The sequence below is a fragment of the Podarcis tiliguerta genome, assembly GCF_965153285.1.
Source record: "Podarcis tiliguerta genome assembly, chromosome: 1".
Taxonomy (NCBI): domain Eukaryota; kingdom Metazoa; phylum Chordata; class Lepidosauria; order Squamata; family Lacertidae; genus Podarcis; species Podarcis tiliguerta.
This window is the reverse complement of record NC_139534.1, coordinates 56,135,442-56,275,387: the sequence shown is the minus strand read 5'-3', so window position 1 is coordinate 56,275,387 and position 139,946 is coordinate 56,135,442. Positions and strand designations below refer to the sequence as shown.

At 43.7% G+C, this 139,946-nt stretch overlaps 11 protein-coding genes and 1 long non-coding RNA gene across 23 annotated transcripts in view; 1 reads left to right on the top strand and 11 right to left on the bottom strand.

Annotated features, from left to right (window-relative positions):
- Positions 1-3,798, bottom strand: part of ZP1 (zona pellucida glycoprotein 1) — a 16,325-nt gene extending 12,527 nt beyond the window's left edge. Inside the window, exons 1-2 of the mRNA XM_083454601.1 lie at positions 2,723-3,798; positions 675-790 (exon numbers count right to left, since the gene is read on the bottom strand). Of these exons, the coding sequence (XP_083310727.1) occupies positions 675-790; positions 2,723-2,909 (303 nt within the window). The 5' untranslated portion in view covers positions 2,910-3,798. The remainder of the gene's footprint in view (positions 1-674; positions 791-2,722) is intronic.
- Positions 3,799-8,367: 4,569 nt separating this feature from the next.
- On the bottom strand, positions 8,368-13,776 carry LOC310666021 (acyl-coenzyme A amino acid N-acyltransferase 1-like). 2 transcript variants are annotated; one of them, XM_083416494.1, is made up of 4 exons: positions 13,543-13,776; positions 12,146-12,617; positions 11,122-11,324; positions 8,368-10,112 (listed from the first exon to the last, which is right to left on the bottom strand). In XM_083416494.1, exons 2-4 carry the CDS (start codon positions 12,606-12,608, stop codon positions 9,516-9,518), a joined length of 1,263 nt encoding a protein of 420 aa, XP_083272620.1. In that variant the 5' UTR covers positions 12,609-12,617; positions 13,543-13,776; the 3' UTR covers positions 8,368-9,515. The 2 variants fall into 2 exon arrangements, with proteins under 2 accessions (XP_083272620.1, XP_083272619.1); XM_083416493.1 differs by lacking the exon at positions 13,543-13,776 and having other exon boundaries at positions 12,146-12,793.
- A 2,897-nt stretch (positions 13,777-16,673) lies between these two features.
- On the bottom strand, positions 16,674-21,505 carry CCDC86 (coiled-coil domain containing 86). The gene is made up of 4 exons (XM_083416595.1): positions 21,180-21,505; positions 20,557-20,686; positions 19,428-19,502; positions 16,674-17,213 (listed from the first exon to the last, which is right to left on the bottom strand). Exons 1-4 carry the CDS (start codon positions 21,410-21,412, stop codon positions 17,094-17,096), a joined length of 558 nt encoding a protein of 185 aa, XP_083272721.1. The 5' UTR covers positions 21,413-21,505; the 3' UTR covers positions 16,674-17,093.
- Positions 21,506-22,106: 601 nt separating this feature from the next.
- LOC310666146 (membrane-spanning 4-domains subfamily A member 15-like) lies at positions 22,107-39,243 on the bottom strand. The gene is made up of 8 exons (XM_083416803.1): positions 39,037-39,243; positions 35,889-36,061; positions 35,538-35,657; positions 34,401-34,457; positions 33,437-33,589; positions 30,614-30,730; positions 27,321-29,892; positions 22,107-22,359 (listed from the first exon to the last, which is right to left on the bottom strand). The coding sequence occupies exons 2-7, from the start codon at positions 36,057-36,059 to the stop codon at positions 29,884-29,886; spliced, it is 627 nt and encodes a 208-aa protein (XP_083272929.1). The 5' UTR covers positions 36,060-36,061; positions 39,037-39,243; the 3' UTR covers positions 22,107-22,359; positions 27,321-29,883.
- An 8,464-nt stretch (positions 39,244-47,707) lies between these two features.
- On the bottom strand, positions 47,708-48,877 carry LOC310670742 (olfactory receptor 9G4-like). The gene has a single exon (XM_083426466.1). It carries the CDS (start codon positions 48,785-48,787, stop codon positions 47,837-47,839), a length of 951 nt encoding a protein of 316 aa, XP_083282592.1. The 5' UTR covers positions 48,788-48,877; the 3' UTR covers positions 47,708-47,836.
- A 6,720-nt stretch (positions 48,878-55,597) lies between these two features.
- Positions 55,598-57,588, bottom strand: LOC310672099 (olfactory receptor 9G4-like). The gene has a single exon (XM_083428732.1). The coding sequence runs from the start codon at positions 57,208-57,210 to the stop codon at positions 56,260-56,262; it is 951 nt and encodes a 316-aa protein (XP_083284858.1). The 5' UTR covers positions 57,211-57,588; the 3' UTR covers positions 55,598-56,259.
- Positions 57,589-64,011: 6,423 nt separating this feature from the next.
- LOC310666080 (membrane-spanning 4-domains subfamily A member 12-like) lies at positions 64,012-75,448 on the bottom strand. 3 transcript variants are annotated; one of them, XR_014505762.1, is made up of 8 exons: positions 75,377-75,448; positions 74,086-74,324; positions 72,044-72,163; positions 70,614-70,670; positions 68,425-68,562; positions 67,445-67,567; positions 66,474-67,031; positions 64,012-65,473 (listed from the first exon to the last, which is right to left on the bottom strand). XR_014505762.1 is itself a non-coding variant. In XM_083416660.1 (7 exons), the coding sequence occupies exons 2-7, from the start codon at positions 74,290-74,292 to the stop codon at positions 66,918-66,920; spliced, it is 759 nt and encodes a 252-aa protein (XP_083272786.1). In that variant the 5' UTR covers positions 74,293-74,324; positions 75,377-75,448; the 3' UTR covers positions 64,012-66,917. The 3 variants fall into 3 exon arrangements, 1 of the variants encoding a protein (XP_083272786.1); XR_014505763.1 differs by lacking the exon at positions 75,377-75,448 and having other exon boundaries at positions 74,086-75,328; XM_083416660.1 differs by having other exon boundaries at positions 64,012-67,031.
- A 9,495-nt stretch (positions 75,449-84,943) lies between these two features.
- Positions 84,944-98,420, bottom strand: LOC310680016 (membrane-spanning 4-domains subfamily A member 8-like). Of its 7 annotated transcripts, XM_083446129.1 has the most exons (8): positions 98,405-98,420; positions 97,398-97,505; positions 94,895-95,127; positions 92,788-92,910; positions 91,263-91,319; positions 89,950-90,087; positions 88,214-88,333; positions 84,944-85,128 (listed from the first exon to the last, which is right to left on the bottom strand). In XM_083446129.1, exons 3-8 carry the CDS (start codon positions 95,114-95,116, stop codon positions 85,015-85,017), a joined length of 774 nt encoding a protein of 257 aa, XP_083302255.1. In that variant the 5' UTR covers positions 95,117-95,127; positions 97,398-97,505; positions 98,405-98,420; the 3' UTR covers positions 84,944-85,014. The 7 variants fall into 7 exon arrangements, with proteins under 7 accessions (XP_083302255.1, XP_083302258.1, XP_083302256.1 ...); XM_083446132.1 differs by lacking the exon at positions 98,405-98,420 and having other exon boundaries at positions 97,382-97,505; XM_083446130.1 differs by lacking the exons at positions 97,398-97,505; positions 98,405-98,420 and adding an exon at positions 97,080-97,297.
- A 1,533-nt stretch (positions 98,421-99,953) lies between these two features.
- Positions 99,954-109,283, bottom strand: LOC310666026 (membrane-spanning 4-domains subfamily A member 12-like). Of its 2 annotated transcripts, none has more exons than XM_083416501.1 (7): positions 109,123-109,283; positions 106,825-107,051; positions 105,768-105,890; positions 104,372-104,428; positions 103,891-104,019; positions 101,918-102,025; positions 99,954-100,513 (listed from the first exon to the last, which is right to left on the bottom strand). In XM_083416501.1, exons 1-7 carry the CDS (start codon positions 109,244-109,246, stop codon positions 100,421-100,423), a joined length of 861 nt encoding a protein of 286 aa, XP_083272627.1. In that variant the 5' UTR covers positions 109,247-109,283; the 3' UTR covers positions 99,954-100,420. The 2 variants fall into 2 exon arrangements, with proteins under 2 accessions (XP_083272627.1, XP_083272628.1); XM_083416502.1 differs by lacking the exon at positions 109,123-109,283 and adding an exon at positions 107,788-107,980.
- A 2,619-nt stretch (positions 109,284-111,902) lies between these two features.
- On the bottom strand, positions 111,903-123,411 carry LOC310673396 (membrane-spanning 4-domains subfamily A member 15-like). 2 transcript variants are annotated; one of them, XM_083431864.1, is made up of 8 exons: positions 123,137-123,411; positions 121,184-121,433; positions 119,299-119,421; positions 118,956-119,012; positions 117,555-117,668; positions 115,620-115,733; positions 112,910-114,415; positions 111,903-112,542 (listed from the first exon to the last, which is right to left on the bottom strand). In XM_083431864.1, exons 2-7 carry the CDS (start codon positions 121,409-121,411, stop codon positions 114,305-114,307), a joined length of 747 nt encoding a protein of 248 aa, XP_083287990.1. In that variant the 5' UTR covers positions 121,412-121,433; positions 123,137-123,411; the 3' UTR covers positions 111,903-112,542; positions 112,910-114,304. The 2 variants fall into 2 exon arrangements, with proteins under 2 accessions (XP_083287990.1, XP_083287991.1); XM_083431865.1 differs by having other exon boundaries at positions 122,986-123,226.
- A 2,002-nt stretch (positions 123,412-125,413) lies between these two features.
- Positions 125,414-139,715, bottom strand: LOC310666154 (membrane-spanning 4-domains subfamily A member 8-like). The gene is made up of 7 exons (XM_083416817.1): positions 139,121-139,715; positions 133,802-134,008; positions 133,190-133,309; positions 132,251-132,307; positions 130,128-130,271; positions 126,837-126,950; positions 125,414-125,673 (listed from the first exon to the last, which is right to left on the bottom strand). The coding sequence occupies exons 2-7, from the start codon at positions 134,003-134,005 to the stop codon at positions 125,539-125,541; spliced, it is 774 nt and encodes a 257-aa protein (XP_083272943.1). The 5' UTR covers positions 134,006-134,008; positions 139,121-139,715; the 3' UTR covers positions 125,414-125,538.
- Positions 125,525-129,147, top strand: LOC310666159. Its single transcript, XR_014505784.1, has 2 exons — positions 125,525-125,675; positions 126,839-129,147. It is a non-coding gene; the product is annotated as an uncharacterized lncRNA (long non-coding RNA).
- Positions 139,716-139,946: the final 231 nt, after the last annotated feature.

The following is a 139,946-nucleotide window of genomic DNA, read 5'->3' as shown; positions in this document are numbered from 1 at the left end:
CCTTTCTAATACTTGGACTTTCTGCATAGCCAGCTATTTGCAAAATCACTAAAGCAAAAATCAGAAGTGACCAGGGAACCTGGGGAACCTGTGCCTCCCAAATGTTGCTAGATTCTAGAGGTAGCTATAAATGTAAAAACTAAACCCAGCCAGCATGTCTGATGGAAATTGGCAGTCAGGTAACAGTCTCCCTACCCTCAAGTTAGGCCTATTACCTGCCTTACAACAAGGTTTCCTGAAATTATGTGCTTAGAAGAGTGGGCGACTTAAATCCTTGCACAATCAAGAAGTTGATGGGCTGACCCTGGGCCAATCACTCCCTCTCAACCTAAAGTAGCTCACAGGACTGTTGGAAGAACAGAAGGAGCTGGGAAAATCAGCAGCCCCTTTCACATGTGAAGGGGACTCATACAGAACAGGGCTACTTCTCTGCCTTTGGAGTCCATCTGCCCAAGCTGAATATCTGCAAGCAAAAGCTTACATTGCTCTTTTCCCAAGTCCTAGAACCCTAAACATGCTCTCAGAAAGGCTGCATATACAATTCCCCTGAGGTCTTAAGGGCACAATCCAGATGTCCATATAAAATTATATTGTGCTATTCAGAATGACAATGTTGGCCATGCAGTATAGGGTTTCCAGGGAAGCCTGCAACACAAAATCCAGAAGAGCCTCACCTTATTTAGTACGTGACAGCCATCGTAGCCGGCAGAGAAAGCAATAGCCCCATTAGATGTGATCCAGTGGCGGCAGATTGAGCAATTCGAAACTTCAAAGGCTACCCCAAACTCATCTGTTGATGAGAGGTTAATGCATTAGCCACCAAGAGATGCAACAGCTCAAGAAAACTTATTTGCATTGGTTGAGACTTCTAAAGCTCTTCAGATGTGTGTCCCTTATTATCAGTTAGTGCCTGAACCACATAGAAAGAGTGTGAACTTTTCACTTGCTTTGAAATCCAATAATAAGGCCAATTCAAGAGCTATGCCTCCAACAACAGGTGCTAGACCAGGCACCCCCAAACTCAGCCCTCCAGCTGTTTTGGGACTACGACTCCCACCATCCCTAGCTAACAGAACCAGTGGTCAGGGATGATGGCAATTGTAGTCCCAAAACATATGGAGGGCAATTTTTGGGGTGCTTGTGCTAGACCAACATGCTCATTATTGCTGCAATTATTTGAGTGAGTAGTCCCCATAAGACCAAGGAAAAACGTTTTACAACAGTCACTTAATATGCCTGTTAACTTGAGAGGGGGCTCTACTGGAATCCATATGTGCCAACAATTGTAGGCTTAATCAGATGCCAGACTAAGGCCACATTCACACCATACATTTAAAGCAGAATCATACTGCTTCCCATCCTCCAAAGAATACTAGGAACTGTAATTAAGCGTCCTGAGAGTTGCTTGGAGACCCTTCCAGAGCTACAGTTCACAGAGTAGTTGATCAATCCCTCTTCACAGAGAACTCTGGAAATTTTAACTCTGAGGGGACTAGGGGGTACCTTAACAACTCTACATGCCCTTAAACTACAGCTCCCAGGATTCTTTGGGGGAAGAAGCCATGGCTGTTTAAAGTGGCATGCTGCTGCTTTAAATGGGAAGTGCAGATAGAGCCTAAATTATACTGTTAAGTCTCCTAATTTTTTTAACAAGTAGAACAATTGTCTTAAAACAAGCTTTTTAATAAAGCCTAGTTTGGGGAGAATGTTTGCACTTCTTTGAGTTTCTATTCTCACCACCACGCCCTCAAAGCCTTGGCTCTAGACACACGTACAGGAACTGCAACTCTCCCCGTGGCCTCCCCAGTTTCACAGCTTTGAGCATTTTCTTCAACTAAACCTTCTCATTCTAGATATAGATATCCAAAACCATGAAGAGAAAAGCTGCCATTGCCACAAAGCTGTCGCAACCTACCACAAAGGAGGTGGCTGGCAAGGAGCATCACTCCCATCACAAGGAGTGTGGGGTATTCTGAAGTGCTCCACTGAAGCAACACAGCTTTAAATACAGCTAAGCAAGGCAGCTGCTGCAGCATTTAAAGAAAATAGTACTGTGGGATTTAATGGGAGCTAAAAGCCTGCAGCTTCTATAGCTTGCCAGAAATCTTTTTTCTTGGTCATTTAGAGATGACCAGAATAAGAGGGCAACTACATACCTCTGCTTCCCTGTGACCTCTCCTTTGAGAGGTTACTGAATCCCCTCTCCCTGGCCAGGACTAACAAAGAACACACAGACCTGCTGTTTGGCATCCACCTTCCAAAGAACCATTCTGCCATAGGTAAGCATAAAAGCAGGGCTCCTACCACTCCAACCTTTTAAGACCCAGAGATACATTTGAGAAGCCAAGGAACTGTTGTGAGCGCCACAAAAATATGCCCATTTCACAGAGGAAAGACTGGCAACGCTGGAGAAACTCTCCCCAAAGTGGAAGACACCTACACACACCTCAAAACAAATCAAACAAAAATGCAGGCAGCCATTCCACCAAATAACCTTTCCAAACCCTCACAATGAAGACATAATAAAAAATAAATTGAGAGCGGCAGGAAACTTGGCAGACACCAAGGGAGGCACAGTGGGACCCCACTGAGGAGCCCAGATAACGTTTCAAGAAGTTGCCCTATATTTCATGCCCCAACAAACACACACAACTGACCCACCCCCTTCTTTCTAACAGACCAGTCTTATTATTTCTTCAAGAGGAAAGAGAGCCTTCCTTACCCACAACTTTAAAGCGGACATCTCGGCCTGGGCTAGGAAACACAAGGAGCTGCATGCTGTACTCCCCACAGTTGTAATGATATGGGGAGGGTAAGGAGCCCACCCTCCAAACGTCACCTTGCCCTTGGCACAGCCCCAGAATCACCAAGATTGCTAACCCCCCCAAATCTCTGTAGCCCCAGTCCATGGCTGCAGCAACCAACGAAAAACAGAAGCAGAGCCCTGGCAGCCCCTCCCCATAGAAGGAAAGCTGGTAAAGACGCTGGCATTATATAGGGTCAGTGGAGGTGGGCTGGCTGAAGTAAGAACTCATCAGGGAGCAGAGACTGCACCTGGGGATCCACCCGCAGGGAATTAATAGGGGACCGGGTCAAAAGTGCAAAACCCGGCCAAAAGAGAAAACGCCTCTGCTCTCCCAATAGTAATCTCACTTCCACTTGCTATGAATGGACACGAGGCAGCAGAAATCGAGAAAGACTTCTTCTTCCACTTTTTTTTTTTTTTTGGTCACATTTGTACCCCACTCTTCATCCAAAAAAGCTCCCAGGCAAGCCTTCATACAATCAAAACAAGACAGTCCCTATACGCCGGCTTGCAAGCCCCACCCCCTCCAAAAAAAAAAAAAAAAACACCTCCCCAAAAGAAAACGCGACATGCAAAGTGAAGGAGACAAGGAGGGTTCAAGTCCTATGAACACTTATGTACTTGGGACTCAATCGATCTCACTGAATTTAATGGGCCCTATATCAAGAGTTCCCAGGTGATAGCTGCCCTTTCCTAATTTTCCATCCACCTGATTGCCCTTCTGTTTTTATCTTTTGCCCCTTGTTCTTCCTTCACCTCTATCCTTATGCTTCACTCTTCTTTTTGAGATTTCATCCTTGCCCTTCCTGGCAGGGCTCTTGTGTCTTTAAGGGATGTGGGAATGGGGAAGCAGGAGATTTACCTATACCCCTCCCCCCCAAACCCCCCCACACATTGGTTAAAGCTTCTTCTGTTGCACCCCTTACTGTTACCCAGCAGATAAAGACAATGGAACCCTGATGTGAAAATAGGTTCGCCAAACCAATTTTATTCTGAGATTCCCCACCATTTTACACTTCTCCACAGAATGTGGTTTATAATAGGTTTTCGAGTGAAGCTTGGTACTGTCATCAAATGTGCTGAGTCTGCTGTGTTTTCTGATTGTTTGAGATGTCCTCCTTTCATTCATTCATGTTGTAGTGTGAGTTTCCATTAACTGATAGTCCTTGTTTTGCCTTTGGGGACATTCCTGGAGCCAGTGATGGGCCTCTGCTATGGAAGTGGCACGACAGAAGGCAGGGATGTTGTCTGGTCCTTAAAACACTTAGGGCAGAGTCTCACAACACAAATCTGAACAATATTGGCATATACTAATTTATATGTACAGAGGCAGATTTAGACTGGTTTTCAGAGCCTCTCTATAACCAACATAATTTTTAAAAGTTTTAATAAAAATGTGGTGTGTGCGAAATGTGAAGCCCCCTGAACCGCTCCCTAACAATACCCTGGCATTAATTAAACTCTTTTAATTATTCACATTTTCATAGAATTGTAGAGGTGGAAGGGATCCTGAGGGTCATCTAGCCCAACCACCTGCAATGCAAGAATCTCGGCTAAAGCATCCATGACAGATGGCCTCCAACTTCTGCTTTAAAACCTCTCTACCAGTCTTGTCCTTTAAAGGCAATGCCAGTGCATACTGAGACAGAATACTGATCACCATTAAAATGTGTTTGTGTTTATCATCATCATCGATAAATAAAACATTGTGCTTGGGAAAAGGTTGCATATCTGCTTACAACACCAAGATCAAACATACTGGGGTCAGGCTGTGAGACTTTGAACTGAGTAGTAACAGTTAGAAATTCTCTTGGAAGAAGGTGCTGCAGAAATAAAATCCTTTCTAATATGTACCATCTTATTAGGAGCACATTTTCAGTTCATCTTTTTTCTCCCTTTTCATTTCAGTAACAAGAGTAGCAGCGGACATTCTATGATGGTATGCAATCGTTCATCACACAATTTCACGTTAAAAAGAGCAACCTCTCCATATTTCTGCAAAGCTATCAAGGATCTGGGTTGGAAATATACTGTTCTGGTCCTCCAGGGTTATGCTAGTTTTGCACAAAGACACTTCCCAAAGTCAATTAAAGGGTCAGCACATGAAAGTGTGTGCTTAACAGGGAATTCAGGGCAGTTTGGTGGCACATTTATGGAAGCTCGCGTTGTCCAGAGTCAAGGGTACTTCCCAACTGTGGCTTTTAGGGCTCCTTCACCCATTATTACTCTTCCTCTGTAAGCGACATGAGAATATACAATTGACACTTTGTGGGAGAGATTATAGTGCTTTCTGTGTGCATGTACATCAGGCTGTGCTCTAGCTGTGATATAGGATGCAATCAGGGCTTTTTCCCCAGATGGAACTCACCAGAACTCGGTTCCAGCACCTCTCAGACATGCCCCATTGCCATTCTAAGAGAACAAGGGAGGTGTTCATGGTGAGTTCCAGCACCTCTTTTTCTAGAAAAGTAGCACTGGATGCAATCATTATTTTAGTGATTATTTCTTTGATAAAGACCACAGTTCCACAAAACAAAACTGTCATAATGATTGTCTTTTATTTGAAAAACAAATTTGGAAGGGAGCAGGTGGCGCTGTGCTCTAAACCACTGAGCCTCTTGGGTTCGCCAATTGGAAGGTCGGTGGTTCAAATCCCTGCAACAGAGTGAGCTCCCATTGCTCTGTCCCAGCTCCTGCCAACCTAGCAGTTTGAAAGCACACCAGTGCAAGTAGATAAATAGATACCGCTGTAGCAGGAAGGTAAATGGTGTTTTCGTGCGCTCTGTTGCACCAGAAGTGGTTTAGTCATGCTGGCCACATGACCGGGCTGCTGTGGAAGGAAGGTAAACAGTGTTTTCGTGCACTGTGTTGCACCAGAAGCGATTTAGTCATGCTGGCCACATGACCCGGGCAGCTATCTGTGGACAAATGCTGGCTCCCTCGGCCTGAAAGCGAGATGAGCACTGCACCCCATAGTTGCCTTTTAATTGACTTAACCGGCCAGGGGTCCTTTACCTTTTAACCCTTTAGCTGAATGTTTCAAATACGTCAGCACCAAGTCCTTTTGATCATAAGAAAAGCTAGCAAACAGCATTGCTGCTGCAAAAGTCATCTCCCTGGGGGCATCTAGTGGACAAAAAAGGGAAATGCTAACCCTCAGTTAAATGCCTGATACTTCTGATATGACTGGGGATGAAAACTCTTTAAAGTACAAATTAAAGCAGTAGTTGCTAGGCAACAACTATTAATAGTACAAACCTATGTGTGTAAGTCCCACTAAATTCAATGGGACTGAGATTCTGGTAAACAGGATTAGGACTGCAACCTGGGTGTCACAGAATCAAAGAACTGAAGATTTGGAAGGGACCCTGAGGGTCATCTAGTCCAACCCCCTGCAATGCAAAACAGCATCCATATAATGGTACCAAAATGACAGCCCTGCTGCCCCATTTAATCTGCAGAAAAGATAAGGTGGAGGCTGAGGAGAAAACCTGTTGCCAATGACTTGCTTGCATTTTAAACAGAAGAATGTCATCATTATGGGTGCTTTTAGTGTGGGACTTAATCATGCATATTCTCACTCTTTGATTTGTTTTCTCTTTATCCACCATACAGTATTGTCTTTCCTATATCCCATAATTCACTGACACACTTCAGCAGCACCTCTCTGCATTCCATCTTTACTTTTTCCAGTTGCTTGCCTAAAATTCTAGTCATCCCTGGGGGAAGCCATTTGTTTATACGTCTTTGAAAAGGCTGTGCAATCTCTGCAAATTGAATTAAATCTGAAAATGTTATGCCTTCAGAGTAGGAACCCTGCATCTTATTAAGACTGAAGCATAATTCATCACTGTTCCATCAGAATCAAATTCTCTTGCATCCTTGTTCATCACTGGCATGCTAATCACCCACACTGGGAATATTTTGTAGCTGCACATGGCAAAATTGGCACATGTACAGTCAAAGCATTTGACTGTGCACACAAAATGTATACGCTTGTGACTTCGGACTTAGAGAGGCTGCATGTTGTTATGAATATGAATAGGATCACCAAAGGTGGAATGTTAAAAAATGGGGTGTTGCTCTTTGCCACTCACTAGAGGAGGAGGGTTTCATAGGGTTTGTTTATCCTTGTTCTTCCTTTATCTACTATAGTTCACCTTAAGGCTCCATGTAATTAACAGTCTAGTCTTGGTAGCCTGCAGCAGATATTTGCACATAGATGGCAGCAGTTCATTGTACAGTGCCAACACATGCAAACAGTAGCGACTCTTTGCCAAGTCTTTTTCGCTACTGCCTTGGCCGTTTGTCCCTCCTCCTTGTGTGAAACAAGTAGCCACAGATTTGTTCTGGCTTCTGAAAATTATCAGGCTTTTCTGGTATTGCTAAGCTCCTAAAAATGGTCAGAAATGGTTCTACTGAGCAAGGCTGAGCTGGAAATCATTTTTGGGTGGATTGACTGAAACAAGTAGTGCTTAATTGGGAAGAGAATTTGCCAAAGCCTTGGTAGATACTTTTTTTTTTATTCAGCAGAGGTGACCCGTCTTTCTGAACCAGTGGGCACAATTGGAATTTAGAGAAAGTGCTATAGGCACCAGTTACAAAAATGCAAGCAAATCTCCATTTCCCATCAATGGCGAGGAGAGTGGAAAGGTACCTACATCAGCCACTACCATGCTTGCAGAGAGAGAGAGAGAGAGAGAGAGAGAGAGAGAGAGAGAAGGAAGGTCTTTGAACCTGACCTCTGTTCTGAACATCCGGGCATCCAATGAAATATGCACATGTTTAAGGGTGTGTGTGTTTAAGGTAGGGGAAGATGAGTCTGTGCAAACAATCTCTTGCACCCTGTTGATTTTTGAGGGGATATTTACTGAGGCATTATGTAATTTTGATTTTTTTATTATTAAAGATTTTCTTGATTTGCAAAAGTGTTTGCAACATCTCTCTCTCGTATTTCCCCCCAGGTAACATTTTTACAAATCATTTTCATTTGTTGAGACATTAGGAAGAAAAGGGGGAAAGAGGTGGAGGGGGGAGAGATGGGTGGGGTTGGGGTCAGGTGGTGATGTTTCTATTTTACTTACTATATGTAGGGTTTGATGCCAGCGTTGCTTGTGCAGGTTCTTTGTTGTTTGCTTGTGTTCCTTTGGTGGTGAGAGAGGTTGGGGTTGGCCTAGGGTGTGGTTGTTCATTTGTGGTTGGCTGTGGTGGTCTTTGTTTTCATGTGTGAGTGAGGTGGGTGGGTGTTTTGGATCAGGTTAGCCATACTGATTTGTATGCTGTTGGTGGATTTTTGTTGTTGTCTTGTTGGGCTGTGTATGTGATAAAGGAGAGCCATACCGGGGTGAAGGTGTCTTCTTCTATTTGTCCCCGTGTCAGTTTCAGCTTGTTGCTTAATTTTTCTAGTAGGGCTGTATCCCCAACAGAAAGGACTCTGGTTTTTTTGGGGAAAACAATTTTAAACATTTTTTTCCAATTCATTCTAAATGATTTCCCAATACTAGTACAGAAATTATTTACGTAATTTCAGTGGTTTAAGAAAAACACTGTAATTCTTTTAATTTTAAGAGGTGTCTTCAGGTGCTGTCATATAACTCAGGGCATGATCTGTGATCCAAATCCAGATGTTCACATTCTACAAAAACAGAAGTATGTATGCAAATGCAGAGACACACTTCAGACAGAAAGAGAAACCTCAGCTTGCTGGTTTCTTTGTACATCACAATTTTGAGGAGGCTGCCACAATGGTAAGCATGACAAATGGTTTTTCTGTTACTAACACCTTAGTTGTAGCTAAAGAAACCTGTCAGTTATGCTAGTGTGCCCACATACAGGCCTAGGGACCAATCAAAACCCATGATCTACTTAGCTGTCCAATTCAGCCAGCTTCTTATAGTTAGGATTGCTTTGCATGGCTCCATATATTCTCCATGGACCATCTTGGGTGTTACAAGCAGCAGAGGGGGCCCTTTTGGTAGTTTCACTGCCCTCAGAAGTTTGGGGAGTGGCAGCGCTACTTGGACCGATTGCCCACCTGCCAATCACCTAACAAAACTTCAAACAAAATAGTCTGGAGTGCGCTCCCAGTTCTTCCTTCCTTTGCAGAGGTAGCTTAGTTTGAAACTATGCTTGCAGAAGAAAAATGATTCTCCCCACCCTTTGCAGCCCAGCTTGAATTCAAGACAGGGATGCGAAGGAAGATTTGGGAGCACACTGTTAAGTGCTGTGCCCATTGTTCCTTTGTAGTCAAAAGTGAGTGCTTTTTTTGAATCTGGTGCCTTTTCCTGTCACCTTGATCTTGTCAATCACCTTTTGTGTTTTGTAGTTGTGGTTTATTTTATTTCTAATGTGCTAGCTTTGCAGAGCTTGAAATGTCCCTTTCACCCAAGTGCTTAAGATCAGACAGAACGGGGGGGGGGGGGGGGTATTGTCCCCATTTGACAGATGAGCAAGTGTAGCAAAGGGGCCCCAATCACCCCCCCCCCCAAAGAAGCGTGAGACAGGCAAAAGGACTGGATGCAGTTCGCAGAGGCCTCTAACACTGTCATAGGCTTCTGACCACACAATTGTCTTTCTGTTGAGTGCTCTCAAAATACCATGTCACAGGGATATTCTCACTCCGACGGTCTTCTGTGTGTGGGCTGATTCATTGGATCAAGTCTGGAGAACTAGAATACGTCACCTGAGCTGGCTTTCCTTCCTTCCGCTATTAGAAATTGCTCTTTCCAACCGGGCCAAGATGAAGCTCGAGGAATTTCTGGATCTCCTTCCAGGAGTGCTCTTGGGCTTTGGCGTGCAGTTCCACTTCACCTCCCCATTGGTTAGGCAAGAGAGTACTCCGGAAAGCAGAGCAGTAGCAAAGCGGGGAACCGGGGGGTTCTAGGAGGTGCCCAGCCCCCGGATACGACAGCAAAGCACAGTTCCTTTTCCCATGCTGCTTTGCTCTGGCTATGGCCGCCTCAGCAAATAACTTGCTGTTTAGGCTTTGGTCGCTTTCTGACACCACAAAGAGCACGGGCCCTTGGGCCTTCTCTAGAGGGATGGCAGAGGAGTGATGTCTTTCATCCAAAGGATCTTCCATGACGTGGTAAGAGGACATTGTCCCTATTTCAGTGATGAGAACCTTCTCAACAGCATAAGGGATGGCAGGGATATAGACGTCACGAAAGCGAAGTGGTGCGCCTCTCATACCTGTGGCACCATTGATGCACACAGCCGCCACAATCTGGTCTAAGAAGGTAATCATGGCCAGTGCGATTTCCGATCCTTTGGACAGACCAACGACTCCAAGGCCTGGGCCTCTGACCTGGCGGGGGGAGGAGGGAGGGAACCACACATAGCTATTTCATCAACGGCATGAGAGGCAGATGCAAGTAGAGTTTTGCAAGAAGGAAGGCTATAAATGGGTTTGTTCAGAAGGAAGAGTGATTCTACACATGGTGCAAGGTGAGTTAGTAGACTGAGATGGCCGAATGCTGGATCGTACATCAGACTGCATGTAACCCTTTCTAACTGGCTCCTTCTGCACTAGGGCCCTTTCACACAGCATTGAATATAGTGGAATATTATCTAGTGGTGCCCTTCCTTACAGCCAAGCTCTTTCTAAACGGTTTATACACAACTGAGTCCTGCTCAGCAGAGATCTCCTGCCAGGCTAATGAGCAGCTTTCTCTCTGCAGCTCCTTCCCCTTGTATGTATTGCTTCCTCTTCAGCAGGGCTGGGGAATTAGCGATGAATTACCCCTTCAATCTAACCTGAGCTCCAGCTCACGTCCTACCTGATCATTGGCTGATGGGAGACTGAGTCTGGTAACAAGCTGGAGGACCACAGGTGTCCCACCTCTGCCATACAGAGTCAGATTCTGCTCCCCACAAAATGTGTGTGTGCACTGTCTTAGGCGTGTCCGTTTTTAGCCAGATCAATTCCATACAAAGACAAAATGATGCTTGGGAGATAATACTGTATTGTACAAAACCTGGGAGCTACCTAGTGATGCCTGTGTTAGTCTAGCTTTGTCTGATCAAGTGCATATCACTATATATTCCAGAACCCTGTTTGGTGCCACTTTGACAGTGCATTCCTTGTGGGGATCCAGGCTTCTCCTGCACCCTCGTGGGCCAGTTTTGACAGGTGGGTGGGACCACACACCTACAAGTCACTTAACATGTTATGATGTCAGATGATTGAGAGGTGGCTCGCCCGTCAAAGTTGGCCTGCCAGGAGTTCCTCACTCCTGATCTATTTTAATCTCTATTGTCCCACTACAGAATGCCCTTGTAACGAGATAGAAGAAAATATACCCTCTCAGACACACCTTGGGATGTTTTAAGAGTAGTGTGGATGCTTCCTCAAAATATTCCAGGTCCACTTCTTCCAGGGTCTGTGGGAGGTCATCATAGCCAAAGAAAGCCAGAGCTAGAACAGCAAAGCCTTTATTGGCCAGTAGGACGGCTCGAAACTCAATGAGACCTCCAGACCCACCAAATAGGTCAATCACCCCTGGAAACGGCCCAGGCCCTGCAGAGAGTCCAAGAAAAAGGGAGAGCAACTATGAGTGAAGCTATTTGTAATTGTCTGGAATAAGAACCTCCCTCCCTGCCTGCCTGCCTGCCTTTGGAGGTCTCTGAGACCATGCAGGGTGGGGTGGAGGAAGGGGGTGACCTTGGAGAGGACAATAAAAGCAACCTGGGCATGTGAGCAATGTGTGTCCCACAACGAGGGAAGAGAAGGACTGCATGATTGTAGAGAAGGTTCAGAAACAAATGGGAAAGTTGCATACAGATGTGTGGGAAGAAGGAAAATGAAGTGAAGAGGTAAAGGAGGGGGGGGGGAACTTCTCTTTATTCTTATAACCCAGAATGTATAATAGGACTCTCTCATCCAGGTACCGATGAAGCCCCAGCCCACATAGGTTCATCTATGCATTAAGTGCTCACAGACCATCTACTGAGCCCACTAGGCCACAGCAGGCCCACTGATGGGGTGGTGTGAAGCATCTGCCTCACCCTGCCTGCCCCACTGCTGGTGGAATGCCCCCCTGTCGCTAGTGAGAGGGAGGCATTATGGCATGTGGTGTTGCTGTTTATCTTCTCTGCCCCTGAGGCAGGAAAGACGAAGTGCAATGCCTTGAGGAATGTGCCGGCTCTCGCAGGGTTTGGCAGGTGGTGGTGGGGATGTTCTGACAACAGCGGAAGTGGGGTGGGATGCAGCAGCGAGGGTAGCCCATTCCCATTTCACCACAAGTTGTGAAACAGGGGTGGGCTGGCACTGCGCTAGGCCATTCCTCATTGTAGTGAATCACCCGGGAGGGGAGAGAAAGCACAAATCAGTTTTCTTACCTGGTGGCAAGAAAAGGGCGCCCCGAACTTTGCCTTCTTTGACCTGGACACGTTCCACTCCATGGGCTGCGTACCATCTCTCCACAGTGCAAGTGGCCAGTGGCACATCGTTGGGTGAAGGAACTAATACCACAGAGCCAAAGAGGCTGACCTGGACGCGGAAAGGGCTGCCTGTCACGTTGCGTTTCATCAGCCTGCGGAACTTTTTCTCTGGCTTCAGGGAGGAGAAGAGGCCCATCGGCCAGACACCTACATAGTCCCCACCTAGAGCAGCCGCTTGCTTCACGTCCACCTCCCCAGACAGATTTGCCCGGAAGTGGGCTCTGGATTGAAACTTCTCTCCTATGTCATCTGTAAGCAATGCATGCAGGGTTACCAGCTGGGAAGGGTCCAGGCCAGAGGCGCGAATCCACACGGGTGAGTCGGCTAGTGAGCTTTTTGGGGTGACAGTGAGGCAGGCCATGGCAGCAACCTGAGGAAAGTGAATCAGTGACATTTCCAGTAAGTTTGGGAACTGTAAGAACGAATGGAGGAGGTGCTCAGCTTCCCTACTTCCCCTAGGACAATTCTTGCCCTTAAACTCTGATTGAAGCTCTCTCCTTTATATCCCGCCTTTCCTCTTTTACACACACACACACTTTAATCCTCTGAACTTGGTGAGGTAGGTTGGGATGAGCGTTAGCAACTGGCTGAAGATAATTCAGAAATCTTTATGGCTGAGGAGAAAATTAAAACTCCATTCTGTCCTAGTTCAAGGTTGGTAGTCGACCAAGTTTTACATGTGTGTTGCAACACATGAGTGCATTGTCAGCAACGGTGTGCGGGTGTGTCGTTCAAACGCTCCCCACACTCCTCCTGCGGCTGGTAAAGGGTGCAGGCAGTCCACTGGGTTGCTAGTAAAACTGAATTACCGTGCTGCAAAATGATGCATGTCTAAAAAGTGTGTCGCCAACATGAAAAGTTTGGAAAGTTCTGTTTTACACAGAGCAGGCCCACTGAAATTAATTGACATCACTAAGTTAGCTTGATTAATTTCAGTGCATCTACTTTGAGTAAAACTCAGCTGACACAGGCTTTTAACCAAGTTCTTTTTTTCCTTGGAGCTGAAACTCCATGCACCGAACGGCTTGCTCACTTGCGCGCTGCAAGAAGCCCGCCTGCCTGCGCACGCTTGCAATCGAAGCTGCACTTGGAAGCGGGGCCTTCGCTTCCGGCTACCGCTGTGGCCGTGCTGGCTGCGGCTGATGGGAGCTGCAGAACAACCCCGGCTGGAAGGTCGCCGCTTCCCGCTCCGCCCGCCCAAGGTTTGGGGGAGCGCGGCGAGCAGATCTTCCTTCCCCTCCAGGCGTCTGCAAATCCTCCCCGCGCGCCCGGGCGACGGTGGGTTCTGCACTCACCGCGACTTGACTGGCTGAGGACCCGGAGGAGTTGCAGCCGCCAGCTCCTCTCTCTCGGTGCTCCGCAGGCGCCCAGTACCTTGTCGGATCCTCGCCAGGGTAGTGCCTCCCCGGAAGGGCACGATCCCGTGGACGGGCGCCAAGCGGGGAGTTGCTCTGTCCCGCGCCACGTGACTTGGCGCGGCTCCCTCTGGAGCAAAAGGAGGGCAGATAAGGCGAGGCAAGTCGCTGCGAGAAGTGAAACCTCTTCCCACACCCGCGCTGCCTGGTGTTACTCAAGGAGAGGATTCAGGGCATTGGGGGTGGGTGGGGAGGTAGCTGCCCCTCCTCACCGCCAAATGAGCCGTCATCCCCTCATTTCCAGCTTTCATGGTCTTTGGCTCAAAAATGTGTAAAGTTATTTCCTTTCGTTTTCCAGATTGCTGTTTCTGTCATGGTATGCTACATCCCTGCATTGCAGGGGGTTGGACTAGATGACCCTGAAGGTCCCTTCCTACTCTGCAGTGATTCTGCATCTCATCTGATGGTTTCAGTCCCTCCCCTGGCCTTTGAGAGAACTCTAAGCAAATGTACAGGATGAGTCCTTTGAAAGAGGCCCCGTGGATACAGAGTAAAAGACTCACCCTGTGCATGCCAGTGTGAGAAATGATTGTGTGAACTGCCGGTGCTTTTTAAATGGGTTGCTTCGCTTTGTCATATTTGTCGTATTTATCAGTTAGCTAGATGGCATTTTAAAGTATTTAACCCCCATTCTATAAGCTGCCTTGAAAGGTCAACTAGCTCAGGGAGACAGCATAGAAATTGATTAAATAAATAAAATACAGCTAACACCAGTAGAGGTGGTACGTGATTGTTCTAAACATTATTGACCCTGATTTAGAAAGCTTACCTTGCTGGCTAAGAAATTGTGTATGCAGTTTAGATACAAACGTGCAATTTGATTTGCAGCCCCCAGTGTCACATGTGGTAAACACACTCACCCAAGTCATATAGAAAGAAGAGGCGGAGGTCCAATTCTAGAAGCAAAAGGTGGGCACTTCTACTCTGTGCATCCCATTTGCTGTTAAAGTCAGACCTCTAATTTTGCAAATGATACAGAGCTACAAGGGAGCTGTGATGTAGGTAGCCAAGTTTGTTGAAGACACCAGATTTTTCAGGGTATATAAAACAAAAAGGAATTGCAAATGAGCTACAAAGGAATTTATCCAAACTGGGTGACTGAATCCCATTTGCCATTCTATGGCCCAGTGTGAGCTTAGTTCAAAGTGATGCCTTATACAGGGTCATTTTGGTGATCTATAAATGGCTTTTGGTGAAATTGTTTTTCCAGAGAGTGAAGACCTTGTGTATTGTCTACCACAGAGCCTTCGCCCCCTGTAACTGTAGATAAATCTGTGTGAAAAATATATACCGTAGCTCACATGTAACATTAACTCTGCCCCTCTTTCTTTGGTAAGATGGTTCATTCTGAATAGAAATAATATTCTAGCCAACTATAAGATATACTGGATGAGGAAATAATTCCCTCTAATTGCAAACTCAAGGAGGGATGTTTGAGACTGTCTTGAACTGTTTTAAAGCATCAGGCAAAGACTTTTCCCTTTTCCCTGGTTCTTGGACCTTAGTTTGAAGTGCGACATTGTGGCCTTATTCAGTGGGGATGGGATCTGTACATCCTCATTTTTATTTGTATAGCTGTGTTTTTATATTTTTATCAGATGTTCTTAATTGGTTTTAATAATGCAAGTTGCTTTGTGTCGTCACTCTGTGAGAAAAGTGACATATTTTTTGTTACTATTATTCTCAGCAGAGGGCTTTGTAGGGCTTCTGGGAAACAAAGAGAATCCCAAGGTTCACAGAAGTTAAACATTTTGGGGGGGTATCTATGGGGGGAGGAACACCCCCCTCCAAAAAATGAAAACCAGGGAGTGCAGAGGGAATGAAGAATCTTGGGAAGGGGCATGGCTGGCTGGTGCCTTCAAACAAGAGCACTCCATGCTACGTTTAGGTGTGCTTATGTTGCGATATTTCACACTTGATGAAGATAAAGTTGTTTCCCCCTACAAAGGGCTGTAAATGATTTTTGCTCTAGTTCTTCTCAAGAGCTGTTGCTTTGGACAACTCTGGGTCTGTTGCAAAAAGGTCCCTTCAAGAGGTAGGGAAAATCGGGCATTGCGGGACCTCTGCTGTTTGTCCCTCAGAACCCAATATTTTCAGTAGTGGAGGGGGCTGACCATTTCTACCCTGCTCCACACGAATTCTCCAAGAGACCTAATTCATGTCGATATTCAAAGCCCCAGATCAGTAAAAAACGAGACTTTGCTCTCTGCAACTAATTTGCTTTTCATGTTGGGCAGCCAAGTATGGGGTAATCATTGACAGATACATTGGTCCAGGTGAATGGACCTTAGTTTTTCATCAGGCAAGATCAGGATCACATTATGCAATGTACAAAAACTGAACCACTCCCCTTCCTTATTTTCTGAAAACAGCAGAATCATACAGCAAGCTCTTTCTGAAACTGGAGGCTTGTACAACAGCTCTTGTTCACACCCCTTTCTCTGCTCATAAGGAGATTTGCTGGATTGGAGTCTTAGCCTGGTTGAACATATGCCAAAAAATATGCCGAAGCTTGAAAATGTTCCCAGCTAATCAGAAGCAGGTCCCCTCCCCACAACAAAAGGATCACTACCTACTTCAGAAGCTTACAGAAAAAGCTTCTGGATTTGAGCCAGTGTGGTGCAATAGCTAGACAAAACCAGGAGACCGAGGTTACCCCTCACTCTGCTGAAACCCATTTAGCCATGAAGCTCATTTGATGACAATGGGCCATCTTCCAGCCATTCTGTCCAATATGGTTGTTGTGAGGAGAAAAGTTCCACATAAGCTGCCTTGATCTCCTTCAAGGAAAGTTTAAGATAGCAATGTAATAAAATAAAAACAAAGTGTTTTTTTAGAGTGACTTGTGCCATTAATAAAAAATGCTGAAGCCTGAGGACTTCCATGGAAGACAAGCACCCCCCCCATGTAAATACAGAGAGGAGACTTTCATCACTAACCTTGACAGTCAAGCCACAGTCATTAGCAATCGCCTGACACCACAAAGCTAAAATATCACACAGGTGCATAAATCCAGAAAGCAATTATTTTAATAACTGCAGAACCAGTCAAATGTCCCATTCCATCCCTAACCCAGAAGAATACCTTTACAACAGCAACCAGGCTATTTATGATCTTTTATATATAACCCTACAGTCTGGAAGTTGTGAATCCTCAGACAAACCCCTTTAGGGCATTGCCCCATTTCATAAAGTCTGGGGTCTGTTGCTATCCTGGAGAACGTTTAGTTTTTAAAAAGATGTCTAAGCACTTCACTCTGGAGGATTCTGCTTTGCCATCTCCACACAAAAGCAAAAGGGAGGCTTCTCTGGAAGAACCTGATCTCTGGGGCCAAGAGAAGCCAGGGAGCAAACCAGCAGTGCATCTGGCCAGCGCATCTCAATAAGTCATTTTCCATTTACGGAGAGTAGGGAGGGAGACCCGTCTCGGCCTCATTCCTTGGCTGCTTTGCGCTGCGTTTGGCGTTTCTGCAGCAATGCCAGTGTGTCCCGCTTCTCAATGCGACGCAGTTGCTTCTTCTTTGCACGCTTCAGTTTTGCTGGATTCCGAATCTGGAGGAAGGAGCAGAAAAGAAATGACCGTGGTGCTGCCAGCACTCTTGTATATGAGACTTAAGAACTCTCAGGAAGAACAAGTCTCCTACTCTTCACCAGAGGCTTCAGAACAGGGATAGACAAGACTTTCGACTTGGGGATGCACCCTTTGATTTTTACTGGATCCAGAGATCCACCAACCACAATATGAACTTTGAAAATAGTACACTTTGAATGAAAGGATTACAAGTGCAGGAGATTGATCCTGAGTACCAGAACTGAATTCACAGTTCTCCCATGCACCTGCCCATCTCCAATACACACTCTTCATTTCATCAGTATAATTTAGGATGGATGGAGGGGTTTTTAAAGGTATGTGTGATACCACTAAACAATTGGGGGTCATGCATCTTTGGAGATGTTCTTCAAATTATCCAGAGATCTGCAAAAGAATCTTGATCTATCATTTGGCACGCACATTATGTCCTATATTGTTTTATGACATGAGACTGAAGATTTTGTGAATACACCATTATTCTTACTAATAAAAGGTAGGTAAAGGACCCCTGGACAGTTAAGTCCAGTCAGAGGCGACCGGGTTGTGGCACTCATCTCGCTTTCAGGCCGAGGGAGCTGGTGTTTGTCCACAGACAGCTTTCCGGGTCATGTGGCCAGCATGACTAAGCCGCTTCTAGCGCAATGGAACACCATGGCGGAACATTACTATTTTTAATATAGATCAATTATAAGTGGTATGCAGGAGAGAACGATGAGTGAAACTTTGGAAAGCAGCTCTGGAATGGTGCCAGTCAGGAAAAGCGAAATATGGTGGCCAATTGCTGTAAACAGGACTGTTTTAACGAAAACATCAGATCAATGACATCTCTTGAGAGATGAAACTGCACATCCAGAAAAGCTGTGCCCATTTGCCTAGACCTGAAAGGCACCATGATAAGGAAACAGATTATGACGTTTGAGCCACACAACCTGAAAAGGCCTTGCAATCCTGGGACCTAGAGGTATTCAGATGGGCATCCGAAAGATGATGCAAGTGCTTTGCGAGCCCAGAAACTGTCCATGTCAGTCTTGCAATCCACAGATTTTAAGAATGGTGAAAATGATCCATTAATGAAACAAAGTCCTTTCAGCACCCCAAGGATAGGAGCTGTAGTCATCTGGAGGGCACCACGTTGGCTACTCCTGAATTAGATACTATTCTTGCAAGATTTTGGCTCCACCCCATTCTTGCATTGATCAGCAACTAGGATTATAGATATTCATCCACATTCACATGGTATTAGTCTGGCTAGAGTCTCACTCATTTTGCTGTACAACATTGTATCTCCATGACTACATTGGGCAAAAAAATCCTGCAATGCAGGGGGGTTGGACTAGATGAGCCTCTTGGTCCCTTCCAACTCTACGGTTCTATGATTTTCTGACTTGGAAAACTCTTGGGGCTAGACACTCATGGCTTGACAGATGTTGCCATTAAACAGTTACATGCAAGGGCTGGTCTGAAAGAGCTTGTAGGGCAGTTACTGTTTTGCATAGCCTCACCCCTGCTCCAGGCCATTGCTTCCTATGCTGCAGGGTTGCACTGTGCTGCCATAACTCAATGGAACCCGCAAAACATCAGCAGCTCAGGCAGTGGTGCTTTCTATAAAACTTGGCTTGGTGACGTGGCAACTGAAAGTAAGGTCTGGGCCAGTGCCAATAGTATGCTAACACCTCCAGGAGGCATCCTGAAATAGGCCCTAGAAAATTAGGGGCTTCTCCACTGGGTTCTTGGCTCAATAAGTGGTGGATATATAGTAATTGTAAGGTGAAATAAGCAGCCTCTCCATCATCCAACCACCATAAAGACAAGCTTGAAGCTTCTGTACTAAAAAACAATTTCTACACCTCTCTCGGCTCACTCTCACTGGAAACAGAAATGGTGCCCTAGTTTTAGCAGATTTATACGTAAAATGCGTGGGTTAGGCTAAACTCAACCTAGGGTAAGTGAGGGTTTGGATAAACTTTGTATATTTGTTAGATGAAAACAGGCCCACACCTCCCCTAAACACTCCTCAATTAGCGGCAACTAGAAACATGGTCTAACATGTCATTTCTATCAAGATAAGCGCAACACGGAGAGAACAGATGTTCTGTGTTATTGCAGCAGTGCTTCTCACAGAAGGCAAGTTTCTTCTTCAAGAGAAAACTAACGACTTAAAAGGGGAGACTCACCACTTGCACAACCTCTGCCTTCCGCTCATTCTCCAGTCTTCTTCTTAAGTTTTCTTCCCTTCGCAGTTTTTTCTCCTGAAGGAGAAGACAGTGAAACCAGCTATATGTATTATTTTAGAGCCACAACAGTGGGAATTTGAACCCTGATCTCCCAGGTCCTAGTCCAACACTCTATTCACCACAGCACACTGGCTTCCTAGAGTACTTCTGCTATGGGACAACTATATATATTAAATAGGCAAATAAGGGGGAAAGCCAAATGTCACTTAGAGGATCTGAAATATTTTCCTTGAAGCTTGAATTTGTTTTATTCTGGATTCTTTTATTTGATGTTTTAATGTGTTGGGGGGAAATCCCAAAGCAGTTTATTTAAAAATATAAGGCAGTACAGAAATGAAATGAAATGAATAGAATAATAAAGTTAATTGGTGCCTAGACATTCTGTTGTGGCGACCGTAACCCAGGTTTAAGGGCATTGAAAATTAGCTTATATATCTGAGTTTCTAACACTGCCCAGAAGAGAGGACATGTGTCACAGCAAAGAAGACCCTCTAACTTACTATTGCATAGTGGATAGTCCTTGAACATGAAGGGCTTATCCAAATATCTTAACCTGTCGGCAGAACAATACTGGAGTGGGGAGATGCTTAAAGTATTTAGGTCCCAAGTTTTATAAGATAAGTTATCAATAAAACTTTTGAGTTCAGATTAGTAATATTTTGAAAGACAGTGCAAATCTTTCAGTACATGTACGGCTTCAGTCAGCTGCTGCACTTAATAACCAGGGAGTTGCCTGTATGCTAACTGTAGCTTTCATGTTGTCTTCAAGGGCAGCACTGCATGCAACACACGGCAGTAATCCAAGAGAGGTTATCAGAACATGTATTACTGTGAAAAGCCTATCCCAGGTCCAGGAATGGCAGTACCTGGCGATCTAGTCAGAGCTGGCACTCCTAGCTACTTAAGACACTTGGGTCTCCAGCGACAAAGATGAATCTAGGCACATCCTTGGGTGACACACCTGTTCTTTCGAAGGGGACCCGACTCTATTCAGAACAGGACATCTGCCTGCTTCCAGACCTAGGAACCACTATTCAACAGACCACTTTATATCACAATTTTCTCTCACCTCACGCTCCTTTCGTTTTTCTTCCACCAACTGCCGTGCAAAATCTTTGACTAGTTTCTTTTCCTGACGTTCCTTCATCTTGCGTTCCCAGGAGGTACGCAAAGGCTTATCCAGAGTCATGAGAGAAAACCTAGCAAGGAGAAAACGGAGCCATTACCAACCACTGCCATGAGCGTAAAACCATACAAAGGCTTTAAATGTATAGGCGTTGGCTTTAAACATATACACTATTTTATTTTTTTTGCTCTTAACTCTTTTTAGTTATTTTTAGCGTGATATGGTTGTTTAGAAGGTGCATAATAAATCGATGATGATAACTAACAACTCAAGTGAAGCTTGTTTCTAAGTTCCTGTTCAACAGACGGGGCTACACACTTTGCAGGCCATGCTCTCCACAGACTGGCAAAGACACTGTGTAGAACAATCGAACTATTCTGTGGAAACGATTGGAGAGGGCTTATTTAAGCATTGCAAACCACCTGTGAGTCAAATTTGTTTCAAAATCAGAACAAAAATTAACTGCACGCCACTTGCTTGTTAACCTTCAGTTTGCACCATACGCAAACGCAGTAAGTAGCGCAAAACAAGGTGCCGCCGCCTAAAGGCGAAGATCAAACTCTCACCGCTTCTTGCCGGTGTCTTTCCATACCCGCCCCGATTTAGGCTTTCCTCTGGGGATGGCGGGCGCCTCCTTCCGCTTCGTGCCCGGGGCAGCTGTCTGCGGTTTCCCTGGTCCAGCTTCTACCGAGGCGGCCGCTTCCTCGCCGTTCCCGGGCTGCTGGACCTGCTCTCTTCGGTCAGCATCGGAAGGGGGCTGCTTACTCAGCGGCTCCGCTTCAGAAACAAGCGCCGCCATAGCCCGCTCGCCGGTTCCCCCGGAAACTGCTGCTCTGCCTCCCTCCACGTGGGAGAAATACAGGGACGTCCCCCTCGGATGACGTTTCGTCCTCGAGTATATGCGTAGAGCAACGCGAGTGGTTTGTTGCGCCCAGGTGCGTGAGGGAAACGGGGGCGGAGACAGCCATCTGACCGCAATTGGCCAATTGTCTTTCGGAGCGAAGAGATGCGGTCTTACCCGTTCCATAACAACAGTTCCGGTTTCCGGTTGTATTTGGTGTGATTTTTGACATGCGGGGCAACAGCAGCGGAAATACACGGAACTCAAAAGGGTTGGAAGTTCACCTTGCAGCGCATTGAAATGATCGAAGAATGAATAAAATAAATAAATAAAAAGATTTTAAAAATAAAATAGCCCTTGATGACCGGCGCACACTCACACACCCGCCAGTGCATTGCAGGGGTTGGACTAGATAACCCTTGTATGCATACTGTCTTAAAGGGACTGTTGTGATTTATTTATTAAAAGGCAATTTGGCTGCAATCTACAAGTTGTTTTACTTTAGCATAAAAAGGAGTGGAGACTGTAAGCTAAAGTTTTCACTGTAGCTCTCAGCAGCACTAATTTTAATCGTAAACATTTCATTTCTAGATCTGAACACCACAGACGGAAGTAGCAGAACCTGCACACGAGCATCCATAAAAGAACAAACCACGGGGAAGCATTGACATTTATTAACAAACCACTTCACACACCAAAATATATTTTAGTCTGAATGCAGAAGGCACATGGCAGGTGATGCATAACAACATTCAATTCAATAATCAGACCTGAGATACTATATAAAAACTAGAAAGTTGATTTGGACTAGACACAAAAAGATTCTGATAAACACACAATGCCAGCAATATATTTCTCCAAAAAATATATATGTGCAGTAGTTTAGGAGCTTATTTCCATACATACTGTTATGTACTGAGTTGAATAGGATCCAAACTGCAGCAGTCTGATTGGTCCTAGAACAATAGGATCCAAAAGGCAGCAGTCTGATTGGTCCTAGAACAATAGGATTCAGAATGCAGCAGTCTGATTGGTCCTAGAACAATGCAGCAGTATGATTGGTTGGCAGGAACCACCCAATCATGCTCCAGATAGAAGTGAATCCACAACCTGATTGGCTTACAGTAGAATTCCGGAATTAGCCAATCATGTGCAGCCCATTGTGTAAATAATGTATATAAGGCAGATACTTTGAGGGGACTGCCATTCATTCCTCCTCACCACTATGAGCTGAATAAAGAGCATGAAATCACTTTGCGACTCTGAGTATATTTCACTGGCGACGAGGATGGGATCCCGCTGAGCTGACTGCCACACACAGCACCGCAGCACCGCCACCTGCCGCACCGCTGCCTCGCACCGTGTATCCAGGCTTCAGCTCCGGGACACAAGGAACTCAGAATGGCAACCAACAGCAGCTTCTCGCCGTTCAACCCAGCATCTGGAGACTGGGAAGCGTACGCCTCCCGTTTCACCTTCCTGCTAGAAGCCAAAGGGGTCACCGATGAAGAAGACGCCAAGAAGAGGGCAATATTCTTCAGCGTCTGCGGAGAGGAGACGTTTGAAATCGCCCGGGCTCTCCTTGCGCCTGAAGACGTCGCTACGGTTCCATACAAAACAATAATGGAGCAGCTGAAGGGGCACTTTTCGCCACAGCCCTCAGAGGTGGCTCGGCGAAATGCCTTCTACGCAAAGCGGCAAGCCCCTGGGGAAACCATAACTGGGTTTGTGACCTCTCTCCGCCAAGCCGCCCGGTTCTGCAACTTCTCAGAGCTGGAGAACATGCTTCGTGACCGCCTCGTCGGTGGCCTGAGGGATGAGAAGCTGCAACGGCGCCTCTACGCTAAGAAGAACCTAACGTTCCAGGTTGCTCTGGAGGAGGCCCTGGCAACGGAAGCTGCCGAGAGGTCGACGCAAGAGGCACGGCCGAGCCAGCCGCCCCAACCGAGGGTCCACCACGAAGACCTCACCGACGACTCAGGATCTGACAGGGAGGAGGTGCACCGAGTACAGCAGCGCACTCAAGCAGCCCACATACCACAGCTGCCTCGACGAGAAGGAGGAAACTGCGCAAGCTGTGGAGAAAGTCACGAGAGGAGGACCTGCCGTTTCCGCAACGCAGAGTGCAGGCAGTGCAGAAAATCGGGACACATCGCCCGGGTGTGTCGGGCTCGGCCCACCCGACGGCAGGCATCAGATGACCAATCCAAGAGCCCCAGGTCCCGGGGCCCAACGCACCAAGGCAACTCAACGGAGCTCACGGACTTCCAGGTATACCAGTTGCCCCACCCCAACGTAGAGAAAATTTATGTAGAGGTACAGATAGAGGGGGCCCCATGCCGCATGGAGCTTGACACGGGTTCAACTCTATCCATAATCTCGGCAAGGACGTTAAGGAAACTGTGTCCTACTGGGGGTCCCAAACTCAGGCCGGCCCCATTCACCCTCCGGGACTTCCAGAAACGTAAGGTCCCCACAATGGGGGTGGGGACCTTCAGGGTGCAATACCGAGGGCGGACGCGGCAACTGGACTTGCTTGTGGTCAAGGGCCCCTACATTAGCTTACTGGGATTGGCATGGTTTGGACCACTGGGGCTAGCCGTCACCGGGGTGAACCACACTAGCTTACAAGTGGACGTGGACGCCATATGCAAGGAATTTCCGGGGGTTTTTGATGGGAAATTGGGACAGTATACGGGGCCCCCCATTGCTCTACAGCTTGACCCCGCAGTACGACCAGTCAGGCTCAAGGCCCGCCGGGTCCCGTTCGCCCTGAAACCCCGTATAGACGAGGAATTGGACCGGCTCGTGGAGCAAGGAGTGCTGGAGCCGGTGCCTAATGCCCCCTGGGAAACCCCAATCGTCACACCCGTCAAGCCTAATGGTTCGGTCCGCATCTGCGCAGACTACAAATGTACCATAAACAAGGCCCTCACGGCCCATGCATACCCAGTGCCAGTGGTCAGCCATGTCCTTGCCACCCTGGCTGGGTCGAAAATTTTTGGCAAGCTGGACTTGGCCCAAGCATATCAACAGCTACCAGTAGATGAGGCCACAGCAGAGGCACAGACGATTGTGACGCACAGAGGAGCGTTCAGGGTAAAGCGGCTGCAATTCGGTGTCAGCGTGGCACCAGGCATATTCCAGAATCTAATGGACTCTCTCCTTAAAGGAATCCCTGGCGTCACCCCCTTCTTCGATGATGTGTTGATTGCCGGGCCCACACCAGAGGAGTTTGAGGACCGCCTCCGCACCGTTCTGCACCGTTTCCAGACGGCGGGTCTCAAGGTGAAGCGGGAAAAATGTCTACTAGGAGTGCCTCAGGTGGACTTTCTGGGATTTATGGTGGATGCAGAAGGGGTCCACCCGACTGGGGACAAGGTACGGGCCATTTGCGATGCCCCAGCGCCCAAGAACAAGACTGAGCTTCAGGCCTTCTTGGGACTATTGAACTTTTACCATTCCTTCCTTCCCCACAAGGCAGCGGTAGCAGAGCCCCTACACAGACTCCTGGACAAGCGGGCCCCTTGGGTGTGGGGCCAGCGCCAGGAGGCCGCATTCCAGGCAGTCAAGGACTTGCTTGTCTCAAACTCGGTCTTGGCACACTTCGACGAGAGGCTGCCGGTGGTGCTAGCATGCGACGCCTCACCCTATGGCATTGGCGCTGTCCTGGGACACCAACTCCCGGATGGAAGAGAGGTACCGGTGGCATACTTTTCCCAGACACTCAATGCAACCGAGCGGAACTACTCGCAAATCGACAAGGAGGGTCTGGCAATCGTGAAGGGAGTAAAAAAATTCCATGATTTCTTGTACGGGCGGCCCTTCACCGTGGTGACTGACCACAAGCCGTTGCTTGGCTTGTTTGCCCCCGAAAAGCAGACCCCCCAAGTGCTGTCTCCTCGCGTCCTCAGGTGGTCAATTTTCCTTGCCAGCTACCAGTATGCACTGATTCACCGCCCTGGGAAGGCAATGGGCCATGCGGACGCCCTCAGCAGGCTACCACTACCGGAAACAGGCCCCGACCCAGCACCTGCACAAGAGGTTATGAGCCTGGAGCTGCTTCCCGACCGCCCCATTCAGGCACAAGAAGTTGCACACCATTCCAAGAAAGACAGGGTCATCTCCCGGGTCCTGGACTGGGTGTGGAGGGGATGGCCCAGCAACAGCCCTGGGCCAGAATTCGCTGGCTACACAACTCGCAAACATGAACTGTCGGCCCACAAGGGGTGCCTGTTATGGGGAAGCAGGGTCGTTGTTCCCCAGCCCCTCCGCAAAAGGGTCCTCACAGCCCTACACGAGACACACCCAGGGGTAGTAAGAATGAAGGCCCTGGCCAGGAGTTATGTGTGGTGGCCGGGGATCGACGGAGAGATAGAGGCCTGGGTCAAACACTGCCAGGCCTGCCAAGAATCCCGCCCAGATCCCCCAAGGGCCCCAGTCCAGTCCTGGGAGTCCGCCCGAGCACCATGGTCACGCCTGCATGTGGACTTCGCTGGCCCCTTTCAGGGGAAAACATTCTTCATAGTGGTGGACTCCTACACCAAATGGCTGGAAGTCGCACTGGTACCGTCCACTTCTGCATCTGCAGCCATCCGGGTACTACGCAGGCTGTTTGCAACCCACGGGCTCCCTGACACTCTCGTCTCAGACAACGGGACTGCATTTACGTCAGGAGAATTCCAAACCTTCACAGCGCAGAATGCCATCCGCCACATCCGTTCGGCGCCATTCCACCCTGCCACCAATGGCCAAGCAGAACGCATGGTGCGGACCACCAAGGACACCCTTCGCCGCATGACGCAAGGGGATTGGGAGTACCGCCTTGCCACATTCCTTCTAGCACAGCACAGCACCCCCAGCTCAACGACTGGCCGGAGCCCCGCTGAACTACTAATGGGTCGGCGCCTTGCAATCAGATTGGACCGCCTTCACCCCGATAGAGCTCAGGATGAGGTAGTGGTGGGGGAAGGCAGGAACCCCCGGACCTTCAAGGCCCAGGACCCAGTGTACGCAAAGAATTTTGGGGCAGGCCCTGCATGGGTACCCGCCACGGTCACCAGGGTCACTGGCCCCGTGTCGTACGAGGTGCTAACAGATGGGGGGCAATGCTGGCGCCGCCACTGCGACCAGATACGGCGACGATTCCCGGGAGATAACCAGGAGGCGGCGGACAGGTCAGAGGAGTCCCAAGGGAACAGTGGGGCAGTGAGGCCCATAGAGCAGCAGGGGCCAGCAGGAGAGGCAGAATCAGTAAATACAGAGAGGACCCGTGAGGCCGAAAGGACACCAGAACCAGAACCACGACTGAGCGAGCCAGTTGCGCCAGACCAAACAGCCCCATCACAGCCAGCATCCTTGGAACACGAGCCAGAACCGGAACCCCGGACCAGGGAACACCAGAGGCCGCAACGCACACGTAGGCCGCCAGCGTACCTTGAGGACTATGAATGCGACCTCCCGGGCAGGACTGGAACTTAGAGGGGAGGGGTGTTATGTACTGAGTTGAATAGGATCCAAACTGCAGCAGTCTGATTGGTCCTAGAACAATAGGATCCAAAAGGCAGCAGTCTGATTGGTCCTAGAACAATAGGATTCAGAATGCAGCAGTCTGATTGGTCCTAGAACAATGCAGCAGTATGATTGGTTGGCAGGAACCACCCAATCATGCTCCAGATAGAAGTGAATCCACAACCTGATTGGCTTACAGTAGAATTCCGGAATTAGCCAATCATGTGCAGCCCATTGTGTAAATAATGTATATAAGGCAGATACTTTGAGGGGACTGCCATTCATTCCTCCTCACCACTATGAGCTGAATAAAGAGCATGAAATCACTTTGCGACTCTGAGTATATTTCACATACTTTAAATGGATGCAACAATTCATCTTTATATACTTGGTTATAAATTGAAAGGCTCTCTTTTATTGGTATTTTCTGTAAAAACAAGTGCTTGCTCTTCAGTTTCACTGCTATAAAAAAATGATAACAATAGAAAAACTAACACATGGGCTGTTTTTATTTTGATCATATATTTTTGTGGTTTTTCATTTTGATTTTGTTCTGTGAACTGCCTTGAGATCTCCAGGTATAGGGCAATATATAAATCCAATAAATAATGATGATGTCTCCTAAAGTGTGCACAGTCATTATATGGACTCTGGGCTATTTTTTCTATAACAATAATATGTCTGAGAGGATGGTCTGCCTACACCCAGCACAGTGAATTCACTGAGAAATCAAGTTATAAAGCCTATCCTGGTTGGTAAAAAAAGGTAAAGGACCCCTGGATGGCTAAGTCCAGTCAAAGGTGACTATAGGGTGTGGCGCTAATCTCGCTTTCAGGCCAAGGGAGCCAGCGTTTGTTTATAGACAGCTTTCCAGGTCATGTGGCCAGCACGTCTAAACCGCTGCCATGACAGAAGCCAGAGCGCATGGCAACGCCATATACCTTACCGTCACAGCAGTACCTATTTATCTACTTGTACTGGTGTGCTTTTGAACTGCTAGGTTGGCAGGAGCTGGGACAGAGCAACAAGAGCTCACCCTGTCATGGGGATTTGAACCGCCAACCTTCCAATCAGCAACCCGAAGGGACCACAGCGCTACACGTTCCCTACCTGGTAGGTATGCTTTTAGGATGTTGAGTGGTGATAGCACTGGCATTCTCGAATGCTCCCCAAACCGAACAATTCCTTGCAACTACAAAACTAGCACCTTAGGAAGAACTATTCAACCTTGTCCCCCAGAAACAGCCTTTTTGACTTAATTCTGCTGATTGCCCAAACTGCCACACAAAGATTTAAACATTTTTTTCTGCCTCTGGAAATAATACTGTATGATATCACAATGTGGACAAGCTTTGACAAACTTGTTTGCATGGTATGAATACGGAATGTGTCACACTGTTCTACCTAATGCACTTTGGTCAACATCTCAGTTGTTACAAATGCAACACATCATCAATGCATCTTACTACTCTTTGATCCCATCCCTTTTTATAATGTAACAAAAGTAAACAAATTTAAGCAGATCTCTCTCTCTTTCAAATATCAACCTTTAAGCCTCCAGATGAGGTTTTTGGATAACTTTTTTTTAACAGCATCTCCTTCATAATCTATTGAGTACTTTCATGAAGTAACTGCTTCCCAGTTACAGTAGAGGTGAGCTATCGTAATCTTACCTCTAGTGAATTTTCTCAGGCAGATTTTCAGCTTTCTAAGAAACATCGTTGTGGGAACCAAGGGGAACCAACATGTAGGAAGATTGGAAGCTTTTTCATACCAGTCAGAATGTTGACCTTTCTAGCTCATTATTGTCTAAAGTGACTGAGAGCAGATTTTCAAGGTTTCAGACAGTAGTTTCTGTCTGGAGATGCCAGCGACTGAGCAATTTGCATGCTGTGGCTCAGAAGCCCATTGGAAAGTCTGATTGTGCTCTGAAGAGGTAAAAGAGAACATTGTGTTCTTCTTCCCTTAACTGCCCCTGATTCTATACACTCAGAAAGAAGTCACATTCTTCACTGGTATTTATTCTGAGAGTAAGCGTCCATAAGATTGCAGCATTACAGTGCAATTGCATGCATGTCTAATTAGATGTAAGATCAATTGGGTTCAATGAGATGTACTCCCAGGTGTGTACAAGATTGCTGCATTAGGGTACCAGGGGACCTGAAGAATGAAAGGGATATAGTGTTTGGTATGTGGGCAAAGACTTAATCTATCTTTCTTCTCTGGTTGCAGACAGGCTGAGATGCTGATGAAATGTTTTCCAGTGTGAGAATGCTTGATTTAATGTGAACTGTTCCTGTGGAAGAATATGTGTTGTGCATTCATTAAAAACCCACATCAGTTTTCCCTGCAGGAAGATCCACATGCAGTTCTCTAACCAGCTCAAACAGCTAGATATTTTCTCGAAAAATTCACAGCACTTTCCCTTCCAATATAGTGAGTGCTTATATGAGTCTCATCATCACCACAGTGTCCATTTCATTACCACAAACCTAAATTTCATGTTGGAATAAGCGCAGACAATCTGTTTGGGCTCTTTCTCCTCACCAAACCCAGGAGAATTTAGAGACCAGACTGTTGTCTTCCAGGAACACACAGGAAAGGCCCAAAATGTAAACTTTGTAAAAGGTACAGAGATTTCCCTTTCTTGATAATGCATGAAAGTGAAGAGAAGTCTTGGATTTGGAAAAGCTTCTTTTCAGCTTATGTGGCAGGACCCAAAGAGGAGGGTCACAGGCAAGTTTATAGTTTGTTTTCTCTTTCTAAAGAAAGCCAGGCAAGAGATTAGCAGGATTCCTGCAGTCCATCTTGGAAAAGGTGAAGTGTCTGCAAGAAGTTCACAGCTGTGTAGCTCTAAGCAAGAGAGACCTCTATAATTGCTGCAAATGGTGTACCGAGAAGTGCCAAGAGAAGCCTTATCACGATGCCTGGAAAAAACAAGAAGAGCAAAGTTGGTAATTGTTCTCTGCAAGCTTTACCCATCCTCTACCCAGACACAACTTTTGCCTCCTTCTAAAAGAAATGTAAGAGCCAACCCTTTCCGGGGAGAGCCAGGTACCACTGAAATCCCTGCAAAGAGGGAAAGCAAGGATCACAAAAAAATTTGAAATTATTTCATTGAGATCAGATTCTGTTCAATTTTTGATGGGAAAAGGGCATAACTCAAACCCATATCAGGGAGGGGGGAGAGAACACATTTGAAATTTACATTCTACTACCAAGCTTATTAGGGGATGCGGGTGGTGCTGGGGGTTAAACCACAGAGCCTTGGACTTGCCGGTCAGAAGGTCGACGGTTTGAATCCCCACGACTGGGTGAGCTCCCATTGCTCAGTGCCTGCTCCTGCCAACCTAGCAGTTTGAAAGTACGTCAAAGTGCAAGGTGTTCTGCTCTGGTTCGCCAGAAGTGGCTTAGTCATGCTGGCCACATGACCCGGAAGCTGTACGCTGGCTCCCTCAGCCAATAAAGCAAGATGAGTGCCACAACCCCAGAGTCGGCCGCAACTGGACCTAATGGTCAGGGGTCCCTTTTTACCAAGCTTATTATTTTCTTTCCACATAGCTGAGTGAGGAACAGTGTTGATTTAGGGCTGGCTTTGTCCCAGCCACAGCAAACCTGTGACAGAAAAAGGCAGGGATTCACCCTCACCATCTGCCGATAGAGTTGTTGTCGTGCAGATCTGGATCCAATTACCAGGGCAGCGACAGCTATGAACAGTTCAAGAACCGAAAAGATGATAAACACCGCATTCAGACCATATATCAGCTGTGGGAAAAGACAAGAAACAGTTGCACGGGTTGCTATTTATACAGCTCCAGAATTGAAAGCACAATCAAAAACCCATTGCTTGGGAGTGCAAGAGTTAACCTTCCAAAGCAGCTAAGTCCTGTGAGGTCTCTTTCAGTAACACGGATTTGAAAGATTTGGAAGAAAATACACCTTCAGGGACAGCAAGGTGAACAAATCTAAAGAGGGTCTCCATGCTGAAGCCTAACGGTTGAAAGGTTGACTTAGGCTGTGTACACATGACTAGTTTGAAACACAGCCAGGCTGTCCTTTTTATCAGTTGAAGCTGGTTTGAGGTGAAAAGTGCATACAAAGTGCATCATAAGAAAGGACAGGATAGATAATGGATTGCGTCTAGTGTCGTGTGCACACTGTTTTCCACTAAGGTAAAGGTAAAGGTACCCCTGCCCGTATGGGCCAGTCTTGACAGACTCTAGGGTTGTGCGCCCATCTCACTCAAAGAGGCCGGGGGCCAGCGCTGTCTGGAGACACTTCCGGGTCACGTGGCCAGCGTGACATCGCTGCTCTGGCGAGCCAGAGCCGCACACGGAAATGCCGTTTACCTTCCCGCTAGTAAGCGGTCCCTATTTATCTACTTGCACCCGGGAGTGCTTTTGAACTGCTAGGTTGGCAGGCGCTGGGACCTAACAACGGGAGCGCACCCCGCCACGGGGATTCGAACTGCCGACCTTTCGATCGGCAAGCCCTAGGCGCTGAGGCTTTAACCCACAGCGCCACCCGCGTCCCTACTGTTTTCCATTACTTTCCATTAAATGTTGTTCTAGACCTTGTTGGAAGGGATAATTTAGGAATATCTCTAAATAACCTTAACTTTATTCCTGAGAATTAGGAAGATTGCAAAGGAGCTCCCCCCCCCCCATATTCTACCCTTACTCCAGATACTTGGGGTCCAATCACATAAGCAGGATTTTATAACTGGACCCTTGGCAGGAAAACATGGGAGGAATAAACCTTCAAATCCAAAGAACCATGTACATTATGTCTTTTTTATAGCAAGAGACCTGTAGACACACTATGTAATTGAGGAACTATAACCGCCAGGCATCAATCCATTATTTCCCTCAACTACATTTTATGTAAGCTAGTGTATTTTCCCTTTGAGAATTTTTCCTATTTCTGTGCCTACTGGAATGGTAACAAGCTCGCTTTTATTTATTTTCAGTACTGATACTCCATGCTTTTGATCCACCAGGACCCACAGAGATGTAGTATGTTAAGACAATGCAAAATAACTTTTAATCTATATATTCACATCAAGAAAATGGCACTACATCAAAACCAAAGCATATCCAGTTAGCACCATTCTAGCCTGACAGATCATTCAAAACATCAGATTTTGATCTCCAGCTGAAAGACAGGCACAGTTCAGGCCAAGGCAGCCCCCTTTTGAAAGGTCACCCCAAAGCAGCAGTGCTATAACTGAAAAGGCTCTGAAAGGCAGAAAGGACATGGACCTCAGGGGCAGACTTGAGTGTACATGAGCAGGCAGCTGTGGGATGACGTGATCCTTCAGGCATCCCATTCAGACCCAGGTTAGCACCACCACCCTGACTTGGTAACAATGCATATGGAATGATACGCTTGATACAGCAAGTTCCAATTAGAAGTGTGGCAGCATCATTTTGCACCAAGTGACATTTCTTCAAGGCCAACCCCATACTAAGTAGCTCAATAAAACACCACCACTATTCTTTCCAAGCTTGCCACTAACCTTGGCCCAGTATACCTGAAGGAGCATCTCCACCCCCGTTGTTCAGCCTGGACACTGAAGTCCAGCGCCGATGGCCTTCAGGCGGATCCCTCACTGCGAGAAGTGAGGTTACAGGGAACCAGGCAGAGGGCCTTCTCAGAAGTGACGCCCGCCCTGGGGAACACCCTCCCATCAGATGTCAAGGAAATAAACTTTTAGACTATCTGACTTTTAGAAGACATCTGACAGCAGCCCTGTTTAGGGAAGTTTTTAATGTTTGATGTTTCATTCTGTTTTTAATCTGTTGGGAGCCACCCAGAGTGGCTGGGGAAACCTAGTCAGATGGGTGGGGTATAAATAATAATAATGATAATGATAATGATAATGATAATGATCATAATAATAATAATAATAATAATAATAATAATAATAATAATATTTCATTGCCTCATCTGGACACTTCTTTAATTTTGTTTGTTTGAAGTTGAAAAGGTGATTGAGCCAGCTGTTCTTTGTAGCTAATCCACAGACAGGTGCAATATGTCTCCATATTGTGCTAAAATATCACACCAAAAAATAAATTTTATACAAAATGAATTTTGATCCACTGGGAGATACTATGTCTTTATGCTCCTTGTTGGTCACTGACAAAGTCTTGTGAGGATTAATAAAGCCTCTCACTTGTGAATTAGCTATTTTTGGCTTCCTATAAGCCAATGGTAAGGCATAATTTTTGACCAAACTGTGGGAGGCAGTGGAAGACAGGAGTGCCTGGCATGCTCTGGTCCATGGGGTCATGAAGAGTCGGACACGACTAAACAACTAAACAACAACACAAAGGCAGAATTATTTCATTTAGGCACAAAACAGTTCTGAAGAATCTCTAGATGCCTGAAGCCTTTGCTGAATCAGATGACTTTTAGCAAATTATGGACTGCTACTACATGCACATGAAGAGATGGGGGAAAACTTACCTGAGCAGAATAGAAGCAATAACCATAATGCATATCAGAATCGTCACACAAATCTCCTTGTTGATGGGTTTGTGCAATCTCAGTACTATGGAGGATTACAGCAACCAATGCAGCAACACAAACTAGCAAGTTGGCAGTGGAACTAGCTTTCACCTATATCAGTACATTGAAATAAAATAAATCAAGAGTTGCTCTATTACATCACTTCCATGTCTCTGAAAAGTAATCACCTACAGTTGGTTTCATAATTTACAGCCTTGATTTCTTTGGAGCCCTACATATGCATTCCTGAGTGATCCCTGTGCTCTAGAAGTTTGCTTTCCTGATTGCCAAGATTCACAAGTTTTTTTAAGGCCACAGATGGAGAAGCTGTGGCCCTCCAGATGTTGTTATTCCCATCAGCCCCAGCCCAAATGGCCAATGGTCAGGGATGTTGGGACTTGTAGTCCAAGAACATTTGGAGGACTACATTTTCCTCACCCCTGTGCAAGGCAGATTGCCTGTGATAGATTGCAGTGAATGTCCCAAATTTGGACTTTCTCACAACAACGTAGACATTATGATTGTATTAGAGAATTGTTAAACTGACTCACATATCCTACGAAAATAACCTGACCACCTCTCAGCAACTTCACCTTGCCTCCATTCAGTGGCGTAGCGTGGGTTGTCAGCACCCGGGGCAAGGCAAGTAATTTGCGCCCCCTAACCCGTGGATTTGCATCCCCTAACCCTAACCCCAGATGTTGCGCCCGGTGCGGCCGGCCCCCCCTGCACCCTCCACGCTACGCCACTGCCTCCATTACAACAATTATTTTAATTTGAGCTTTGTCCTCTTAAGGCCTTGGCCAGAACAAACCAAGGATCTGTTTGCCCAGCAAACAACCCTGAAGACGTATTGGCAACAGCTTTAGACACACCTTTATCATGTCAATTTTTCGAAAAAGATACCCGGGAGAATATTTACCAGCCATTGAAGATCTCTTTTCTCCATTTCTACCAACAATGACCCAGAGATCAGGAGCTACAAAGGGAAGGAAAAACCAAGAACAATCACCAGGCTGAGTCTCATTCCATACAGAAACTAGAACACAGAGACTCTCAAGTCAGGTTGCATTGGTCAGAAAGGCCAAAACCTTCTCTAACCCCACCACCTCCTAAGCTCACGCCAACCAGAGGCTTTTTTACATTACCAACTGAGGTTAGTAACATGTGAACCAACTCAAAAGCTATCTCTGTAAAGAGTCCTAAGCTTGAGTACTAAACAAACACTGTTGTTTGTGAAGAAGATGCAAGTACCTATTAGACAGAATGGCATCTCCCCAAATAGATTTGCAGCAGAACAAACACTTGGGCAGACCACAGGCAGGGGTGTTGAGTTTTCTTCTTTGGCGATCACTCGTGGCTGGGTAAGATTGTTTTCCATGAAAACGGTCTTAACAGTGAGTCCGTGTGGAGGCTCCACATGTCCTTCCACAGTGGGGGCATAGGTTTCTGGGCAGGATTTGATCACAGTGAGGGTTTGCTAAACATGCCTTCCTCTTAGCCCGTTTCTCCTTTTTGCCCTGAGTTCATGCTTCTTCAAAGTCCACGACACCTTTGGTAAAGGCTGTTCTCCAATTGGAGTGCTTACAGGCCTGTGTTTCCCAGTTATAGGTGCTTATACTACATTTTTAAAGATTTGCCTTGAGAGCGTCTTTAAACCTCTTTTGTTGTCCACCAGTATTTCACTTTCCATTCTTAAGTTGGGAATACTTAGAGTAGTTGCTTTGGAAGACGATAAGGCCACAGGTAGGGGTGTTGAGTACCTCATGTCTTGGTGCATCTCAAGGACCAACAATTTATTATGGCAGAAGCTTTTGTGGATTGTAACCCACAAAAGCTTCTGCCATAATATTTCTGTTAGCCTTTTAAGGTGCTGCACGATTCATTTTTGTTTTTGCTACAACACACCAGCATGGATACCCCAGTGGGAAATGGTTACCTTGGTTTAGGATTCAGCCTCTTTGTGGCTCTAGGCCTCTGTGTCTAAAATTAGAGAGGCCTCCCCAGAAGCTTTGGTAGGTGAATGAGCCTCCAAGCCTCTCAGCCAAAGTCTTCTTACCAAGATCCCGAACCAGAAGTAGAGCCCACTCTTCACAGTCAGGGTCTTTGAATCTTCTTGTGCTGCTGTCAGGGCAACTCCAAAACATATCTCTATAGCCCCCACGACGATCTGCACAGTCTGGAGGGGAAGAACAATGGTATTGTGGATCAGTAATCGTGGACAAGTGCTATAACCCTTGCCAGCTTCACCACCACTCTCCTTCTCCACATGTTAGCATTACCTACAAATTGTTCTGTTTCTAATCACCTCCCTCATCACTATCAGGAACATAGAAAGCTACCTTATAGTGACAGAACATTGGGTCCCTCCAGGATTTGGGCCTAGTTTGACAAGCCTATAGGGCCTTACCCCAAGGGCCTTGGGAAGCATATTCTTGGTGTTTTTGCTATAGGTTGGTGCACCGTGCGATACAGTGACAGTAGTTCCTGACGTATTTGCTGTGCCTGCTTCCTGCTGGCCTGGCTGAACGACTTTTGAGATGATCCTCACGTTTCCACATTCTGTCACAGTGGTGGACATTTCTGGACAAAAGAGAGGATAATGGACTTAGTAAGCAGGGGGTGAGCAGAACAAGGTGGAACCAGAGGCTGGTCATGACATGCACATGTATGCTCTCTACAGAAGGGCGCCACACCCCTTCTCTGCTGGCACCACCAGTCTGCAGTCGAAGCTATGTTCCATACATATTAGACAACTCATCCTCCAAGTTCCTATACTTATGTGGCCTAGATGGTACCATTCACACAAAAGCGGGAGACTTAAGGGAACCTCGAGGTTTGCAGAAGCGCAAAAAAAACCTCTAATAAGGACCCCTTGCTCCCCCATGCCCCCAAAATGACCAGCCAAAGGAGGACTAAGCAGACACAGTGGACACAGAATGTTACCTGGCTGTCGGCGGGTGAGACAGAATGCAGCATCCTGAAAAAGGGTGCGGCTGGCACCTTGACTAGGAGCGCTCTGCACTGCAACATTTTGTCGCAGGATGCACTGGTAGCACTCACGAGTGGATGGCGTCTCTTTACCTAAAAGGAGGTGTTATCTTCCTAGTTCTGTTCAGTTACACCTGCAAACTCTCAAACCGATTAAGGCTGCTGGTTGGCAGCCCTGAGCTATATGGCTCCACTGCGGTCACTCTGGAGAGCATCATTTAACATACAAGAATTGTGACGAGTTTCTTATGTCGTCTCCTCTCCAAAATACGCTAAAAACCTAAGAGGCCTCCATTCTCACCTGTAGCAGCAAGAGCAGTTCCTTCTTTGGGGTCTGCTCAGCATTTTAACAGAGGCTGAATAGACTCCAGTTTTACTCTCACTTGCCAGCTTCGGACACTGTTGTCCATGAAAGGACACCCTTCAAAGGAAGACCTCCTGCCAGTGTACTTGGAAGCCCCTTCTCTGGCCAAATATGGGCCGCAAGGGATGACTGGTGCTCTCTCACCCTGCTAACCCCAAGAACATTCTCTGGTTTCACCGAAAACCACGATGGGCTCGTCACTGTGGTCAAAAACTATCATGATAACTAATTCCTCCCTATTGCCTCATATTCTACACGGGATTGCTCAATTTGTTCTAATGTTGCAGTCCTAGCAGGAACACCCTTGGTTCCAGAGGGGATGGTAACATATTGTAAAAGAACAAGAAGTTAGGAAAGAGCAAAAGAGCAGCAGCATCACACCAAGGGCCTAGCTCTAGCCGACAGAGGAGCAATTTGCACACGTGAGCAACTGCATGAGTGGCATTAAAGAAATAATGCTGATTTAGCAAGCAGACCCCTGTGACATCTTAAGGGGACCAATTTATATATTTCTTCCTGCCATTGTTGCTGCCCCAAAGGTTTCTTCGTAAAGGCAATTTCCACAGTGCATGCATGAAACATTTGTTCATCAGCTGCCTTCAGTGATATGTATGCAACACCAATATTGCAGCTATGGTATCAAAAGGCAGCTGAGAAATGTGGTGGGAACAACAGGGTCACACTCCCTGACTCTCTCCCCGAGGTCATCCGTCAGGGCAACCAAGCAAGAGCAGCCAGGGTGGGGGTTGGGATGGGGGTCAGAAGCACACACCCGGCTTCTTGTTGGATATTCCGACTGAATATAGCCTGGATATTCAACTTTCACTTGTTTTAAAAAGTCTGTTACCCTTTCACTTATGGCGATGAAAGCAAAATGTGCAGGTCTACAGAGAACTTTAAGACTGTGTGCACACTGCACCCAGTATATACCACCTCTGCTGATTTGGGAAGTGACAGGCACACAACATTAACCAAAAAGTCCACACCTATCTTGCCCTTTCTAAAATGAAATATTTACATTTTGATGCATTTCCCCTCAAACCTGCATAGATCAGAATTGGGTGGGTGGGTGGGGGGAACCTAAAGAAGGATGTACTTGTGTTTTAAGCTGGTAATGCGTACACAGCCTAAATGCGCAAAGCTAAAATTCTGGTACAAAATGCTGACACTCTTGAGTCGCTCTTCTACTCTCTCTTTCTTCCTCTGTGTTTTAAACAACATTTTAAAAAGGCATTGATCTCTCTGGTGCAGACCTCCTCAGACTGGGGTGCAACCCAGAAATGGGTTATGACAACAGCCCACCTGTCCAAGACCTTGCCATTGCTTCAAATTATATGAGGTGACTAAGACATGGCACAAAAGGAGGGTGATTTGACAAGCGGACTGTTACGAAACTGGACAAAAGCAAGCAGAGAATCAGCACAGAAGCAAATACCCTTCTGCATTCTACATAAGACAAACAAGTCAGTCTCCAAGCAAAAGAGCACACAATTCTGACATCAGTAACGGCAATATCTAAAAACTGGGGCTGGGCATTTCAACCACTTTGTAACTGATTTCAAAGTGTCCATCCTTGAACACTTTTTTGCAGAGGGAGGCAACAAGTCATTAAGAGGTTTAATGCTGTTTAATTTTTTTTCTTCATTAAAACAACGGCCTGTGATTCATTGGTTTGTCCATGTCGAGATAATGCATTACCATCAACAACTCTTTTGTGAATGGCCACGGCTAACTACGTACTTATCCCTGTTTGGACTGCCAGTCTTGTATTTCTCTGTGACCTCACTGTTATGCTCTTCCCCCATGTACTACGGAGAGCACTTCACGAATCCGATGAATGGACTCTAGCCCAGGAAAGCTTCTGCCAGAATACATTTGTTACTAGTCTTTAAGCTGCCGCAACACCCTTGGCTGCTTCGGAAGCAAATGTGGAGCAGTCTATTTTTTTTTTTAAAAAAAGGCAACGATGATCAAAGACCGGAATTGATTCTCTCACGAGCTGTCAAATTCTCCTGTGGGGTTTCTTCTTTTTAGGGCGGGGGACGTTTCCAACAACTGTATCTGATGCACACACTTCCCCCCTGCCTTGGGGTTTCCACTAAGGTGCAGATTTACCCCCCACCTGCCACTCTTTCCTCCCCCAACCCCCCCAAAAAGCACGCTCATATTGAAGCAGGGGATGCAAACAGGAGGACAAGCTCACCTGCGTTGAAGTCGGGCTCGCCTGCAAAATGCGGGGTTTGCAAAGGTTGGTCTCGCCCTTTTGGAAGGCGCCAGGATCCGTGTCTGGATAATGTTTACCGCCTCTGCTTCTCTCTTGGTGTCTCCCGTGCAAATGGTCGCGAGGGATCCTCCTTGAGCTTAGCTTTCGCCTGCCTTTCTCTCCCTGGAAACGAATGGCCAGGATCCAGCAGGGGGCAGAATGGAGCTGATAGTTGGCTCGTGAACTGCAGTAAACACATTCTTGCCTACCTGCCAGAACCGTTACAATTATAGCTTTGTCAAAATCGGGGGCTTGGAGAGGGCTAGAGTGAGGGGAAAGAGAGGGACGCAACCTTACCGGTAGGTAACATTATTAGCATCGACAAAGGTGCGCAAATGTTGTTTTTAGGGCGTTCAAAATGCTTTTCGTGCATTGTTGCACGAAGTCATTGTTGCAGCAGCAGCGCTGCAAGGTCGGGTAAATATTATCCTCAAGTTGCAGATGAGCTGCGTGGCTGCTGAGGCTGAGAGGGGCTTCCCTAAGGAGTTCCTAAATAGGCTGGAGAGTTGAACTAGAGGCATTTGGTTCACTCTGAGCTGTTATTCAAGAACAAAATTGTTTACAAAAATTGATATACAGTAATTCGTATACAGCAGAGACATCACCGTGCCAACAAAGGTCCGTATAGATAAAGCTGTGGTTTTCCCAGTAGTGATGTATGGAAGTGAGAGCTGGACCATAAAGAAGGCTGATCACCGAAGAATCGATGCATTTGAACTATAGTGCTGGAGGAGACTCTTGAGAGTCCCATGGACTGCAAGAAGATCAAACGCATCCATTCTTAAGGAAATCAGCCCTGAGTGCTCACTGGAAGGACAGATCGTGAAGCTGAGGCTCCAATACTTTGGCCACCTCATGAGAAGAGAAGACTCCCTGGAAAAGACCCTGATGCTGGGAAAGATGGAGGGCACAAGGAGAAGGGGAAGGCAGAGGATGAGATGGTTGGACAGTGTTCTCGAAGCTACCAGCATGAGTCTGACCAAACTGCGGGAGGCAGTGGAAGATAGGAGTGCCTGGCGTGCTCTGGTCCATGGGGTCACGAAGAGTCGGACACGACTAAACGACTAAACAACAACAACAATTCGTATTGCTGCAGCCCTGGGAATTGTTAGGATGTGGCCTAGAGTCTTTGGAACAGGGTTCTGGATTTCTTGTGTAATCCCTCCCTTTAAAATTCTTTCTTTCTTTCTTTCTTTCTTTCTTTCTTTTACTTTGCTTAAAGGGTGGCTGGGCACACTGTGCGCACAACGTCTATTTAAAGCACCTGATCCCCATGCCAAGAATCCTGGGAATGGTGGTTTACCTCTCACAGTTACAACTCCTAGTTAAACTACAGTTCCCCAAATTATTTTGGGGAAAGCTATGTGCTTTCAGTGTATCGTGTGCATGCAGCCACAGAGCCCATGAGACTTCAGGCACCTGTCATCCTAATATACTCAGAGGCAACTTTACGTCATGGGCATGTGCCCCAGGCTTCCAGAGTGGTTTTACAGTCAATCCCTGTTCACCAGAAACTCTTGGAATTGTGGTTCTCTGAGAGGAACAGGAGTGGTATCATGGTGCTTTAAATGTATGGTACAATGAAGAACTTGATGGGATTGCCTCATGTCATATAATAATTGCTCAAACCATGGAAAAAGGAAAGAGATTTCCTAGAAATTCAGAGGAAGGCAAAAATGAAGAGTGGGGAGAGAGAAAGCACAGCAAAAATGGCGAAATGATTCAATGCTACTTTTTTATTAAAGTTTTTATTTGCAATTTCAACACAACAAAGTGTCAAAAACATATCATATTCATTATTTCCCCCCTCCCCAATATACCCTCCCTCCCCCCAAGACTTCCCTCAGCTTCTCTCTCTGATTTCTCAACACTTTACTCTCTGCGTATTATAGAATTGTATAGATCCTTATATTATCTATCTACCATATTATCGATCAATAAATTTGTGTATGTTTATTCAAAGCCTGCCAAGGAGTCCAGTTCATTTTGTTGTCTTTTTAAGTAATTTGTAAAAAGTTCCCATTCTTTTTTAAAGTCACAGTTGTCCTTATCTCGCAGTTTGTATGTCAGTTTAGCCAATTCTGCATAGCTCATCAGTGTTCCTTTGTCAGGGTTTCCTCATTCTTCCATCCTTGTGCTATCAAGACTCTTGCCGCTGTTGTAGCATACATGAATAAATTCTTTGTTTTCCTTGACAGGTCTTGTCCTACAATCCCTAACAGAAATGCTTCTGGTTTTTTTTTACAAATGCCATTTTAAACATTTTCTTCAATTCATTATATATCATTTCCCAGTTTTTAAAAATTTCTCTACATTCCCACCACATATGATAAAAGGTCCCTTCCCATCTTGATTCAATGCTACTTAAGGGCTCAAGTGGAGGATAGGACGGCCACTTAAAGATCACTAAAGAAGAGGACAAAATAAGATATATGTTTACAGCTTAGGGGGTAGAGCATGAGACTCTTAATTTCAGGGTTGTGGGTTCAAGCCCCACGTTTGGCAAAAGATTCCTGCATTGCAGGGGGTTGGGCTAGATGACCCTCGTGAGCATCTTCCAAGGGACAATTCTATGATTCTATGACATGTGCACATGCTCATTTTTTTATGAACAGTTGGAGTCAATATTGCCTCTCTTCATATAAAGAAACTTCTGATCAGTTATTGTGATGACTGAATCCATTATGTTCCATGTTTCTGGTACACAAGAATATGGTATGTAAATTTATTGTTTAATGTTTATGTTTTGTTACTTAGTTTTGTATAAAATTACATTACATTATGTTCATTTATATAATCCAGAGCATGCACGGCTGACGAAGCCCGGTTGGGCGAAACAAGGAATTATCCTGGAATCCTTGTATTATTTTCTGCATGTGCCATACTTTCAAGTTTTTCATCTGATACCTACTTACAAGGAATGCTAGAATTCTCAAAAGCATTGACATGTGGAACACTACAAAATTGAAATAAGCATTCCACATTCTTATACAGTGGTACCCCGCAAGACGAATGCCTTGGAAGACGAAAAACTCGCTAGACGAAAGGGTTTTTCGTTTTCTGAGGTGCTTCGCAAGACAGATTTTCCTAAGGGCTTGCTTCGCTAGACGAAACAGCTCTGCCTCTCCTGTCATGGCGACGGTCACTGCACGCACGCACGCTCGCTTCCCCGCTCCTCCGGCTCCCTCCCACCTTCCGGCTGCCGACTCCTCCGGCTCTCTCCGACCTTCCGGCTGACCTTCTGGCTGCCTCGCACCACTGCCCACCGCCCTCGCGCGCTCCCCTCAGCCAGCGTTGCAGCCGGAGTCGCGCTCCTGACCCCCGCCGCCCTCCAGCAGCCGCGTCGCGCGGTGGCCACAACGCGCGGGTGAGTCCGAGGTACCGGCTGCGGCAGCTGTCCTGCTTCTCCCCGCCGTTGTTAGTGTTTAACTGCAGTGGTGCTTCGCAAGACGAAAAAACTCGCTCAACGAAAAAACTCGCGGAACGAATTAATTTCATCTTGCGAGGCACCACTGTATTGCTAATATAAGAACTGAATAGACTATATCTCCTGATCAATCCACTGGACTTTAATCTCTCAGAATATGTTCTGCTCATATGAATTTTGGTCTATGGAATTACATATTGTGACATGATATGTTGAATTGTTTTTTGAAATAGAAGTTATACTGTTACATACAGCCTGTTACGTCATGTGTGTCATTACCAGATGCAAAATCTAGCCAGAATTATTAAAGTTTAAAAAGAAATATAATTCATCTGTTTAATGGAAGCACATCCTAACTACACTTATTAGGGTGTAAGCCCTACAGGAGAAAGTAAGGACTTACTTGGGAGTAAAACATGCCTAGGCTTATTCTCTCACATGCTTGCATAGGTGTGCAGGCACCTGCATGCAGCCACATCAATATGGCAGATAGCGCAACAAAAGAGGAGAGTTGGAAAGGAATAGTCATTAAGAGGGAAGTCAGGGTTAAATTCAGCGATTTCGTAAGAAATGTACAAAAAGGAGTTGGAAGGGAGAGAGACAGGAAGTGAAACAATAAGCAAGTTTCTGATCCTCATTCTGAAAAAGACCCAAGCCGTTGAACTTGCTAAATGTGTTTCCCAGAATCCTTTGCAACGTTCTTTAAATCCACTGTTACTGTGTTCCTCTTGTGGCTGCTAATTCCGATGGGTTGTCCTTGATTTGTGGCCTTCTTTCTGCTGCAACCTTTTCCCCAATATCCATTATGCACCGGGATACAGGTATCAGGGCATGGACGTAGCCAGGGAAGGCCCCCTAAATCAAGTAAATAAATAAAAATACTTAAATGGCCAATTGCCTGCTCCCCCCCCCCCCCCATATATCCATGTGTCAGGAGAAGGAAAAGGAGGATTATTTTGCCAAACAGCAGTTCTCTCTGCTGGATTACTGAGTACACATTGCAGACTTGATTCTTGCAAAACTGTCCCATGCGGAAGTGAAGGCTTTCAAATCACTTGCTTTCCTTTGCACTTCTTTTCTTAGAAATCATTAGCTGTAATTCAGATGGTGAAACTTACAGAAGAAACCACAAGAAAGGAGAAGATGGTTACTTCTTCCCAGTATTTAGTGACAGGGGGGAAAGTCTGTTACTGAACAAACAATGAAATTTGTTCTGGTTCATGTTGAGTGCTTCTTCGGATGACCTGTTTGTTGAGCATTTGTACTGATTTCTTTTTCTTTATTTTATTTAAAAAGATTGTTGATCGTCAAAATAAACAAGAAAATCTATGCTGTAGAAAAACACCCCTCTAAGCAGTTTGCTTGCATAAATATAAGGCAGAGGCTAAAGTAGATACAGGTGAAAATATTTCTCTTTACCCAAGCCATCAGACATTAAATAATCTATGGCCTATTAAATGGGGGCTGTTATTATTATGCTGTGTGTTATTATGCTGAGTAAGTTATATTCTTAAAAAACAAACCTTTTAACTGAGTTTTACATTGCAAATTTAAATTCAAACAATAAACACCACCATCATGTAGGATTCCCTGAATCCCTTGACTCCCCTCCACCCTTCCATGGTTACCATAATCTTTTTCCTCTGCTTCACTAATTTTCTCTATTTTTCTTATTTAATTCACTTTTACGTTAGTTTTTAGTACATTACAAATGTTACTCGAATCCTACCAAAGTTTTCAGTTGTTTACAGTGTTCTCTTAAGTACAATATAAATTTTCCCCATTCCTTTTAAAAGTTCTTCTCTTCCTGGTTTCTGATTTTCCCATTCAATTTCACCATTTTGGTGTAGTCCATCATTTTCATCAGCCATTCATCTCTGGTCGGGACTTTATCTTCTTTCCATTTCAGGGCCAGTAGTATCTGCGCTGCTGTTGTTGCATATATAAATAATCGTCTCTGCTCCTTTGGTATCTCTGCACTAACATTCTTAGTAAAAAATCCTCTGCTTTTTCCACAAATGTTGTTTTAAACATTTCCCCCCAACTCATTATATATCATTTCCCAGAATGCTTTTGTTACATTGCATGTCTACCACATGTGGTAGAATGTGCCTTCCTTCTCCTTACATTTCCAACATACATTTGAAGCAGTTCTATACATCTTAGCTAATTTTCTAGGTGTTAAATACCACCGATATAGCATTTTCATATAGTTCTACTTCAGCGCACAGCATGCTGTAAATTTTAAGCCATCCCTCCATAACTTTTCCCAGGGAGAAATTTTTTTTTCAAACCTTGAAATTTCTTAACTAAATCCATTTTTCTTATCCATTTTAAACACATCATTTAATTGGTGATATTGCAACCAGTCTGTTACTAATTGTCTTATGTCCTCAAAGCTTTTCAATTTCATTTATTGTTCTACTTCCATGAGCAACTCTTTATAGGTTGCCCATTCACTTTTTGCATTAGTCTTTTTTCAAGGATCTCACTTCCAATGGGAAAAGCCACCACGGTGTCTTCTGCTCTAACAGGTTTTTATATTTTTCCCATACACCATAAATTGATAGTCTTACCAAGTGCTTAAAAAACCCTTTATATACTTTCATCTTCTCATACCATAAATACATGCTGAGTAAGTTATATTCTTAATGTTGCACACCACCCTGGGATATTTGGATAAAGGGATATTAACAACAACAACAACAACAACAATAACAGCAATAAAATTTTATTTTATTAAGATTTTGAGGTGGATGATGCACACCCTACAACATGTTTGAGCCTTTAAAATACAGGAATTGCTGTGTACATGGACCCTGGTGAAGGATAGACACCTGGTGACTTGGAGGTTCATTTACCAAGGGCTTTCTATGTCTGCCCCCACCAGCATGGACCTCTCCCCATTCCATAGATCTCTCTCTTATTAAGCACCTCAGCTTTTTCTCTCTCTCATCAGCTGCTAACCCAGACAACTGGTTCCCTAACACACACACCTGATCTTCCTCCCCACCGTGGGCAGAGGTTTTGACAGACACCAATGTGCTTTGGCTGCTGGCCCAATTCTATTTAGAAAACTTATATCCTTCCCTTCAGTGTACTATTATTCTATGCCCAAGCCAAGAGACAAGCAAATGTAGGTGGTCAGCTGAGGAGGTGCAGTGCAATGTTTTTCTGCTTGTACTGACAGCTGGTTTCCTGATGTTTCAAGAGCAAACTGCTCCCCCCCCCACTCCCTGGGAAGTGGCGAGGGATCCCAATTTGTCTGCAACATGGAACTGCTCTTCATTCAAACGGGGACATAAGGCTCTGCTTAACTAGCTGTGAACTGCAGATAATCTTTTGCAGTTATAGATTGGGATTAATTCACTGGTTCTGCTATAAGCTGCACAGCAGCATTGGGTTAGGCTTGGAATTTCTGCTATGCTCATTTCCCATCTGTAATTACAATAAATGTTTTAACGAACAAGATGAGAATGGAGAACGTGTGTGGCATCTCTCTACCGGTCAGTATGGACAATACTGAGCTAGATGGACCAGTGGCCTGTTTTGTAGAAGGGAGCTTCCTAGGTTTCTTATATTTCTCCTTCCAAGTAGGAGCCACGTTCTGCGGCAAGAGGATTTGGGTCCCCCAGATGATAATGGTAGTAGCTAAGGAAGGCCTAGCTATGTGGAAAGTATCACCATCTATTTTCAGCCACTAATGTGGAATCTACACACATATAAAAAACTCTGTGAAAATGTATTTTTAGAAAACGTTTTGGAAAATATGTCAAATTTGCCATAGCTCACTGTCACCATCTGGTGTCACATTTGTATATTGCACTTTACAACACACTTAAAACATTTTATATGCAGCTGTATAGCTGAGTTCTAGGTGACAGACTGATAGCTCTTTTTCAATCCAGGTGGAGGCAGGAGCTTCCTGCTCTGGTTTAAGAGAGAGAAATAAAGTTCTTGTCTAGTTTCCTGACTGGTGTGCCCTCTACTCATTTCAAGACACCAGTTGCTATTTTCTTTACAGTAGTAGAAAAAGCAGCACCAAGTGCCAGCTTTAGACAACATGTGTGGCTCGTTTCCATGACGGAAAGAAGCTACGGCAGACTCTGTCTCCCTGGGCTTTGAAGAGAGAACTTCTGCATCACTCTCCTCACGGGTTCTTTGAAGGCTAAACTTTGAAGGGGTGACACAGGAGACCTGTGGATATTAATGAATATTACAGGAGAGTCATGAATATTCTCTTGACATTTTATATGATTTAGGGTAGATGTTATAGGGTGGAAGAAGGAGAGCTTGGAATCTTGGTCTTGAGTTGGACAGGAGTTTTGAAAGGTGGTTTCAACACTGGGGAGAGACAGAGTGAAAACAACAACAATAACAACATTGGGGACAGACAGTTTGGAGGGAGGAGTTGGAGTTGGAGGTAGATTATGGAGAGACAAGGTGGCAGGGTTATAGTTTGATAGAGCAGGGTCAACATTGCTGTTAGTCTTTGTTCTATATAATTAAAGTAACCAATGAGAAAGTACATAACTGAAACCATACTGAATTATCATAAAACCTTTTATTCATTTGGCTTCAACAAATGGATGTCTCATTCACACATTTGCTTGACTGCCTACGCTAGAGGTGGAAAACATTCAAATACTTGGTATCTGGGGTGGCAGTGGAAATTAAAAAAAAGAGTCTGGAAATACCTATCAGAGACCCAGCACAAGGCAGTACAATTTACGGGGAGGGAGGGAGGGAGGGAGGGAGGGAGGGAGGGAGGGAGAGAGAGAAGATGATGCCCAAGGACCATATAGCTGAAGGATGGGTGGCATGACAAGCAAGTTGGAAAATGGCCCATGAGTGTCCACCTTTCCCAATGCCTAATAGGGCTCTTCTGTCCCATGATGGCTTTGTCTCGTTCTTTCTCAGGTGCTACAAATCTGTGGATGTGGCTATGAGGAAATAGGGCAGGAGGAGACAAATGGTCCATGGAGGGTGGGCAGGGAAGTATTGAGAAGTAGAGCACTAGATGGTGCCTAACATACACCATCACCACAAAGTTATCAGTTTGGTCTCCTGCTAGTTTCTGCTGTCTCTTAAATTAATAAGGATACCAGAGAGTGGTTCTTCATTCTCTAATCCAAAGTTGTGGCCTGTGGCCCACTAAGATGTTGCTGGACTACAGCCCCCATCGTCCCTGAGCATTGGCCATGCTGGGTGGGGCAGATGAGAACTGGAGTCCAACAACATCTTGAGGGCCACAGATTCCACATCCCTGGTCTTCTGCGTACTTTGTGGGGAGCTGAGCAATGTCACTGACATTCATTTGGGTGCTATGAATCTTCCAAGGAGTTTCTTGAAGGCTGCCTTCACATCCTTGTTGCGCAAGCTGTAAATGAAGGGGTTGACCAGGGGGTTGACCACGGTGTAGAAAAGAGCATTTGCCTTGTCCGCATTTGGAGTGTGTTGTGAGCTTGGTCGGGAATACATGAGGAGGATGGAGCCATAGTAGAGGGAGACAGAGAGTAGGTGGGCGGAGCAAGTGGAGAAGGCCTTGCGCCGTCCTGCAGCTGAGCGGATGCGTATGATAGCTGTCACAATGCCTGCGTAGCAGCCCAGGATGAGGGCAGTAGTTGCCAGCACATTGCAACCAATGACTGCAGCCAAGATGAGTTCATAGACCCGGGTATCATCACAGGCCATCTTCACGAGTGGTGGCGCATCACAAAAGTAGTGGTTGATAATGTTGCTCCCACAAAAGCTTAGCCGGAAAGTGTTTCCTGTATGCACAATAGCATTAGCAAAGCCAGCTACATAAGAGCCAATGACCAACTGGGTGCAGAGCTTCTTAGGCATAGCAGTGGTATAGAGAAGTGGTTTGCAGATGGCCACATAGCGGTCATAGGCCATGGCAGCTAGCAGGAAACATTCACTGTAGGCCAAGCCAGCTGAGAAGAAGAACTGAGCTGCGCAGCCTGCCAGGCTCATGCCGTTGTTCTCAGACACACAGTCGTACAGGATCCGGGGAGTGTAGACGGAGGAGTACCAGATATCCAGGAAGGAAAGGCTGCCCACAAAGAAATACATGGGCGTGTGCAAGCGGGAATCTAGGTAGATCAGTGTGATGAGACCCAGGTTTCCAGTCAATGTGAGAGTGTACGAGACCAGGAACAGAACAAAGAAGAGGATCCTCAGGAGTGGATCTGTCGTGAAACCCATCAAGATGAAGTTGGTAAGATGTGTGCGGTTGCCTTCAGTTTCCATCATCACCATGGATCTCACCAGTTGATGTAGGGAAGAGGAAGAGTAATGCTGTCATTCCCCTCAATGGTATTATATAGAGCACACCTGTGATTTGGAGGGATGGATTTATTAAAACGACATACAAAATGTAATATGTTATTTCCCCCCTTGTTTTACAATAGCAAAAGAAGATATTTCCTTTTTCCATCTGGCAATGTGAAACTCCTCGCAAATTAACCACTACTAAAGTTAACCAGTGAAAGATGGATAGGCTATTTCTGCCTCAAATTTGTGGGACCAGAAGCTTTGGTGGTGAGATACAGAGAATAGCTGGGGAAATTGAGGTGAACTGAGAGGACATTGTGCTGAGGAAATGAATCTGAGGAGTAATTTTGAGCCTTTCCAGGCTGACTTTGTTCGCCAAAACCAAAATTGCATGACTGACAACTTGATAACAGCTGTAGCAGGATATGTGCAATGCAGGTGACGGGCTGGTTGTACATTAGTGTGCTACATTTGGTGGATCACTTGTCCATTGCTGGACATTTGATGCAGTTGACTATGCTATGCCATCGTTATTGACAACCATGCTGGAAAAAGCAAGATGCCTTCAAATATGTGGAAGGCAGCACAAACATCTTCTGTTCTGTTCTGTTCCAGGTACACACATAGGGAAGGCACTTACCAATGTGCTATGGAGGAAAATAACATGTGAAGCAATAGCTCACCTTCTACTGAGATTATACACTAAGGGGAGGCATACAATTTGGAACGCAGATTCCTTGCACTCATCTGATCAATTCTTAAGGCACATTTTGTAGATATGAATCATGAAGATGAATGATGGAGTTGATGTCACAGGAATCCTGCAAGTGACAAAAAGGGGAAAAGGTATTTGCAGCAATTTGGCCTTGTCTATAGTTGTATCAGTATCCCACAGTCTATGATTGGGTTTGGAAGACCCTGGTGGCCTTCAGATGTTGTTAGAACCAACTCCCATCAGCCTAGGGCTGCCACACATCCTAATTTTCCAGGACATGTCCCGGAATTCGCCTCTGAAAATGGCCTCCTGGGTTATTTTTCAGAAATAGGGCAAATGTCCTGGCAAACTGGCACTGGGGGTTAAATTGTGCCAAAATTGCCTTAAAAAGCTCCGAAACTCAGTCAAAAAGTCCCAGCCAGTACTGGTCAGTGATGATGGGAATTGTGGTCCAGCAACATCTGGAAGGCCGCAGGTTGTCCACCTCTGGTCTATTACATCCCTCATCTTTTTACCTTTTTAAATATATACTGCAGGAAACACTAGAGTACTGGCCAAAGTCAGATTAGTAGAATGGAATTCACCTCCAACTCTGATTAAATAGTATATTGCAGCCTTCCAATCCCTTCTTAATACTGGCTACCTCTAAATAACTGAGCGCAGAATATTCCCACCCTCCCTCCAGTTGAAAGGTTATATTAGAAAATGTAAAACTCTTCAAAAGTGTTTTTCCTGGGAAATCGGAAAAAGTTTCTTGTAGTGTAACTGTCCAGAGTATGGTTTATAAAAGAAATGCCACAAGAGGAATTACTGCAACTCAGCACCAGAGAGCATACTCAGGCAAGGAACTGACATAACTATGTGTAAACAAATAATTCTACACGCCTTATCAAGAAATAGTTTAACCGGCAGGATATGGCTGTGTACACACAATACCGTTAAAGCCTATCTGAAACACATTCTCCGCCTGAAAGAATTCTAGCCACTACAGTCTGTTAAGGGTTACTGGCAAGTGTAACTCTGTGAGTGGTAAAATAAAATGCACATAATTCTTTGAGGGAAAGAATGTGCTTTGGATATGCAAATATTGTGGGACCAGAAGCTTTGGTGGATGTGATACAGAGAATAGCTGGGGAAATTGAGGTGAATTGAGAGGACATTGTGCTGAGGCAATGAATCTGAGGAGTAATTTTGAGTCTTTCCAGGCTGACATTGGGAGAAACATGCTAGGAGGAAGGCACCCTTGGCAAATTTACACCATGATCAACTCCCGCCCAGAAACCAATGTTCCCACTGTGGAAGGATGTGTGGATCCAAAATCGGCTTCCACAGTCACCTTCGGACTCACTGTTAAAACTGTGTTTATGGAAGACAATCTTACTCGGCTACGAGTGATCGCCAAAGAAGAAGACTTCACTTCCTGTCAGTGCATATCCCATAATAATTTCCTGCTGAAATTCTTTTTATACCACATATGTTCTGTTTTATTATTTCCCCTCCTTTGTTGTGCTAAAGCTTCTCTGGACAGCAGTAGTGCTGGGGAAGCATTGCAAAATAGCTGAAAAACAGAATAAATCCGTTTGCAGTTCTGAGCCATTTAGGGGTTTAGAGGGTTTTTTTTTTAGAAAAGCATTTTGATTTAGTTCCAGAAACAAATTAGCAACCACTGCAGGATTGGTTTGATATGCTCATACCCCCTTGCCCATGTGAGCTACCTGACTGCTGAATTCTCTACCGGCTGAAGTTTTCAATCCTTCTTCAGAGGCAGCCTTACATATTATGCATTGCAGCAATCTAACCTAGGGGATACCAGAGCATAGATGACAGAATTTAGGCTATCCCTGCCCAGAATTAGTAATTCACCTGGCTATATAAAGTCATTACTTTATATTCTTGTACTCTCTTGTACGAAAAGAAACATGTCATTTGAACCCATGAAATCACTTAGTGATTTTACAGCTGCTTCAAGAGCTAACTGCATTGGATTAAGTTGGAAATTAGGTGGTTTGAATGACAAACCGTGCTTTGCTTTTGCAGGGACAAAAATGTGAATCAAAATAATTTGGTCTTCCATGGGGCAGACTGAAATCCTTTTTTTGGTTTTCAGTTATTTCTGTAAGCTTATGTGCTTTATTATACGCTATAGCCAGAACTCATGAAGGATTATGGTTCTGATGAAAGTCATATATTTTCAGTTCTTGGAAAAAATTACTCTGGTCAGTTGGGCCAGGAAATGAGTGTGTAGGCACTGGGGATGGGGGGGGGGGGGGAACACACACGGACCTCTCAGTTTCTCATCTTTCTTATTTTAAGCTCAGTCCTCCACATTTCGGTGTTGGTTTGTGATTGTAAAAAAACCCATCATTAACATTCACTAGCATCTTAGGGCAAGTTTTACCTACTATATATTTGTATGTAATTTTGCCTCCTGTACATTTTTTGGGGGGCGGCGAGAAATAATCCTCCATAGCACACTGCATTCTTATGTTACTTTCACCAGTATATGCATTCTTATGCACACTTTGGCATATGCTTTTGTGTACACATTTCCTGAATGCACATGGGAATGTGGTGCACGAAAAGTGGTCTGCTGCCCAGATGGGAAGTTTAAGCTGAGCAAAGAGTAGCATGGAAACCGACTGTGGGGATATCACTATGGTCTACACCAGGAAGAAGCAGACTTACCTGTATGAAGCTCGGTGAGTTTTCCTGTTGCCTGCAAAAGGTGGCTTATATTGAAATGTTCCCCGTGCTCCAGCCAAGCTAAAGTGACCACAATTCTTCCCCAAGAGTCTCCCCAAGTCAGGATAACTCAATAAGCTCCCTATAGAAACAATTAGAATGTTTGCTTCTTCTTGATGATTTGATATGGGAATAAGGACGCAAAACTATTGTCTCTCTCTCCTGCTCACTAGAGAATTTACACCAAAAGGGAAGAAAACACCACAAATATAACAAACAACTTGGTTTGTGAGTTCTCCATGTAGGGTTGCAGTTTTTCAAAAAGTGAAAATCCGGGCACTTTTACAGATGGCCGAATCCCGGCTATGTCTGGGAAATTCTGGACATTTCTGACCGGTTGGATTTTTTAAATGTGGCAAAATATCTGGGGGTTTTTCTTTACGGTAACCCAAGAAAAGTTTTCTAGTGCATTAGACTCAAATCTAAGGCACCTGGCTAAGCTAGTCTGCAGCAGAGAATTGCAACAGATAACACAGTGGAAGTGAGGAACAGGTTTAAGGATTTAGATTTGCTGGACAGAGTGCCTGAAGAACTATGGATGGAGGTTCGCAACATTATACAGGAGGCAGCAACGAAACCATCCCAATGAAAAGGAAATGCAAGAAAGCAAAATGCCTGTCCAACGAGGCCTTACAAAGAGCGGGGGAAAGAAGGCAAGCAAAATGCGAGGGAGATACAGGAAATTGAATGCAGATTTCCAAAAAATAGCAGGGAGAGACAAGAAGGCCTTCTTAAACGAGCAATGCAAAGAAATAGAGGAAAACAACAGAGTGGGGAGAACCAGAGATCTGTTCAAGAAAATTGGAGATATGAAAGGAACATTTCGTACAAAGATTACCATAATAAAGGACAAAAATGGTAAGGACCTAACAGAAGCAGAAGACATCAAGAAGAGGTGGCAAGAATACACAGAGGAATTATACCAGAAAGATATGGATGGCTCGTACACCCCAGGTAGTGTGGTTGTTGACCTTGAGCCAGACATCCTGGAGAGTGAAGTCATATGGGCCTTAGAAAGCACTGCAAATAACAAGGCCAGTGGAAGTGATGGTATTCCAGCTGAACTATTTAAAATTTTAAAAGATGATGCTGTTAAGGTGCTGCGCTCAATATGCCAGCAAGTTTGGAAAACTCAGCAGTGGCCAGAGGATTGGAGAAGATCAGTCTACATCCCAATCCCAAAGAAGGGCAGTGCCAAAGAATGCTCCAACTACCACACCAACTACCGCACAATAGCACTCATTTCACAGGCTAGCAAGGTTATGCTTAAAATTCTACAAGGTAGGCTCAAGCAGTATGTGGACCGAGAACTCCCAGAAGTGCAAGCTGGATTTAGAAGAGGCAGAGGAACCAGAGACTAAATTGCAAACATGCGCTGGATTATGGAGAAAGCTAGAGAGTTCCAGAAAGACATCTACTTCTGCTTCATTGACTATGCAAAAGCCTTTGACAGTGTCAATCACAGCAAACTATGGCAAGTTCTTAAAGAAATGGGAATGCCTGATCACCTCATCTGTCTCCTGAGAAATCTCTATGTGGGACAAGAAGCTACAGTTAGAACTGGATATGGAACAACTGATTGGTTCAAAATTGGGAAAGGAGTACGACAAGGCTGTATATTGTCTCCCTGCTTATTTAACTTATATGCAGAATTCATCATGCAAAAGGCTGGGCTGGATGAATCCCTAGCCGGAATTAAGATTGCCAGAAGAAATAGCAACAACCTCAGATATGCAGATGACACAACATTGATGGCAGAAAGCGAGGAGGAATTAAATAACCTTTTAATGAGGGTGAAAGAGGAGAGCGCAAAATATGGTTTGAAGCTCAACATCAAAAAAACGGAGATCATGGCCACTGGTCCCATCACCTCCTGGCAAATAGAAGGGGAAGAAATGGAGGCAGTGAGAAATTTTACTTTTTTGGGCTCCATGATCACTGCAGATGGTGACAGCAGCCGCTAAATTAAAAGACGTCTGCTTTTTGGGAGAAAAGCAATGACAAACCTAGACAACATCTTAAAAAGCAGAGACATCACCTTGCCAACAAAGGTCCGTATAGTTAAAGCTATGGTTTTCCCAGTAGTGAAGTACGGAAGTGAAAGCTGGACCATAAAGAAGGCTGATCGCCGAAGAATTGATGCTTTTGAATTATGGTGCTGGAGGAGACTCTTGAGAGTCCCATGTCCATTCTTAAGGAAATCAGACCTGAGTGCTCACTGGAAGGACAGATCGTGAAGCTGATGCTCCAATACTTTGGCCACCTCATGAGAAGAGAAGACTCCCTGGAAAAGACCCTGATGTTGGGAAAGATGGAGGGCACAAGGAGAAGGGAACGACAAAGGATGAGATGGTTGGATAGTGTTCTCAACGCTACCAGCATGAGTTTGACTAAATTGCGGGAGGCAGTGGAAGACAGGAGTGCCTGGCGTGCTCTGGTCCATGGGGTCACGAAGAGTCGGACACGACTAAACGACTAAACAACAACAAGCATCTTAAATTAGCTACATACGTATAAATCCCTTCTCTTGTGACTGAACTAAAAGGATGCTGGCCCAGCTGCAAGATCTTGGAGGAGTCTGGGAGGGCAAGGGTTAACAACACCCTGCCCCTAAGGAGAGCCCATATGTACATGTTAAACAGTTTAATACATTATTCTTTGCACACTTACGTTCATAAAGATGTGAACATGAGCCAAAATACTTTCACTCGGCAAACGAGGGAGCAATATGTATTATTATTATTATTATTTTGTTGTTGAAAGTTAAGAACATTGTAGGGAAATTTAAAATGAGAGCCGTTACAGCGATCTGTAGTTAAAAGTAGAAGTCAGCAAAGATGTCCTCTTTTTTGCTCTCCAAAATATGGCAACCCTATGAAATATATATTGTTCTTAAGGGGGCAGCATACACTTAATTCACCATCCACTAAATATGCCACAGGATCCGATATAAGGACCTCTGTATCATGCCCCTTAACTTTGGGCAAATCTGCTGTACCTGGTTAAAGTGATGTGATGATTATTCCCTCTTCCCAGGAGGCCATGGGAATTGTAGCTCTAGCGCATCAGCATCCCTAACAGAAACTTCCCAGCCCCTCACCAAATCACACTTGCCAATTTTATAAAAGTAAAGATGGGTGAGCTTGCCAAATCTGTGCTAGAATAAATTTGAAGTGTGATGGGGGTTAGGAAGCCTTGTGGGAAATTATCTGAACCAATGCTTTTATTTTTAATTTTTTTACAATTAATTTTTCAAAAGCATACCTTAAATGAAAATACCACATGAATAGCAGTGTCAAGCTTGGGAAATTCTTTCCTTCCCCAGTAGCATTAAGGATCAAGGAAGAAACAAGAAAGTTTGCATGTATGGTTTTATTCAGTCATTGAGTTGCAAGACAAAGAATCCAGTTCTTAACTCCTTAGTGATGTTCCTCACTCTGAGCTCCTCCCCTTCCTTGCCCAGCAACAGTACTTGGCCCTTTGCTCTTGAATTCTAATTGAAAGTCGAGTCCATGGGAATGGCGGCGCTTCTATGATCTCCAAGGACGTCTCTGTTGACTGCTCTCCCCCTCCTTCTCTTAACACCTCATAATTTGGCAACTCTGAGTTCTGCTGTAATTCATTCCTGTTCCTCTTCTCTTGAAACTACTGGGGGGGGGGGCAAGCAGAGGAGAAGGAGGGGGCAATCTTCAGCCCTCCTCTTCAGTCCAGCCCCTGACATGTAGGTGGGATGCTTAACCATTTATCCACTGGCCATCTTTTCTAGTGCTTCCCCTTGTCCACTACGTTCTTACCTACAGGAGACTAGTCTCTAATCCAGAGGTGGAGAACCTGTGACTTGCCAAGATTTTGCTAGACTACAACCCCCTTCATCCCTGAGCAGTGGCCATGCTGGTGGGACTGACGAGCATTGGAGGCCATCAACATCTGCAGGGCCACCAATTCACCACCCTTGATAAAAATCTGTATTATGTGGGGAGCTGAGCAACGTCACTGACATTCATTTGGGTGCTATGAATCTTCCAAGGAGTTTCTTGAAGGCTGCCTTCACATCTTTGTTGCGCAAGCTGTAAATGAAGGGGTTGACCAGGGGGTTGACCACGGTGTAGAAAAGAGCATTTGCCTTGTCCCCATTTGGAGTGTGTTGTGAGCTTGGTCGGGAATACATGAAGAGGATGGAGCCATAGTAGAGGGAGACAGAGAGTAGGTGGGCGGAGCAAGTGGAGAAGGCCTTGCGCCGTCCTGCAGCTGAGCGGATGCGTATGATAGCTGTCACAATGCCTGCATAACAGCCCAGGATGAGGGCAGTGCTTGGCACCACAGTGCAAACAATGACTGTGGCCAAGATGAGTTCATAGATCCGGGTATCCTTACACGCCATTTTCACGAGTGGCTGCACATCACAAAAGTAGTGGTTGATAATGTTGCTCCCACAAAAGCCTAGCTGGAAAGTGTTACCGGCATGCACAATGCCAACAGCAAAGCCAGCTGCAAAAGACCCAACAATCAGCTGGGTGCAGAGTTTCTTGGTCATGGCACTGGAATAGCGGAGTGGTTTGCAGATGGCCACATAGCGGTCATACGCCATGGTAGCTAGCAGGAAACATTCACTGTGCCCGAAGCTAGCCGAGAAGAAGAACTGAGCTGCACAGCTTGCGTTGGATATGATATTGTCCTCAGATACACAGTCGTACAGGATCCGGGGAGTGTAGACGGAGGAGTACCAGACATCCAGGAAGGAAAGGCTGCCCACAAAGAAATACATGGGCGTGTGCAAGCGGGAATCTAGGTAGATCAGTGTGATGAGACCCAGGTTTCCAGTCAATGTGAGAGTGTACGAGACCAGGAACAGAACAAAGAAGAGGATCCTCAGGAGTGGATCTGTCGTGAAACCCATCAAGATGAAGTTGGGAAGATGTGTGTGGTTGCCTTCTGTTTCCATCATCACCATGGATCTCACCAATTGATTCAGGGAAGAGGAAGAGTAATGATGTCATTCCCCTCAATGGTATTATATAGAGCACACCTGTGATTTGGAGGGATGGATTTATTAAAACGACATACAAAATATAATATGTTATTTCCCCCCTTGTTTTACAATAGCAAAAGAAGATAGACTTTTCTTTTTCTATCTGGCAATGTGAAACTCAGCACAAATCAAGCACTGCTAAAGTTATCCTGTAAAAGAAGGGTAGGCACTTTCTGCCTCAAATATTGTGGAACCAGAAGCTTTGGTGGTGTGATACAGAGAATAGCTGGGGAAATTGAGGTGAATTGAGAGGACATTTTGATGGCAATGAATCTGAGGAGTAATTTTGGTTTCTGGCCATGTCACAATTTAATGGCAGTAGCTCTCCACTGTCCTCCAGGGAGGGGAAAGCCAGGATTTATGAGGTAAAACTACTGACAATGTTCCCCAGTGGGGTCTGGGGAGCTCATTGTATCCTACTGTGCTGCTTAAGCCCGTGTCCACCAACTGGAAAGGCAGAATGGGTGAGACCTGGGAGTGTGTCCCTGCCATGGAGGAGCCTCCATCTCTGGCATGATTTGTAATCGGTTTCTCATTAATTTAGAACATTGATGTTAATCAAGAGGTGCTCCTGGACCAACATATACTAATGGGCTGCAATGAATGAATGATTTATGCTCAATGAGGAATTTAACAAGGTTTTATTATGCCCTCCCCACTCGATTGAGGTTGAATGGACTTTATTTAAAATTATCTTTGGACTGGACCAGGAGTGTGAGGGAACAATGCTGATTTACAAGAATGAATGGCTGCTGCATAGATCTGGCAAGAGGCTGTATTTGAGAATTTTTAAAAATCTTTAGCTGTGTGCCAAGGAAGAACTCCAGGGTGGAATTTTCATGGCAGAGATTGGACATGTACTCTGTGAGTTATTTATAGCCACAGCCTGTACGCAAGATGGAATGTGACCTTGAAAACACTGCAAAGGACTGAAGAAAGGAAGATAGTAATTAACCCTCCCAGCACACCGGGCCTGAGACAATAATGTTTATGAAGGAGTACACACCTGAAATGGATTTTATATTTATAAGAAGTAACAGAGACTATCAAGGCATATTAAATGGAATGGGATAGGTCTATAAGAAGAAGTGATACAAAAGAAGGGAAGCTATCCAAGGCTCTTTTTCTGATGACAGAAAATTTAAGTTTAGTTGATATACAAAGAGAAAAACACCCACTGGATAGACAGTTCACATCTTTTTCATCCATGAATAATTCGGTGAGCTGAATTGACTCTGTGTGGACATCTAGAAATTTGTACATTATGGTAAAGAAGGTAGAAATTTTACCCAGGACACTTTCAGATCACAACTCTATTATTATGGAATTAAGAACTGGGCAAAATTCCCCACTGAGATGAAGATTAAATGAGGATTTATTAAACGATCAAGGAATATTAGGAAAGGGTGGGGGAATATTAAAATATTATTCTGAAATCAATTTGAATCAAGAGACAAATTTGAAAGTGGTATCGAATGCAAGCAAAGCAGTGTGTGTGGGTGGGGGGGGGGTGTTATCCAGCAAAGTGCATACCAAAAAAGAAAAGAGAGTTGGAAAAGCAATAAATTCTACAACAAAGAAAACGGAAAGAAAAATAATTGATCAATTCCCCTAGAAAAGAGATAGTTAAATAGGGTATTAAATTATTGCAAACACTTAAGGACGAAGAGGTGAAGGAAGTGATGGTGAAGTGGGCACATGATTTTGGCTATCCAACTGAGATGGAAAAATGGGGAAAACTATGGGGGAAAGACTTAAAATTCATTGTGTGCTATCTGATAAAATAAAACTTTATGGAAAGGACTTACAGATGGTACCTGACCCCATCCAAATTAGCCAAAATAAAAAAGAACAGCAACAAGAGCTGTAAACAATATGAAGGAACCTTATTCCACATGTGATGGACATGTCCCCAAATCAATTTTGGGGGGGACGTGATCTATGAGGAACTAAACAGAATGCTAAAACACACGTTTTTAAAGAAACCTGAAGCTTTCCTATCAGGCATTCTAATGATAAGCATCCCAAATGAAAATAAAAGAGTGTTTCTTTACGCGACAACAACGGCTGGAATGATAATAGCAAAATACTGGAAAAGTGAGTTAATACCAACAATAGACGAGTGGCAATTAAAGTTGTGTGAGTACCTCGAACTAGCCAAAATGACAGAACTAATAACAGATTAGGAATGGGTTTGCTTTAAAAAATACCTGACAAAATATGGTTCCAAAAATAATACTTGGTTGTCCTTAGATTAATTTCACAGATATAATTGGGAAAAAAAACTGATCTTAATAAGTGAATATAGAATATCTGTCACTTAAGAGAAGTGTCAAAACTGCAAAGAGATAGAGGGAAGTCAACTTATATAGCAGGGATTCAAACTAGTCTACTGGAACAGAAAGAAGGTGACTATAAGGAAAGAAAAGAAGGATTACAAATGTAATTTCTTTCTGAGAACCTGGCGTGTAGAATATTCAAAATGCTGTTTGTATCCTTTGATCAATTTTGTGTACTTGATTAATTCTTTTTCATTTTTTATTAATTATTATTTTGCCCGTTGTCACCTTTGTTGTTTATAATAGTTTTAGAAGTATTGGCACAAAGAATAAGATGTAATCAAGATATTAAAGGCAGAGTGGGACAGAGACAATATAAATTGAAAGCATTTGCAGAGGACGTGGCAATATCTGTAGAAGAACCAATAGAGTAAATCTCAAAAGTATTACGAAAGATAAAAAAAAATTGAGACAAACTCTTGGTAAAAAATATGAATGATGAGAATAAAAACAAATTACAAGATGTATCTGGCTTAAAGATTGAAAGAAAGTTTAAGTATTTAGGTGTATGGGTAACAGTAAATAATATAAAATTGTATAAAGATAATTATTTTAATTAATTTAAAACTTGGAAGATATTAAAATAAATTTGCAAATTTGGAATAGAATGAATCTTTCACTATAAGATAGAGTGTTGACTATAAAGATGAATGTATTACCAAGAATGTTATATCTGTTTCAATCGATTCCAAGTGATTGGCAAGACAGATTGTTTCCACACATGGCAAAAATATATTTCTAAATATTTCAGGTTACATATGCTTCAGGTTACACACTCCCCTAACCCAGAAATATTACCTTGGGTTAAGAACTTTGCTTCAGGATGGGAACAGAAATCGTGCTCCGGCAGTGCGGTGGCAGTGGGAGGCCCCATTAGCTAAAATGGTACCTCAGGTTAAGAACAGTTTCAGGTTAAGAACGGACTTCCAGAACGAATTAAGTGCTTAACCCAAGGTACCATTGTATATGAAAATGCTATATCAATGGTATCTTAACACCGAGTAAATTGGCAAAAATGTATAAAACTAAACCAAATAAGTGTTGGAAATGTAAAAATAAAGAAGGTTATTTTTATTATATGTCTTGTAGTAAGGTTAAAGCTTACTGGGAAATGATATATAATGAAATTAAAAGGATATTTAAAACATCCTTTGCAGTGGCGTAGCATGGGTTGTCAGCACAAGTAATTTGCACCCCCTAACCCGTGGATTTGCGTCCCCTAACCCTAACCCCCAGATGTTGTGCCCGGTGCGGCCGGCCCCCCCTGCACCCCCCACGCTACGCCACTGATCCTTTGTAAAAACAAACAAACAAACAAAAAAACCCCAGAAGATTTTCTTTTGGGAATTATAGGGACAGAACTACCTAAACTGCATAGAAACTTATTCTTATACATATTACTTTCCCCAAAATAGCAAGAAGCAGAAGTCCCAGCAAAGGAAAAATGGGTACAAAAACTTATGGAATATGCAGAAATGGTGAAACTTATTGGAAGAATAAGAAATCAAGATAACAATATATTTTTTTTTAAAAAAAGAAAGAATGGAAATGGTTTATTAAATATTTTCAGATAAATTATAAACAGATAAAAACATTGGCAGGATTTTTTTAATAACCTGCAGAGTATGTATTTGAAGAAGATGAATAAATGAGCAAATTAAGTTAATGCGGAAGATATTAAAAAACAAATATAAGAAAATGCAAAAAGAGGGGGAAAGGAGTCAAGTTTTGAAATGTCAAAATGATTGTAAAACCAATGAAATGTATAAAATTAGTGAAATATATAAATTTGAAAAGTATATAAATAAACAAAATACACACACACACACACACACTATAGCGCCATTAAACAGCTCTATATTAAACAGCTCTTGTACAAATTGTACAAACATGTCATTTGAACCAATGAAAACACTTAGTGATTTTACAACTGCTTCAAGTGTTAACTGCATTGGATTAAGTTGGAAATAAGGTTGTTTGAATGACAAATCTTGCTTCTTAACTATGAAAATATGACAAGATAATTAAATTCTATGTGATGGCTTTTTCTAAAGCTCAGGATGCAGTGCTCTTGATAGTTTCTACAGGGACAGTTTGTATGTGGCAAAGATATTTGATCACTAATTGTGGTATTCTCTTTATCTAAGGATTTGCAGTTCTGTATGTAAGAATCAAATACTTAAGATCATTTGCTGTTTGGAAAGACGACCTAGTCTGAGCAACAACAACAAAAACCCAGCAAATTCTTGCAGCTTTGTTTTTGCAGGGACAAAAATGTGAATCAAAATATTTTGGTCTTCCATGGGGCAGACTGAAATCCTGTTTTGGTTTTCAGTTATTTCTGTAAACTTATATGCTTTATTATAACATATACCCAGAAGTCATAAAGAATTATGGTTATGATGAAAGTCATATACGATATTTTTCGCTCTATAAGACGCACCAGACCACAAGTTTTTGGAGGAGGAAAACAAGTAAAAAAATATTCTGAATCTCAGAAGCCAGAACAGCAAGAGGGGTCACTGCGCAGTGAAAGCAGCAATCCCTCTTGCTGTTCTGGCTTATGGGATAGCTGCGCAGCCTGCATTCGCGCCATAAGACGCACACACATCTCCCCTTACTTTTCAGGAGGGAAAAAGTGAGTCTTATAGAGCTAAAAATACGATATTTTTAGTTCTCGGAAAAAGTACCCTTGAGAAGAGACATGGGAATGCGGTGCACGAAAAGTGGTCTGCTGCCCAGATGGGAAGTTTAAGCTGAGCAAAGAGTAGCATGGAAACCGAATGTGGGGACATCACTAAGGTCTACACCAGGAAGAAGCAGACTTACCTGTATGAAGCTCGGTGAGTTTTCCCGCTGCCTGCAAAAGGTGGCTTATATTGAAATGTTCCCTGTGCTCCAGCCAAGCTAAAGTGACCACAGTTCTTCCCCAAGAGTCTCCCCAAGTCAGGATAACTCAATAAGCTCCCTATAGAAACAATTAGAATGTTTGCTTCTTCTTGATGATTTGATATGGGAATAAGGACGCAAAACTATTGTCTCTCTCTCCTGCTCACTAGAGAATTTACACCAAAAGGGAAGAAAACACCACAAATATAACAAACAACTTGGTTTGTGAGTTCTCCGTGTAGGGTTGCAGTTTTTCAAAAAGTGAAAATCCGGGCACTTTTACAGACAGCCGAATCCCGGCTACGTCTGGGAAATTCCAGATGTATAGCATCCTTATATTTGCTCCTCCTCTTCCCTCTTTCTTCTCTTGGTCTAGTACAGAGGTCACCAGCACGGCTCCCAGAGATGCACATGTACCCACAGATGCCTTCCTAGGTGCCCACAGGGGCCTCTCCCCTCTTGGAAAGCAGATTTGAAAGGATTCTATTGCGGCCAATATAACAGGTTGTGTTGTGTGCTTGGTAAGTGTGTGGGACAGTTCCCCCAATTTGCAAAAGTGCTCACAGGCCCCAAAAGGCTGGACTCCTCTGGCCTGGTGGACAGTCTTTTGGAGGACAGGGTTTGCTTTTATGCCACTGTTTTGATCTTTGTAGGTGGTATTTTTGTTTTAACGGTATTATATTGTCCACAGCTTAGATATTTTTAAAGTGTCTTATAACTGCTTTGAAATAAATAAACTATACACAGAGGGAAGAACTGTTTCTCTGTTTAATCGCAACCGATCCAATAGCTTTGCTTCTATGAATTTTGAAGCACTATTTTTAGAACAGGAAGCTTAAAGGTGAAAGCAAGTGAATGGAACGTAGGGTTGCCATATGTTTTCCTTTTTTCCAGACACGTCCTCTTTTTCAGGATTAAATTTTTTATCCGGGCAGATATTTTAAATGTGGCAAAATGTCTGGGGTTTTTTGTTTACAGTAACCCAAGAAAAGTTTCTAGTGCATTAGACTCAGATCTAAGGCACCTGGCTAAGCTAGTCTGCAGCAGAGAATTGCAACAGAGCAGCATCTTAAACCAGTGGCGTAGCGTGGGTTGTCAGCACCCGGGGCAAGGCAAGTAATTTGCACCCCCTAACCCGTAGATTTACACCCCCTAACCCGTGGATTTGCGCCCCCTAACCCTAACCCCCAGATGTTGCGCCCGGTGCGGCCGGCCCCCCCTGCACCCCCCATGCTACGCCACTGTCTTAAACTAGCTACATACTGTATAAATCCCTTCTCTTGTGACTGAACTAAAAGGATGCTGGCCCAGCTGCAAGATCTTGGAGAAGGAGTCTGGGAGAGCAAGAGTTAACAACACCCTGCCCATAAGGAGAGCCCATATGTACATGTTAAACAGTTCAATACATTGTTCTGTGCACACTTACGTTCACAGAGATGTGAACATGAGCCCAAATACTTTCATTTGGCAAATGTACTCATCAAAAGGCAGGAAAACCATTCCACCATTTTATTGAAAAAGCTGCATGGATAAACATTTTGTATGGGCACATAAGAACATAAGAGGCGGCTGCTGGATCAGGCCAATGGTCCACCTAGTGTAGCATCCTCTTCTCGCCTGTGGAAAGCCTGCAAGCAAAACAGTATGGCTGACCCCTTATTATGGTATTGTGTTCAGCCATTCATATATCTCCACATATTTGCATACGAATAAAACAATAGTTCTTGAAAGAGAAAAAATCATTCTTCACTTTTAGTTGACGCAAAAAACAAGCAACAGTTTAGGGCATGTATTCTATGCAATGTAGCAGAAGGAGGGAGATCTCTTTAACATGGTATCAGCAACCACCCCCAGTTGTTTGTTTTTTAAGTGCTCATATTAAAACTGTATAAAAATGTATGGGTTCGATCCTACACATGTTCCCAAAAGCCTACAGATGTTGAATGTATTAAGAATATGCAACATCTTTAAGTTCTACTAGCCAGTGAATCAGGGGGATCTTAAACAGTGATTGAAAGCTTTTTAATTAGTAGTCTAGATAGTTCCACAGTCCTTCCCAGAAATAACTTGAGGAGAATGGATCAGGTTTTGTTTTTGTTTTTAATGTCCTTCAGACAACATAATGTGGGCCCTAAATTGTGTCTAGTGTAAATCAGGCCTCCATTGCTGTGCCCCAACTTAAGCACTCTCTCCAAGCACCTTTCTCTGTTTACCTGGACTTGGTGGACCTGGGAGAGCATAGTTTGCAGCATTGAGGGCTGCCAGGAGTCATGGGAAAGGTAGGTTCCTTAATCCCCTGGATGCTTCTATATGGTGTGGAGGGCTCCACAGGTAAAACGCCCTTTGTTAGGCCCTAGCTATATGGCAGCACCATAAGAACCACATTCTCCATTGCAGCTAGTTGTGCAGTGTCTAGTGACTAATGGTGGCTGAAGTTCCTTTGGCGCTCTCCGTGCTGCTGCCCATTAGTTTTGATGAGTTCAGGAAAGAAAGAGACAGTGGAGAACATTCAAGAGAACCTGAAGAGAGATCCATGTCAAGACAGAGTGGTCTTAACTTGAGACTAAATCTAAGGAGAGCTCATCAGTGGAGCTGCCTCCATTGCATCCTCATCAAGTCGCCTGGCAGAGCTTTTTCGGGTTGTACGGGGCCTTTTACAGGCTGGGAGAACCAACGGTAGTTCGCTGTGACTTGTTTGCAAGGCATTTTGAGGATAAAATTGCTTGCATCCACTAAGACCATGAATCTGCTGTTATAGCAGATGAATCTCATGGGGTGTCCAGAGCATAGTCTAGTCCTCTTGTGTTGGATGAGTTTCAGTTGGTAAGGCTCGAGGATGTGGACAAGGTGCTCGGATTGGTCAGGGCAACCACTTGCGCTCCAGACCTTTGCTCCTCTTGGCTGATAAAAACCAGCAGGGAGGGAACAGCTGGCAGGGCCAGGGAGGTGATCAATCCCTCTTTATGAGAGGGGGTGGTCCTTGCCTGTTTGAAGGAGGCAGTGGTAAAACCAATCCTTAAGAAGCCTTCCCTGGATTTGGAAAACCTAACTAACTTTTGAGCAATTGCTAATCTCCCTTTCCTGAGCAAGGTTCTGGAGCGAGTGGTCGCAGACCAGATCCAGGTGCTTTTGGAAGAAACTGATTTTCTGGATCCATTTCAATCAGGGTTTAGGCCCAGTTTGGGCACAGAAACTGCTTTGGTCACCCTGTATGATGACGTCTGTTGAGAGAGACAAGGGAAACATGTCCCTGTTAATTCTCCTCGACCTCTCAGCGGCTTTTGATACCATTGACCATGATATCCTTCTAGAGTGGCTGTCCGAAGTAGGGGTGGGTGGCACTGCTTTGCGGTGGTTCCAGCCCTACTTGGATGGTTATTCCCAGAGGGTGTTGCTTGGGGAATGCTTTTCAACTCCATGGAACCTTCAATGTGGGATTCTGCAGCGCTCAATCCTATCTCCAACGTTGTTTAACATCTACATGAAACCGCTGGATGGGGAGTATGTTGTCAGCAGTATGCTGATAACACTCAGCTCTATTTCTTCTTTACATCTGCAGGTGAGGCAGTGGAAGTGCTGGACCAGTGACTTGCCTTGATAATGGACTGGATGAGACCCAACAAACTGAAACTCAATCCAGATAAGACTGAGGGACTGTTAGTGGGTGGTTCCCTAGACCGGATGGGTGGGAGATTGCCTGCTCTTGATGGGGTTATATTGATGGGGTTACACGACCTATAACGCCTTAAACAGCTCAGGACTGCAATACCTCAAAGACCACCTCTTTCCATATGAACCTACCTGGACCCTGAGATCATCTTCTGAGGTCCTCCTCCATGTACCACCTCCTCGAGAGGTTCGGAGGGTGGCAACAGGAGAATGGGCCTTCTCTGCAGTGGCTCCCCGTCTGTGGAATGCTCTCCCCAGAGAAGTTCACCTGCCGCCTTCATTACACACCTTTAGGCGCCAGGCAAAAACGTTCCTTTTTAACCAGGCCTTTGGTTGATTTGATTGACATCTTATGCCCTTTTAAAATGGTGGGGGGGGGGTGGGGGGCTATTGGGTGGTTGTTTTAATTTTGATTACGGATTTTGTGGTTTTATATTTTGATTTTATTTTGTAAACCGCCCCGAGACCTGCAGGTATAAAGCGATATATAAATTCAATAATCACAATAATAATCAGGTGTGCAACCCCCACTCCAACATCTGTGGTAATTCCATACCCTAACATTTTAGACTATTAATCAAATTGGGTAATCTACTAAAAATTGCAGCGACAGCACATAGCCTGGGTGGATAGATATATTTATGGTGGGGGGGAGGGAGTTAATACATCAATAATATTTCACTTCCTGGCTTCTTGGAAGTGATATCTTTGATCACTTTTCTCTTGGGGTCTTTAGCAAGCCTCTTCCTTGGAAGAAAGTGTAGCACTGGAGGCTGGAGGAGCAGGGTTGCCTTCAGCAGAATTCATACCACCTTGATAGATGGTGTACTGCATGAAAGTTATGGCCTGAAACACACACAAACATACATGGTTATGATGGTGTCCTTTTTCCCCATGTCACCATGATCTAAACAATTGCTCTAAATTCTTAAAGCCCTCTGTAGCTGAACTCTACCAGTGCAGCTGATACCACACTGATAAGGAACAGGGTCATTCAAGCCTTTTGCAGCCATATCAAATGCTATTGCTGTACATGGGGGGTGCATGAATAAGGAACAGAAGACTTCCAAGGCTCCATCAGACTCGTGGTCCAGAACCATGGTCCTCTACTGTATTTAACAGCTGGTGATTCCAAGACAGCTGCAAAGGATCCCAGGGGAGCCTGAAGGCATTTCTAAACCCCACGAATCAATATCTCCTCTGTACCATATTTTCAATATGATCTGCTTAATTTCTGAGCAAGGCTTTCCAATGCTTACCCTCTCATTGTTACAGCAGACGGCCAGGCACCCAAAATGTGTTGTGGAAACTGCAATGCAGAACTCCAGGGAGGTGAACAAGAAGAGGAGGATTCCGAGACCAGTACCTATTTGGTAGCTTAGCTGCAAAGCAGAGGAGCAGGTGACATGACAACACGGACACAGCTCTGGGTACTAGAAAATCATCTCAGTGGTTTCAAGGCAGCTCATAAGAAAAATTCTGACCTGACAACACGAGTGAAAAATTCATGTGCAGAAGAGTTGGAGGCCGTGGTGATGACTATTTAGAATCGTTTGGGCAAGAGGTCATACTGACTTACATCTGCCTCTTTGAATATAACACAGTAAGAAACAGGGCTGTGCAGCTGGGACCTTCTTAGTATGTTTGCATTTTGCAGCCTCACAAAGCAAATCTCCAGGCATACAGTGAATAGGATTTAGAAGGCCCCGATACGTGTGGTGCACACATTAGGCTAAAAACCTCATTTGTGCCTTGCCACCTGCATGAAGGCTGCTAATATAGGATAGAACACAGAAGAACTACCCGATGTACATTCTGATCAATATATTATCAGGTTGTATGGCAGGTGAATCAGAAAAAAGTCCACTTAAGCTACACATAGTAGTTTTGCTATTGACCCTTCTGTGCCGTTGACATTTGCCTCTCTTTTCAAAAGAAGCAGCTAAAGAGAATATCTGTGTCAAAAAACAAAGACGCTATCAGCACTATACATTGAAAGCAGTACCATCCTACTTCAAACCATCACACCTTACCCAAAGAATCCCAGGAAGTTTTTTTTAAGGGTGCTGAGAGTTGTTTGTCTTCCCAAAGAGCTACAATTGCTAGAATTCCCAGAGGCTGGTCTCTTGATGTGGGAACTGCTTGCAGCGCAAGCAAAGCTGAAGGTGGGTCTAGGTTTCTCTCCCTTTCTAAAGATTTTGCCCACAATGTCAACATTTTTTGGAACTTGTTCACTTACCTCACAAGAATATTTGTCTTGATTAAGATGATCACACTTTTTAAAAACAGAATTTAGGCACAGCTCCGTCAAATAGAGCACGATGCCAACTAATGCCATTATAGAACTTGTGATGTTCATTCCCACGCTGCATTTCACCTGAAAGATACAATGAATCAGGCGACCAAAAAACAGAGGTCCATCTTCAAAGGCAAATAGTCTAATGAAGAGAGTCATACCCAGAGAAATACCTGTTTTGCAAGAGGCCTTAGTTCAAGCCGTACTGAGGTTTTCATCAGAGGAAATAGAAATCTGAAGCAGTGTGAAGGATCTGTCAACCACACAAAACTGCAGGCTTCCTATTGTTTGTATTTGTGCTGAAGCTTGGAATGAACTAGTTCAGTCAAACGAAGTTCACTGAATTAGTTCAAAAATCTCTAAACGTCACCTGAAAGTAGTTCCCATAACTGCTAGGTGAACAGAACAAGAACTAAGTTCAAACTGGAGGTGTAAGGGACGGAAAGAAGCACCTGGGCACACATAGAGAGTAATATAACTGAGGACTCAGCTACACTGGCAAAGAAAAAAATGCTTTATATGTGTTGTTTATGCATTCTAACACTAGATGGGGCTGTGGAGTCCCGCTTTTGCCAACCCAATTTCTCATACAAAATTTGCAACGCGTTTAACTGAAACGCTTCTTTGATGTGTCTAGATCCAGTTTGAGTCTATGAAACTGGATTTGAGTGCCAGTTAGTTAGAGATCATGGTGCTGATAACACCAAGGTTGCAGGTTCAATCCCCGTATGGGACAGCTGCACATTCCTACATTGTAGGAGGTTGAACTAGATGCATAGTTCGCAGGTATGAGAACTTGCAAAGGGATGTCTGCAAAAGTGTGGCGGAACTTCATGCTCCGGCATCGGGGGTGGGGTTGGGTGAAGAGCAGACGGGAGCATGGCTGGTGCGCATCCCAAGAGCATGGTGCATGTCCCAGGGCGTGGTGCTGCCTACAGGGGAATGACGCGCCGCCTGCGGGGGAGTGGTGCCCAGTGTGGGGGGGGGGGGGAGCCGCGATGGCACCCCACCAGGATCACGCTGCAGGGGGAGCTCACTGCACCCCTCTTCCTCCACCAGTGGATCAAGCCAGAGACTCTTCTTTCTAAGAGCTGCTCTGGTGCTCAGGCAGCAAGGGTTCTGGGCCCTGGAACAAGATCCCCACTTTGAATCTCATGGTAGCACCTTCCAACCAGGGTTAGGATCAAGACGCATTACTTGAAGGAACCTCGGCTACCCTCTGTTCTAGGTTGGCTGCGGATCTCGAGCACCAGTCTTACAGGCTGCTTTGATTTACGATAAATGCTCTCAGAATAGTGTAGACAGTTACTATAGTGCTCCTCCAGAGAACCTTTCAGTTGCACATTCGTTATTATTTGTTCTCATGATGCTTTTGGGAGAGTCACACCTGATCCTGCTTTCACATGTTTGCACGTGCAAAGGTTTTGAGGAAGTCAGACTGCATCATTTCCAATCAGTGCATATCTTGTAACTTCCTACAACTTTTTATACTGCAAGTGTTCCGGTTTACTTTTGCCCTGCTTTTGCTCTGCTATAGCCATTCAGACAGGAATAGTGTAATAGCATTAGGGAAGCACCACAGAACAAACTTATGCAGAATAAACCCACCACTAATACACTATTAGTGTGGCAAGACCATGCTGCAGAACCACCTGCAATAAAACATCAGTCTGGAGGGGGCCATATAACCAGACATGTAACAAGAAGGCTAATTTGTTTGTTTATCCAGCAATACAAACGAGGACGCGGGTGGCGCTGTGGGTAAAACCTCAGTGCCTAGGACTTGCCGATCGCATGGTCGGCGGTTCAAATCCTCGCGGCGGGGTGCGCTCCCGTCGTTCGGTCCCAGCGCCTGCCAACCTAGCAGTTCGAAAGCACCTCCGGGTGCAAGTAGATAAATAGGGACCGCTTACCAGCGGGAAGGTAAACGGTATTCTGTGTGCTGCGCTGGCTTGCCAGATGCAGCTTGTCACGCTGGCCACGTGACCCGGAAGTGTCTGCGGACAGCGCTGGCTCCTGGCCTATAGAGTGAGATGTGCACACAACCCTAGAGTCTGGCAAGACTGGCCCGTACGGGCAGGGGTACCTTTACCTTTACCTTACAAATGAGGAGGGAATGGTGTGTATCTTACCAGGCTTGTATTAAGATATTTCTCAGTTGACACAGCCAGGGATCCAGAAATAATGAACTACTCAGGAGAAGAAAAAAGAAAAGATCATTTGGGTTGTTCACTAAAAACGACATAACATTTTCCTTAGTCCCAACATCTCAGTACTTTGGGACTGATGTCAGATAGTAGCATATTTTCTTCTTTTACCAAAGAACAGCCAACTATTGTCTTTCTGACTATCTCTCCAACATAAATGCATTGAAAACTGACAAGGAGATTTGTTTGTTTTAATTAAAATGTTTTTGAACATGTGAATATGGCTTTGGCATAAGATTCCCCCTTTCCTGTTGAACCATGTGTGCCAATCCTTTGCAGTCCTATGCAGAAAACTAAGCACTGTTGCTGCAAAGGCTTTGCCCAAGTTTTCCTGGATGGGATAGGATGACTTACCTGCCTCAACCAAAAGCATTACAAATGGAACTTAAAAATTTTCTGCATTTCTTGGGAAAGCCCTCCCCGGATAGTACAACTTGGTCTCAATCTGCACTATATATTTAAAGCTGTGTTACAGTCACTTTAAATAGTCATGCCCCTCCCTTAAATAATCCTGGGAACTGCAGCTTGTCAAGGGAGCTGAGAGTTAAGGGTGGGCTGCACAGAGCTACTATTCTCCGAGTGGTTTAACAATCAGTTCCTCTTCCCATGGAACAGTGGGAACTGTAGGTCTGTGAAGAGAATAGGGGTCTCAGAGACCTTAGCAAAGCATTTCTGCTTGCCAGACAGAACAACCCCTCCTCTCTTGCTCCCTTGCACTGTTCAGGGGGTTATTGTCACCTTTTTGAGCATATATGGGGAGGGTGGGGGCATGGGAAGGTGGAGAGTGGAGGAAGTCTCATTGTGCCAGTAGGAATCTTGACACTGGCTTCCACTAGTGCAACAACATAGTTGACTCCAGCCTACAGACTTCACTTCTACATGAAAGAGTAAATGCTTTTGGGGACACCACTGGGGTGGAGGTAAGCAGGTTTCCTGCATGAGCACATTTCCTTCATCTATGTCTATTCCATTTCGCAGAACTATAAGGATATGTGTGTGCGCCCACGCATGCATGAGAGAGAGAGATTATGACTTATTTACTAGCTATTAGTTCTCAATACAAAAAAAGTCAGCAATTGAATAGGAACATAATGGAGACTTCCTCTCCAAGGTCAAAGCTGGGTGCACACATCATACACCTAAAGCACCCCCCCCCAAAAAAAGGGGAACTGTAGTTTACCCTGCATGGAGCTACAATTCCTAGCACCCTTAAACTACAGTTTAGGATGGTTGGGCGTGTGTGGAGGATGTGCTTTAAATGTGCATTAAATGTATGCTATGTATGCAGCTCTAAATTTCATGACCATGGACACTGAAACAGACTGGTCCTCAAAGACAAATAACCAACTACTTACAAATAGCCCAGCCCAGAATGGATAACCTCCAAGAGCAGCAAAAACTGTATGGTAAGGTAAAAGGACAAGGGAGACAGCCCCGAAGCCAATGTGTACCAATCCAATCATGATCTGGATAACCTGGGAGAGAAAATTACACAAACAAGATCAGTTTCCTGAGCCCTGATAAGAGGTAAAAAACCACAAATCCCTGAATAATGACTTCAAGCTTTCCACACAGAAAAATAGTAAAGAGCATCTCAGGTCCCTAGATTGTGTGAGGAATATCCTCCTCTAAGTCCTTGTAATGGTGTCTGATAATTTGAACCTTTTCTATGGTTTATTCCTGTAGCTCGTGGCATCAATGAATGTGGCATAATCTGATATAAATTGACCCCCATCATGGAAGTACCTTTAACCCTGGTTACTAGTCTTTATTTTAAACATGCCCTGGAAGGTATGAGTAGATATCCTGAGCTTGTAACACTTAATGTAAATATCAGCACACAAATTCTGTGTTACAGGGGTGCCAACCTTTTTGGGGGGGGAGGTAAGCTCCACCCCACATAATGTTGCATGCACAACATTTGAATGGCAATGCCCATCAACTGGGGGGCAGCCCCATCAAATATTTTATTGGGGGTGGGGCGAAAAGAATTCAGCCCCTGGGAGTTGGCTCCTAAGCTGTGTTACTAGTAATGTTCAACTATTACCTCCTGTAGGAAAGAATCGGGTTTTGCACAGAATCTTCCTCCAAAGGTAAACAAAATAGCAAAATAGCAAACAGGCAGAAATTTGGATATAAACAATGGCATAAAGCAGAAGTTTTCAACCTTTTTGAGTCCATGGCTCCCTTGACCAACTACCTTCTTTCTGCAGCACTATGGGACTCAGGAGCCCAGTTATGTCACCCCTTGCCTGCAGAGCTGGCAGTCTCTCACCCTTTTTCAAACACCCTCCCTTGTGGAGTCTTCCCTCAGCCTCCTCTCCTCTCCCCCAGCTGCCACCCTTGGTCTCTGAGCTGAAAACAGAGGTGCCTCCCTGAGGCCCCATTCGCTTGTGGAGCTCATAGCCAGGGCTGTTGCAAAAAACAGCTGCACAAGCCTTTGGGAGGCAGAGATGTGAGAGGGCATCAGAGGAGGGAGGTAAGGACAGAAGGACAGAGGCCACTGTTGCCCGTGGCACCCATGGCCATCATTCAAGGCACCCCAGGATGCCATGGCACACTGGTTGAAAACCACTGTCAAAAAGGAATAAAGGACACTCACCCAAAAAGAACCCTCTTTTTTGAACATTGGTTCAACCCCCCCCCCCAAAAAAACCCTTAAACCCCAGGTTTTCAGTGGTGGGGTAGCTGAAAGCTACACCAGGACCCCATCTTTGCTTCTCAATGATCTCAAGGATCAGTTGTATGCTTCACTGAACACAGACCAAAAGAATGAGAGGGGTATGTTTTTTGTGGACGGCTTGTGCAGAATTTTAAGGGAAGAGCTTAACTCTTGCAGGAGGCACAGATTTCTGATTTCTGACTTTATGTTTGATTAGGCCTCAGGATAAGGTATGCATTGCTTTTTCTTCATAGTATGGATACAATGGCAAATTGTCATGCCCACTCTTGAGGTTTTGGGGATAGTTAGGGATCCTATTTGCTCTCAAGATCAAGATGCATATGCTGTGTGATCTGCTGCCCACTTATTGTCTCACCTTTATTCTTGTAGATATACCCCTGCTTTAAGTCGTTTACATACTGTCTTCTCCTCTGATTTGTAGAGGAATATTGTCTTCTTGTAAACTGAACACTTTGCATTGCCATTTGCCAGGGACTGGTTCATCAGTAATACTCTTAACTACGTAAATATTCCATTGAATAAGTCACCCAGCCAGCCCAAGCATTTTTAAATACATCTAACAAATCCCCATTGGATAAGAGAATAATTGAGACCATCCTTTGCATTAGCCTCTTGAACCTGTTGATAAGATTAGTCTTTTCTGCACTGACATCACTCTTGCAGGGAAACCACTGAACATAAGCCTGAACATGAGCAAATCTCAATTTCACTTACCCCCATAGATTTGGTCTCTACATAGCGGAGTGTCTCCATGGCTCCCACCTGCTCGTTCTGCTGAGGCTGGTTATCAGGGCCTCCAAGCTGCTGACCTCCATTGAGAACTGTCTCTGGTAGTTGGAGAACAGTATTTGAGGCCCCCTGGCCTGCCTGGTTTATGTTGTTACAATTTGGGGGAAGGAACACTATGGTTCTGTTAGCCATCGCTGCTGGATCTGTTGCCTTCTCTGAGATGTCTGTAAAAACAACCCTTATCAACAAATAAATGAACTGAGGCTGTAAAATGGAGGGGTGGAAATGGAAGCAAGAGGAGGATGTGAACAACCAGGTGTGAAAGAGGACAGAGTGTGAAAGAAGGAAGACAAAGAACTTGGAGGAAGCGTGAAGGGCTGAATGGTCTGAGGAAGTGGAAATACTAATGTTCCTGCAGCTGCTACTCTACCATCTTACTTCTCTGTTTCATTTAATTGCATTGTACACAGGTTGTACATTGACAATAAAGGTATTATTAACAAACACGCACACACACAGAGAGAGAGACAGAGACAGAGAGACAGAGAGAGAGAGAGAGAGAGGTGTCAAATTGTGCCCAACATTGGAAGGTAAGAGAGAGGAGGATGGACGAGACGGGTTGGGGTGGGGTGGAAGGGCTCGGCCTCTTCCGCCCCCTCAAGATTGGGGTTACCCAGCCCCATCCCAAATACTGGTTGAAGATGCCCTGGCCCTATAGAGCTCGTGCCTAGGCATTCAACACTTCCACCTCCAGTTCTCCTTTCCCACCAGGTCTGCTGTTGAACCAGGAAGACTCATTGAGAGAGAATCACCCAGCATGGAAGCTATAACTGCTTAGAAACTTGAACACCTACTCGAGTAAGCACAACTGTTGTGGATGCATTCACTTGAGGGTAGCCCTTTGTACTGGTTCCAGAGGAACTAGCAGGGATGCCACCTGAGACAGAATCGTAAGGTGCGTCACAACATCTTTCTCTACGTATACAGGACATTCCCATTTTGATTGGCCAATACCTCCCTAAACTGAGATTCTAGAGAGTGATCACACTTGCCCAGTGGATGAATTCTCAGATAGAAGACCTTCTACATGCTCTGCTTCGGTTGAACTAGTAACTTCTGTTCCCTAGAGTGGTCCTGGCTGTTCAGTAGTGAGGAGAAAGACCTCTGCATGTTATCACAAGCACCCTGTTATTCCTTCAAGCTTTTCAGAACTGAGCCCTGGATCAAATCAAGCCCATGCCCCCAAATTCATTTAACTCAGTCAAACTGTACTTACACAACACTTCTTGATGAGCTTCTTCTCAGCCTGCCAAGGTGAATGTGATGCTGAGAGTAAAATGGAAGTGGGGTGGTATTTATTCAGTTTCAGGCAGAACCTATTCAAGATGTGGTCACATCATCTACCAGCACAAACCACCTGTGCTTCCTTACACAGGCACTGGAAACATTGCAGCCACCCATTCTTAACCAAGTTATTGTAAGTGAAGTCAAAGCTGTAATATCTTCAAAATAAGTTTCCAGGTGTTCTTCCTCCCTGCAGAAGAATTGTTAGCACAAGAAGATCCTTTTTCCAACTCTCAATTTACATGCTCTTTTCACTTAAAAACTTGTAGTGAGGGTCAGCTAACGGATGTCTATTGAGTTTCTTATCAGAAAATTCACAATATTCATAGTACTGAATGAATGCCCCCATACCTTCTGCCATTGTTATGATCAAGGTATTAACAGACAATTTAATTTGATTGAAAATTCTTTGGTTAATTGTCATAGCTAGTATTCAGCACCCTCTACTGATTATTCCACTACAGCTGAGCTAAAATTTCCCAACAAATAATTTTCTGACAATTTTTTGAAAATTTCCTTTTTTTGAACTCCTCCTGAGCTATTACAAAAAATCTTGTCCTCCCTTAGAGACTATTTGGCAAAATGACCTTCCTTAGTTTGCCATCCTTGAATTTTGAGCACAACTGTGGATTCATTTTTTAAAAAATATTGTTTATGATTATTTTAGTATTTTTTAAAAAAGATTTTTTAAAAGATTTTTTCACTAATAAAATACTCTTTTCTAATATTTTCCAATATTCACTTAAGAAATCAATTTCCCTCCCACCCTTCCATGGTTTTCTCATGTTTATCATTTGCTGCTGCATATTATATTTAATCTATACCTTGTTTTCCCAACTTTATTCTCTAATTAACGTTTACTGCTGAAGTTACTCCAAACCTGCTAGTGTACTAACATGTTTAAATTATTTTTAAAATAATCTACAAACATGTTCCAATCCTCCTTAAAGGATGCTTCATTTTGTTCTCTGATTTTACTAGTACAGCAATCTTTTAGAATTGTTTGGGCTTCCCTGCTTCCTCTTCTGGTCTTCCTCTTAGTCCATTGCTTACCTCATCCATCCACATGAACTAACAACAGTTTCATTCAACTTTAAGTGAGCTGAAATTGGAGTGTGGCGTTCATCTCACTTTCAGGCCAAGGGAGCTGGTGTTTGTCCACAGACAGCTGTCCAGGTCATGTGGCCAGCATGACTAAACCGCTGCTGGTGCAATGGGACCCCATGACGGAAACCAGAGTGAACGGAAATGCTGTTTACCTTCCCGCCAAAGAGGTACTTATTTATCTACTTGCATTGGTGTGCTTTTGAACTGCTAAGTTGGCAGGAGCTGGGACAGAGCAACAGGAGCTCACTCTGTTGCGGGGGATTCGAACCGCCAACCTGATTGGCAAGCCCAAGAAGCTCAGTGGTTTAGACCACAGCGCCACCCATGTCTCCTCCTAATCCAAACCATGTTCCAAGTAGCCATTCCATGAATCTGCTTCTCTCCAAGACACAGGCCATTTTTTTCTACAAAAGATTATTGCATGAAAAATATTCGAGCTGTTCATGAACTCATGGTAGTTTTCTGTACTTGACTTTGCATCGAGCTCTTTTGTTGAAAAGTATGAGAAACTCTTTTAATAAGTGCTGTAGCAAGATGCCCATTCCCTGTTTTCACTGCTTTATTTGGTGCTGACTAAAGGAACAATTTTCACTATTTTCAGGAGACAGGAGAAAGTTCAACAGCAGGGGAATCACCAGTGCTCCTCTGTCTCCTTCATTCTGCCTAGGGCCAAGCTGAAATTTCTGTAGTGCCCCAGAACAATGCAGCTTGACAACAACATAATTCTGTGGGACAGCTTGCAATGGATCTGATGTGTAGAGATTTTTCCTGTTCTGATTAATTCAAGAGTGTTCTAGAAGGTTTCTTTCTATGTGAAAGAAACAGGCAGAAGGTTTATGTTGTTTGGGTTATCCCTTCTGAGAAACTGAGTACAGCTGGTTTAAACTGCTTCTGTTATCTTTCTGACAAGGTCGTGCTGGCTATAATAGTGAGGCCAGTGGGCTTTTAACTCACTTTCTATCTCTCTTCCTTCTGATGTGGTGTTCTGTACATAGTATGCTTAGTGTTAAGTTTTAGCCTTGTTATAAGTTTATGTATAACTTATGTATATACTTATACTTATATGCAACTGGATTTTTTATGTGCCAATCCTGAATGTATTGGATTTGTGACCATTATGCTCATTTGCCTTCAGTAGCAGTAAAACTCTGCTGGATGAAGTACAATTGCCTCTGTCTATTTTTTGGGAATCCTGGAATGTGTTCAAGTTCGTCCTCCTCCACACAGCACAGCGTTCTGGTGGGTGGATGGGTGGGTGGGAGGGAGATGGTATTATCTCCCCATCCCAATTGTTCCATGGAATGATGCTACTTTATGACATAGGCAATCTGAAACCTGAAGACTGACACCCAAGCTATTTTGAATGTCTTATTTTGAACTACTTACTTTGTTTTCCTTCTTATCTTATCTTTATTATTGTTATTATTATTCAAACAAACAAACATAACATCAGGCTAAGAGTAATAATAAGAACAATCATAAAAGCAGGAAGAATAAAATTACAAGATAATAAAATCATAATCATAATAGAAAGCTTAAGAAAGAATGATGGGTGTCTATATATTCCATAGTGGAACGCAAGGTTCATATTTGTACCAAACATAGCAAATAATCATGAATGTCAACAAATAAACTCATATTTAGTGGGAATGTGCCAACCATGAGATTGTAACAGAAGGATGGATTTGTACATTTCAGTTCTCTCAGTGTCTTATATTTCTAATATTAATTTCAGTTCACATTTGTGCATCAGTTTGTGATAATTATTATTTTGTAAACACTCATGAAAATATTGCAACATTTTAGTGCAAATTTTTCTTAATATACACATTTTAAATGAGTTTTGATTAAGGTACACATTTTTGCAAAACATTTCTCATAATATAATAATTTTTTATATAGCAATTTCACTAATATTTTAATGTGCATTGCTCCCTAATATATACATTTTTATAAGCATTATTTGAGGGGGAAAGTGCATCGCAAAATTTAGAAAAGTTTAGAATTTAGAAGGATGACAATGGTTGTTTTTGTTTTTGGTTCTTATATCATTTTGGAAAATGTGAATTTGATGGGCTTTAAATGTGAACTGAATCAATTTTTCCCTCCATCCCTAATAAGAATACATATGCCGTTCCTTCTAGTATTTAACAGGAGAAGCAGTAAAAATAAAACAAAACAAGGTGCAGTATAATCATAAATGTACAGGTGAAACAGATTATTAAAATATGTCACACAGAGGTTGGAAGATTTTACACATTAAAAACTAGCAGCACTAAAACAGAAAGATGTTATGTGATAGAAGGTTGTCCAGACAAAATCATTTTTAGTTTGTGCTGGAAAGATGTAGGCAGATGTCGACAGGGAGAGCATGATAGCATATAAATCTTCTATGCAAAGACACATTTGCAGGTATCCTCTTCCACCATCCCACCCCTGAAGATGACTCCCTGGTGAAACAGCTAACACAACATCCAATATCGTTAGCCAAGATCGCTAATTCTATTAAATCATTCAGAAGCAGAAGCAGCGTAAGTTTACTCTTGTAAAAGAGAATTGTCTAGCAAGAGTGTGGAATCGTAATCATAACAACATACATAAGGAATGCTCTTGGACCAGACTAGTTATTTCCCAATCTGATGCCTCTCCAAAGAGATCTGCTCAAGAATGATAAACATGGACTTGGTTTCTTAGGCACTGAAATAATAAGATGCAGTATAAGATACCATGTTGTTATGAGTTTGGGGAGGGCAGACCCCCCTCCCCTAATCTCTACGTTCAGTGAAGGGTCAGACATTGAGCAGATTCATATATTGATAAATTTAGCAAGGGCTGGGCATAACACCAGGCTAACTTCTTCATGAGCCTGCAGATGACTTGCTGGGGATGGTTTGTTGATGCAACACCGGTGCTGATGGGCTGCATGCCATCATCCAGGAAGAAGGCTCTGCCAAGCACACAGGGAGAAGTTGCCAGGGTAGCAGGGAATATGAGTCACCACAGGGAGCGGTGCCCTTTGCGAGAGGCTTTTGAAATGGAGGTTACAGAGAAACTGGAAGCAGAAGGGGAGGAGTTGTTTTCTACAAAGGCTGCTGAGAACAAGATGGAGGAAGCAGGCAGAACTTCATGTGCGCTGGCTGTGAGAGGCTGCCTTGCGAGGCTGAGGGCCATGACTGGCTGCTGCTCTGCTTTGGATGCAAGCTTGCTGAAGCAAGAGAGGAGCAAGAAAGGACACTCTTGGAATGTAATGTTCTTTTTTAAAATACTTTTTATTTATCAAATTTTTCAAAAATAACAATAAAGGAAAAACATTGCATCCAAAATTTACATCCAGTTCTAGTCTTCATACTTTTAGACTTCCCTCAGCCTGTCTGGAAATTTTCCATATTATCACAATTATTCACATTTCTTCTATCATATTGTTTTTTAACCCTAACCATAATAATCTTAACAAATTTATAAAACAATATTTCTCTCCATTATTATCACAGAGCTTCTTGAAAACCTACAAACGTTAATTGTCCTTCACATATAGAGGAATGTAATGTTCTGCCCTTCTTCCATCGAAGGCTTCAGATGTAAATATGTGTAAAACAAACCATATTTCTTATCATCTCCACTGTGCCTCATTCCAAAGGAACACAAGCTCTAAAGTGCCAAGACTTCTGGAATCTCTTGTAACAATATAGTTTATGCAACATCTTGCAAAAGTAGATAATCAGGAAGCCTGTTATCTGTTCTACTTCTTTCTTTTCCCTTTGTTGGAATTATATAATTTCAAACATTATTTACTGTCTATGTTATGACAGTACAGTCAAACCTCTTCTTACGTCCACCTCCGCTTGCGTCCATTTCGCCCAACGTCCACGGCAAACCCGGAAATAACCAGCGGGTTTGCCACCAGTTGCACATGCGCAGAAGTGGGCAATCGCTGCCCATGCCTGGGCACAACGGCGCCTCTCCCAGCGACCCATTTCGACTTCCGGACGGGCCTCTGGAATGGATTGTGGTCGTGCGTAGAGGTTCCATTGTATGCTATTGTGCATTTTTATTGGTTATTTTCTTATCATGTAATAATTGAGAGTAGGGCGGGTGGAAGTGAGATCATTCTCACCCATTAGTTAATATGTTGAATTGAATTTTCCACACACTCAGACAGGAGCAGGCAGCTTCTGTTCTATAGAAGGTAGAGGCTTCTAAATGTGGCCAAACACCCTGTTATTCAAACCTTGCAGAGCTGTGCCCTAGATGAAAATTAATTTGACTTCCTCTGAAAGTACTGATGTACATTTCTTGTGCATTTAGTACACTTCTTGGTGTTTTTGTTCTCAGCCTCCAAGCATATGTACAATCTCACCAAGAAATAATAAGAAGTGAAAGCAGTGCTTCAGGTGGTACTAAAGTGGAAGCAGGATGGGTTTTAAAAATATATGCAGGAACCACAATTACCACACCTGACATTTTCTAGAAAATGACCTACAGAAAAACACGAGAAACTTCCAGTAGGCTCAGCCAGGTGAAGGCTTAAGATCACAAGCAGGTTATTTAAATATCATAAATGTGTTGTTGGCAACAGGGTTCCCCTCCCCAAAGGGTAAATCTGGATTAGATGGGTTAAAAATACAGGCTAACTTATGATGTTATGTGAGTGCTGTGAAAAACTTGCATGAGGGGCACCGATCTCAACATGAACACCCATCTAGAAGCACCCTTAGACTGAATTTGAGCACTGATTCTTTGCTTATTCAGAAATATTCTTTTTTCATCTTACCATACAGCAGTACCTCGTGTTATGTACTGAAGTTCTCACCCTGGGCCAGCAGGCGGATACTGTAGATAGTTGTGCAAATGAAGGATCGAAAGTGACATTCGGTGATTGGATAGTTTTAGAAAGTTGTTACAGTAACGAGGTTCTGGAGTTCTATATAAGCAGGCTGACTGAGCTCTTCAGTTCAGTTCTGTTCCAGCTTACAAATAAAGAGCTGCTTTGGAAGAATCGCTGTGTCGTCTGATATGTTCACTCACAACTTAACACTGGCGACGAGGATGGGATCGATGGACATCAGAGCACAGCCAGATGCGGCCACCCTCTGAACTGAGCTGAATAACTGAGCGAAATCACTGAACAGAACCAATTCAGAGCTGACTCTTCTGGCTAGAGCACTGTGTTCCATCCATCGCCCTTCACACCGGCATCGGAATCATGGCTTCACTTGTGCCTCTACCGCCGTTTGCACCAGCCTCTGAATCATGGGACTCCTACCTCGCTCAGTACAGGCTAACTGATGATGTTATGTGAGTGCTGTGAAAAACTTGCATGAGGGGCACCGATCTCAACATAAACACCCATCTAGAAGCACCCTTAGAGTGAAGGGTGGGGGTGGGGAACCAAGTACACCTTAACAATATTTGCCATATACTAGTTCCCCAAATCTGGGTGGACTAATTTGCATGATATGCAAATTATTTGCTAATTATACAAATCATGTGTTGGGCTAGGAAATGTTTAAACAGCCACTCTTAGCTCCCAGACTCCAACGCCAAACCATTTCTTGAAATGGATGTTTCAGTTTTCTTTGACACTTTTGGATGCAACATGTATTTGAACTGTGGTTCGGGGGGCTTGGCCCCTGATGTGTGCCTGCCGGGTGCTCTGATTCTTCAGCCTCCCAGGGCAGTGAGTCTTTGAAACTAAGAGCCTCAGTGTGTCTCTTGGGATGTCAAGTACCCTTTCGTCCCCAATCTGTGCTCAAGCCAGAAACTGAGTGCTGCTGTGTTGTCTAATTCAACCCCCCTTAAAAGAAGACTTCTTGCCCTTCGAGTTTACGCATGTATGGTAACAGATGTGAAAAGTCCTAGTCCCATTTTTGCTCCAATATGTGTGGTGGTCAGGGGTAGAGCCAGGCGGTGGAATCACACCCGTCTTCAACATGTTCACTCCTCACCTCAGCTGTATACAGTGGTACCTCAGGTTAAGAACTTAATGCGTTCTGGAGGTCCGTTCTTAACCCGAAACTGTTCTTAACCTGAGGTACCACTTTAGCTAATGGGGCCTCCCACTGCCACCGCCACGTGATTTCTGTTTTATCCTGCAGCAAAGTTCTTAACCCGAGGTACTATTTCTGGGTTAGCGGAGTCTGTAACCTGAAGCGACTGTAACCTGAAGTGTTTGTAACCCAAGGTACCACTGTACTCATGTTTGCTCCATGCTTATAATCGGCTAAGATCCAGCTTCCTTGACATCTTTTAGAAGTTGTGGTTCTCTTGACTGGTTTTGTTGTCCTTGTTCTTGCTTCTGCGAGCTTCTACGAGTCTATCCTACCTAGTGGAGATAGGATAGGCAGACACTTGGAAAAACAACTTTTGAGTCCTTCAGCTGAAGTGCCATGCACAGGGGAGCCTATTAAACACTTTGCTGGATTTGTGGTCCTTGGAAGAAGATGAAGCTGTCTTCCCACATGCCTGCCTCAGAGCTCTGGAACAGTCTGGGCAAGAGCCTGCAGTATTTACATCTAGCCTTGCCTATAGCCTGTTGTGGAGCTGCGAAAGAGGCAAGCATTGGAGAGACAGCTTCATTTCACACCAGCGATTAAGGCCCCAAATACAGGAGAGTCAGTGTCCATCAGAACTTGTCCAGGGAGGTACAGGCATCTAAGCATCTTTAGCAGCTTTCGTGATACTGGTGGCACTATGCTCTGTGTAACCAAGTAAGGTGGTTTTATGTTTACTGAAAATAGATGGGATAGTTTTAGATCCTCCTTAATGAAGTAGGAGGACATATTACTCTATCCCAGCTCTATTTGAGCACCGATTCTTTGCTTATTCAGAGGTATTCTTTTTTCATCTCACCATACAGCGGTACCTCGGTTTCAGAACAGTCCTGTTCGGTTCGGTTTACGAACTCCACAAAACTGGAAGTAGTATCCCGGTTTGCGATCCTCCCTGGACCTCAGCCTAAGAACGGAAACGGAATGATGGAAGAACACCGGTGGTGGGAGGCCTCATTAGGGAAAGTGTGCCTCTGTTTAAGAATGGTTTTGATTTAAGAATGGACTTCTGGAACGGATTAAGTTTGTAAACGGAGGTACCACTGTATTTATTTTCCAATTAACTGCTCACTTTCCCCCTTTCTACTTGTAGACTTAGATGAGATAAATAAACTAATGGTGAAGGATAGAAGGATCTGACAATTTCTGTTCCCTCAGTTTCTGTTTATCTGAAATTCATTTCTCCACATTTCTGCAGCAATCCGCATTAAGAAAATCCTCAGGAACATTCTTCAGTATTCTAGTGTGAATTTCTCCTAATAAACATGTTTATTGTATGCAGTTTTGACTAGTGTTTACATTTTTGCAAGCAATTGCTCCGAATATAATGCATTTTTATTTGATTTTCACAAATATATCCAGTATAATCAATGTTCCCCCCACCCCCGGGGGGGGTGTAGTCAAGGGTACACAATACCAACACCTCTTTTTGTTGTTGTTAAAAAGTGTGGCACTTTCTGTAGCAACTTCATTGTGAGTATCAGAACCTGTTTTCTAGGGGGAAAGCACAGATTAAAATGCACTTTCTCCTAAAATATGCAGTTTTGTAAGCATTCATTAGTTGGAGAACTGCATCACAAATTTCATATACGTGAGAATTTCAAAGGATGTATGTGTTTTGGTCAGGTGCTGCCCAGTTCTGCCCAACATTGTGGGCACCTGATGGAGTGCCCCACTGCAGCGCATGACACGTTGGTTCACCCAGCCAGGCACCCACCGCGAAGGTTTTGTGGGTGCCTCAGCAGCCTATGGTTTCAGTCATTTTTATCCGATTCTCACAAGCAGAAGACAGGGGCAGAAAATCTGTACCATAAAATGGCACGTGAGATTTCACATTGTTGAACTTTTGCCCATACACAAAATTCCACATCACTGGCTGCAGTCATGTGCATGAACAGTAGTGTACAGGGAAACTAGGGAACATGGGAACTACACTTTCAAGCTTTCATTGCAACCCTTGATGCTGCTACATGGTGGGAAGTTATGTAGGTAGCAGAGCATTCATTAGATCCTTTCTGAGCAAGTGCAGCAGAGTCTAGGGATGGTAGATGTGGAACTACATTTTCCATGATGCCTGGTGGCCTTGAATATAAAGTAGAATCAGCCCCAAATTAGGGACTATGAAAGGCAACAGCATCCATACAACATGAGAAGTCAGGGAATGAGAAAGAAGCTACAGTAGAGGAACCCAAAATGGAGCCATTAGAGATTGTTCTGGTGTCTGGAGGAATCTGGGTTTGAGTTTAAATGGATCCCCCCCCCCCCAATTATCCAGCCTTGGCCCATCCCTGTTAGATCTGGAAGACAGATATAGACATAATTGCAGGTATTGAGCAGAATCAATATTATTTTATTTCTGGAATTTTACTTCAGCTTGATTTCTGGTGAAGAACTTCCCATAACCCGTCTCTCTTTACTAACCATCAACACTTGGAGACAGCATTATATCAGAATAAGTTGGTGGAGCTGGATTGTTTTCAGCAGGGGCCACATCATCTCCAACGATAACAATGGGCACAAGGTCTATGTCCTGAAACACAGGGGAGGTAGATCATTCCAAGAATTTATTTTCATCACTGCCATCATCATGGTGACTGTCTTCAGTGCCAAGACCTTTATCTTCATTAAAGTAATTATCCCAAATTATTACAAAGCAGAACTCTAACTGCATAGCTGATGCCACACATCTTCATTTGTAGGTATTTCCCTCCACACCAGACATTCTCAAAAATGCACATGGTTCTTATTATGTATTTAAGTGATTGCCGGTGTTTCTAAGCAGTGTACATAAAAATGTAAAAAGCATACAGCAGATAAAAACAATCCATGCAGAGGTTTTCTGGCTACGTCACCAAACAATGGTGGTTGCTCCTCGCTGCCCTCTGCAGGCAGCGAGGAGGTTCAGGCAGAGGGAAGCCAGGATTTATGAGGCAAAAGTCCTGGCAATGTTCTCCAGTGGGGTCTGGGGAGCTCACTGCATTCCGCTGTGCCCATATCTACCAACTTGAAAGGCAGAGTGGGTGTGACCTGGGAGTGTGTCCCTGCCATGGATGAGCCTCTGTCTCCGGCATGATTTGTGGTCGGTTTCTCCATAATTCAGACAACTGGCATTAATCAAGAGTCGCTCCTGCTAATGAGCTGCTGAAAGGACTGGGCGTGGCTCTTTGAAGGTATCTGAATATTTTATTTGAAGCTTGAGAATCCTTACAACAGCCAGAAAAGGAAGGGGGGGGGGACAAGGTGCTTTGTGCTTTCTTAAGCTTTCTTATGGTTTTTCAAATGGTCTCCTTTTTTTCCTGTCCTCCGCTACATAATGAAAAGAATGTGTGTAGCCACTGCTTTGTTATTCTGTTTGTTACTTCGGAGAAGAGGGGGGAGGCTTTTGATTTATGCTCAACGGGGAATTTAACAAGGTTTTACTATGCCCTTTCCCCTCAACAGAGGCTGAATGGACTTTATTTAAAATTAATCCTTGATTGAACTAGGCTGAATTTGAGAAGAGATCTTGTTTTTAACTGTGTGCCGAGGAAGAACTCCAGAGTGGAATTTTAATGGCGGAGTTTGGATATGCACTCCATGTGTTATTTATGGCTGCAGCTCATACGCTTGTTGGTAAACAGTGGAAGGAATGGAATGTGACCCTGTATGATCCAGATAAACACTGCAAATAACTGAACAATGGAACTGAACAATAGAAGATAGTCATTAAATCTCACAGCACACCAGGTCTGGAACAACAATGTATATGAAGGACATGTGAAATGGATTATTTATTCATAAGATGTAACAGAGATGCTGTTTGTAAGGTGAAATAAGTGACCGGCTGGAAGAATGGTTTAATGTCACGTGAAGGATGTCAACTGGACTCTAAATAAAAAATTATGTGGCTATGTGAGGAAATGATGATGATCATATGTTTGGAACAGGAGTGGGAAACCTGATTTTAAGAAAATGCATTAAATTAGATTAATTTGGTTTGATTTGTAATAATTTGGTAAATGGGGGGGGGTTTGGGAAAAAACCCTCAATCTGTGCAGAAAGCAGGCTTGATGAGCCCACAGCTGATGGTGTGTGTATGACTTCAATCATATACAGTAACTGACCCTCAAGGAAAGCAGGTTTGAAGTCACTGCCCACCAGCTGATAGGTGATGACTTCAAGCCTGCTTATCAGTGGCACTTCAAAGCATGGTGAAGGGCCCTTTGCAAGCTCTACATCTTGCTTTGAAGTCCAGGCAATCATCACCTGACATCAATGTGACATCAGGTGATTGACAGGTTGGCACTCCCGTCTACCTGTCAGATTTGGCCCACAAGAAGTATGAGAGATAAGGATCTGGTGTACTGGCCAGATCAGGTTCCCCATGTCTGATTCAGTAAGTATGAAACCCCAGGAGCCACAGATGTAGAGGTGGAAGTGCCTCTCCTGGTGGATATATACCCTCTTTCCCATTCCCCCTTTAAGCTAGTATCACACCACAGATACCAGCTGAAGTTTCTGAGGAAGCTACAAATGCCTGATGCTAGCATAGCAGCATTTTCCATTCAGGTTCATTTGTTTGCATAGCTCAGGTGTGGTTTCCTCTAGACGCTGTTGGGCTGCAGTCTTCCAAAGTAACTACTCTATTCTGAACTTAAAAATAGAAAGCGTAATGCTGGTGGTCAATAAAAGAGGTTTAAAGACTGTCTCAAGGCAAATCTAAAAAAATGTAGTATAAACACTGACAACTGGGAAACACTGGCCTACGAGAGCTCCAGTTGGAGAATAGCCTTTACCAAAGGTGTCACTTGAACTCAGACACTTGAAGACACTTGAACTCAGGATGCAAGGGAGAAATGTGCTAAGAGGAAGGTGTTAGGAGTGTCCTACTCTCGTGTAGGACCTTGTCAGAGACATATGCCTGACTGGCATGTTCTCTGCCTCCTGATCGATCGTTCGGGAGCTTCAAAAGCTTTCTTTTGCCCGAAAATCACAGCAACTATGCCAAAAAGCATTGGCACACTTAGGGATCCACAGAGTATTCGAAGTTTGTGTAACAGAACGAATAGCACAACATTTTGGCTAATCTACTTTATTTACATATAATACACTCAGAGCATTTTGACTTAGCTCCTGCCTCTTCCTCATCAGACAGCAAAGAGAGAGAAAACAAAGGACAATAGTCCCCCTTCACGGAACACAGTAATACCAAAACATCCTATGTTTGTCACTACCCACACTGTGGGATGAAAACATACACCGTCATGTGATAGACAACAATCCCATGACTGCAGACACAGGGAATGAATCTCCAACATCAGGTACGCTTGGCAAATCCACACCATGATCAACTCCCGCCCGGAAACCAATGTCCCCACTGTGGAAGGACGTGCGGATCCAGAATTGGCCTCCACAGTGACTTACGGATTCATTGTTAAAACCGTGTTTATGGAAGACAATCTTACTCAGCCACGAATGATTGCCAAAGAAGAAGAAGAAGAAGAAGAAGAAGAAGTTCCCACCAACCCCAGCCAGCATGGCCAGTTGTCAGGAATCATGAGATTTGTAGATCAACAGCATCATATTGTCTAGCCCAGGCATTTTCATCTTACCAGCTTTCTAAAACAATTGCTTACCATCTTGTTACAGCAGGTTGCCTCACACCCGAAATGTGCTGTTGGAACGGTGATGCAGAACTCCAGCAAGCAGAACAGGAGATGCACAATACAAAACCCGTTACCTACTTTGTTGAAAAGCTGCAGAACAGAGAAGCAGGTGAAATGACAACTCTTATATTGGTAAATCAGTCGTGAGGATAAAATGGGTCTGAGGAGAGCTTCTTGGAGGAAAGGTGGGATATAAATGTAAAAATTAACGAATTAAAAAAAAAAAGCCGCTTTGAAAGGGTAGGACAGAAACTTTCTAAAATGAATGCACTAGCCTGAATAGTAAGACATCAGGAAGTAAGTCCACTACTGAGACTGTGCAGTACATGGCGTTATGAGAATAAAAATGGGAGAATATCCTAAGCTACATATCTCTGTGTCTTTCCTCATCAACAGAACCTCCTCTCTTCTCCCCAGTTTCTAACTTTCAGCCAACAAAGGGACCTGGCTGTTTTTGAACAAGGATGTCTCCAGATAGGCATCCTTCCAGGTTGGTGTTTCAGAAATAATTTTGAGGTGACATATGATGGCATGAATCACAAACATGAGTTTGACCAAACTGTGGGAGGCAGTGGAAGACAGGAGTGCCTGGCATGCTCTGGTCCATGGAGTCACGAAGAGTTGGACACGACTAAACGACTAAACAACAACAACATGATGGCATGAGATGAGAGGCAGCCCCCTGAAAATTATTTCTGAAACACCAACCCAGGAGGTTGCCTATCTGGAGACATCTCTGTTCAGCTTCTACTTGCCTTATAGTAGGGAGAAGGTGTGGAAAGAGGTTCTAAGAAAACTCTCCACTTCCATGTGAAAGACCCAGTGTGGCTATGAGACTTACCAAAGTTTGACGTGGCAAAGTGCAAGGATACAGACATCAGAAAACCCAACCACTAGCTAATAACACCATCAAGTTTGAATACTGGGAATGGGATGGCTGCTCAACCTTGGATTAAAATACTGATTTCTCAATTGATTTCTGTAGGACGGTTCTTAATTCCATCCCAACATTTATTAATATATTCCCGGTGTGAACCTGGAAAGGACCTAACCAGACAATTATGTGATTCGCTCTGGCCTTTTAATATCGAGGTGGGTCCTCTTTTGATAAGGAAATGTGGTGAACTGGATTTAAGACTGGCAAAATGAGAAACTGAAACAGACAGATTTCTCCATCCCTAATCCCTGGCCATACCTTGGGTTTGGTTTCTTTGAAATGATGATCAGTGGAAGTGGACATGATTTATCTCTTCACACAAATATACAAGCCAAGGTCCCGCTTCGTTTGGTTTACAGTGATAACACTGGATTCTCACAGAAAGAAGATCAGGCCTCGTGTGCCTTTATAGCCCAGTTCCAAGACTGACAGGCTACTGCTTCCACACACACACACACACACAGACACACACAAGCTAACAGAGAAGGAAATAAGTCCTCATCCCCAAATGGCTTTCTCCTTTCAATAGAACCAATGGATTGAGAGACAGGGGCACTGACCATTCTTGCCAGGGCCATGAAGATAATATCCAGCAGTCCTGCTTGTTCTATTAATCCTCTCCTGGCCAAATCTCAGTCTTAGAATCAAGAGGCACAGGGCTGTAAGAGACACTTCAAATGACATCCAAACTAAACCTCCCAAACTTACAACATTAAATTATGATAATGATATTATATGATCAAAGTTATTGTGGGACTTGCTCACTTACCAATGTTCTCTCTGGATAAGAACCGGGATAGCCATTGAAAAAATAGGGTTGATTTATACACAACTGTGCTGTGTACAGAATTATGCCAATTGTTGCCAATGTAGCACTTGCGACATGCATTCCCACATTGCATTTCACCTGAAAGAGTGATATGAAGAATCAGGATACCAAAAAATACACACAGGGTGTGTGTGTGTGTGTGTGTGTGTGTATGGAAGCCAGCCAATGCTCATGTCAGGTGTGGCTACTGGGCCTGACAGCAAGCTGCCTTAGTCACTAACTATAATCAGACCATTTAAAAAACTTACAAAACATGGAAGATGTCTTATATACAATTAGCCCTTAATCTGTACTAATTGTGTTCTAATTTTGTTTGAATTATGGTTTGTTATTGTTTCATTGTCTCTAAGAAAGGTTGCCAATGAAACGCGTTGGGTAATTTACTGTTCCCTACATTTTTCAGTGCTACCCCTCCCCCCTCCCCTCATCTACACTCGTGGTTTCTTAATGCTAAAAATGGGTTTTAAAAGGGTTATGATAATCATATAGCCATATGACATTCTTTTAAAACATCAACAATGTGTTATTAAAATGTGACACCAGGTGACACTGCTGAGTTCGCCCTGTCAAGTAAGTGGGTAGACCAGGGGTCAGCAACCTAAGACCCATGGGCCTGAAGTGGCCCATGGAGGCCATTTAACTGCCCCCCGAGCCGCCCCCAAACCGAGCCACCCACTCAGCGAGTCCCCACGTGCTGTGCTAAACCAGGGGACTCTCTTCCGTAGCTCTGGAAATCACTTCTGCGCATGTCCAGACACCGGAAATTGCATCTGCAAGGGCGCAATTTTCGGCATCTGGGCATGGACAGAAGCGATTTTCGGTGCAGCGGACATGTGCAGACGCAATTTCCAGCATCGCGCTGCACCTGTCCGGCCCACAGAGGATCTCCGTGGGAGTGATCCGGCCCATGCCTGGTAAGCCTTGCCAACTGAGGTAGACTGCAGAAACAGAAGCAGAGGAACCAAATACTTCTTTGTTTTAGAATATCAAAAACATCATTCTAGGGACGTTTAAAGAGTGAGTATAGATCCAGCCCAGGTGCTCTCCAGATGATGTTGGAATTAAATTTTTTATCAGCCCCAGCTAGCATGGCCAAAGGTCAAGGGTGCAGTACTGGTGCAGAATGGTCTACTAACATATGGAGGGCACCAAGTTGGGGAAGGCTGATCTAGAGGTATAAGAAAAACAAAATTTATGACCAATACTGGCCACATCCAATATTACAGAAGAAGAGAAAAAGGTATATAGCTCACCAAACTGCGGTTCCTATATTTTGTAGCTGACACAGCGATGGATCCAGCAACAATGAACTGTTCAAAAAAAGGGGGGGGGGGGAGATGCATATCAATTCATTCAAAATTTACAGTAAAATACTCTCTACTTAGAAAAACCTGGTACTGTGGGAGTCTTGTCAGCAAAACATTTTGGCACCTGAGGCAAACCACAAAACGATGCCTCCCCTCCCTGCCAAGGAAGAAGGAGCAAGTGAAGATCTAGATCAGGAGCAAAGTTCTAGATCAGAATCTGCTGCCCCCATGGATTCTGCTGCCTGAGGCATTTGCCTCACATGCCTCATTAGTGTAGGGGGTGTGGTGACAGTAAACTGTCAATACACACATAAAAAACAAAAAACCCAGCCACGCAATGTGGTTTTATGTTGGATCCTCCCACCCATTTCCCTTTTTATGCACGGACTGGGAAAAGTTGAAACAAATGGGGGGGGGAGTGCGGATGACACCCAAAAACATGCTGCATGGTATGCATCAAATCCACTTTAAACTGCCATGTGTACACATCCCCAGGCAGTCACGTTGATCCTCCATGTGGTTTCCTGTCCCCCCCCCCCAACAGCCAGTCAACACTCAGCATGCTTAGTCTGCTCGGCTGAAAACCTTGGGGTTTCAGTAAGCCTGATAACTCCACCTTGTGAATGGATGGTTCCATTTCCCTACACACAGCAGGAACATAGGTACCTGCTATATACTAAGTAAGACCCTTGGTTCATTTAGTTCAGAATTATCTACTGGGAGCAATTCTCCAGAATTTCAGGCAGGGGACATCTCCAGCCATACTTAGAGATGCTGAGACTGAAATCTAGGATCTTCTGCAAGCAAGGCAGATGCTCTGACACTGAGATGTGGCCCTTCCTTATACATGCAAGAGAATACAGTGTTCAGTTTTGTTTATTAAGCAACTGTAAAATCAGCATGCTAAATTAGATCTCAAGCATCTGTTCGGAACTGGAAATTTTCCAATGCAGATTACCCCAGTTTGCCTCAGAAAATTTTTCCAGAACCAATTCAAAAATTTCGAGATCTTCATGACTGACTTGTAGAATTGAGGTTGCTGTTAGTATATACGACCATGACCAAAACCTTCACTATATAAAATAAAATAAAAAATATGTAGCCTTAACAAGACAAGAAAGAGAACAAGCATAAAAAGAGAAAAGTTTTTTGTTACTATTCAATTCTTATTCTTTCAATGATTTTATTTAAAAAATGTTAAGTACACCTCTCAGAAATGTTGAATATTAAGTAACATATAAACACCTTAAATAGAGAAAAACCTCTCAAATGCATTACGGCAAAGGAAAGAGATTACCCCTAATAATGTTCTGGCATTTCAAAATAATCCAAAGGGCTCCTATTCTTTTATGTTAACTTTCACCACCTGCCTCCTTACTTGAACACATGAGGAAATGTTTTTGAAAATTGCCAAGTCCCAGAGTTTAGCATGATGGATTCTTAAATGCGAGGCAAAGAACACGATACTTACAAATATTCCACCCCAGCATGGAAAATATGTTACATTGACCAAAGGGGCATAGAATGAGTCCAAAAGAAAAAATGAGACTATCCCAAAGCCAATTTGTATCAATCCAATCATGATCTGGATGGCCTGTAGGAAGAAAATACACAAACAATATTATTTTTAAACTGTTCCTAGAGACCTGGAAATCTAGAATGATAGTTTTTGCTACTATTTTCATTTCACTGTTTTATTTTTATTTTTGCATTTCTTATCATTGCTAGCTGCCTTGGGCATGAATCCTGACAATACTGTGCATTAATATTTAAAGGAAACCAATAAAACTGATATGAGCTTACTCTTTAGCACAGTCCGGAAATATCACCTGAGCAAAAGCTAGATGAGGTATTTTGATCACTGCAAAAGTAAAAGAGGATCTCTCCTTAACCAGATTTGAGCCAAGAAATGTGAACACCCAATTTTCAATCTGAGGGATTGGGACATAGGAATTAGATTAAGTTCATATTTAAAGGTGAAACTGCTTTCTGAAACAATGTGAACACCCAATTTTCAATCTGAGGGATTGGGACATAGGAATTAGATTAAGTTCATATTTAAAGGTGAAACTGCTTTCTGAAACAACACGGGCATCAAAACACTTCTCTGAATTTTGCAATGCAGTCCTCCAATCAAATAATGTTTACAAAAAGGCATATATTGGAAGAAGGGATATGTATAAAATGAACATATCAGTGAAAACAACGCACACAAATGTATTATACATGAGGAGACTTGCAAAAATGTGTACATCAGTTAAAATATGTGTATTAGACAAAACAGCATACAATTCACAATTTTCATGGATTTTTTAAAATAAAAAACCCCCACAAATTGCTTCAGAAATAGCGAGAACAGAATTTAAGACTGGAAAATAAGAAACTGAGAGAACAAAAACTGAGAGATAGATCGTTCCTAATCCTGATACGGATGAAATACAAAAAGTGACAAATGAGTTCAACCCAGTCACCAAAGAGAAACAACACATAACTTTCTACAACTTGGCTTTACAAAAGACAGTGCTTAGATTGGTGTGCCAGCAGTGAGCCTGTATAGGTCTGTAGATCTTCCCTCAGTTCCTTATGCCCTGATTACCCCCAGAATGGGCTGCTCTAATGAGCTTTGTGTGAGTCTGGGTTTGAAGATGGGTTGAAGCTTCTTTTAGCAACTAAAAAATAAACTAAGCACTGTTAAGTTCATACACACACTTTCCACACCCCCATGAGTCATAATCTTTCACTCTGTTCTGCTCATTAAAATGCACTTGCACATAACACCCATGGCAGCAATTCCCTTCTGAAGGTTCCTTGGGCTGGAGGTGGGACAGCACAACTACAGAGGACCTGCTTAAAAGCCTAACCAGTAGTTAGGAAGGTGGGCACAAGAGATCTTAACCCTCCCTGACTCTGCTATTGGCTCAAGCCAGCCATTTCCTCCATTTTTTCGGGTGATAATCTCAACATTCTCTGGCTCCACTTCCCTCAGTGCTCCACGGGTCCTAGAAGTTCACAGGACCTTGCCATACTTTCTTAGTGCTTAAAAACCTGTTTTTTCTTTTAATTTACAAACTTAATGTTCTTTTTCGTTCCTGGAGACAAAATTGAGAATGCAGAAAGCACTTCCTTAATTGGGGGTTGTCTTGTTTTGCCTCCAAACTAGTAGGTATGCAGGTACATTGTATACCTGGGGCTCTCAGGAGGAAAATCCTTGGAGTTTCCCTAAAAACATATCGTTAAGGGTAGGCTGCCCCTCATTCATTCCCTGTACATGGGCATTCAGCACCAGAAAAGTGCATCTCTCTAGGCTCTCCCTGACTCTCCCTGCCCCTCCATCTTCTCCCCACAACAACCCTGTCAAGTAGTTTAGGCTGAGAAATGGTGACTGAACTATGGCCAAGTGAGGGTGTTCAATCTGGGGCTCCCTAGCTTTAGTCCAATGCTCTAACCACTACACCACACTGGCTCATGATATGAGAGCTCTGCCTGTTGCATATTTGAAGTGTTGAAGTGACCATTGCTCCTGGTGACCACTGAAATCACCAGGGACAGAAACAAGAGCAGGTGACATCTGCACTTACCCCTAAAGTCTTAGCCTCTACTTTTACTTTCTTCTCCAGTTCCCTCACCCAACGCTTCCGCTCAGGTTGGTTGCTTCCAAGCTGCTCGTCTATATATTGTGCCGCTCCTGGTTGTTGCCCAATGGTAGCATGGATCCCCTGGCCTGCCTGAATTATGTCGGCTCCATTTGGAAGAATGAACGCTATTATTCCATTTTGTCTTCTCACTGGATCTGTTGTCATAGCTGAAATGTCTGCAAAAACCAACCAACCAACAAAAACAAATCAAAATAGCAAACAACCTTCTCTCAGATTTGGACAAATATAACAAACTTTCCCCTACGCACAGAAAGAGGAAGTTCCACTGAGCTATGGCCCGTCCATCTGTTTCTATGAATCCCTCACATGTTTGATAAAACCATGTGGGAATAGCACAAATGGCCTGTTTGGCTTCTGAGAAGACAATCCCTCCCCTCAGGCCAACAATCTGAAAGACACAACCCAAAAAAGAAAAGGGCTGAGAAAGCACCAATTCTTTGTCATAGAGGTCTTACCGATAACAGCAGGAATGGAAAAAATTATAGAGGGGCCGGTCGTTGCTGGTCTTTCAGTAGAGCCAGTGGAGAGTGTAATAGTTTTAAGAGAGTCCCTTGTACATTGACTGAAGCAGTGTCACACCTCCCCGTTCCCCCTGCACCAAGAGAACCACCAAATAGTTGCTTCCTTAAGCAGATGATAAACAGGACAAGATCTGAGGCCAGATGAAACACATACACCATAAATCCCACGCACTGAGTCATAGAAGGAACCACAGTTGCAATCAGTCTTCTTTTACATGCTGTGTACAAGATTCCCTTTCTCAACCCAAACAATTCCCAGAAATAAACCAACGTGTCACTAGACCCAAGCTCCGAAGATTAATCTCCTTTTACACGCTATGTACCACATCCCCTTTCTCAACCCAAACATTTCCCAGACATAAACCAACAAGTCAATGGGCCCAGGCTCTGAATATTGTGAAGTCAGATATTACAAGTGCTCAACTCACTGATGGGGAGTGAAGCCTTTACCACCAACCCATAATGAAGTCATGATACTTTGCTGGCATATGTACTCAGAGTCCGTGAGGTCCTTTGCTTTTCCTCTAGTTCAGGCAGAGGTCCCTCCTGCTGACATTGTCAGGGTGATGTTCCACTGAAGGAGGAGTAGTCAGGCTGCAGCACAGCTGAAGCATGAGTTCTCCTCAGGTGCCTAAGGTTCCTTCAGTAGGTAGTTCCTTCCATAGGCTTTGCATTGTAGGAACATGGCTTAGTTCTTTTGCACATCACCATTGCAGGGACCCATTCCTTCTCTGCTTGCATCCAGATCTGGCCCCGTTCCTCAAGGAATGCATAAAGCATTGGTATAATAATGTTGCTTATGGCAGCCTCCAGCTGTTCATGGGCTCCAGTAATGAATAAAAATAACATGACATAAAGTAATCCAACATCACAAATACAACATAAATCATATAGAATAATTAACAAATAATCAGTGAAACAATTACAGTGGTACCTCTGGAGGCGAACAGGATCCATTCCGGAGCCCCGTTCGCATCCTGAAGTGAATGCACCCCGCGACTGCACATCTGCGTGTGCATGGGTTGCGATTTGCCGCTTCTGCGCATGCGCGTGACGTCATTTTGAGTGCCTTCGCATGCAAGAGCGGCAAAACCCGGAAGTAACGCGTTCTGTTACTTCCGGGTCGCCGAGGAGCGTAACCTGAAAACGCTCAACCTGAAGTGACTTCAACCTGAGGTATGACTGTACAATTTATAAAACACTGTTTACAAAGCAACAACTAATAAAAGCTAAATATCACAAGTACTATTATATGATTAACAAAGCAAGGCAGCATTTTTAATATAATATTGTAAGCAATATGAACAACATTAGCAAAATAACAACTAAAAAAATAAACTAAGCACTCTTAAGTTCATACACACACTCTCCCTGTGATTCATAGTTCTTCGCTCTCTTCAGTTCCATAAAATACACACAAAATACACATAATGCCTGTTGCAAAGCCATCTCATCCAGATGCCATGACAGAAGGGGTCCTCTGGTAGTGGGCCCTGGTGGAGAAGGGGCTCTTGGGCCTTCCACCAGTGGTAAGGTGGTTGTTGATTCTGGGTGGACTGTCCAGGTGCCACTGATGAGAAACTCACCCACATCGGTCCCAACAATCAGGGTGTCCTGATTATCAGGATAATAGCGATCATCAGGAGGTTGATTCCCAGTCTAGGAAGCCCAAGTAAGCCTCCAGATTGGAGAGAAAGGGAATCCTATGCCAGATGGCATTTCCTTATGTAAAAGACTCAGGATTCCCATGCCACCTGCCCTTAAAATGGGTTCCGGTTATTCAAAAGTAAGGGGAAAGCCCTCTGCGACTCTTTGAGAGGACACCAGTATCCTTTACAAAGATGTGTCTTGGATCAATTAAGCACCAGCCCCAAATAAAGTTAAATACCTCTAAATGTACTTACGTTGCCCTGCTTCCTTCACTCTTTCTCAGTCTCTCAGTGTGCCAGAAATCTCACCAGGAAGTAATCAGCATCAGACTTAACTAGCAGATGTCCTAGGTTATTGAACTACTTTAGATAGTTATTGAACTACTTTAGATAGACAGAATGAATGAAGGGTAATATATTTGTAGGTAGGAGGAGACATCACACTTTTCCAAGGGGACAGCATAGTTTATTTCTGAGACTATTTTATAGCATAGCCAAAAGACAGGTAACCCGTTGTAGCCCTAAACAAAATCTGGAAAAAAGCTGAAGCTGCCTTGGCTATAGTATCATTGTTGCAAAGTATGATTGGAAGTGATGAGGTAGAAATGTGGTTCACTTTGCATGTATAGGCAAATCTACTTAGTCTTAAGCCTTTGAAATGTGTGCATCTCTGAATTTTGTAATGCAGTTCTCCAGTCACGTAATGTGTACAAAATGCATGTACTGGTGTAAGGTGTGAAACCCCCCCCCACAAATTAGTGAAAGCACGCACAAATGCCTTGTATTTGGGGAAGTTGTGCTTTGCAAATTTGTGTAAATTGGGCAAAACTGAATACCCAGAAATTCATGCTAAACGCTGCTGAATTTTCTTAAGGACTTGCTTTGGGGGGGGGGGTCACCCCTGTCTTCGCTTGGAGTATTTGTGTGCTTGGATAAAAACTTGAACATGCCTATTACTCAATGTTCTGTGTTCAGAGTTGCTCTCTGATGGAAAATGCCTCAGTTGACTGTTTTGTATAACTTGTACAGTAAAATCGCAACTTATGTGCATTTAACATCTGCAATTTCAACTTTATGCAATTGAAGGCTGTCCGGTTGAAATCACACAAATTAAAGGCATAATAACAAATATTATATTAAATTAATCATACAGGTTGAATTAAATCATACAAATTAAATTAAATCAATCACACAAATTAAAGCTATTTTGCACAGGTTTTTCCTGGCATGGTAAGAGCTTTTAAACTCTCTGCCTTGCTTACCAGGCTCTGGGATGCTCTCGCAAGTTCTCACAGGAACTTGACCCACAAAATCTCAAAGAGCACCCCAGAACCTGATAAGCTTGGGGGTGGGGTGGGGGACAAGGCCTGTTTGGTCCATGGCTCCAATAAGGTAAGGCTGCTTGTGCTGGGTTGACCTTTCTGCCTTTACAAGCCATCCCCAGAGCATAACCCATGTGATTGTATTGCATTGGTTAATTGTTCATTCAGTCGTAGAAACAGAAACAGTTCCTAGGATACCTTTGAAAAAAAGCAGATTGTGTAATGTGCTTGCCTGCTAATTTGTGTTTGTTTCTCAGTTTCACAGATAACCCACAAATAAGAGAACATCCTGCTGCTTATACGTGTTTTCAGCCCAGTACAGGAAGACAGTACACAGACACTTTATTATTCACTGGCTGGAGAAAGCTGAAGAGTGAAAACAAACAATTCAGGAAACACACCAATTTCCTGTGGAAAACCCCCAGTCCAAGGGTAGGACTTGGAGTTTAGATTTTGACCCAAGGTGTCCTTCATGTTTATCAAGGGATGGGGATGAGGGAGAGATAAGCTATGCAGTAGATATACTTTGTACAATATTGCAACATAAGGAAGTTCTTTTACTGTTTCTAGACATCTGCTGCTATGCATATCATATCTAGTAATGTTTCTTCTGGTGATATATGTGCCTTCTGTAGTTGACCTTTGTAATGTTTTACTTTGAAGTCTTTATGACAACATTTTAGGTTCCTGTTAATTATGTTACTTCAAATGTATACTCATATTTGACTTTTTCTATCATGTTTTGTTCTGGATTGTTTTATTTGATGTTTTAATACAGGTTGTAAACCACTTTGAGATTCCCCCTCCCTTAAAAATATAAAGCAGATTAGAAACGGAATGACTAAAAATAATTATCGTAGCTTTTAGTAAACAACTCTAAACAGTAATAGCTGCTGTCTTCAATAGCATATCCTCTTTTACTATTTTGCACTTCACATGTTCTGGAAGGGATTGTTCCCTAAACACAGAAAAGAAGGTTTTACATGTCACTATGGGACACGGGTGGTACTGTGGGTTAAACCACTGAGCCTAGGGCTTGCCAATCAGAAGGTCGGCGGTTTGAAACCCCGCGACAGGGTGAGTTCCCGTTGCTCAGTCCCTGCTCCTGCCAACCTAACAGTTTGAAAGCACGAAGTGCAAGTAGATAAATAGGTACCACTCCGGTGGGAAGGTAAACGGCGTTTCCGTGTGCTGCTCTGGTTCACCAGAAGTGGCTTAGTCATGCTGGCCACATAACCTGGAAGCTGTACTCCGGCTCCCTCGGTCAATAAAGCAAGATGAGCGCCGCAACCCCAGAGTCGTCCACGACTGGACCTAACAGTCAGGGGTCCCTTTACCTTTATGAGGTATACATCTGAACCCACATGTGTGTCCACCACATTTCCAAGCGGCTTAGAATCTTTTGCTGGAGTTAAAACGTGTGTGCATTATGAACATGTATTTCTGCCCTTGATCTTACGCCCAATAAGGCGTTCACACATCAGAGGAATAAAGGAAGATTGGTTTATTACATGAAATGAAAGTGACATTAGTATATGGATGCTACTTCAGATAGCAAGGTTACAAATTTAAGCATGCAGCAAATCATACAGCACACAGACCTTAATTAGGAGAATAAAAGGATCCCAAACAATCCGAAAGCCTGAAGGGTAGGTGCAGCCATTTGCCACAGCCATGCACTAAAAGTAAAGTGAAAGAGAGAAGTGAAGGATAGGCCTGTCCTGAAGTAAGCGGAACCCAAGTCGGAGTTCAGGGGTCTGCGCTTTCCATTCGGGAGTTCTACTCTCCCTGTCAATATCCTATACCAAAGTTGCAGCCACGGCACATAGCCTAGATGGACAGATGACAAAGAATGTTAGGAAATTGGTAATGTTGTATTTTTGAGATTGCTGGGTTGCTAGTGAGATAGCAATGAAAACCTCTGTCTTAGCCTCTTCACAAGGGTTTGAGGGCAGACTACACGTTGTTGTTATTGGCTGGAGGATCAGGATTGCCTTCTGTGGGACTTACATCTTGTTTGAAGACAGGGGATGGTGATACAGTTGTGGCCTGAGAGACACACAAAATTATTTTACTATATAATAAATAAACAAATAAACAAATAAATAAATAATAATTTATATCCCTCCTTCCCCAGCCGAAGCCGGGCTCAGAGTGGCTAACAACAGTAAAATAATACATATGAAATTTATTCATTGTTATCATCTTTGTTTTCACCCTAGCATCATTTCCTGCAATATTCATCACAGCAATATTTATTAAAACAATTCCCCTTCATTCTTCCGGTGTATTAGAACTCTTACTGGTCTCCCTTCTTTTATGACTGAATGACCAAACATGTTGGAATAATCCAAAGGATTCTTACTGCTAAATTCTTACTGCTAAGGGCCTGAGCCTGCTTGATTATGCTGAACAATTTTTAAAACTATGTTACGGCATGATTGGAAGGCAATTGTGATGATATGTGTCCTAATAATTAAGTGATGCTTTGTGTCCTAATAATTAAGCTATGCATCATTTTAACAGCATCTAGGGTCTGACTGAGGTTACAACATAGTTCCTATTAGCTAAAAAGAGGGGGTCAGTGGTGCCACACATACTTTGAATCTAGAGAAGGTCTTAGATTCAATCCAGTTGGAAATATTACAGGTAGCAGCACCAGAAAAGACTGGAGAACCAATTCTGGTCACACTGGACCAGGGGCTCCAACTCCCATCAGTCCCAGCAAACATGATCAATAGTCAGGTTGATGCGGAGTGTAAAAATATCTGAGGCACCATGTTGGCTGTCCCTGCACATTTCCACACGAGGTACCAATTTGTTTTAAAAAGGCCCTCAGCATTTTATTGTGCATTTACCCTTATAAGAACATTTTTGCAAGCAATTAGCCCTCATATAATGCATGTTTATATGTCATTTTCATAGGCCTTTTCGTATGCACATCCCATTAATATCCACATTATTTTGGTAGGAGAACTACATAACATTTAGAGATCTACAAATTTTGAAGAACAGCACCTCTCAGGTGGGCACCATTGTCATTATAAAAGGACAAGGTTGCTGTTCATGGTGAGTTCCAGCACCTCTTTTTCTAGAAAAATAGCACTGCAGCCCAGGGCTTTCATGAAGTGTGAATTAGGAAGGTTCACATTAAAATATGAATGAAACCAAACTTCTCTCCCACACCTAATGGGGACTGATTCAGAAATCAAAACTGAAATGAACGCATCTTCTCATAGAGAATCACACCTCCCCATGTACAAAATTGTTGATTTTGGTTGAGGAGAAACTATAATCTTATGAACAAGAAGGGTAACCTTGAGAGAAGACTTGCCGTCTACTCATGGGAAATGAGAAATAAGTGCAGAATAAATGAGTTGCTTGAACAAGACACAAAATGTCCTCAAAATAGCCTGTGGCCATGGATGAAAAAAAGGATATTGAAACACTTACCATGTTGTTGCTGGCTGCCTTCATCCCAAGATGTGCTAAGGAAACAGTGATGGCAAACTCCAGCATGGTGAGCAAGAGTAGAAGGACAGCAAGAGCAGTACCGGCAGACTACACAGCAGAGAACCATGAATTGCATTATGCACTTGTCCCTCCTACAAATTTGTCCAGTTGTAGCATTGAATTACGTCCTGCCCTACAACCTACTCTTGGGAACAGTTGGGGACAGTGAGGTGGTGACCAATGTGATCTGTTTGATTAAAGTGGCAAACGCTCACCTGACAAGATTTGATAGTCTGCTATACTTGGAGCACACACATGAAGCAAAAAACATGTGAAGGCTCTTAATCTGGAATATGACACATTCTTGTTAATTCATTTTACACTGCATCACATTGTATTACATTGTACTACATTGTTAAATCAGCTGTACAGTCAAACCTCAGATTTGACAACTGAGGTTTGACTGTATTATGGATTCACTAAAGGCAAGAGCAATCTAAGGAGCCCATGGAAGAGTACCCTCACATAGCAACCCTCCCTTGGCATTTGTCTCAGATGCTTTTAAAACCCAAGGGCCTGCTGATGACTAGCATCCTGCAGAACAGTGTAGCGAACTACACATGTCACACCATTATTTCAGAACCAGTTTAAATGGAAGGAGTCCATCATAGCTTTGAAGGACAAGCACAATTGCATTCCCTGTTGAAATGGCATGTGAACACCAGTGTACATGATTCTTTCCTTCACCCCCTACTAACAATGTCGGTAGTACTCTTCATTGCATACATCTTTGCCATCTTTCAGCTGTATTGGGTTGGCTAACCTTTGGTCCACTGGATGACACCTCCCCTCACAGCTTTACTGTTGGGCATGCAGAGTGGGGCTGATGGGAATTGGAGTCCAAGGACATCTGGAAGGCCACACCTTGGCCAAACCTGTCCCACATCCCTTGCACAAAGGTGACAAATGCCTGAGCAATGGCCCATTCAAGAGGTGCCTTTGTATCCCATTACAAGAGTTGGTTTGGATATCTATGCTCCACCAAACACAGTTGGGGTTACACTGAAAAGTATCAGGTATTATAGACTAATATAATAATAAATGCAAGAAAACATGGCTTTAATATACCAAGGCACCCAACAATGGCATTCATCCATATGATGTTAGGATGGTTCTGAGAACTGGAGTTGCACTCAATGAAGGAGGCATTGAAGTGCCAAATAAAGTGGCTAGCGCTGTGGGTTAAACCACAGAGCCTAGGGCTTGCCAATCAGAAGGTTGGCGGTTCGAATCCCCTTGACAGGGTAAGTTCCCGTTGCTTGGTCCCTGCTCCTGCCAACCTAGCAGTTCAAAAGTATGTCAAAGTTCAAGTGGATAAATAGGTACCACTCCAGAGGGAAGGTAAACGGTGTTTCTGTGTGCTGCTCTGGTTCGCCAGAAGCGGCTTAGTCATGCTGGCCACATGACCTGGAAGCTGTACGCCGGCTCCCTCGGCCAATAAAGCGAGATGAGCGCCGCAACCCCAGAGTCGTCCGCGACTGGACCTAACAGTCAGGGGTACCTTTACCTTTACCTATAGGTTAATCCATTGACTCTTAGCTGAAATAGAACAAATATCTGATGTGCTGAAAGTGTAGAAATTTCTCCCATGCTCACAAGTTTGCCAGAATTCCACATTTCTAAATGCACAACCCAAAATGCAAAGAAAGGACATGCATGGTCAAAAGAACCACACAGGCAGTTTCAACTTTACTTGCCGTTTTCTCCACAGTATTCTCCACTTCCTCAGAGACAAGCTGTTTTTTTAAACTAAGCAGTGGCTGGTTTCCTTTGCTGTAGGAACTTGTGCTTTGAAAACAGGAAGCGAAGCTCAAGGTAGGTGCATGAGTCTTTCCCACTGACACATGCTCTCATTACTGGATGTTGCCTGTAAAGTCAATGTTTTTCATACTTGTATTTGCTTGCTAACTTACCTGCAGAAAAAAGCCTTCAGAATCACTATAATCTCTTTTATTATTTATATCTATCTCCATTGCATATAGAATGATGCCAATTGTGGCCATTATAGCACTTGTGATGTTCATTCTCACACTGGACATAACCTGAGAGAGAGAGAGAGAGACACACACAGAGAGAATGAGTTTACCAACAAAAAACTTAACTGCCTTAAATTCACCACCCCCTCTACCCTTGATTCCTAACCTGATTTGCTGGTGAGCTGTACTATTTGTCTGAGGACATTATCTAGTTCACACTGCAGAGCAGCAAAGGCCAAGCCAATAGACCCTTCTGTCTCATAAGTAACCTGGTGTCCAGGGAATAAAGTGTCTGTCCCATGTTCCAAACTCCCAATACCCTACCCCACCCCCCACCCCCTTGGGATAAAGGTTCATGGAATCAAGAGTCAGGATGGAGAAGAAGGGAAGAAGAAAGAGAAAACATTCTACATCTCACCAAGGCTTTGCTTGGGTATTTCTCAGCTGCCACAGACAGTGATCCAGAAAAAATGAACTATCCAAAAGAAAAAGAAGAAAATGCATTTTGCTGCAGTTCACTTAAAATCACAGGAAAATCAGTCTGCTTCCAACTACCATTCATAGTACTATGGCATAATGGGAATGATGTCAGGTGATAGTATATTGCACAGACAGGCGGAGACCCCCCAACCCCGGGCGACACCCAAGTGGAATAATGACTCAAGACAACGTGTTATGGGATTAAAATTTGGCCACAACTTTATTAAAACTTCAGATGTAGGGAGACCTTGGCTTAGGCTTTGGGCGTTTATCCCTCCCAGTCCCTGGCCAGGGATCTGGGGAACATCAGCATTATCCAGAATGTGTAGGGATTGGGCTGGCTCTGGAGAACGTCTGTTCAAGCAGAGAGCCTGCCCTCCATTTTGCCGCCATCGCAGGGGAGAGCAATGAGAATCTAATGGCGTATGGCCTATGCCTCCCCTCAAAACAACCCCTTTAATGGGGAACCCTGGGATTGTCACCGCAGGGGGGGCATGGGTCACCATTTCATGCCCCCCCTCATTTAGGGAAGATAGACTAAAGGATTCCGCCCAAGGCCTGAAACCGCCAAAGTTGTGACGTTTTGCTACAGGGAAGGCAAAACCTGCCAATGCAGGAAAATTCCTTTCTGGCCCTTCAACAGTGACCATAATGTAACCTGCGTACCTGTGAAGAAGAGGTTAACCTGCAAAAGAAGGCTTAACTGATGGAGGGAAGGGTGGGAGAAGCACTGGAGCTGACTAAGAACTCCCAAGTAAGTTCCACCCACTATTGTGTGGGCAGGGCGGTCCCTCCCCTTACCTGGACAACTCTCTCCTGGCAACGCCTCCCGAGGTGGGATTGGTTAACTGGCAGATGTAGGCGGCTACCTCCAGATGTTCAGCCGGATGGGGGGGGGGTGAATCCAGGCTGTACTGCCGGGAGCCACATGGGATCGGGGGTCTGCACACAACCACGCAAAATGCGCCCCCCCATTTGATGTGGGGAGCGGTCATTCTTTTCCCCTATGGGCAAATCGTTAACTGAATCACCTCTGAAGACAGATGAGAACTTGTATATAACGTATACATGCATTTCCGTCATATTTTTTTTAGAACTCAGGGCATGACACATTATTTCCTTTCCCTTCACTTCATAATAATTCTATGGCAATTCCATTTTGCAGAAATAAAGCAAAGGGTGACAGTGGCTTATTTTCCCTGCTGTTAGGCATCTGCACCCAAAAGGCCAAATGCTGAATAGCCATTCTAATGTAGATCTCTTCCTCAAGGTTTAAAGTCACAGAACCATGGGCACTGAAACAAACTTCATTCTCAAAGGTGCGTAATACTTACAAATATTCCACTCCAGAATGGATAGCCTGTAATAGAAGTGAAAAGTTTGTAGTATCGACGAAAATGAACAATTACAATTGTCCCCAAGCTAATGTAGATCAGTCCCAGCATGACCTGGATGGCCTGTGAGAAAAAAGTACAGACAAGATCAAACATTCCCCTCCAAGGTGGCTTACATATTAAAACAAGAGTACATCAACTGTGAGAGAACAAAACAACATCCTTGAAACTCCCGAGTATTCTATAAAAATTCTGCTGCTCTTCAGATATTGCTGGTCCCCAACGCCCATCAGCCCCCATGGTCAATGGTCAAGTATGGTAGGAACTGGGGTCCAACAGCCTCTCAAGAACCACAATTTAACCACACTTGCTCTAAAGCACGTTTTATTAATAATAAAAAGGAGAAGAAATCCCCTCTAAAAACTGCTTAAAACAGCTTTCCAAAAAGGTGTGATTGTGGTGGATTTCTGGATGCCAACATGTAAGAAGTTTCTGAAGCCTGGGGCCACCACTGGAAATCCCTACTGCTGAGCAAGTAAGTGTCCATGGGACAGGGCTGCCATACGTCCAGATTCGGCCCTCAAAAAGCTCAACAACTTTGCCAAAAAAAAAGCTTTAGATTTTCACTTTTTGAAATATGGCAACTCTACCATGGGATTGAAGACAGATAACAAGAGAGATACGAGAAACCTCCACATGTTCTTTCTATCAACTCCGGCTCTCTCTTGGCCTTGAAAACTCGACAGATACAACTTTCACATGGTGAATATAATGGGTGCCTTGGACTATCAGTTTTCAGAACCCAATCTCATCAGGAATTACCCTGAAAATTTCACTGCTCCTCTGTATGTTTGAGTCAGTTGGCCAGTCAGTTAGTGAGGGCCGAAAGTATTGAAATATCACTAACAAAGTCACATTGGACCAGAGGATAATCTGCTTGAATCTTTGTCTGGTAGTCCCCTGGTAAGATACCCCCATGAATCAATTTAGTCCTTCCTACACTCTTGGCAGGAAAGTACCACCATTCCATGGACCTGAACATATCAAAGAAACTTACCCCCAGAGTCTTGATCTCTATTTTATGGAGTTTCTTCAACAAATCTTCTTGAATCTGTTCGTTGTTGGAACCTCCAGGCTGTTGGCCTACATTTTCTATACATTGCACTGTCCCTGCTGGCTGAAGTCCAGGGAATTCCTCACCTGCTTGGATGGCACCATCAGAGGGAATCAACACTACTGTTCCATTAGACTTTATCACTGGATCTGTTGCCATAGCTGAGATATCTGCAAAATGCAACCCATTTGGGGTGGGGGGGGTGAAAATTTCAGCTTCAATTTCCTAAAATATCAAAGGGACACGGCAGCACCCTTTAGTTAAGCCAATTGGCAAACAAAAATAACACCCTTGCCATGATAAGCCTCACAATCCTATAGCTTATAAAAGTGATGCCTGCAGAGCCAATGACTTAAAATTTTTGGATAGAGATAATCTTTCATTAGGACCATCAACATGTCATAAGTCAATGCGGGATAAAAAAACATCATAGGATATCTATACCGGTCACAGACATTTCACCCTCCACATCTGCATTTAGGTAGATGGACCAAGGAAATTTGTGGGTACATGGAGTCATAAGAAAGCACAATTTGTGACATTGAACATCATTATTGATCATGGAGTCTGTTAAGACATCAACCTTAGCTTCCAGTCTTCTAGCTGTGTAGAGCTGGAGTCAAGATGAGAGGTGTTTTCACCATAATCTCTAGTGCAGTACACAGTTCTGACTTCAGTGAGACAGTCTGCTCTTGAAATCTGAAACCCACAGCAAAACTCTTGACTGTTAACAAGGCTGGCCCAACACCTTTCCATAATATGAGAATCAGGGTCAGCCCAAAAGGTTTTGCTGCTGGAAGCAGACCATTAATTGCTTATCCAGCACTGTTAGGACCAACTCTAGTAAACACACAAAAGTAGTGTAAAATTCAAACGTTCCACAAACTCCAATAAGGTCAGATGTACCTTCAGTTCTTTGAAAAGGTTCTGGTTATTCAGCAGTGAAGGGAAATCCCTCTGCACGTGCTCAGAAGCACTTGGTTATTCCTTCAAGTCTTTCAGAGCTGAGCCTTGGATCAGATTAACTACTCTGCCCAAATACCTTAACTCACATCTAAGCACATTACACTCCCTGATGTGCTTGTTCTCAGCCTGATAATCTCTCTGCAAAGTGGTAATGAAAACAGTGCTTATTGTTGGAAAATAGGAAGTAGGATGGTGTTGTTTCAAGTTATTCTTTTTAGGATGTGGTTTATCCAACCAACCAAGTATTTGCAAACTTGCATTAGTGCAATAAGCCTAATATTGCAATAAGCCTGATATTGCTGTAATCTTCAATTTGTAACTACAGATAGTTACAATAAATGAAGTCAGCTATTATTCAGATCTAATGTTACACATGACATACCTTCAAAAATGCTTTTTAAATATATTTCCCTCATTTTGCTGATGTTCTTATTATATTTTTTACCTGCCCTTCAGCAGCAGATCCAGGGTGAGTTGCAACAGTTTAAAAATCATCATCACTATTATTATTGCTTTATTTTGTCTAGCTGAAGCCATTATTAAAAAAAGAAAAATACATAAAACAGAATGAACATAGAAAAGAATACATTACACAGTTAAAATAATTATTTAAACCAAACATTTGCTCAGAAAAGTTTGCTCCCCTGAAGAACTTACCATCTCCACAAATGTTTCTCCTTAAAATTGCTGCTCTAAAGGCAAAACAGATCACTTTTTTTAGAGGTATAGGGGACTCATCCCCTAATAAAAAGTTAATTAAGTATCCAATTGATCTCTCTATTTGGAGATTTAAATCTTTAAACAAGACTGCTCTTAAATTTATGTAGATTAAGGCAAACCACTAAGTCTTTGGGTAAGTCTTCAGGCACATTACCTCCATATGAGCAAACTCTCTCTTCATAGTGACAGTGTCCTTCAACTATGGCAGAGTGGATTGACTGAAGCCGCAGAGCTGCAAAGTCTTTTCTTCATTTGATATTTGTGATGCCCACATAGTGTGGGCATGGAGTCTAAATGGGAAGCTTGGCATACAAAATGGCACATTTAGACAGCCAGGCAGAGGTGTGATCAGCACAAAACCCATACTTTGAAATGTGAGATTTCATGTGGTGAGATGCCATCTCAAAGCCTAACGAATTCAGAATGTCCAAAGACTGGCCGTATTCGCTCAATAACTTGTAGCATTTCTTGATTCCAAGATGGGACCGCTCTAATGTTAAGATTCAGCATCTCCTTGAAAGCAGAAATTACTAAAATGGGCCTTATCCCCCTGACCTTTGAGGCATAGCTTCTTCTCCCAGTTTGGATGGCTCTGGCAGGTGCCTAGCTCTGCCTCCAGCACAGCCACTTTCTCCCACAGGGTCACCACCTCGGCACCCAAAGATGGAACTTCGGACATCCTTCAGCTTTCACTGCAGATGCAGCTGCTGAACAAAGCAAGCCAGAACCAAGCAACCACAATGACTGCTAGTCATACCCACACCCCCTCAGAGCCCCTCGCAGCCAGACAGCAGTCTTGTGAAAGGCCCCACCTCCTTCACTCTCTCACCCACCGCTTTATTTATAGGGGACCCACCAACTGAGGTATGGGGGAATGGTGGAAGACTTTCTTAGGGGCATTCAAGATCTTGTTTTCATAACAACAGGAAGTGCTACCATATTGAATGGGGTAGAATGTGTTAGAGTGAAGCACAGATCAGAACTTCCAGTAACACATTGAAATGCTGTACTGAAGTGAAGACCCCTTGGGAATCCAGACCTCTGTGTGACAAAATGAGAAACAATAATGGCTTAAGGGTTTTCGTTAGAATTCCAGCATTCTCAGGGCAGTTGGAGACTATGGAATACCGAAGGGCAAGGATACGTACTCCAGCCTTCACAGAACAAAGATATAGTTCAACAATCCTAAAATTTGAGAGTCAGTAGCACATATGTTGTAAAAGTGTGGTGATCTGTCATGCAACAACCCCATTGAAGAAGATAACAGAGGTTACCCAGACCTTGTTGCTAGTTGCAAAGGGGTCCCTATAACAGTTCAAGCTTCAGGGCCCCCAAAATGTAGGTCCACCACTGTATGAAGCAGCCCTCTATTGATGGATTTCTATCCTAGCAGCTCTATTTACAGAAATTAATATTAGCAGTCACTTTCCCCCTCAATGGAATATTCATATAGTCATTTCTATATTTAAGAAAGATGATCCTAGCAAATCAGCCAATTACCGCCCTATTAGTTTGTTGCACATCTCATTGAAAATATATAATAAATACTTGTTAAATAAATCACATTATTGGCTTGAGTCTAGTGACATGATAGCAGAAGGAGGGTTTATGTTGTAATCACTCAACTACTGCTCACTGCTTTGTACTTTCCCATCTGGTACATAAATATGTAAAACTCAAGTGCAGATGTTTATTTGGAGTGTTTACTGACTTTTCAGCAGCTTTTCAAATCCGTATTAAAAACAGATAAAATAATTTACTGTCACAGGAAAAGGGAGGGTTCTATTGTGCGTAATTCCTCAGGTACAGGAAGTACTGTCAGCATGGAAATGTCCTTTCCTCATAAACTTGTTGAAATAACTGTAGTTCTCAATTACATTTGTACGTACAGATAAGAGTTACGATAGTCAAAGAACATTCAGATTTAATATTACACATGACATATCTTCAAAAATGCTTTTTAAAGCTATTCTCCTTGTTTTGTTTATCTTCTTATTAAGCTTTTCACCTGCTCTTCAGCAGCAGGTCCAGGGTAGGTTCCAACAATTTAAAAATCAGTATTAAAAACAGTGAAAATAAATTTACTGTCACAGGAAAAGGGAGGGTCCTATTGTATGCAATTCCTCAGTGGATGTGTGTAAATCATCACCACAGGAAGAAACGGAAAGTGCTGTCATCATGGCAATGTCCCTTCCTCAATCGCCCATCTGACAAAATCTTCTTGCTCAACCTGTAGCGAAGGGCCAACGAAAACTCACACTAGATGATTATAGGAATACCAAGTTCCTCAAATGAGACATGAATGCATGCTCATATTCTACCACTGATATGCTCAAAATATTAGAAGTGTATTAAGCACTTGAAGGTTCTTCAGTTAATTGTAAACATGAGAAGGGGAGAATGAGAAAGGAAATAGAGTAAAAGAAACCGTCTCTTTCACTGCCACTCTGGTGAGAGCCCTCCACATTAACCTCCAAAATGGCTGCCTCAGCTTATCAATGATTAATGGGATTATTATGAAAAACTGGGTGTGTTTTTTTACTGTCTGCCTGTGTCATTTCCTTTGATTTGAGAAATGCAAATAACTATTCTCATAAACATGCTTATGAAGAACCTGAGGTCTTGATAGATCATACATAGTTTTGAAAGGTTTCGGGGAAATGTATTTGTAGAAATATATTTAATTACAATGCAAACAGATACCATGACTCCAGGATATGTTGCAATTTAGAAATAAAGAACGCACAATACAGCTATTAACTACTGCAAGAACAACCATTGCCGGGTCGTGGAAATAATTACAACTATTGACTTTGGATCAATGCAATTTGGTAAACAGCACTATTGGAAAAACTGACACAAAAATTAAAAGGAGCAAAAGGCCCAAAGAAACATGACAATTTTTATGCCATTGGTGTGATGTTATTGATTATATGAATAATGAGACAGATGGAAGAACAGTACCCATAGTTAGCAGCACAGTTTGGAATGTATGAAGCATATATTTTAACTACTCCCTATGAATTCCTATAAATCCCTGTACAGTGGTACCTCGGTTTTTGAACGTCTTGGAAGTTGAACATTTTGGTTTTCGAATACCGAAAACCCAGAAGTAAATGCTTCCGTTTTCAAACACACCTTCTGTTGCGTGTACATGTTATTTTTCTGTGGACTGTTGCAAAAAGATTTTAAAAAACAAACAAAAAACAGTGCCAGTGCCCGGCTATTTTGCACCCTAGGCAAGGCTAACTACTTGCACCTCCCCCCATTTTTATTTTTACTAACTTCAATTTTCAAAAACAGATGTCGTTTAAAAAATACAAAAAGCACAAAACTTGAAACTGCTAAATTTATTTTAAATTGCAAGAATAAGTAATACGGCAACCTTTGGTTACCTTTCTGAAATGCATTAAGTACATAAACCTGTTGAAATCACTGCAGCTCTCAATTATAGTTGTATGTACAGATGAGAGTCATGATAAATAAAGTCAAAGATCATTCAGATTTAATATTACACACAACATGCCTTCAAAAATGCTTTTTAAAAGCTATTCTCCTTGTTTTGTTTATGTTCTTATTAAACTTCTCACCTGCTCTTCAGCAGCAGGTCCAGGTTGGGTTCCAACAGTTTAAAAAATCAGTATTAAAAACAGTGAAAATAAATTTACTGCCACAGGAAAAGGGAGGGTCCTATTGTGTGCAATTCCTCAGGGGATGTGTGTAAATCCTCAGTGCAGGAAGAAACAGGAAGTGGTGTCAGCATGGCAGTGTCTCTTCCTCAACTGCCACTTTACAAAATCTTTTTACTCAACCTGTAGTGGAGGGTCATCCAAGGCACTGAAACTCACACTGGATGAATGTAGGAACACGGAGTTCCTCACCTGAGACATGAATGCCTACTCATATTCTGCCACTGATAGACTCAAGATATTAGCAAGTGTATTAAGCACTTGAAGGCTCTTTGGTTAATTGCCACTTAAAGGTAAAGGTACCCCTGCCCGTACGGGCCAGTCTTGACAGACTCTAGGGTTGTGCGCCCACCTCACTCAAGAGGCCGGGGGCCAGCGCTGTCCGAAGACACTTCCGGGTCACGTGGCCAGTGTGACATCGCTGCTCTGGCGAGCCAGAGCCGCACACGGAAACACCGTTTACCTTCCCACTAGTAAGCGGTACCTATTTATCTACTTGCACCCGAGAGTGCTTTCAAACTGCTAGGTTGGCAGGCGCTGGGACCGAACAACAGGAGCGCACCCCGTCGCGGGGATTCGAACCGCCAACCTCTTGATCGGCAAGCCCTAGGCGCTGAGGCTTTAACCCACAGCGCCACCCGCGTAATTGCCACTTACGTACTTTCAAAAGCCAAGTACTGATGAATGTATCCACAGATTTGTAATGCTTTAGCCAACAGTCAAGCAACAAGCTTATTGATTACAGCTTACAGAGAGACCGGCACGGTATTATCATCAGATAAAATCTATTTTCACCAGTTCCCAAATAAGGACACACAATGGGTGGAGAGGTTCAAGTCTTTATTGCTATAGGAATAGTGGCTTGGTTTGGGTTTCTTTCCGAAAAGACTAAACAAAAGCAACACTCAAAAGTAGAAAGCATTTATACAGGGCTGCAGAGCGTGACACCACCCATGCCTGATTCCTCCCACCCCTCCCAAGCTTGCTCTCGACACATGGGCACAAGGTACCAATTGCTGATAAGGCAAAATGCTTGCTTGAAGCCCTATCTGATTTGGTGCTTGCTCTTCTACTTGCAAAGCAATCGCTTTTAATACAAACTTTTGTGCTTGCTGCTGGGCTGAACTGGTGGTTTTAGGCTGGAACCAGAGAACACAGGAAGTTAGGCCACTATACAGAGTCAAATCATTGGGTTCATCCAGCTTGGTGATGTCCACACTGACCAGCAGCAGCTCTCCATGCTGGGTATTTAAACAGGAGCTTCTTAAAGGCTTTCCCCCTTCCAGCATTGGGGGAGGGGCGTTCAGGCAGTTCTAGACATGGTGCTGTTGCTTGCTGCCTCGACTTAAGATGTTTCACTCTTTTGACACTGATAAGCGGAACTTCTCAAGTACAAACCAGGACACCCAATTTTTGGATTGACTTGCCTAAGATCCAGGACAAAGCGCAGCCTTTCGGAAATTCCCCCGGGACATCAATTCCGCCTTTGAAACCTGGTAAGATCCGGACATATGGCTGCCCTAGTTTACAGGGAAGGGACAGTTGTCTCCTTATCTGAAATCTGACAGCTGCTAGTTTATCAGACTGAATAATAAAAAATATTTCTGGAAACAAACAAAAGGATGTCAGGAACTGGTGTCAGTCCTGCCATCTGCCGAACCATGCTGGGTGCTGACACTGGGCCTGATTATTAACCAATCAATCAATCAATCAATCAATTAAATTTCTATACCACCCTTCATCTGAGGATCATAGGGCCTAGTGGTGGTTGACCTCTGTGGTGCCACTCCTTGCCGTCAATAAATTTGGGAAAAGGAAAGGTGCTGAGGAGGGTTTAGGAGACTCTGAAACTAGAGGCACCTGCTTCACCCCTGTGGTAATCAATTAATCAATAGATTAATCTACTAACAATCGCAGTCCTAGCACATATCCAGACTAGATGAGTATATGCACCAGAAAGAAAAAGCAATTGATAATATTGATTATTGTTGCTTTGCTGCTGTTGCTTTGCTGCAGTTACACTTCCCAAAACTTCACACTTGGGTGCTTTATGCTGTATTTGGAGAAAAATCCATTGGATCATAGCGTGGAGGAGCAAGATTGTTTTCTGAGGGAATCAAGGCATCACTGCTGACAGAGTTTGGCACAAAAACCATTGCCTGCAACATTGAAATTCAGAAATTCAGTATTAGAAATAGAGTCATACCTCAGGTTAAAGACGCTTCAGGTTGAGCGTTTTCAGGTTGTGTCCCGTGGAGACCCAGAAGTAATGGAATGGGTTAGTTCTGGGTTTCACCGCCCGTGCATGCGCAGATGCTCAAAATGATGTCACACGCATGCGCAGAAACGGCGAATCACGACCCACACACGTGCAGATTGCATTCTGCTCAGGTTGCGAACGGGGCTCCGGAACGGATCCCGTTCACAACCAGGGATACCACTGTACTTTTCTTGTCGTTGCTATTACCTTTGTCATCATGATGGATTACCTTAATACATTTTGGTTTCTGTTTTGTGTGAGTTTGCCCGTAAGTTTGCTCTATCACAGGACTGGGGAGACCTATCGGCTGTGTATGCATTACCATTTACTCTGGCTCCAGAGTGCTCACACTGCTGGTGTCAGAAGCCATGGTCACATGACATTAACCACAATCCATATCTATCCTGTATAGTTTCTTGAAAAATGCTGGTGTTTGGCGTGTTTTCCCTCAAATCCACCTGACTGGAAAATGTAAGCCACAGTTAAATTAAGGTGTATACATTTGTAATAGCCAATGTGCAAGCACAGATGACAGTACATGTACAGGTGACAGCTTTTAGTGAACAGGAATTGTGGCGGGGGGGATTGCAGGTGTGGGGGAACCGAGCAGGTAATATGCATTGAATGAACATATCCTCACCCCATTTCTAGCGCATAATGCAATGGGGGGGGGGAATGATTTCACTGCATTTTCCGTTAATGTGTACACCACCATGTTAATATATATTTACTTGATTTATTTTTATTATATATTTATTAAAAACAAAATGAGAATACAAATGGCACAAAAACAAACCAATAACCCACAAACACATTTAAAAGGCCATAGAATGTTAATCAGCCAGACGCCTGGTCATAGAGAAATGTTTTTGCCTGGTGCCTAAATATATATAATGAAGACTCCAAGTGTGTGGGTGTGGGTGTGGGTGTGGGTGTGTGAGAGAGAGAGAGAGAGAGAGAGAGAGAGAGAAAGAGAGAGAGAGAGAAACCCATGCCATTCCTTAAAGGCTAGAATATATAAACATGGGAAATGAAAAGTCAACTTTTCCTTGGGATCCTCAGTAAGATCTGCTTAAACTCCAAGCAAGTTATCAAGCGCTTACCGTCTCAAGATTATAGAAGTTCTCCTGGCACCCAATGTGTGACATCAGAACGGTGATGCAGAACTCCAGCAAGCTGAACAAGAGGAGCAGGAAAGAGAGACCAAAGCCTATGTTCTGCAAAATAAAAGAAGTACCTTTAATCTCTCTCTCAGCCCTTCTAACTAATTCAGCCACAACATTAGAAAGTGTGCAAGTAACCATCTTCTGGACCCTACTGCGTTAAAGATGTAAGTGAAAAATTTGCCTTGGAAAGGGCTTGGGCACCAAGGACAATTGTCTGGTCATGAGTTATGCCTGACATAGATGGAAAAACCTACTGTATTGGGGTGGGGAATTATAATGCTGCACACAGTGCTATTTTTCTAGAAAAAGAGGTGCTGGAACTCACCTGAACTTCTCCCTTGTTCTCTTAGAATGCCAATGGCATTCTATCCAGAGAGATGCCAGAACTCAGTTCCAGTGAGTTCCTGCTGAAAGAAGCCCTGGCTGCATCTAAAACTGTGCTAACTAGCACAAGCTCTTGCACAACAAAACTGCCAGTAGACCTGTTGTTGGATTCCTTAGATGTGCAACCATGAGAAAATAGGTGCCCGGTAGCAAAAGGTTTTCTGAAACAGTAGGCATCGTATCTCCATTCTAGTTGATTATTATAATAACCTTGTTAACATTAAGGATTTGGCATCTCAGTTGGTGTATCCCTCTCCCCACCATAGCCTTTTAAAATATTATTATGTCTTTTGATATTCTAAGCCTGAGGGCAGAGGAGGTGTTGCCTTCAATGACCTATAAGGCACTCTGGGAGCAAGATGGTTCTGTCCAGCTTGCCAGAATACCTAGTTTCTAAAGCTGCAGCCTAAAATGCAAAAAAGGGGGATGCATGGATAGAAGACTCAAAAATGCAGCTTGAACTTTGCTTGCTATTTTCACTTAGAACTTGTTGGAAGGAGAACGGCAGAAATCATTCCATATGCAACTCAAGGATTAATTCTGTTACTGTTAAACTCAACTAGCTAAGATGGGGCGGTAGAGATGTTGCTTAGCAACCAGGCAGAGTGGCATGATATTTGCTGAGGTAGTATATGCCCTGATTGGCTGTGTATTTCTGAGGGAGCTTTTCCTCTGCATGTTTGTTTGAATGTCTTGAGGGTGCAAGTTTTGTCTGGCTCCTAAAACTGGACAAAGCGGGTGCCAGATGAGCCTCCCACAAGTGGGGAGCTACCACTGAAAAGGCCTGGTAATGTGTTGTTGTTGTTTAGTCGTTCAGTCGTGTCCGACTCTTCGTGACCCCATGGACCAGAGCACGCCAGGCACTTCTGTCTTCCACTGCCACCTGCAGTTTGGTCAGATTCATGTTTGTAGCTTCGAGAACACTGTCTAACCATCTCGTCCTCTGTCGTCCCCTTCTCCTTGTGCCCTCCATCTTTCCCAACATCAGGATCTTTTCCAGTGAGTCTTCTCTTCTCATGAGGTGGCCAAAGTGTTGGAGCCTCAGCTTCACGATCTGTCCTTCCAGTGAGCGCTCAGGGCTGATTTCCTTAAGAATGGATGCGTTTGATCTTCTTGCAGAACATGGGACTCTCAAGAGTCTCCTCCAGCACCATAATTCAAAAGCGTCAATTCTTCGGCGATCAGCCTTCTTTATGGTCCAGCTCTCACTTCCATACATCACTACTGGGAAAACCATAGCTTTTACTATACGGACCTTTGTTGGCAAGGTGATGTCTCTACTTTGTTGCTACCCTCCAAACCTCCCAAGGAGAGGGTGCACTGAGCAGGACCTCATGATGATTGCAGGGTCTGGGTCTTATGGGGAGGTGTGGTCCTTGAGGAACTGGGGACCTGAGCTGCATAAGGTCAAAGCAACCACTTTGAATTGAGCCCTTCTTGGATGCTACCCAGAAAAGAAGTTCTGCACGGAATGCTGCATTCACTTACCTGTGACCAGTAATAAGGATTGCCTCGATTGAAAGCCAGATCACTTATATATAGAATGGTGCCAGCTGCTGACATTACAGAGCTTGTGATGTGCATTCCCACACTGCATTTCGCCTAAATCAAACAGTCAAAGAGCCAGTTTACTAAAAATTACAGAGACAGAATGCAGGTCTCCTAAAAGGCAAATCATTTATTACTTACTGACTGACTTGGTTAGTTGCTATATGTTGTCTAGGGTAACGCAAAGCAACGTAAAGCAATTTATCCAACAAATAGAGTCACACCAGTCCATGCGAAGCAAAGCACCTGTTCTGCAAGTAGCCTGGATTTCAAGCTGTATTGGAGTTTTCCTCAAGGGTCATTTAAACCCAGAGAAAAACTGAAGTGGCTGCGGGCACTGTGGTGGCAGTGAACTAAAAACACAAATACAAATTAACATAAAAGCATATCACAATTTAAAAGCAATTTAAGACAACCCCACCCTACCCCAAGTAAAACGATACCTAGCCCCATTAAACACTAACTTAAAACTATCAGAACAATTAAAAACAGTTTAAACGTTTCAGATAGTTGGAGCCATGGAAGCATACCCCAGCCCCAAGGTCCGTTCAGCTGCCTCAGTTGTATTTCATCAGTCAGTCTGGGTCTCAGCGGCCCTCCTAGGCCAGATGGACATGGTCTGCCTGCCAGGCAGGGGACAGGTCACAGCCACAGGTCTCAGGCCAGAAGAAGGTGGGCTCTGAGGCATAGGGAGCAATGGGAGGTATGCCCTAGGAGGCTAAGGCAGGCCAGGACCCTCAGCCCAGGTGGGGCTTGCTAGCTTGAGGAGAAGGTGAGGGTCAAGCCCAGATGCAGCAATCCACATGCAAGACAAAAAAGTGAAGCAAATTTGGCCAGGCCTTTTGGGTTTGTGGCACAAAACCAGCACAACACTTTGGCACTGGTTTGGCACTTTGGAGTCAAATAGGACAAGGTTGGGTTTGTTAGCTCTTTACTTGTGACCCCGGTTTGAGTGTCTATTACTCAGTTTAGGGGGTGGCACAAAACGTGGGCTTGCAGCACAAAATGGCACAAAAATAGCACAAAACGTTGGCACCTGTTTGGAGTCAATTCAACAAGGTTGTACTTTTTGGCATTAACTTGTGAGCCCAATTTGCTTTGTCAGTTACTTGGTTTGGGGGGCAGAACAAAATGTGGGGTTCACAGCAGAAAACAGCACAAAGCTAGCACAAAACTTTGGCATTGGTTTGGGGGGGATGCAGAATTTTAGGGTCATACATAAATGAAGCTGCATTTATCATTACTGCTAAACAAATTAATATTTCTCCTTTACTATCAGTAGAATGATCAGTAGTGCTTCCCAGCCATTAAGATTGACTGTTGTTGATCTTTCTCTCTCACCAGACAGCGTGTTTGATGTTTCTCTGCTGACATCGACATGCTTCCTGAAACAATGAACTGTACAAAACAAGGGGAAAAAAATATGTGTTTAACTGCAGCTCACTTCAAAAAATCCAAAACATACTCTCTACTGAGAAAATAAACTGAGTTATAATAAGATAACAGTACCTCTTCTCTCTTTATTTTATTGTGTAGATTAGTCACACCAATCACTCATTCTCTACATACGAAAGGTCAACAGCTTGATAAGAGTTACAAAATAGATACCCTTTTAAATTTCCGGATTCATAACCAGAAACACAGAAAAACAATGGCTCTCAAAGGTAAATGAAATACTACTTACAAATGCTCCACCCCAAAATGGATAACCTCCAACAGCAGCAAAAGATATATAGGAGTGACCAATAAGAAAAAGTAGGAGCGCTCCAAAGCCAATTTGCATTAATCCAATTAAGATCTGAACAGTCTATGGGAAGAAAATGTACAAACAAGGTAAAATAATTCTGCTCGTTCCTCAAAAAACATGAATTTTTAGCACAATCTGAAAAACAATCTTTAGCACAATCTGAAAAACACCCAGAAAGATTGGTCTGTCTATTCCTTTGGGTAAATAAAATTTTTAAAACAGGATAACTTCTCAAGAGGCTAGAGAGAACACCAAGTGCATATAGATATATAAGTGCATAAAGGTGGGGTGAGAGAAATTCAGAAAAAGACATTAGACATTATAGCCAGACTAACTGATATTGGGAGTAGTATCTGCCTCATCGTGAGGTAACAAACACAAGCCAGAAAGAGAAGGGAGGAAATCAGTATAAGCATGCATAGGATTGGCATTGCTACAGATTGGCTATGTTTGAAATGAACTGATTAGATCTTTAAAACTGAGTGGTGCACATTTGCAAACCTGAAGTTTCCATTAGTGCAAAACCAGAACTTTTAAGAATTTATCCTGGTCCCAGAAAAGTTCCCTGAAAATGCCACCTTAGTTACCCATTGGCTTCTATGAACCTTAAACTGACTACAGTTTTTGCTCCCCATATCCAGGAATATATTTTCAACTATCTCAGTTACATATAGTAATCAGTGCCATAAACCTATGTAAATGTGTGCTAAACTTTATGGATGACTTGACATTACCTCAACTGATAGAGGGACCCATATTTTCATAGAATCATAGAATCATAGAGTTGGAAGAGACCACAAGGGCCATCGAGTCCAACCCCCTGCCAAGCAGGAAACACCATCAGAACACTCCTGACATATGGTTGTCAAGCCTCTGCTTTTGAAGGAGCCCCCCTTCAGAAGGGCTTTCTAGCAATCGTTTAGAAATAAGTGTCTCAAAATTCCTCTTCTGAATTAATATAGGAGTAATTCAATCACTTTTGGGGATACACTATTTCCCCTCTATTTGGGGGTGAGGAAGAAATCTTCTCCCTTGGACTACTAGCTGGCTTGTTAAGAACTCCTGTAATGTCCATTTCAATGTCCCCATGCCCCAGTTGATCAGTCACTGAGTTGGCCAATAGGGGCAAGCATCTTGAATTCATAGAAAATCTGAGAATAATCTGTATGAGTCTTCCTCAAATTCTTGCCCTCTGGATATTTTGGGCTAGAACTCACATCACCCCTGATCACTGACTGGGGCTGCCTGGGAAGGCTGATCTGGATTATCTCTTTTGGCACCACCTTTCTGAACCAATTTCTATGTAAAAATGTCTGATTATCCTTCCTATTATATTTTTGGCACCACCACCCTTTTAAATTAATCCCTGTTGATCAGTGTAATAATATCTTCCTGCACTGACCTCACTCTTGAAGGAAAGGCACTATTGTCATTTTTTCAGCTGGAACTCACCAGGACTCAGTTCCGGCCGCTCTCAGGTGAGTGCCATTGCCATTACCATCGTACCTTGGATCTCAAACGCCTTGGCTCCCGAACAAATCGGCTCCAGGACAATCGAAACCTGGAAGTGAGTGTTCCAGTTTTCGAACAATTTTTGGAAGCCAAATGTCTGGTGTGGCTTCCGATTGGCTGCAGGACCATGCTTTGGTTTCTGAACTTTTTGGTAGTCGAACGGATTTCCGGAACGGATTCCGTTCGACTTCCAAGGTACAAGTGTATAAGAGAAAAAGGGAGGTGTTCATGGTAAGTTCCGGCACCTCTTTTTTTAGAAAAACAGACTGCTCGCGATGCACCTAAATGTGAGCAGATCTGACACACTTACCCCCAGAGTCTTGGTCTCCATTTTGAGGAGTTTTTCCCATGTCTTCACATGCTGAGGTTGGTTGCTGGGGCTTCCAACCTGCTGGCCAACATATGGCATGTATTGTCCTGCCCCTGCTGGTTGGATAACAGCACCAGGGATCTGCTCGCCTGCCTGGATTAAGTTCGCAGCAATTGCAGGAATGTACACCACCGTTCCGCTAGCCATTCTCCCTTGATGCGTTGCCATTGTTTAGATATCTTCAAGCAAACTAATAAACCAAAGATATAAACAAAAGAAAAGGTGGGGGGGGGGGACTCTCACATTTGGGGACAAGTTACTGACGCACCCCCAACATGCACAGCCACATATTCACACATGATGTGATATATACTAAAACTGAATCCATGAAATTGTCCTTTCTAGCAGTGGGTTGACTTATGAGTCAATGGTGCATTTTTTGTGAGCAACTCCTATGCTGCTTTTTGTGCCTAAGGCAGCACACACAGGAAAATTCTTGGACAATGGGAGATAAGGGACAGAAGGAAATAAACACCCATCCCAAAAACTGTTTAATTAATGCCAGGAATGGCAATCAATTACTAGTAGCCCAAACTACTAACACAGAACTTCCTTGTTATTCAGCCCTCCCTACGGTGGGAGTTTCAGTTTTCATACCATACCATATGAGGTATTGTCTCCTCTTTAGTCAGGATTGCATTTCACAACAGTAATGCTGCATAATAAGTTTAAGTTTCAGAACGGTGGGAGAGCGAGTGTAGCAGTAAAATGCATTTTGCGGTTAGGGGAGATTCACAGCAAGGAATCAAAGGCAAATTCTTGGCTATATTCAAGATTCACCTGCAAAAAAAAGGGGTGTATTTTAAGAGGTGGTTGAGGTTATTTTGTAATACTGTACCTCTCTCTCTTTCCAGGTGTGTAATTGGCATTCCTGAGGAAATTGTATGTATATATTTGGTACGCTGTGATATATGCAGCTACCCTCAAACACTCCCTAAACAGAGTTCCTGATTTCAGCAGAGGGTTGCCAACATTTTACTGTGACTGTGCTCTTGTGCATTTCATGGCAGCTTCACCTAAAGTGATTAGGAGGGGATCCTGCCCATGCAAGGGCACCATTTCGCCCTCAGCATCGTGGGTGCCCAAGCACCCATGGCTCCCTGGAGCTGGCTCCTATGTGCCTATACCCCATGTTGTGAAAAGCTCCTCGCGATTTCAGCAGATGTCGGTAAAGGCACAGGCGTCATTTTAAAAACCAGTTACTCTGTCGCAGGGACCCATTGGGGAGGCATCCACATTATTCTGCATCCATGTTGGCTTTCTCTTCTTCTGATCAGTTGAAACTTTTCGCCACACAGGCCTCCATGCCCAAGGCGGCCACAAATCACAACTTTAGCCGTTATCTTTATGAGGAGTTCCCATGGGGGAGAAGGAAACTTCAGTGGTTCAATCAGTCACTGTATAGCTTTAAATCCTTTCTGTAAAGATTCTTATCGGAAGAGTTTGGCAAGCTCTCTCCGAAACTAACAAAGCAAAACTAACAATGCATCTTGTGTGCCGTACGATTGCTGGGAAGAACTGGCAGGAAAGGGCACTTAAACCCGTCCCAGCTCACTGCCTCTCGCCTCTAAATGCCCCCTACCTGCATTTCAGGAAAAAAATTGGCAGGCATTGTAGGAAGGGTGAAGCACCCCTCTCGCCCCACATTTATGCCCACAGTTCCTCCCCAGCAAATGCTCCCACCCTTGCCTCTCCCTTAGTAAGCCCCAGCTGCAACACACGACTAAATATTTTTACAGTACCTGTTTCTGCCCTTCTGCTTATTCAGGAGTGAAGGCAGAAGCTCTTAGCTCATGTTCAGGAGCTCCTTCATGACTTTCAAAGGAGGAGAGCTGCGGATCAAAGGGAAGCACTGTTCCCCAAATTAAGATAACGCTCTCCAGATGTACTCACGTTACACCGGCAGCTCCGTGTTCCTTCAGCATGGAGTGAAAGGCACAACACAAAGAGTTCGGCCAGTCTTGTCCTCCCCATTCCCCTTTCGGGGAAATTTGCTCCTTTTGTTGTGACGCGCATCTGGCTGCAGCCTCTTTCCCCACCCCGGAGAGTCTTTCCATTCCATTCCTGCCAGGGAGATTCTGAATCCGGACCAGAGACAGCCTTGAGGAGCTGTGAAGCTGCGCAGAGGCCTCTTGTTTAATCTGTCATGCCCCACATAGCTTTGCAAATGTGCCAGCCGTTTTATTGCTCAGATGTCCCACTGAAAACGGGGTGGTTGGGGGATGAGGCTGGGGAGATATCCTGCACCACAAGGTTTGATGAGGCCCTAAGCTACTGAAGGTAAAGGGGCCCTTTATATGTCCAGCTGTCCTTTGTCAACAACAAATTGTCGCTGTTTTTTGTGTTGAATATATGCTATATGGTAATACATGGACCTAATAGGTATCTAAAGCCATTTGCACATGTAGAATATAGGCACCTTATATATAGTAATGAGCAAAGCAGTGATATTTTAGGGAGCAGGCTAGGCCCATTACTTACATCATAGGAGCCTACACAACACAAAACACTGTTGCTGTATGTAGGTTTTATTTTATTTGTTTTTTATCTTCTATTTTAGAGATGTACATCCAGTTTGTTTCCTTTAAATGTTTTTTGGGGGCCCCAAGAGAGTAGGGTCCTAAGCTATAGCTTGTTTAACTTATACATAAATCCCACACTGCACAAAAGCATGCTTGTGTTCTTACAATTTGCAGTCAACTGAGTTAGAGGCAGCACTTAACTCCACTAACCAGAGAGGGGCTGGGCCCTTGATCTATGTGGAAGTATCAGTTGGTATCTTGATTGGATTAGGCATTATTTTTGTATATGCAATTAATTAATGTAACTCTCACCCAAAGTCCTTGTGCTACGCTTGTTTTTATGCAGGGAATCATTTTGGCTGTTTTTTATACATCCTGTTGTGAAACCACTTCAAAATTGAACTTAATAGAAAGCAGTTCATAAATGAAATAAATAATAATATTAAGCCCTGCTTCTGCGTGTTAACTGTGTCAGAGGAGGGAGGCTGTGATTGTTCAGTGTGGGGTGGGGAGCAGCAGCTCAGCAGCACGTTCTCTTACGTAACTGTTCTTCCTCCTAAATAAGTCTGGCCTTCAATTCAATAGCTGTTCTTGGGAGGCTCATGTGAGGAATATGCTGGTTTTCCATTATTATTTTTTTAATATTCAAGATGCTTTTAGCAATGCCTTTTGTAAAGGCAGGTCTAGAGACCTCAGTCCCTAAATTTGCCATTTTAGAAGGATATTTTTAAGCAGCTACCTGATAGAATTAGGATGCATAGAATCTGATAAGCATTGCAAAAGCTCTAAGATGACAGATATACATAGCAGAACTCTTGGCAAAAATGCTAGCCTGTGGTTGAGACCCAGATATGAAGGCTGCATATACCTGTGACTAGTGGTTAAAAAGGGGTTTGTCCTTGCTACTAGGGATGGGAGAATATCAATTTTGGGTCCTCTCAGTTGTTAATTTCTCCAATCTTAAAATTCAGTTCCCCACATTAGTTTGCAATTGTTTAAAAAAGTCCAGATTGGAGTGGTACTATTAATCCCCTTGATGTGGACACTATACTTCTGTTGATGCAGCCTATAATTGCATTAGCCTTTTTTTGTTGCTGTATCACACTGTTGACTAAGTTTTGATTTACTAAGACCCCTAGAACCTTTATTTCAATATATGATTGCGGTGGCAAGACTTTTATAAGAACAAAGATGGAAAAACTCATAATTACCAACAACAGAGGAATAGTTATTAAAATTATTGAACTTAGCTGAGAGCGCAAAATTGACATGTTTAATCAGAGAAATGTCATTGTTAACATATACTAAAGACTGGAAAACTCTTATAGAATTTTTCCGTGAAAAAGAAAATGAATAAATGACATTTGGGTTTGAGAACTGAAGATAACGTTGGTTTATAGAAAGTAGTTTTGACAGGTGTTATATTGGAGTGGATGAGTTGAATAAAGTTGATATAGAGCTGATAGACGAAGAATCAGAAGTTCTTTATTTTCTTAACTCTATTTTTTCTCTTTCAATTCTTTTTCCACCCCTCTCTTCTTTCCCCCCTTTCCTCTTCTTTTTCTTTGGGTTTGTGTTTTCATCAGGATTAACATTTTAGTTTTGATTTATTTTAAAAAGATATTTGATAATAATCTTTGCATTCCTCTTTCTAAATTCTAATAACATTTTATTAAAAATGGATATATGTGCCAAAAAAGACAGAAAAGCAAATGAGTATTAATTCCACTCCTTTAGCAGCATCTCCCATATACAACTTCTCCTTTAGATTCTTCACTCATTCTTGGCGAAAGAATCCACAGTACTGTAAGCTGGAGGAGGAGCAGAAGCTGGAGGAGGAGGAGGAGGAGGAACACAATTGCCTTCAGTGGGAGCCGTATCAACAGTGTAGGGAATATAAACCATTGCCTGTATAACAGAAGAGTAATTCATCAGAAGAAGACACATGCCATGTCATCACCATTGTCATAATCGCCATCCTGGCAGCATTCAGGGGCCGCCACCACTCTGGTCATCATCATGAATGAGGGTGAGAACATCACAGAAGGGGCAGGGCCAGCGAGCAATTCTGATTGTGTGAGGATCAGTGTTAAAATATCGGAAAAGGGCTGGAGCTGGCAGATTATCAATTTGCAACTGCACTTCCTGCTCTGCAGTTCCACAAATCCTTCTGTTTTGCTCTAAAAGTTGCATGACAGGTAAATCCTGCCTAGTCAAACTGGGACAAGGAATAAAGCCTTTGTCCCCATATTCTACTACTGCATAGTGTACCGCTACATGTTGGTGTAATGTGAACAATGGGTTTAATCACACAGTGCTTGGGCTCATGTCTTGAGGAGCACATCCCCCACGTCTGGATGTTCTGAGATGAGGGTGCCAGACTTCGGCAAGATCTTACCAGAAGTCAGCGCTGACACAAGCATTCTGCAGGTGCCACAGCTGGTGCTTTGTGGCCACCCCCATGCCATGCAGGCAAGAGGGGGATGGTGCTGGTGGGGCGGCAGGGGCAAGGGGGTAAATGAACACAAAAATGTCTGGGACTTCCTTCTTTAAAAAGATTCCTGCCCTCTCAGCCGAGTTTAGAGATAAACTGGGTTATTTGTTTGGGGTTCGTCTTTCCTCTTAAAGGAGTGTTTATGATCAACACTGGATTCACAGCACTAGACTCCAGGGATGAACATCTATCTGTGCAAGTTTACTCATGAGAGAAGTCCTCGGTAATGGGGTGTGATTTTTCTTCGTTGTATTGTTTCATGTGTTCAGGGAAAATATTCCACACACTTTAACACTTTTTATAACAGTGATAAAGTAGTGGCAAAGACCTGTAGGTTCTCTGGGCAAAAAATGGCTGGTAAAGTTGTTGGTTATGAAGCTTCCTTGGTTATGAAGCTCGCCAGTCACTCACTTTCACCTTGAACTACCTTCCAGGGTTGTTGTGAGGATATATGTGGAAGTGGTAGGTGGCTCTTTGGACACAGGGTGGGGTGGAAACATAATCTTTAAAGGAATAATCCTCTCCAAACCTCTCGACAAGATCTGCTTAAACTTTAAGCAAGGGATCAAATGCTTACAGGGTCATTGGAACAGCAGGTTAACTGGCACCCAAAATGTGCTAATGAGACAGCAATGAAGAACTCCAGAAAGCTGAACAAGAGGAGAACAACTCCAAGCCCAGTACTTACAGCCTGTGGAGCACAGAAGCGGGTAGAAGGTCATTTATCATATACAGTTCAAAGTACTGCCAATTAAGTTCAGTTGCAACATTAAAAAGTGTCCTAGTCTCCATCTTCTATGTAAACGTCTGGGAATCAGCCTAGGAAAATCTGCTGGTAATGGTGATGATTTTGAATAATTTGATTAAAGCGTTTGCTTCACATACAAATACCTCTTGAAACGTACAATTGTAAAACCAAGGATAGAGAGTACAGTGCCGTAGCTACTGGGGTTGGGGGGGGCTTTAGTTGTCTGCCCCCCCCCCCTCGGGATGAAGCCTCCAAAAGGGCACCATTGAGGCTCCCAGCCTCTGTGTGTGTTTACGCAAATGTGCTGGGTCTTTGACCTAGATGAAATAAAACCTAGTTTCACCCTTGGTGAATTTGAAGCTGGGCAGAGACCCTCATAGCATGTTTGTGTTTTGCAGCATCCCAAAGCAGGGCTACCAACCCAGGACCGACATTGTTGGGAAGGCAGTGGAACCTGGAATGCCCTCACACAACTCTAAACATGGTCATTTGAGCCTCATTTAAAGGCTCTATTATGGGATATCTGCAAAAGAACAACCCTGTGCACATTCTCCTTAGTTGGGTTTACATTTGTATGAGACCAGACAAAGGAAGAGCCAATTTGAGTCTCACATCCAAAAATACCCTCTTTGTTAACCCTCCTATGTCATTCGCAACACATCCTTGTGAAGGAAAAGCAGCAGCTGGGAAGAATCCTAAGGAGCAGAAATGTCAGTGCATTTATGCATGAATTTAAGGTATTTTGGCACTCCAAAGTCTGCCCTGAAATGAACACCACCCCTTGGTCTTATTTGCTTTGTCAGCTTTCATGACAAATTAATCTTGCCTCCTCAAAAGGGAATTTCTTTTGTTTATAATGTAGCGACTCAAGTCATTATGCTGGCGTTTCTGATTTCAAACAACATCAGAACTCAGCACCCAGGGTGAACATTCAGAACATGCAAGAAACTGGAGCTGGAAAAATCCCACGTCTGGTTTTGTTGTTGTTGCATCCCTTCCCTTTTTGAAACAAGACACCTTCTCTTCACTCCCCAGCTCAAGGAAGAGGCAGAGTAAGACATTCTGCCTTTCATGTACAATGATGCCACATTATCTAATGGGAGCCCATGGCAACTGCATAGCCATATTCCAAATGGCATTTCCCAACTGCAAGTTGTTGTTGGCATCAAGAGACAATGGAGTGTGCCTCTGGGGGTGAAGTCACACCACTGCGTTATCAGCACCAAAGTGACCTCCCCAAGGTGCAAGCCTGGGCAGTGTGTAGGAAGGTCCTGGGCTGCCCAGATGACATGACCCTGCCCCCTCTTGGCCTCGCTGATGTGGTCCAAAGGAAAGCAGAGCAATACGCTTGGCACCAGTTGGGCTGCAGGAGTTGCTGGGAAGAAGCATATAAAGCACCACCCAGCCACCTTAGACTCCACTCTGGATTTATGTAGCATTTGCTCCTTAGCATTGTCTTCTCCCGAATATATCCTGCAAGGCAGCAGAGGTTTAGGATCAGAGTTTCTCTTCTCCTAGATGGGCTACCTTCCCAGGCTGATGAGCTCACTTCCCTCTACAGCGTGTGCAGAAACCACCTTCTTGGCTGTTGGATCTGCTACTGGTCTCATCCGCTCAATTCACCAGAGCCTGTCTTCGCTTGCAGGGGAAGTCCTTAACTTACCAAGGGTTTAAGACCCATCGGCTGCCATCACCTGGTTTAACTGGCCAACCGAAGCCATTTTCTGGCATGTGGCTGCTGTCGCATGCTGAAAGCTTCTAGGGGCCACAGGTGAGAGCTGAGTGCAGGGTGGAGACCAAAGGTGGACAAACTACCCCAGAAGGAGCATGACGGAATGGATGCATAGTATTTTGGATAAATAGTATTTTCTCAGGGACAAAAATATTACAGTGCTAGTATTGGGGATATGTAATTTTTCTAGTAACAGAATGACTGCTTAGTGGAAAGATGTTTGCACAGGTAAGTAGCAAGCACAGAGCAGTAATAATAGTAGCACTAATAAACCTTCACTGGAGGTTTTTAAGCAGAGGTGATGGATGCTTTAGTTGAGATTCCCACATTGCAGGGGGTTGGACTAGATGACTCTCAGGGTCCCTTCCAACTGCGATTCTGAGGCTAAAATGAAGAACTTAATTAAAAGCAAAATCACTGAGTGTGCTGATCTCAAGAGTCTGGTAGCCTGCCTCCCCAGAGCCACAATAAATCTAAAGTGCTGTGCGAATGAGGTAGAATGAAAGAAGCCTCTGTTGTGTGGGCAGAATTTCTTCGAGCTGTTGGAGGATAGTTTTCAACACAGCACTAACAACTGCTGTAAAAGGCCACACTGACTACCAGTTCCAAAAGCTGCCTTGAACAAGAATTCTAGAAAATCTGCCATCCCAAAACTTTGAAGGTAAAAAATGTTTTTAAAAGTCCAGTAAAACAGCACCAATAAAAACTTTAAATCTGGCGTACCATTCCAAATGGCAGGCAAAATCAGAGCCTGTGACCAAGGGCCACATTGTCCACAGGCTGAGTCATGTAGCTCCATCTACATGATGGAGGAGGCTTGAAAGTAGCAGAACTGATGCCTAGTGGGTATTCATCTGTTTTTGAAAGAGAACAAACTGTAGTAAGCTATGGAGAAAGAACAGCTTAAGACCAAATGGTCAGGCATTTCTGTCCAGGCTTCAGAGCCTGCCAGAATGCTGGGTTTCCAAAGCTACAAACCAAAATGCAAAGAAGGGACCTGGGTGGGAGAGCTTCAGCTATGCTTGCTATTTTCACTGCTGAAGAGGCAAGCTACCTTTTAAACTAAATAGTGGCTAGTCTCTTTAGCAGTGAGAAGTGATGTGTTGAAAACAGAAAGCAAAACTGATGGTGATTGGGATTTCTCCCTCTTTCTGGATGCTGCCCATAAAGACATCAAATTGAATCATTGCAGTCATGGGACAACTTCTGTGAGTACAACAGAACATCTCCCTCTTCTTCTTCCTCTCACTCCTCACCTGCAGATTTGGAGGGGGGGCACACGGGGAGAGGAGAGGAAGGGGAAGTTCCATCGGGTTCACATAAGTTGTTTCTCACATACACTGATTAGTCCAAAGGCCAAAGTTCTGCATAGCGTTCTTTTCACTTACCTTTGCCCAATAATACCTTTGCTCAGCCTCATAATCATATGGATAATAACGAAAAGGACCTACAGACAGCTCTACCACATACAGAATGATGCCAACTAATGCCATTACAGCACTTGTGATATTCATTCCTACGCTGCTTCGCACCTGAAAGAAACAAAGAATGTCATTTTCAGGCTCCAAAAAGTACAAAGCAAATACAGTGGTACCTCGGGTTAAGTACTTAATTCGTTCAGGAGGTCCGTTCTTAACCTGAAACTGTTCTTAACCTGAAGCACCACTTTAGCTAATGGGGCCTCCTGCTGTCGCTGCACCGCCACTGCACAATTTCTGTTCTCATCCTGAAGCAAAGTTCTTAACCTGAGGTACTATTTCTGGGTTAGCGGAGTCTGTAACCTGAAGCGTATGTAACCTGAGGTACCACTGTACCTTGCTCGGTCCCTGCTCCTGCCAACCTAACAGTTTGAAAGCACGTCAGAGTGCAAGTAGATAAATAGGTACTGCTCCGGCGGGAAGGTAAACGGTGTTTCCGTGCTCTGCTCTGGTTTGCCAGAAGCGGCTTAGTCATGCTGGCCACATGACCCGGAAGCTGTACGCCGGCTCCCTCGGCCAATAAAGCGAGATGAGCGCCACAACACCAGAGTCAGTCACAACTGGACCTAATGGTCAGGGGTCCCTTTACCTTTACCTTTAAGTAGTGATAAAACATTATCATTTACTAACCTCAAGAATTAGAAGAGGAGCCCAGGAACCCCACAGACTCATAGCACAAGGTTACCTTAAAGTTAAATTATCTGATAAGAACATGAAGCTGCCTATCCTGACTCTTCTGTGGGAGAGCTTCTAGCAGTTCTGGCAATATTTTGAATTAAGGTAACCTCCATAAAACAATTCCATGTTAGTTACTGAGCTCCTTCAAATTGTGTCATTTTTGATGTATACATTATACGTATATAACATGCATCGTACTATGTATTGGTCTACCTATTTTGATGTTTAAAGGAAAGGAAAGTAGTTCAGGAATGTTCATCTATTGAGTTCTTAATATAAATTAAATGTCAACACAATTCCTGTGTTGAATCGGGGGGGGGGGGGCAGTATTTCCCTTACAGAAAAATAAGTTTTAGTTTGTTGAGCAATCAACCTTCACAAACCTGGCACCCTCCTAATGTTTTCAGACTCCCAATTCCCATCAGCCTCAGCAACTATGGCAAGTTCTGTTGCGTTTGGAAGTAGCTGTTTCAGGCCTGCTGCGGGTCATTCCAATTTGATTTATTATTCAGGTTAGCATCCGATTAGTGAAATCCAAACCTGTTTTGCCTCCATGGCCTATAGTGGGGAATCTAAAAATGGTTGTAATTTCTTTTGCTTTTCACATAAATGGATAGAATTTGCATATGCCAGTGAGGAATATCAGAAGGGGCACAACGAATGCACAGTTCCTTGCTAGAGTCCTGAAAGAAGGGCAACAGGTCCAGCTGGCAGACTCAAGGCTGCCTCTGCATTCTCCATTGGTCAAAGAGGGTCCTCATTTCAGACAAAGGCTGGTCTGGTCAAGATGGATGTTTATGGGAACAGAGGGTGGGACTTGATGGAGGCTCCTTGTTCCAGAACTTGGGCTTACAATAAATGAAGATCTACAGAGGAAGCTGCCAATATGGCCTTGGATTTGTAATAAGAAGGAAACACATTAACTGGCATTTCCTGGATCATAGTAAAGGTAAAGGTAAAGGTACCCCTGCCCGTACGGGCCAGTCGTGACCGACTCTGGGGTTGCGCGCCCATCTTGCTTAAGAGGCCGGGGGCCAGCGCTGTCCGAAGACACTTCCAGGTCACGTGGCCAGCATGACATCGCTGCTCTGGCGAGCCAGTGCAGCACACAGAAACGCCGTTTACCTTCCCGCTAGAACGCGGTACCTATTTATCTACTCGCACTTAAGGGTGCTTTCGAACTGCTAGGTGGGCAGGAGCTGGGACCGAACGACAGGAGCTCACCCCGCCGCGGGGATTTGAACCGCCGACCATACGATCGGCAAGTCCTAGGCACTGAGGTTTTACCCACAGTGCCACCCGCGTCCCTCCTGGATCATAGAAGAGATTAAAACTCACATTTCTTTATCTCTCACCTGACAGGGAGTTCCATATTTCTCAGCTAACACCGACATGGTTCCAGAAATAATGAACTGCACAAAACAAGGAAAAAGACACATTTGACTGAAGTTCATTTAGAAATTTCAAAAACATGCTCTCTACTGTAAAAAACTGGGTTATATCAGATAACAGAACCTTTTCTATCTTGAAGTTCACTAGTTTATCCTTCTAGGAAGAGAAGCATTGTTTTTATCATGTTAGAATCACATACCTGCATAATCACAAATATTCAAATAGCGGCCTCAATTCTCTAAGTGCTGTCCCTTGTGTAGCCAGAGTAACACCATCCACACAAAAGGCAAATGGGGGGACGGTATCAACAAGCTTAGGAAAACCCAGTTTCAAAAATGCAAAAGATATTTGGGGTGGGGTGGTAGGAACTGAAAAGAGGAAGGCAAAAACTCAGAACAGCCTAGTGAGGACTGAGTCTGGTTGGCAACCTCAGAGTGCCGGCTGAAGTAGAATTCCCACGGAGAAGAGGGATGGAATGGAGAGTGCTGGAAGAGGGCATAGCTGGCAAGAGCCCTACAACTCCCAGTAGCCCTAGCCAGCATAACCAATAGCCAGGAATGATGGGAGTTGTAGTCCACGAACAACTGGAGAGCCATGGGTTAGACACTCGCTTACTTAATCCAAATGCTTTCTAGAAAAGATGCATTTAAGCCTGATGTCTAAAAACTATATACTCAAGAAATGAAGCCTTTTCTACAATTACAAATCCTTAAAATGAGTAGCGTGTACTTCAGGGAAAGCCTTCTTAATGACACAACTATTCTGTTACCAGTCGCCCATTCTCCGCACACAAGGAGTCACCACCTGAACAGGGATTTGGATGCAGATCTGCAAAGCCTAAATTCAAAATCATAGGCATTGATACACACTGTCACTCAAAAGGCAAATAATATTCTGCTTACAAATAGTCCACCCCAGAATGGGTAACCTCCAAGAGTAGCAAGAGTCAACAGCCAGGTACAAAGAACAGCTGACACACTCCCAAAGCCAATGTGTATCAAACCAATTAAGATCTGGATGGCCTGTAGGAACAAAATGCACAAAACAGCACATCAATTTCTCTTTGGTAAATTCAGAACTGAAACACATTCTCCCCACCTCATGATGCTCACCCAGGTCATCCCCCCCCCCCCTTTGCCTGCTAGTAAATTGGACCTTGCTCCCTCTCCATGCAAGTAGTAGGCATAGCATACCCCCCCCCTCCACATTTTACAAGCCATTTCCTTTACTATAACACATTTCTGTATGACATTTTAATTAATATATGCATCTGTAGAACCTGTTCCCCTAACATGTACGTTTCTTGGGTTGGAGAACTGTATCACAAAATTCAGAGAACTGCATTGTAGTCTGCCTATTGTTTTGGGAAGTGCAAATTTGGTTGGTTTCCAGGGAAAACGCAAGCCAAACTGGTTTTCTTCCTCACCCCCCTGCCAGGGAGCAACACTGCAATCATATGCAATATTCATTTAATTCATTGGACCTCCATGTTGGCAGATCTCAGATACACTTACCCCCAGAGTCTTGGCCTCCACTTTGACAAGTTTCTCTATCCACCCTGTTTGAGGTTGGTTGTTGGGGCTTCCAATCTGCTGGCCTGCATATTGTATGTATTGTAGCGTCCCTGGTGGTAGGGTAACAGTACCAAGGATTCCCTGGCCTGCTTGGATAACACTGGCATTAGTTTGAGGAATCAGCACCACAGTTCTATTAGCCATTATCTGCAAAAAGACAAACAAACAAACCAAAGATACAATTTTTAAAAAATAACCACTCAGATTTGGGCAAATACAGTGGAACCTTGAATTATGAACGTGATCTGGGCCCTTGGAGCCCCAGCTCCCTAATCACTGTGGGTTTATTTTAAGAGCAGCTTAAACTCTTCACTCTTCCTCACAAATCAGAGCAGGCAGGAATATCAGCGGGCACCTACCACTGGACCAGATGTCCTCCTCCTGGACTAATCTAGCTCATGCCTCTGCTTGGCTGCGGGACCCAGAGGTACCCAAGCCGGCCATTACCATTGGTGTACTATCTGGTGGAGCAGGTAGAGGAGGTGCCCTGATCCTGCTGCTCAGCCCAATGGCAGGTTGCCTGGGAACACCTGCCTTGCCCAACAGATGATGTGAATCCAAGTGAAGGATCAGGGTGGCGGTGAATTGCAGGGGGCAGAGCTTGATTCAGGATATGGCAACATGGGACATACACTAAACCTGTAATTTGCAGTACTCTAGATAATTTTGGGACCACAGACTGTGCCAGACAAACACAAAGAGCAGAGAACAGTTTCTGCTAGGTTCCTTTTGGGTTGTGTACCAAAAGGGCTTTTTTTCCCCAGCCAGAACTCAAAAAAACTCAGTTCTGTCACCTCTCGGGTGGGTGCCATTGCCATTATAAGAGAACAAGGGGGGGGGGGCGTTCATCATGAGTTCCGGCACCTCTTTTTCTAGAAAAATAGCGCTGTGCACCAACTATACCAGATTCTATTTGGGGCTTCAGAGACACGAAAGGGAAGGAGAGATCAGCATTATTCTTGACCTAATCTAGCTCTCTCTTGACTCATTTAAACTTTTATTAGGCATGCTGGTGCCCACACAGACCTCTAAGCATGAGACAGGGGCATGCAATAGCTTTATGTATCTTATCAGTAAAGGGTTTCTTGCTCCTTCCAGTGGCATGGGCAGGGAAGGAAATATTGCTTTTAAAAGATGGTTGTAACGATTCATACCAGAATTTGCATTGACACTGTGAACTTTGATCTTAGTCTTGATGACTGTGTTGAGGTTGATGGCAGAATTGACATCCTGAAAGTTTCTAACAGGACGAGTTTGAACAGGAAGAGACTGAATTTGTTTGTTAACTGCATTCTTTAGTTTATAATGCAGCTCTTATGAATTGTTAGGAAAGGAAGGGAAGAGCCCTCATCAGGGGCTGAGCAAGTTCCAGCTGCTCAATCCTACGCCTTTATCTCAGAATATTTTGGTGGGAGCTCCTGCCTGGTATGGCACCAAGGAAAAAGGCGGGTACACCATGTGATTTCTGTTCCTGTAGTATATTTGAGTGTGGTTTTTACTGAGATTCACCCATAAGCTGCTCTGAAAGCCTCTTATAAACCGGGATAGAAGCATTCTAAATTGTAGAACAATAATTCTAACTATAATAATTGTAACATCTAATCCACATGGCCTAAGGATACTTACCCAGTTGTACTTTGAGAGGTGGAAGTAGTGGGGGGGGGAATGAAAAACCAGTCTCTCTGCCACTTGTTTCCCTTGTAAATTCAGAAGATTTAGGGAGGGGAATGACACAATTAACATGTCCCCCTCCCCAACATCCATTCCATGCTTTACAACTGCTTCCACATGCCTGATAAGTTAGCACAACCCCCCTCCACACAAATACATTTGACCAACCCTGTTAAAGAAGAAATACTCTGAACATGTGCAGTATAATTTTTTTAAAACCACATAGTACCAGAAAGGCAACACGAGTAAAATGGCATTTGATTCTGCTGCCCTGGTGCCGCATATGCTTATTTGGGAATATGCAAACCATGTTGTTGCGTGTCGAGGTCCCCAAGCCACTCCCCAAATAACTCACAACGCACACTTAATTTTTGTTTAAGGTTTTTGGCATAATTTTGGCCACAACTTTATTTAAATACAAAACCATGAGTGGTTGTTTAGGCATTGGTTAAGACTACCTGTCCCCCCGCCTGGGGACAGAACTGACTTCTGGGCACCACCGAAAACCAGTAAGGGAAAACAAGTTGGGGAGAAATGGAGCTGAGTCACAGGCCCTCAATTCTCACCCGCATGCTCCCCAAGGCTTGCCGGCCCTAGTCCCATTCCAGGGATTGGACGAAAAGATGGCAAGCCCCAGGATTCCTTTAACGGAATTCCCTTTCCGCAGCGACCATGGAGGGGCAGGCACAGCCTATCCTAACCCCTCCTCCACCAATTTATAACCAATGCCTAACTGCAACCTTACAAGTTGTGACGATTTGCTACGCAGTAGGCAAAAGCTAAATTGCCCAGCCAATCAGCCAGATGGACAAAATTCCTACCAGGCCCCTGCCCCAACAGCAAACGACCCCATGACAGGCATAGCAAGGTCAATGCAACAACCCCTTACTTTAGGGCGGGTGGGCGGGTGATCTGTTGCACGCAGCAAAGAAAAAGACCCAAGCTGCGTGCAGAGTATTTAAACATCTTACCCCTCCCACCAAAATTGCAGCATAACTTTTACCCCAGCAACCCAGCGAACCAATCGTTGCCCCAGGCCATCCTTAGAGACCGTGCCTGGCAACAGAGGGGTGGTTCGGCAGACCCCACCGCAACACGTGCTCTCCATGAGGGAGAACACACTTTGTAGGAAAGGATTGTTTGTTTTAAAAGTAAAAATAGTAAAATGAACTTCTGTAACCATACACATGCCTGGATAATAAATGCTGTTTTAAAACGAAAAAAGGGTAAATGCATTATCCGCTGGCATGCCCATGACAGTCATGGTGCTGGGTCTCTCTGCCTCTGCCTCCATAATCTGCTACTCTCCAGGTGATCATTTGAGGGGCCTTTGGGCTTTAGGGGAGCTGGATCTTAGCCCTGAGATTCAGCCCTACAGTTTTGTATTCCTTTCGAAAGGGAATGCTTTTAACCCCTAGCTAACATTACTGAAACCCTGAGAAAGAATCTTTGTCTTAGTAAGTATCTCTTAGTTAGATTATGGAATGAGCAAGTGACATCAGAAATGGTCTCGAACAATCTAGCTCGAGGCTTTTTCTGATGCATCATCCACTTCATATATTTAAAGCACTCTCATGCCCAGTGCTTTTTTTCAGCCAGGGCACACGAGAGCACAGTTCCGGCACTTCTCCGGTGACTTACTGTAAGAACTTCATGATGAGTCCTGGCACCTATTTTTCTTGAAAAAAAGCACTGCTTATATCACTTTAATAATCATGGTTTCCGGGAAATTTTGGAACAAGAGGGAGATAAACTGAAATTGCAGAGTTTTGAAAAACTAAAAAACAAAGTGTGTGATTGGCTTCATTATTATCAGATAATGGAGGCATATAAATTGGATAAGAAAATCGGCTTCCAGGTGGAAAAATCAAAATTGGAAACAGAATTGTTAGAACCCAAAACTAAGATTTTGTCAAAAATGTATAACTTGCTGTTGAAATGGAATACTCTGGATGAAACAGTAAAATCTGCTATGATTAAATGGGCACAAGATGTTGGACACAACATAATGATGGCTGACTGGGAACAGTTATGGACCACAGGTATGAAATTTACGGCATGTAATGCCTTAAGAGAGAATATTATGAAAATGATATACAGGTGGTACATGACACCAGTCAAGCTAGCAAAAATCTATCATTTGCCCGATAATAAATGCTGGAAATGTAAAGAAACTGAAGGTACATTCTTTCACTTTTGGTGGACGTGCCCAAGGATTAAGGCCTTCTGGGAAATGATTTATAATGAAATGAAAAAGGTATTTAAATATACCTTTGTGAAGAAACCAGAGGCATTTCTCCTGGGCATGGTTGGCCAATTGGTGTTAAAGAAGGATAGAACTTTCTTTATGTATGCTACAACAGCAGCAAGAATACTTATTGCGAAGTATTGGAAGACACAAGAACTACCCACTCTGGAAGAATGGCATATGAAGGTGATGGACTATATGGAATTGGTGGAAATGACTGGCAGAATCTGAGACCAGGGAGAAGAGTCAGTGGAAGAAGATTGGAAGAAATTTAAAGACTACTTACAGAAACACTGCAAAATTAATGAATGTTAGAATGATGCTGGATTGAATTTAAGTGGGGTTTTTTAGCAGCAATGTTAAGGAATATGTAAAAATGGATTGTTAACGGGTGACAATTTAAAGCTAGTATATTAAGATAGAAGATTAAGATAAAGATAAAGTTAAAGAGTGAAAGGATTTGCTGAATTAACCAACTGAACTGGAAAAGAAGAGGAGGTGTGAGGAGGTCAGGGAAACAAGTAAATGAAAGATAAGATACGGAAAGACTGATTTGTTTTTAACTGTTTTTATTTTGTATTTTCTTTTTCTTTTTATTCTTTTTTATTCTTTCTAATTTTTGTAATGTGTTGAAATGTCAATAAATATCTTTTAAAAAATAATAATAATCATGGTTTCCTCCAAAGAGTCCTGGAAAGTATAATTTGTTAAAGGCAGGGGTGGACTTTGGTAATATGGAGCCCTAAATGAGGACAAAAATTGCCCCCCCCAAACAATATATCTTATTTTCACAATTCTTATTTTTGGTACAGTTGTCTTTTATGGATATTCTCAGCTGGTATCCATATAAATAAAGATATTATTATTATTATTAATCTCCTTAGCTTGGCACCCTGTGCAGGGGAACCACCCATACCACCCTAAATTTGGAGCTGTTAAGGATGCTGAGACTTGTTAGGAAACCCCTCACAAAGCTAGAATTCCCAGCACCCTGAAGAAATTACAGTTCCCAGGATCGGGGCAGTCGGGGTGGGGAGCCATAACTGTTAAAGTGGTATAAGAGCATTTTTAAGGTATGATGTGGTTGTGGCTGCTATTCCTCTCTAAGCTAAGAGGAGAAGCTTGCCCAGGGCTTAATTTTCCAAAGAAAAGACTTCCACACACTGTGGCAGGGATAAAAAAATTGCCTTTTGTTCCTTGTTGGGGTTCATGAGGGGGAAACTCTCTACTCATGTTCAGCAGAACCATTTTATTCTTTCAGGCCTTTCCCAGTTGAGGCCTGGATCAAATAAAATACTGTCCCCAAATCAATTTAATTAACTTTGTCCAAAAGTACTTACGTTACACTCCTTGATCTGATCGTCCTCAGCCTCACAGTGTGTGTCTCAGGTATCACCAGGAAGCAGTGAGAAGTGAAAGCAATAGTGTGTAAAAGGGGTGTTTACACAGCACCAGACTCTGACTCGTCCCCTTTCCTTCCTTTTGTCTCATTTCACTGTTGATTACTGTACCCTGGACTTTTTCCATTTCAGATATTCTCCTCACTCCTGCCAAGGAACTCCAAAATAACTTTCTGTCTTCCGTCTTGGCTTGCCTTTGTATTCTGCATTGAGACTGTGTGTGTGATTTGTTTAATCTCAGATGTTCCTTTTCACCTCCCACCAGAGAGATCTTCCAAACTTGTACAAAATGCTCATTTTGGACTACCGTGGATCTAAGTGAATCTCTTAAATCCTGTCTTTTAGTCCTAGGACACTTCCACACCATGCGTTTGAAGAATTACTGTACCACTTAGCAGTCATGGCTTCTAAAGAATCACGAGGACTGTAGTTTGCTGAGAGTGCTGAGAGTTATGTGGAGACCCCACTTCCCTTATAGTAGCTATAGTAGTGAGGGAAATAGGGGTCTCTGAACAACTCTCAGTACCCTCATTTCCCCCCACAGAGCTAGATTCCAGACCCTCCAAGTGTCCCCGTTTCCCAGATTTACAGAAGCTGTCCCAGTTTCTGATTGGATCACAGAATGTCCCGCTTTACATTAGGATGTCCCTATTTTCATTGGAGAAATGTTGGAGGGGTATGGAGTTATCAGACCCCCAAGCCATCTGAAGGCAGTTCTGTATAGGGAAGTTTTTTTTAAAAAAAATGTTTTTATATACAGTATGTT

Coding starts and splice junctions, on each gene's coding strand:
- LOC310680016 (XM_083446128.1), bottom strand. CDS start 96,539: ATGCGCAGAAGCGGCAAATCGCAACCCATGCACACGCAGATGTGCAGT. Junction 91,320..92,787: donor CATGCTGGGGTGGAATATTT/GTAAGTATCGTG, acceptor TTTTTTGAACAG/TTCATTGTTGCTGGATCCAT. Junction 88,334..89,949: donor CTTATCCAGAGAGAACATTG/GTAAGTGAGCAA, acceptor TCTGTTCTGCAG/CTTTTCAACAAAGTAGGTAA.
- LOC310666021 (XM_083416493.1), bottom strand. CDS start 12,641: ATGTCACTGATTCACTTTCCTCAGGTTGCTGCCATGGCCTGCCTCACT. Junction 11,325..12,145: donor CGCCCTTTTCTTGCCACCAG/GTAAGAAAACTG, acceptor GACTCTCTGCAG/GGCCTGGGCCGTTTCCAGGG. Junction 10,113..11,121: donor TACTCTTAAAACATCCCAAG/GTGTGTCTGAGA, acceptor TCCCCCCGCCAG/GTCAGAGGCCCAGGCCTTGG.
- LOC310672099 (XM_083428732.1), bottom strand. CDS start 57,210: ATGGTGATGATGGAAACAGAAGGCAACCACACACATCTTCCCAACTTC.
- LOC310673396 (XM_083431864.1), bottom strand. CDS start 121,411: ATGGCAACGCATCAAGGGAGAATGGCTAGCGGAACGGTGGTGTACATT. Junction 119,013..119,298: donor CATTTTGGGGTGGAGCATTT/GTAAGTAGTATT, acceptor TGTTTTGTACAG/TTCATTGTTTCAGGAAGCAT. Junction 115,734..117,554: donor ATCCTTATTACTGGTCACAG/GTAAGTGAATGC, acceptor TTTATTTTGCAG/AACATAGGCTTTGGTCTCTC.
- LOC310666146 (XM_083416803.1), bottom strand. CDS start 36,059: ATGTCCACCACTGTGACAGAATGTGGAAACGTGAGGATCATCTCAAAA. Junction 34,458..35,537: donor ACTTCTGGTTCGGGATCTTG/GTAAGAAGACTT, acceptor TTCCCTTTGTAG/CTCCTGATCTCTGGGTCATT. Junction 30,731..33,436: donor ATTGCTTCTATTCTGCTCAG/GTAAGTTTTCCC, acceptor CTTTTCCCACAG/CTGATATATGGTCTGAATGC.
- LOC310666026 (XM_083416501.1), bottom strand. CDS start 109,246: ATGTCCGAAGTTCCATCTTTGGGTGCCGAGGTGGTGACCCTGTGGGAG. Junction 104,429..105,767: donor CATTCTGGAGTGGAATATTT/GTAAGTATTACG, acceptor TCTTTTGGATAG/TTCATTTTTTCTGGATCACT. Junction 104,020..104,371: donor AATACCCAAGCAAAGCCTTG/GTGAGATGTAGA, acceptor TCTCTCTCTCAG/GTTATGTCCAGTGTGAGAAT.
- LOC310666154 (XM_083416817.1), bottom strand. CDS start 134,005: ATGGCTAATAGAACTGTGGTGCTGATTCCTCAAACTAATGCCAGTGTT. Junction 133,310..133,801: donor TGGAGGCCAAGACTCTGGGG/GTAAGTGTATCT, acceptor TTGTTCCTACAG/GCCATCCAGATCTTAATTGG. Junction 125,674..126,836: donor CCTGCTGTTCCAATGACCCT/GTAAGCATTTGA, acceptor TCTGTTATACAG/GCAATGGTTTATATTCCCTA.
- CCDC86 (XM_083416595.1), bottom strand. CDS start 21,412: ATGGCGGCGCTTGTTTCTGAAGCGGAGCCGCTGAGTAAGCAGCCCCCT. Junction 19,503..20,556: donor AAAAACGAAAGGAGCGTGAG/GTGAGAGAAAAT, acceptor CTTCTCCTTCAG/GAGAAAAAACTGCGAAGGGA. Junction 17,214..19,427: donor AGGCAGAGGTTGTGCAAGTG/GTGAGTCTCCCC, acceptor TCCTTCCTCCAG/ATTCGGAATCCAGCAAAACT.
- LOC310666080 (XM_083416660.1), bottom strand. CDS start 74,292: ATGGCTAACAGAACCATAGTGTTCCTTCCCCCAAATTGTAACAACATA. Junction 68,563..70,613: donor AATATCTTAATACAAGCCTG/GTAAGATACACA, acceptor TGTATCTTTCAG/GTGAAATGCAGCGTGGGAAT. Junction 67,032..67,444: donor TCTGCTGTAACAATGAGAGG/GTAAGCATTGGA, acceptor TGTGTGTTTCAG/GCCATAACTTTCATGCAGTA.
- LOC310670742 (XM_083426466.1), bottom strand. CDS start 48,787: ATGGTGATGATGGAAACTGAAGGCAACCGCACACATCTTACCAACTTC.